At 41.3% G+C, this 144,179-nt stretch overlaps 2 protein-coding genes across 4 annotated transcripts; one reads left to right on the top strand and one right to left on the bottom strand.

Moving 5' to 3' along the window:
- Positions 1-7,863: 7,863 nt before the first annotated feature.
- Positions 7,864-14,092, top strand: LSM8 (LSM8 homolog, U6 small nuclear RNA associated). The gene is made up of 4 exons (XM_068402081.1): positions 7,864-8,033; positions 9,178-9,218; positions 10,441-10,568; positions 13,838-14,092. Exons 1-4 carry the CDS (start codon positions 8,003-8,005, stop codon positions 13,926-13,928), a joined length of 291 nt encoding a protein of 96 aa, XP_068258182.1. The 5' UTR covers positions 7,864-8,002; the 3' UTR covers positions 13,929-14,092.
- A 13,126-nt stretch (positions 14,093-27,218) lies between these two features.
- ANKRD7 (ankyrin repeat domain 7) lies at positions 27,219-88,376 on the bottom strand. Of its 3 annotated transcripts, XM_068401411.1 has the most exons (39): positions 88,065-88,376; positions 83,587-83,701; positions 83,170-83,343; positions 82,952-83,058; positions 82,299-82,436; positions 81,383-81,531; positions 77,714-77,764; positions 74,915-74,948; positions 74,763-74,835; positions 73,435-73,495; positions 72,057-73,090; positions 71,188-71,335; positions 69,537-69,598; positions 68,265-68,376; positions 66,611-66,639; positions 66,442-66,508; positions 66,307-66,351; positions 61,442-61,527; positions 58,770-59,786; positions 57,737-57,975; positions 56,754-56,903; positions 55,763-55,796; positions 55,411-55,549; positions 54,508-54,721; positions 52,357-52,540; positions 51,749-51,895; positions 49,614-50,567; positions 47,653-47,805; positions 46,496-46,671; positions 46,191-46,284; positions 45,014-45,091; positions 43,782-43,928; positions 42,148-42,260; positions 41,592-41,727; positions 39,557-39,838; positions 38,637-38,872; positions 37,630-37,876; positions 30,265-30,310; positions 27,219-28,778 (listed from the first exon to the last, which is right to left on the bottom strand). In XM_068401411.1, the coding sequence occupies exons 1-39, from the start codon at positions 88,265-88,267 to the stop codon at positions 28,630-28,632; spliced, it is 7,623 nt and encodes a 2,540-aa protein (XP_068257512.1). In that variant the 5' UTR covers positions 88,268-88,376; the 3' UTR covers positions 27,219-28,629. The 3 variants fall into 3 exon arrangements, with proteins under 3 accessions (XP_068257512.1, XP_068257510.1, XP_068257511.1); XM_068401409.1 differs by lacking the exons at positions 49,614-50,567; positions 58,770-59,786 and adding an exon at positions 32,572-32,628; XM_068401410.1 differs by lacking the exons at positions 49,614-50,567; positions 58,770-59,786.
- Positions 88,377-144,179: the final 55,803 nt, after the last annotated feature.

Raw genomic sequence — 144,179 nt, 5'->3', positions numbered from 1 at the left:
GTGAATGTCTATGTGATACTACTTACAGATTTAGTAAATAATTAGAATAATATTCACCAATCATTCTGAGATATGCTTAACTAAGATGTACAGAATACTTTTAGTCCCTACAATAAGTGAAGCATGCAAGTCTCCAGAATGTTAGTAATAGCAGCATATCTAGCATAAGTTGAGTAAAAAATATTAAAAGATATCAGTATATTTGGAAATTTGATGCCTTCAGGATGGTTTCAATATTCAATGACATACATACTTTTGCCAATGACTATAAAGGGAGGGAGTGCTTATGAATGACATTTCACTCATTCCTCTTGCTATTCAATTAGATGTGGCTGATCTGTTAAGTGGTTTTCAGTAAGAACATAAGGAACCAGCAGGAATGGCTTTCAACAGCATTAATCAATAATGCAATAGCACAGTGGTTGATAATGAAAAGGCAGCAGTTACTAATGGTTATCACTGTGCTCTCTGAGACACTGCTCTTCTCTCATGTGAGATACTGTGGGGTGATGGTAACCCTTCCACACCACAGGCAGGTAAACACGCACTCCAATAGAAGGACATTTCTCAAGGCCGTTTATCATTTCCCTCCTAACTAATAGAGCACTATAGAGTTGCAAAACTAACTTGCACTTTCAGGCACTAGATGTACCCATCCAAATAGCCCAAAAATTTCAGGGTATGAGTTTATTTGTGCCATTCATCACTCCGGAGTGGCAATTACGCCTTGGACACACAATCATCTTAATCTGAGGAGAACAAACTTTGTCTGAGATTAAAAGGAACAAAAAAACTGTAAGCACAATGGAACTTCTTGCTGTGAAGTAGATCTGCCTCAAACAAAAAGCTTTACCCATGGGGATGCACCTTCAAACAAGCAATACATCTTGTCATGATCCGAAGCCCCAGGTTTTTTTGTTTCTTTTGCTGCCAATCATTCGTACCCCTATTAATCTCGGTAATTGCAATCCCTCTTCCCCTCCAGATACCCTTGTGCTGGCCGCAGCGCACATTCCAGGGTGCAGCATATGCTGTTATCTTCTTCACACCAAAGGCCTCAACACTGAGCCCAGCATTGGTGCCAGCTGCCTGCCTGAGTGAATCATGAGCTACCACAGATGGAACAACAAGCTCATTGAAGCTACTTCTTCTTCCCGTAAGTTGACTGACCTCAGTATCTGAACACTAACAGCTAAAAAGACTCATCACTAGAAGGAACCTCAAGTGCCAGCAGAAACACTAACTAGAGGATGTGAAGAGAGTACCTGAAAGTACCAAGTGAAAGAGCTAGCACATACTCTGGTGCTGAACAAGGACACCAATTGCAATTACCAAGGAGATTCTGGGGTTGTAAGAGGAAAATATGCAGTTGGAGCAGTAGCTTACAAAATCCTAGGCTAGAAATAATGACAAAACAGACAGCCCTCTTCATGGCTGCGAAGAGAGCATAGCATCTGACATCCTCATGTGCCACCTCTCTTCATTGCTGTTGGTGCAATTCTGTGTGCTTGTGCTTCAAGTTTCACCTTCCACAGCATAGACTACTGATAAAAAAAATGACCTGCTCCCTGCCCTGCCCTTTGGTCTCATGCCTTTTATTAGACGAAACACTGTTAAAGGCAAGGCAGATTCTCCTATTTATCTTCCTCACGTATTGACCATTTTTTATTGACATTTTTCTAACAAGAAGGATTTTGGCACCTCTTCTGGGCAGGACCAAATCCACAGTATATTCTTTCTCCACTTCTGTAATTGGCTTAAAGGTCCTGGTGCCAAAAGGCTGCTCTGTGGTGCAATGAATAACCTACTTCACAAAATAATGATGCCACATAAGTTACAAAGCAGAATTACATTGATTTTTTTAGTGCAATCTACATTATATCTGGCAGCAGGCAGTGTGTAAGTCACCTCTGAACAGAGCCCTTTCACCACGTGCTATTCCTTTTACATGGTGATCATGTGCCGCAGAGCAAACGAAAAAAGAAGTAGAATGAGGTCAAATGGGCATCCCTGCAGAGAGTATTAAGATAAAGGACCTTATATTTAAAACTGGAAGATCTAGTCATCTTAACACAGGCTAAACATTAGGATCAGTGCTTTTACAGGAAGATGAATTATACTTTGAGAAGTAGGGAATCTATCACAATGAAAAGCCTGCTTCATGAGAGCAACTTAGTAAATGCAATTTCAACTATGACTGTGAAAAATGACGAAGCTGACATGCTAGTAAATGTCAGTTACTTGAAGTTTATTCATTTTACATTCAACAGAATTGTCTTGATACTCTGCTTAGAGCAGCTGAAAAAAAGAATCCATTTGTGGTGTAATTCTGTAGCTATAGGTACATGACCCACCCATTAGCAACTGCATTTTTCCTACCAGTAGTTGATAACATCCCCTAAAATTATTATCTAAAAGGATAATGGTACTGAACTTCTACAGCTGTTTTCAGTTTCTTCTGGGGGAAAAAAAAAGAGGAAAATGGAAAACAGTTTGTTTTCCTGCAAACAGGAACATACATAGTTATTTTTTATGCTAACATGTTAAGTAGGGATGTAGTCATTAAGATTGCTATCATATTTTGCATATTTTAGCAAAAATTGCTAAAAAATACACACTTTCTCATATAAAGGAGCTATTTGAGTAAAATTAGGTTTTTTGCAATGTTTCCCATGATAGCAACAGTTTCTATCATAACAAACACAATTTAGATCAGGTGTTTGTTAACACTGAGTTTCTAAAGATAAATAAAAAGCACTTTGGTACTACTCATGCTACAGATTTGTTTCTAATGCATTGTAACTTATATTCAGAGTCTACAAGCAATTTTCAGCCTGTTAAACTTTTACAGCATTTTCCAGTTGTTTCATTGCAAATCCCTGTAATTTGATATAATAATATACTACATGAAACATGTCTCAACTTAGATTGCAGCTAGTCATGCATGAGGTGAGCAAGATCTTTCTACTTTTCTCCAGCTACCAGATAAAAATCTGTGTCCTTGCATTGCTGCTAATGGATCCCTAGAGCTTCTACAGACTCAGAGGGGCAAAGCAGAGGTGAAGGGATGTTTCTGTTTTTCCTGAACACATAAACAGAAATCAATCACGTTTAGCCAGCTTGGGTGTGTATAAACTCAAGACGAGCTAAAGGGCTAGGCTCTTTTTATGCAGTGACATTCTGGGAACGTAGGTAAAAATCAGAGAGATTTAAATCTTTGAGTCACAGAAAGTATGAGAAAGGCTGTTAGAAGGATTAAGTAAATGAGATGTGTGGGATTTGAGGGTGCTTAATTCTTTTCTGGAGTAAGTACTATCTGATTCTTCTTCTTCAGTATGTACCACTCCATTATTCCCTACTTCAGGTGCTATTTTTTGTTGAGCAGAAACCAGGGGATGCAATTCTTGTTGAGCAGGCTGACAGTTGTTACCAGTTTTGAGGGTTTTGTCACAAGAAATTTCTTAAAGCTCCTGTTCCAACAGTCAGGTGATTATGTTAGAGTTTCAGCTTTCAAGGAAGCCTGAAGAGTAGGTCTTGCACCTTTCTCCATCTGATCTGATAGGGACATGGCTTGACAGTGGGTCAGGCCGCTCCTCTCGTGAGAACTCCACAAAGCCATTTCACCCTTCAGCATGGCTGGGTCTATAAAACCTGGCTACTTCTTAATAACCAAGGAAAGCAAAGCCACCAGAAGCCAGTGTTTTGGGAGATGTAAAACTGATAAGCAATATACAGTGACAGCAGCGATGGATCATTCACTCATCCATTCCACCAGCCCTGGGCTAGACAACAAGTTTGCACACAGTAACTGCTTGCCCATACACCCTACAACGACCATTGCAGAGTTTCCTTCCTGCCCTGGCAGACTATAAGGAAGCAGGAAAGCGTGCAGAGACACTCCAGGGCATGATTAATTGGTTATATATTCTGTGGAAAGCATAACACAGCAATCACTTGCCACAGCAACCTTAATGTGTGAAGAATCAATTGGAGAAATAAACTGATCTTAATTACATGAGTAAATGTAATTAGCAAATAAGCTATATCTAGGCAATGTAAGATAAAGGGAAAGCCTTTTTACAAAGGTGTTTTGTTTCTTCAATTAATTTAGAGCTTAATGGGCATTATTCTCATATTCAGTTATTTAGTGTATACTCTCATTGTTATTTGGAGTGTCCTCATGAGCAGCCCTGCAGCAACTGAAGGGAAGAAACAGGCAAAAGGGTAACTAGCTGCAGGTTTCTGATCCTAAAACCAATGTTATATTGGCAACTATGGTCACCAGGAATAAAATTTGTTTGGCCTAATATAAGTGTGAACCTGTGAAATATCCGCGTGTCTGAGTTAGGCACCCTAGGCTCACTTTACAGGTATTGGAGAAACATGGACATCTTTAGAGGAAAATGCATCTCATCCTATAGCAGAAAATTAATTATTTTTCGCTGTAAAGAAGACCAGGGTGACATGCTCAGACTTCTGATACTGAACATCTATGTGTAAAGTTAGGACTCAAGTGATCTTGACAGGCTACAGAAAACCAATGCTCAAGGCTGCTTATTCATTTTATCTAAAATGCCACTGGATTTTTGTACTGAAAGAGACCTTGTAACAGCAACCAGGGGCTAAGATTTCCCTCTACTGGACAAGCAGCTTAATCACAGTGTTAGACTCGGTGCTCTATCCTCATGAATCGCTGCTCTCTCTGCATGTGGCACAGCTTCAACAAAAGTGCAAATTATGGCCCCAGGTTATAACTTAGTCTACCAAACCTTGCTACTGAGAAGGAGAGGCAGGCAATATCTAATGTTTTTCAGAAAGAAAAAAAACCTCCTACTTGGAGGTTTATTACATAAGAAGAGATTAATAGTAGTGGTGGCTTCAAACAGAAGGCTGAACCTTGAGCAGGACTGTGAGAAGAAGGGCACACCTGCCTGCCTTCAGGAAAAGGTGGAGAGAACCTGCATAGATGAAGAAGTCAGGAATTCTCTTTTCAAAGTTCCTTCATATTGAGTGTGTTAACTGCTGTTAAGCACCTAGTTTGGCAAAGCCTGGGCATCTAACTTCAGGAGCCCAGACCTAAGCCTCACTCTTTGGGTCTTAGTCCTTCTTCATAAAATAAGCCTGCTTTCAGGGACACTGTTAAAATAAAGAAGTAGATCAGAGATTCTCATAGGATCAGATATTGATGTAATGTTGCCGTGCAAGTATTTTAAGATTTTATTCTAAATACTTGTATCCTAATGATCTCATATTCTTGGCCTTTGAAAATGCCTATCTTTATAGGGAGAAGGAAGAATATGAAAAGGAAAATGTCACACCACACACTAAAAAAAAAAATCTTCAGCCTCTTACATGGAATATACAATAATTACTTCCAATTCTGGTATAAGGTTTAATGGCAGTTGTTAAGCTTTTTATAATAAGAGCTTAAGAGGATGGGCATTATGTAATGCCCAGTTCCAGAAGTATTTTATGTTCTCTGTCATCTCTTGTCCTGTTTTTGATAAAAGCTGAGCCACTGGACAAATTCCCAAGACTACCTTCGTGTAGTTACCTTCAGAGGTGCCAGGAAATGTCTATTAATTTTTTCTGGCTAATTTGCCTTAAAAAACTTCATTTTTCTTTCTCTGTAGTTGTGATGGCTACAACGTCAAAGGAAACAATCAGCATACTAGAAGGGGATGAAACAACAGCATTCTGCTGCCCGGAAATGGTATTCCTCGTGGGAATTAAACCATGGGCTGTACACCGAGTTCCAGTTTGCACCTCTTGCCAATTTGTCCCTGGAGTCTTTATTGAAATAAAAGGAAGCAGGACTAGTATTGACAGGGATGATCTAAACTCTAAGGAGCATCTATATAGTGAAATAATAAAAAACAAAAAGACCACAAAATATTTTTACAGTTGAAAGGCAGACACGTGGAAGTCAGGGAATGCAGAACTGAGACATTTTAAGCCACATCAGTTTGGCCTCATTTGTGTCTGCGTCTTTTGCTACATGACCTGAAACTTTTTTTTATAGGATTCCATCGGTTGAAGAGAACAAAGGCTAGTACCTCAACCGTGTCAAGTTATTCAGTGTTTTTTCTACAAAACTGGGACTAAAGTCGACAACTTTGAATTTTTGGTTTGTCTTAAACACCTGATTGTACATTCCAGTTATTAAAAAATGCATTCTCAGTATTTCAATGTATGAAGGTTTATGAAATTTACAGGTGAAAGCCCTGTTCATTTTTATACTTCAAAAGAGTATTTCCCACACTGTTACATCTGAAAAGGTTGGCATTCAGTGCAATAAATAGCCAATACTGTCAAAAAAAGCAGGTAGAAGAAAATTTATTTTAATGTGACTCCATGAAGACTATTTGAGCAGTGGTGCTGAAACAATAGCACTGACCTCACGCTTTGAGAAGCTTGGTAGACAGATAGACTGTTGTAAGAGGTCATACCTGTGTAAGACTTTAGGTATCACCAACAGACTGCTATATTAGTAAATACCATTAGAGGGATGCATTCCTGACTTTGAATATATTGCAATGCAGAGGATGTCTATATGTACAACATATTGCAGTATGCCTCTGAAAGCCTGTTGCATACTAACAATGATTACGTTATCTCCCAGAGGCAAAGATGGCTAATGCACCAGGATTAGTTTTGTAGCTTAACTTGGTTCTGTTAATGAATGTCTGAACTTAATTTCCCTGGGATATTTCTTCTTGTGTGAAGTACCAGTCAGACTCCCTACATTCCTGAAAATTGTCTTCCAGTGCCACCATTGAATACAGCAATTTCATACAATCCTCTACCTCACAGGACTCGGAAGAGACTGAGGAAACACTGTAGGCACCATGTAGACTGAGGCAGTAACAATCAGGGACACGTTAGAGGAAATAATGGGCCACCAGAAGGGAAAGGGAAGAATGCTCGTGACAGGTAAAGTTACACTAAAATGCAAAAGCATGAGTTATTCAGGAGAGATGTATTTGCCATTCCCACACTTAGATTATGGCAGAAGGAAATTCCTGTAAGCACAAAATCCAAACTTCTGCATAAGAACCACCACTTACTTGACACTGCACACCTTTTTAAAAAGATGTATAGTTTTGCTTGGATTGCAGAGAGCTTGACCACTGCATTTCTCTTTAAAGCAGCAGCACAACCCTCCCCACTTGTAGACCACAGCCCGGGCCATGCTCATTTCAGTGTGGGATCTGGGCACAACAATACCACCTTCCCCAAGCCGCAGGTCTTAACCACACCCAGACGTCCACCATTTCCTACAGAAAGCACCTTTGCATGGGAATTCAACAATCAGCACGGTAAGGCTGGCCCCGGGCACCCATCCCAGAGCCCTGCTGCGAGGCTCTCTGGGTCAGTGTGGCGGGGCAGCAGCCAGGCATCCTTCCCGCCCACCTCACACCGGCCGCCCGCGGGAAACCCGGGGGGAGGGGGTTATGTGGCTCCCGTGTTAGCAAGACAAACGCCACACCCAGGCAGCGAGGCCCTGAGGGTCAACCCTCAAGCTGGGCATGGGATCGGCCCGCCCATCAGTACGCCCCAGAAGGACGGGCCGTAGCGCCTGCGCCTCCTGCCCCGCCCACCCAACGGGCGTCCCTGCGGATGATGCCATGTGCCGCGGAGGGGGCGGTCATAACCTCCCCCCCCCCCCGCGCGGTCATCGGCGATCGCTACTTGGTACAGCCCACTCGCATCGCCTTGCAGCCGCTTTCCTCTCCGCGCATGCGCATCCTCAACGGCCCTTCTTCGCGCGGCCGCGCTCGCGCCGTTTGAAAGCTGGCACCGCGGCGGCGCGGTGCGTGCGCAGCGGTGGGAGCGGCGCTTTCCGGCCTCTCCGCGGGGCTGTGCGCATGCGCGCCGGGCGGCGTGTCAGCGGCGCGCGCCGGCGGTGGCGTCGGAGTCTCGTCGCAGTCTCGTCGCCGCTGCCGTCTCGCGGGAGGTGGTTGCCGGCGCCGGTGTGAGGCGAAGCGTGGGAGCCGTCGCCATGACCTCCGCCTTGGAGAACTACATCAACCGTATCCTTCCGGCGGGCGGAAATGGCCCGGGGCAGCCCTGGGGGCGGCGGGAACGGGCCTTCCCTCTCTTTCGCGCCCGCGGCATAAGGGGAGGCCGGCTGCGAGGGGCCCAGCGGCTCGGTGCCGCTGAGGGCCGGGTGGCGTTCGGCCCCCCCCGGGCTGGTGGCTGCAGTGTGGAGCGGGGTTGGGTGCCAGAGCTGCTGCGGGCATCGGGTACCCCCGGGCTCAGTAAGGTGTGAGCTGAGAGGAGATTCCCAGCCCTAGGCGCGCTGCTGGAGGGCCTGTGAAAAGCATGTCGGCTGGGGCCTCTGGCCTCCTGCACCCCGCTCCCGCGGGCCGTTGCGTTGTTCGGGTCCTACCTGGTTGGCTGTGTCCCTCTGTTTTTGCATAAGACTGGCTTGGCAGGTAGAATGGAGGTTACAGGAGTCCCAGAGAATAGGGTCCCCTATAGCCTCAAGTGCTGCAAACCTGATCATTGCTTGATCTGTGATGAGGACGAGATTCACAATGGGCCTGGCCCCTTAAAGGGCTATTAACGTGTGTTTAGTTATCAGCTTTACACTATTTGCTCAAAAGCTGTGAATTAATGTTCTTGGAACCCTTTTCTTGCTGGATTTTTGTACTCCTAATAATCTATGGGCATTTTCAATTTTAGTCACAAACAGTAAGGTACTAACCCAAAATAATTCAGAATAATGGTTATGTGAGCATCACATTGGGACAGTCAGATCTTCAGAGTGAAGGGATGTAGACTGCTAGACTTGGGATCCCCACTGTTTTTTAGGACTTAAGTTGAAGCGTTTATAAAACTGTTTATGTTGTTTCAATTTTAGGGTAGTGCAATTAGTAATGGGAAGAGAGGTGAACTGAAATCTTTAGTCTGTTTTTAATGGTGTTCATGTTCGTGTATGACTCTCCATGGCTGGGTAAAGTGAAACTTTAAAACAGATTGTCATAGTAACATTTGACAACATAGTATTTTTATCAAACGTGCTGCTTTTTTTTTTTTTTTTTTTAAACGAAATGCTGATAGGCTTTTCTGGCTCTTAATGGCTCTTAAAACTTACATTGCATATGAATGTTTCATAAAATGTTAACAGTTCTATTTCAGGTATCTCTAAACATTTCCTTAATGAACTATTAGGTACCGTTGCAGTAATTACTTCTGATGGAAGAATGATTGTGGTGAGACTTGTGGTTTTTAACTTTTTCTTTTCCCCCTTAAAGAATTTCCATCATGGCAATAAAGAAACCATGCTAGGGTATTATCACTTATATGTTCACACCTTTACAAACTTTTTTTTTAAGCTTTATGGTTATTATTTTATACTGTATGATTTAAACACTTACTGGTTCTTGCCTGTCAGCTTTGTCCGTTGATAAACTTGTGCATGCAAATGCTTTGACCTTTTGTCAAATGGCCTTTTCTATAAGAATGCACAAGAAAATGCATTTCTTTTTCTGTTCAGTAATTCGGTTTCCATCTAAAATGTCTTCTTTGTTCAGTAAGCTCTTCAACTTTCATGCTAAAACCATTTCTTCCATATAGTTGTAGAAAAACATCAGCTGGTAATGGTATCTTTCTGTCTGTACTAAGCTTCATGGGGCCTCTGGAAAGAGAAAACAGTACTTTTAGCAGAAATATACTAGCTTCACCAAATCTTCTGTCTGGTTGGAGTCAGTCTGGTAAAGTTTGTGTTGTGATACAAGGTACTTTCTACCAAAAAGGTTTGAATGGAATTGGTGTATGTGACTCACTGTTACATGGCTAGATGATATAAATGATATTATCATTGTTTGAATGATGGGTGTTTTACATGAGTTTAAATTTCTTAATCAATTACTGATGGTAAATTACACAAATCAGTTATGTTACCATTTTTCCAAATGCATATTGAAGTGGCACAGAAATTCTTTTTTGTGTGTGTTTTGTATTTTTTGAGTAATTTTGTGGAACCAAGCTAATCTCCTTTAAAGAGACACCACTTAAAATTGCATGTTAAGAATGGTTTCAATACTGTTGACCAGAAGAATTTAATTTTTCTGTTCTTTCATTTAATTAATTATTTATTTGATTTCTGGGAACTTCCATACAAGAAAGACTGAAATAGCGTAGAAATAGTAAAATTAGTTGTCTAGAGGGCTGTCATTGGTAAAAGGGAAACTTCTTTTAATGCTAAAGATTACTGTAGCTTTTAGCATGAATGCTCAGTAATAAATATAGATACGTTTCTTAAATTGATTAGTATTGCTTTTAAAGTTTGTGTTTAAGCCTAACAATAAAACCTAAATAGAGCATTTGTTCTCTAGTACCTTAGTGTTGTCACCTTGTTTAGGATATCCTTGAAAGCAAAGATGTTAAATTCAAAAGGTAATTGGAGTGCTTTATTTTTGTGTGTTTTTTCAGGGAACCCTCAAAGGTTTTGATCAGACCATTAACTTGATTTTGGATGAAAGCCATGAACGAGTGTTCAGTTCTTCACAAGGAGTTGAGCAAGTAGTGCTGGGATTATACATCGTAAGAGGTGATAATGTGTAAGTATAGTATATTCTTGTTTAAATCAATTAATAATAATCTAGTGTGTGTGTGTGTGTCTATGCATGTATCTGTATATATCTTGATAGTCCCAGACATCTCACATCTTTGTATCTGTGGGTAGCACTGATAGTACTGTCAAAGCTGAGGCATATTAAATAGCAAATTTCTATGCTTCTGTTACAGAAGTGATTGCATTGTAATGGTAAGATATTATTAGTGTAGATTTACTGAGCTGTAAATTAACCAGCTCGTGTACTGATAGCAATCTAGCAAAGGTCAGTATAAAGCTCAGCATTTTCCTTTCTTGAGTCTAGGCATTGTGTGGATGTTCTTTATTCTAGTCTGTGAAAGGCAGGATCTGTTGATGGACGAAAAGATAGAATGAACAAAAGATGAGATAGAACTTGTGTGCAAAGAGTCAGCAATCTGATATTCAAATTTGACTTTTAACAGGATTTTTTTAGATGAGGTGTTCACAGAGACCACTTTAACTCTGGAAAATGCATGAGGGTTCTGGCTCGATGGTGTAACTACTGTTGAAGCTGATGTAGTGACAGGTCAGAGGTATGAGTTGATATTTGATGTAAAATGCCATGACAAAATGAGAATAAAAGCTCATTAAATGCAGAGAAAAGTATCTGATATGCCAAACAGATGGGAGGGTTACAAGAGATGTGGAAAGAAGGCCTGGTAAGTGGGCCTGCTAGGAAGATGGCTTTTGCAGCAGCATTCTGAAACTGATGGCAAAAAATGAGATTATTTTTTATCACAAACAGAAAAAGAGCATGTCACAGTGACCAACATGTGAGCCTGGATAGGAATTTTAATCTTCTAATTCTAATGGATATTTCTGTACAAAGAAATGTCAAGACTTGGATTTGTATCTAGGTGTGTTTATCTAACATTGAGAAAGCCAACCGTTTTGAGAGGCTTTCATCACTTTTGACTTAAGCTTTTAAGCAAAAATAAATAAATTGACAAATTTACAAAGGAAGGGCTAAGCATGCTACTCCATCAGTAACTTTTCATTCAAATAGTACAAATATATATAAAAAGTCAAATAATTGTTTACTACTTCACTTTTTCACCATACCAGGCTGCCACATTACTCAAATATACTCAAAACATTCTTTTATAGAAAGTATTCTAATTTTTTGTAACCCTAACAAACTCGGAAATATTCATTAGAAGGAATAATTCTGTATTCATGCAACTCAACATACTGAAATTCAGCATCCTTATAGGAAGAAGAAAAAAAAAAACAGAACAGTTAAGTAACAGTAACTTCAAAATAGGAGACTCTCAGAAAATAGAGAAAAATAAAAGAAATGAAACAGTCACGGGACAAAGTGTTTCCAGGCATTCCAGTGTGCATCAAAGATGCATGCTAGAAGCTTGTAGTGAATATATAGCATCAATCAGAAAAACTCAGTATGGTTCAACAGCAAGTAAAGGTTGTTAGAAGGAAAAAGACAACTTCTGTTTTAGAAGTGTGTGTTGATTTAGGAAAACCAAAAAAGATATTAATATTTATGTGTAAAACTGTAATAAAAATCGTGAAGAAAAGCTGGTTAAAAAAAATGAACCTTTTGAATACATGTGTGTTTGTTTTGCTGCATAAGAAGCAGAAAGCCTATGAAAGAGACATCAGGAGCGGCAGATACCGTTCTCCTAGATGTAAAAGAAACAAACAGTATCTGTGGTGAAAAAGCTGTATTTCTCGTTGTGAACTAAAGAGAAACTTATGCTTTGATATCATGGACAGTTTTTAATCTAAGGAAATGTTATAAATTGAAGTGTCACTTTGGAAAAAGCTCATAAATGGAATAGTAATGAGCATCCAGGATCAAGTTCTTTTCGTGCCAGAATTCTGAAGGGACTCAAATTTTAAATGAGGTTTCATGCTGCTCAGTACTTGAATATTCACTTGGCATAAGCAGTTTACGTTTGTGTTGTCTAAACTCCCAGCCTAGTGAAGATCTAAGCAGTGATGGAACTAAGCAAGCTACTCAGCTGACCAGATTTCTCTTTCCAGGCAAGTTGAATTCCTGTTTAGTTTCCACTGACTGTCTTGGGAACCTAGACACCTGTATTGGGATGTCTTACTCTTAAGCTCAGTCTCACCCTGGTCTCTGGCTATTTTTTTGTAAATACTGATACACTGGGAAGAAAGAATATTAGGGATTATTAGGAAGAAAACTAGAACAGCAGACATTGTCATGTCATTGCATAAACACCTGGTATGCTGCTGTCTTTAGAGGGGTGCAGTATGAAAATGCATGAGGAGTGCAAGTGAGAATAACTAGAGGTATGAAATGTTTTCTATCAAGGAAAGGCTGAATAGGCAAGGGCTCTTCAGTCTGGAAAAAGCACAGCTATAGTGGTTATTGGTTGCTGTGAAATTGGGAGTAGTAGAAGGAGATGGGAACATAATTGCTTCATTTAATTTCCTCTAGTTTTTTTCTGTTGTTAAAAATGGAAGATAATCTGACAACAAGTAGGGTATAGAGGTATTTCATTGCACACTGTAAAACTTAGTTGTGGAACTCACTGTTGCAGGATGTAGCAAAGACCAAAAATATAAAATTATTCAGAAGGCTGTTGGATGGATTAATATAACATAGTTTCTGGTGGCTGTTAAGTAATTTTGTGGATACAGCCACTAGCTCATAAGTCTCTGAAGTGGTGAATAGACGGGTATGCCAGAAGGATTAGGCTGTTCTTAATGTTCCCTCTCGGTTAGTTCCCATTCTGAGCTAGTATGGCTTCTATTACCTTAACCTTCTTTTCTCTTTAAAGCAGTTTTACTGAGTCCACTAGTGTTTTAGTCTAGGTAAGTCTTAACGTAGCATAGGTGAAGTGCTGTATATTCTCCCTTGGATGAATTAATAACATTTTATTGGGCTGTGTTGAAGGAAATTGTCATGCTTATCTGATGCTGTATGCACTTACAAAATGCTATGGTTAGCCATTGCTCTTGAAAAGCTATTCTTTCTCTAAAAGGTTTCCAGTTCTTCTTTCAGAGGCTAACCTACTGCTTAAAACAGACCAGTAGTATTTGGTTCTTATCACCTGTATCTAAAAAAAAAAAAAAAAAAAAAATCCTTTAGACTCTACTTACAGCCATCAAAATTTGAAGTTCAAAGGATAGAGCTCTACAATTTAAAAAAAAAAAAAAAGGGGTCTTCACTAGCAAGTTAATTTTGTGGCTTTCCAGATTTGCACCAGGAGATTTCAACAAATGATAACCTGTTTTTTATTGCAGTGCTGTCATTGGTGAAATTGATGAAGAGACAGATTCAGCTCTTGACTTGGGGAATATTCGAGCAGAACCTTTAAACTCAGTTGTGCATTGAAAAGAAGAAAATGCACAGGGACTTTGTAAATCTTTGGTTGTACAGACCTATTTAACAACGTGGACAATTTTTACAAATTGTGTTTAATTTGTTTAGTCATCAGTTTTTTATTATGAATGTGTTGTAGTTTTGCATGTAAATTAAAGTTTCTACATTTTACTAAAGACGCTTTCATTGAATTTCCTTTGGGGTTTCATGCTGCATAATTTCACTGTAAAATACATACTGGGAAATGCAAGCAGTATCAGTGATAGTCCTGGTATTGTGTATATATACCTTGTTCTTAACAGAAGATCTCATTCCTAAAGGTAAGCCAAGCCTTTTGTGTTAACTCAGGATTATTTGGAGGTAGATTGTGTAACAGTCAATTTAACCATCTCTAAATGTAGTTCTGGCTGTAAGTAGAAAACTGTTTTTTGTGAAATTTTTTTGTGTGTGTGTAGTGTAGAAAGCAAGAATGTTAAAAGCTTTCACAGTGAAAGTAATAACTGACTTATGCATGTAATAGCGTGTTTTTGGTGCAGGAGCTCTTAGTGCCTTAATGCTTGCAGACAAATTCCATTGGAGAAAGACAGACTTTTGAGCAGGAACACAGAACCTAAACCAAATATACACATTTATTTGAAGCCCATTAAATTCCAGACCAACTCATTCTCTGTCTTGTTCTCTCAGCAGCTGTTGTGTTGCTCAAAATTTGGTAAGACCTATAGAAAGAGAATTGTGTATTTGCTAATGTGTAACAGTTGTCTTGCTAGAGCGTGGTTTGGAAGACAGAAGAGTACTTTAGACAGAGAAATTATTTATTTTGAATGAAATTTGCCTTAATACTGAATATAAGGATCATGTGTAACCTTAATAGACCTCTTCTTATGTGTCATCATCAGCCAAATTAAGTGGGACAAGCTCTGTGCACAGTATATTGTGTTTTAGGCCACATCCTATTCACTGCCCAGCAGAAATAACTGGTATGGTGGCAGCGAGTAATGTTTTGTCCCACAGTTCTGCAGGGAATTGCTGAGCAGACATCAAATAAGGCAAACTAGAGTTTTTCTCATTACTGAAAGTAAAGTCTGGATATAATTAATTATGTCAAAAGAATTCACCAGTTTCATTCAACAAAATCGTGTAATAAAAAGCCCTTTTGCTACTGAAACACTGATATCGGCACAAGAGAAAAGAACATATAGAAAATTAATTGTATTGATAAAGGACAAATAAAGCAGATTATGTAAATTGGCTACTTTAGGGCTCAGCAGGAAAAAAATGCAGAGGCAAAAAGTAGAATCAGGATGAGCTGATTTTAAATGTACTACTTAGCCTTGGATGTATTAGGAGAATTATAGTTGAAATACATAGGCTGAATACTTGTAGAAGCACTGGAATGACTAAGGAAATCCATTGCTTTGTAGCTGAGGAATTATGTTTGAAGCTGAGTTATGGAGTGTTAGTGCAGATGGAGACCGTCTGCCTCGAGCACATCATTCTCAGTGCAACTACTTGGTTCTGTGTTTGATTGAGGACTTAAAATATGGTGAGCTGCTGATGTTAGTTGAGACTATTTTCACTGTCCTTTAAGTAATGATTTCACATGCAAAGCTGTGGAACCAGGGTGGTGAAGCTGATCAGTGAAATCCAGGGAGTGACCAGATAAGAATACCGAGCATTTCAGGAATTGCTGAAGCAGGAAGAACATGATCTGGAAAATCATGATTTCACACAGATTGCAAACCCTGTCCTCTTCCCTTCAAGTGAGTCACCTCAACTCTTGCATGCAGTCTTCTGGACCTGTGAAATTGTGTGTACAGGGTTGGGGGAGTTACAGCTTAAAGAAGTAAAGATGTGTCTCTGCTCACAGGCCAACCTAAACTTAGGGCATTCTCCAAGGGATTGAGAAAGGTAAGTCTAAACTCCTTTCAGAAGAAGATCCTAACAAAAACTGGCTGCACATAGCCCAAATGGGTTGATACGCAGTGCATTGTCAAACTGATTCTTCTGTAATGGGGTAGACAAAGGATGGCCACCTCACAGGTCCGACTGGGATTGTGAGCAGTAACTCAGCCCTGCCAAGATGGAGCCTGCTCAGAAGCAAAGTTCTGTCTAAAAGCTTAAAACTGGCAGCTGTGGAGTTTGCTTACCTTCATGCTTAGCAGCAATGTAAAGCTTTTCAGAGTTGCGATTTTTGGCTTACCCTCAAATTTTGTTTCAATTTCTGTGCCAAATTTTGCTTCAGTTTCATGCAAATGATGATTTTGGTCTGGATTTGAGCAAAGCCTCTTCTGGATGTACTGGTGAAGGGATCAAAGCTGGGAGACCCAGTCAGAAGCGGTTTCTTGAAATCCAATCTAGGGCCTGATATGTTTTTAAAAATTTTATAAAGTGAAACTGTAGCCTTGTGAATTTATAGGGGCTCTAATCTATAGTGGATAACTATGTCCCTGTAAGTATATGGTGGAGAGAAGGCACTCAGGAAAACAGTATTTGGTGCAGAAAGTTGAATTATAACCAGTCTGAAACAGTATTTTTACTGAATCAGACCTGTTGTGCAGTCCAGGTAAAAAATAGGTCACCAATGAAAGTGAGTAATTTTTTATATCATTAATTTCCTTCCATAAAATGAATCAAAGTAGGAAAAATAAATGGGACTGCAACTAGAAGGTGGACATAGAGTGATTGCCTTGTATGTATCATTCTAAAAAAGAAGGCTAGAGAGTATTAGTCCCCAGAAGGAGAAGGAGGAGTCTAGGGTGGAAGCTCAGCAAGTGTGAAGGCTGTGTATGTGTCTTGGCTACGTGAACCCACACTGCAGCTACTGTAGCAAAGTGTGGAATGTAGGAAAGAGGTAAAACAAAGAGGAAATGAAGAAGTAGAGCTGAATTTTTGAGAGGAAAAGTTATCTCCTCAGATGCCGAGGAGGTATGAAAGAGGACTGGAATAGAAAAAACGCCACAGATCATTATTGTGTTGAGCAGCGGTATGCAAACTGGAGCGTGCCAGCTGGCTGGGGTGAAGGTTCTCTTTGCTGTTTCCCGCTAATCATACAAAGGTAGCAAAGCAGATGTCTCCTAGGAGATGAGGAGTAGTATTGTCTGCAAAAAGCCTTTGCTTTGTTCTTGCTGGAGGGAAAAGCACTCTCAACAAGAAAGACTAACTCCCTTTTCAGACTTGAGGGCACTCCCACTGAGATCTGACCATGTGACTGTCAGCTGGTTCTTCAGGGTACATGAAGAGCCCTGCTGAGGTAGGAAAAAGGGGTCATAGTCCATAGTGTTCTTGAAACTGTCTTTTCCTGCAAAGAGCCTGGATTAAAGATCCAATAAATAACAGGTGATGTTCAGTAAAGTCCAATGTGTCCTTGCAGAGTAATAAACAGATTTTACAAACATGAGCAGGGCAGAGAAAGGTGGTGCTAAGGACAAAAGGAAGTAATGCTGAATTGGAGGTAATCGTCATATTCCATTGTTTCCTGCATTGCCCTAGGTTGGTCACTTCCTCCTTTTGTTTGTTTAATAGAGATTTGGCAGTGAAAGGACAAGTCTTGACTAGCACTGGAAAAGGACGCCTCCAGTGAAATGACTGAGCTGGCTTTTAAAGAGATTAATTAAATTCATTTGGTGTGCATGAAGCAACACAGAAGCCATCTTCTGTGGGCCAAGGACAACTTCCCTAATGGCAATCCATGTGAATGAAGTGCTTTCATGTCCACTTCTCATATTTGGCATCTAAGTTCTTCAAATATTACATGGCCTGCAGGCAGGTTACTGGACTGAAAGAACATGGATTCTGTTTTGAGGACTTATTCCAACAGTGGAGAATTTCTGTATGACTCAACCTTTGCTATCAGCTATAGCCTGTTATCCTTAGTCCCTGGAGGCAACTGAGAGACGTATCTAACACACTGTGCTAGAGCTGAACATAAAACACAAGTGGATTGTATGGCAGGTTTTGTCTCATGGCCACCACCACACTACTTTGATGGCAAATGTACCAGATCTGTGTGCTTGAGTAGGTGCTTTGTACTGCAGTAACATAATTCCACCTCTTAGCCTCTGCTCCGTGAAGCTGCCCTCACCACTGAGAATTTTATTCTGCAGATTCGTGTGGAAATGATCCTAAATGATCCTAAATACCAGGGTTTGTTCTTGGTGCGTTGGTAAGAAAGGATTTAATTTATTCCAGAGTTAATGTGACAAATACCAACCCATGAGCTGTTACTCCTTTAGGAATTAAATAACGACGCTTCTCAAGTAGGTAGAATCCTCAGCTGAAGAAATGTGGAAACTATGAATGTGAGTCATGCCAGTGAAACATTGAGATGGTTTGTGCTTGCTAGTTATATTTGGTCTATGATACATTTTGGCACCTGTGTATGCACCTCTACTAATTTTTACTAATTGTGTTCTTACTTCTGCTTTCCAGGTGGGGAGACTGCAGTTTATTGATTAGAATCATGAAAATAAGTCTGTGGATTTCTATATTTTTTTTTTTTAGTGGAAGAGAGTTCCTCAGTTGCAGTAAAGATCCAGAAAAGTTGTGTCATATTCATCAGTCTTAGCTTCCCTGTTGCTTAAATAATAAGGTATACTTCATGTGTCAGGTATTCACAGATAATTTTTACTGTAATTTTTACAGTAATGGCAGAAATGCTGACACTTCTTCCAGTAGCAGCATTTTCCCTGAAGAAAATAAAAGCTCCACTGACGAAGGTGAAAATCAAAGCTGAAAACAAAATAGCATTCAGACTTTTGCCAAGAACTACTTGCTAGCACTAAAGCCTGACCTTATCTAGGCCGTAATATCTTCCTTCCTGGAGCCTTGCAGCACGTTCTGGGAACTCTGGAACTTGTGTTGAACAGCGTGCTGCTGCCGTTCAGCCTTACATCAGTAACCGTGCCACTGAGTGCCAAGAAATTTCACTCCACGCTGAACTTCTTGCCTGCTACTTGCTGTTTTAGATAAAAGGTGTTTGTTACTGGAGGGAGCACAAGGGCATGTGCATGTACCAGTTTTGTCCACTAAAACATCTTTAATGGTTGTCCCACCATCTTCTTTTTGTTTTCTACTCTAGATTTATCTTATCTTTGATTCAGTGTTGATTTTTCTAGCAGTGATGATTACAGTGCACTGCATAGAAACTGGTGTGGAAATTATACAGGTGGACAAATTGAAGAAGCTGGATTTGAAGTACTGAAATCCATAAAAAATAGAAGTAAGCAGGATAGAAATCTGTTGTATGTGGACAAAGTTAGGTTTTACAGCAGTGCTCATGACAGCAAAGTTCTCTTTAACACAGATACAATTATTGTGCATGTCATTCATAATATGAGAAATTGTGAGAAACATTCTCAGAAATCTTTTAAGACTTAGCATTTCATGTGGAAGCTTCCTATCCTAAAATGTTATTTTTTAATTATGGTTCTTACTTTGGATTTTTGTGCTTAAATCTTTGGGAATCCTCACTTGTATAATTTCAGATTTCAACTCTGCTTATGATGCAGGTGGGCACCTGTATGCAGGTGAACACTGTGATGGTTCTGCAAACCGTCTGACCAGAGTTGCTGGTGGTGTATGGCAAGGATCTGCAGTGTTTTGCACTGATGGGACATGCAGGTGATGTAGTGCCCTCAGATACAGGGGACAGATTGCTAAAATTGTAATCAAGGCTACATGCATGCAAAAGACCAGGAAAAAACACGCAGCAATAAAAACCCTAGCTCTTTACAACCATTTCAAACTCAGTTTATAGCATTTCCAATGAATAAACTGCCAGCTATGTAGCGCTGAATCTATACCACTTCATCTATACAGACAGTTCTGTTTTGCAGCGCTGAACAGAAGCCAAGGCAGGAAGTGATTATGGCTAAGGAGCTGATGCTGATTGAAAACGTGTGATGCTGCGGAGGAAATATCACACAATAGAACCTCAGTTAGTTTGGAAGTAGATTTCAAAAACAGAGCACATTAAGATGTAAACAGTCAATAGGACTGGGGCCCGCCTTTCTCCTAACAATTAGATCATTAGCAGTAGGAGCGTGCAGGATTATTTCCATGATTAAACTGCCAGTGCAAAATGCGCAAAAGCGCGTGCTCATCAATGCTGAGCGGAAGCTGCCTTCTTGCTTTTTGCCCTGTTTCTTCTGCTGCTTGTCCTAACTCATCCTGGATACAGGAATCAGGCGTAAGCGCAGCTTAAATCTAGGAAGTGCGAATGCTCAAGGTCTTTGAAAAGGCAGGGTTAACATTCTTTTGTGTAACTACAGTGGGGTAGGGTTGCTCTCTGGAATTGCACTTCTGATTTGCAAGACTGCATCCCTGAAAAGTCATCAGCTCACATTCAATTAAAAGTGTCAGGATCTGAGTGGAAACAGTCTCTGGTGAGAAATGGAACAGAATTCAAACATTTGGCAGAGTTAGCTGTTGTTATAATTTAAGGGATGATTGTTATGTGGGTGAAGGGGACAGCTTCCTGTTTTATCTAGAGACTAGTTTAATGTTTTGCATAGTTTATAAATCCATCAAGTAATTTTGAGTTTTATGCTCTGATTGCACCATTTTTCAGAAGTCCAGCCAGTGCAGAAAGCAGTAAGAAAGACAAACTTCAAGCTGGGAGTCATACCATTTTATTTGTGGATAAGACATGTATGATGCTCTACAACCACATTGTGTATGTGAGTAGTTTTGGGTTTGGTTCTAATTATACTTTTTCTGAGTATCATCAACAGCAAAGCGCAGATGCTAGCAGAATCGCCCTTAGCTGAAAGGGAATTGCCAGGCTACCCTACTCCTAATGCCATGCTTCAACACATGGATGAACCCAGAGCAATGTTGAGAGCCTCAGTCCTTCCTGGCTGGCCCTTCATCATCTAGGGCCTTTAAGCATTTATGAAATCACTGAAATTTCCCTGCACTTGGCCATGGGCCACCTGAGCCTTAGTAACTTAATGAAGTGAGAAACTTCTAAGGTAACGAATGTTCTACTACAGCACCAAGAAAGGCTTAATCAGTGAAGATAATCTGCACATAAAGAAGTATAGATAAGTTGCAAAAGCCAGTGATCCATCGTTTTTCCCTGCACTTCTGGTACATATGTTTCTCTGTTTGCTTCTGTCTGCATGCCCAGCTTGTCTTCCATGTCCAAAATGAAAGCTGATTTTTCTCATGGTGGCTTGGGCCCCTCGTGTGACAGATGGCAAAATGCAGGTGCAGGATTTTGTTTCAGGAATAAGTTGAAAAGTAATATAGCCAATCATTTATAGAGAAGAGATTAAATTCAGCCCATGTTCAAAGCAACTTCTTCCTTGCCCTGAAATAGATGGGTTAAAAAAAAAAAATCCCAAATATGTCCTTTTCTTGGTTGAAGAATCAGCTCCATGGTGGATGCCAAGAAACAAATCAGGCTTTAAAGCCCAGCTTCTCTGAAATACTGGTGCATTTCCAGGATACAGCCCTGCAACTCTTGAAAATCAGAGGACAGCATAAACCAATTCAAGTTTATTAACTAAATACAAAGACACATTGATGATCATGTTGATCTGAAGAATTGTGTGGAAAAGAGAGCTGGAATGGGCCTGTGTCGTTGAGGATTCCTTGGTAAATAATTTCTGCTGGGGCTGCCTATCTGCTCTGAAAGGACTGTTAGCTTTGTACTGGGTTATTTTTCTCTTGATGCTCTAGGAACACATAAACATGATCATGTTTCGTGAAAAGCCATTGAAGAGGAGCATTTGAGTTGGATAATAACTGTCTATTCATTCTTGCAACAGGGAATGTAGTTATACGCACAGGATTTTGATAATACAACTGGAGACAAATGTGACTTTTCTCTAAGGCTATGGCAATCGGCAGTTCATCAGCAAGACGGTGGCTGGCAGTAGTGTCCATGTAGATGCCATGAGTGTTTATAAATGTGAAGGAGGCATTTTTGGGTTTTTTTGTTTACAAAGATGCCTAGAGCTCTGTTCTACTGCTATAGACATTTGGGAGTGGGCCTGTGAGGTGGGAGCAGAATTTGTATTACATTTCTACAGTTAAAACAGAAATGGCAAGAGAAGATAAGAAGTGAATATTGTCCTTGTAATTTGTGATACACAGCTGTGCTCATAAGGCCTGACTAGTATGTGGTCCACATTATTCTGAATAAAAGATGGCTGTGCTGCGTGCCTGTGTGACAGTCACTGTCCTTGTTGTGCTTATAGCAGTGATTAAATTAATAGCAAGGTGCTATCAATGAAAAACAATTTGCATGTTCAAGGTTGACAGTGTCAAGAAATATAATCAACTTGACTTGCAAGTGCAAACTGTGAACACCATCTGCTCCTGGCAATATGGAACCAAAAGGCAAGAGGAGGCATAAGTCAAAGTGATGGTACAGTAAAGGCTGAATGACTGCTTGTCAAGCCCTTGTCCTAGGGGCCTTTTCTAGGTATCATGCGATACCTCCCAGCACCTGCAGATTGTGCTGGTGTGTTTCTGGCTGTCATTTAGAACAGGTCTATTGTAATGATGATTTTCAGAGTCTTCTCAAACTAGCTGTACTAGCAAAAGGCATGCAAAGGCATTATAATTATAAGCAGATTAAGAAGCAGTCTTTCATATTGCTATTCCTTTAAGCATTCTGCATTGTTAATCTCTTTCAGAAGTTAAAAGAAATCAGTGAGGAAACAGCAACAGTAGGTTAACAGACACTGGGATGAGGAAAGATGGGACAGCCACAACAGAGTGTAAATTGACACTGGCCAAAGGTCTTCTTGCCAATTATTTGGGGGTTTGTAGGTAAAGAATAGGTACAAGTGACGCAGTGGTGAGAAACATGACCCTTGTGCAGGCTGGAAGGCGTTGAGGCACTGAGGAATTAAGCGTTGGGTTATACGATAAAAGCTCCTCTACCTGAGGACAGTGATGGTGGAGAGGAAAGGACACTAGAACAAAATCTTGCTCCAGCTGCACCCAGGCCCATCACAGGAGCCATCAGCCCACCAAAGGCCCAGCTACACCAGCCCAGGGGAGCAGAGAAGCCCAAGGGTGGATGGGAACCCAGATTAGGAACTCAAAGGAAGGGACTTGCTGTCTGGGCTGCTCCCAGGAGAGCCTCAGCCCCATGGTCCAGGTGTGAAACCATCAAGATGAGACAACAGCTCAGCTACAGGGCAGACTGAGTGTTGGTGCTCGGCTGCTGGAGGGATCCACATTGTACGTAACTATATCTAGATATCTATGTCTACAGACACATCTATATGCATATACATATCTTTGTATCTATAGCTATACATGTCTTTATGCCATCCCCATCAGGCTCCTGGATTTGGCAGCTCGCTCCCAGTAAGTACTGAGTAGCTGGATTGCTCCGTTAGGATGAACTGTAAACACGTAAATGATCTTCCAGACAAAAGAAGAGCCCCTAATAGGGCTGAAAATGTGCTTGATCCTCTTGTAGGATTGCATACATAAATCAGAGAGTTCAAGGCAATAAGAAATGAGGTTTGTGACAGGAGTCCTGGACAACTGGGTAAGTTGGTGCCACTGAGCAGAAAACCTAGATTGACTCACTGTTGTTTTGGCATTGTATCAAGCCTGTGCCTCATGAGCAGTCCCAGCAGCTGCCATCAGGTACAGCCTCCTCCAGGCCTCAGGAGCTAAAGCCATGGTCTTAGCAGGGTTTATTTTGCTTCACAAGATTGACACCAGGTGCACAACTGCATGTTCAAAGGAATTGGCATCTATGCCAAGGAGACAGATATGCAGACCTGCATTTTGGCTTGTGTGCAGAACAGATTATGTCTGCACAGACCCTTTGAGCAAAAAGAGGTTGCTTCATGGAGGGACAACCAGCCTTCTGTGGGAAAGTTCTGTTTCAGGATAAATAGTGACCGCATGTATTGTCACATAATGTGATAACAGCACCGCTTTCAGGGTAGCTGGGGCTGTTTCCAACAAGCAGCAAGAACCAGGTACCCACTTTTGAGAACAGGCTTTTCACTAGCGAACAAGAAAACAAAACACATCAACTTTGAAGTTAATGAATTGACTAGACTTTCCTTTACTTGCTACCCTCACGGTAACAGTTACAAACAATTTGTCCAGCAGCCAGTAACATTCACTTCTTACTGAGAGCCAGCAGTAAAGCAGCATTTACCATTGGCTTTTCTAGGCAAATAGAACTTGTAGTTTGTTTGTTTTCAGTAACAGGTGGTTTATCTCTATCCAGATAAGGGTGGTGAGAAGTGCCTCTAAGGTAAGGGGAAGATGAAAACAGGACAAAGTTGGTCAGTATGCTTTTAGGACACCAGATTTGTATTCCCTCTGCAAAGCATCAGTGAGGCAGTTAGAGCTGCAGAGGTCCGCAATGAATTATAAGCAGATGCCTGAGTATTTCAGAAGTCAAGACTCACTGGGTGGACAGATTAGTGTTATGGTAGCACTACTCAGTCTTTAATCGATCTTTCAAGCCACTACTCTGCCATGAATAACAACAAAAAACTAATCACATTTTGTGGCCACAATTCAATGCCACGTTTTGAAGAAAGCAAAACCTGGACCATATCTTACACCATTTGTTCTTGAGGAAAAAGCAACTGGCATAGTGAGATTTTCTGAAACAGAATTGTATATTCTGTACAATTGATTAAAAAAATCTAGCAATCTTCTTGCAGCTACTGACCTGAAAAGGGTTTCTAACATACCTTAGTAAAGAAATTAAGAAACACACTTGCTTTCTCTTTGGAAAGAGATCAGGAAGTTCCAAAAACTGAACTTGACTGTTATGGTGCAAGCCAGAGAAAGCATTGCTAAAGTCAAGGTAAGCAACATGCCCTGTTCTCCCTCTGTCAGCTGAACTACATCATCGTAGAAGGCTACCAGATTGGCATGGCATGATTTCCCCCTTTGCAAACCCATGCTGACTCTTCCTTGTCACCTTCTTGTTTCTAACATCTTTGAAAATGGCTTCCAGGAGGATGTGCTCCATCACCTTCCCAGCCAGCGAGAAAAACTGACTGGCCTGTAGTTCCCCAGCTCCTCTGCTCTTGCCCGTCTTGAAGATCGCCCATCTACAAGGGCCGGAAGGATGATCCAGGGAACTGTAGGCCTGTCAGCCTGACCTCGGTGCCAGGCAAGGTGATGGAACAGATCATCCTGAGTGCCATTACATGGCACATGCAGGACAATCGGGGCATCGGGGCCAGCCAACATGGATTCATGAAAGGCAAGTCCGGCTTGACCAACTTGATCTCCTTCTATGAAGTGACCCGCTTAGTAGATGAGGGCAGGGCTGTGGATGTAGTCTATCTAGACTTCAGTAAGGCATTTGACACTGTCTCCCACAGCATCCTCCTAGACAAACTGGCTGCCCGGGGCTTGGGTGGGTGGACTCTTCGATGGGTTAAAAACTGGCTGGATGGCCAAGCCCAGAGAGTGGTGGTGAATGGGGCAAAGTCCAGCTGGCGGCCGGTCACTAGTGGTGTTCCCCAGGGCTCAGTTCTGGGGCCGGTGCTGTTCAATATCTTTATAGATGATCTAGATGTAGGGATTGAGTGCACCCTCAGCAAATGCAGATGACGCCAAGCTGGGTGGGAGTGTCGATCTGCTGGAGGGTAGGAAGGCCCTACAGAGGGATCTGGACAGGTTAGATAGATGGACCAAGACCAACGGCATGAGGTTCAACAAGAACAAGTGCTGGGTCTTACACTTCGGCCACAACAACCCCATGCAGCGCTACAGGCTGGGGAAAGAGTGGTTAGAAAGCGGCCTGGCAGAAAGAGACCTGGGGGTGCTGATCGACAGCCAGCTAAACATGAGCCAGCAGTGTGCCCAGGTGGCCAAGAAGGCCAATGGCATCCTGGCCTCTAGTAGGAATAGTGTAGCCAGCCGGTCTAGGGAAGTGATCGTCCCTCTGTACTCGGCACTGGTGAGGCCGCACCTTGAATACTGTGTCCAGTTCTGGGCCCCGCACTCCACGAAAGATGTTGAGGTGTTGGAGTGAGTCCAGAGGAGGGCGACCAAGCTGGTGAAGGGTCTGGAGGGTCTGTCCTACGAGGAACGGCTGAGTGAGCTGGGGTTGTTTAGCCTGGAGAAGAGGAGGCTCAGAGATGACCTTATTGCAGTCTACAACTACCTGAAGGGAGGTTGTAGTGAAGTGGGAGTCGGCCTCTTCTCCCGGGCAACTAGCGATAGGACAAGAGGACACAGCCTCAAGCTTCGCCAGGGGAGGTTCAGGTTGGACATTAGGAAGAATTTCTTTTCAGAAAGGGTTATTAGACATTGGAATGGGCTGCCCAGGGAGGTGGTGGAGTCACCATCTCTGGATGTGTTTAAGAAAAGAGTGGAAATGGCACTTAGTGCCATGGTCTATTCGACATGGTGGTGTCAGGGCAATGGTTGGACTCGATGATCCCTGAGGTCTCTTCCAACCTGATTGATTCTGTGATTCTGTGAAGATGGGATGGACATGTCCTGTCTTCCAGGCTTCAGTAGCCTCCCCCAGGTGCCACGGCCTCTCTGAGATCATAGAGTATCCATCCCCACAGTGACAATGGAGATGGACTTCCAAGTGAAGGAATTGACTGGACTTCTCTTTAGCCTCTCACCCCCTACCCCATTGTAACTGCTATCAAATCCTGTTATGCCAGATGCCAACACTGAATTTCCATTCTGCTGCTCCACCAGCCAAGAACTTTCCCCTCTCACTGCCAACTGGCAGCACAGAGCAGGATAGGAGCAAATTTGGAAACAGGTCATGTCCAAGCTTATTACAATGACAACACAAAGTGAAGGCCAAGACGTTCTGCACCTGCTTTCTCTGTGGAGAGACACTAGAAAGTACCAAAAGCTGAACTTTTGACCGCTCTGGTGCAGGTTGGAGAAACGTCTTAACACCTTTTCTCTTTGCAGGCTACAAATTGGTCAGCTTCCCACGGGATCAAAACCTACTAGAAACCTACCAAAAGCTCACCCACTACCTTCTGCCCAGACCACAAGAAGGATTGCTCTGAAATACAGGAAGAACCTGGGAGCGGATTGTTAGCAATACCTCACCTCTAGTCCATGATCTTAACACAATTGTGCTTCAAGCCTCCCTGGAGGAAAAGGACACGGATGCATGCTGGCCATTTGCCTGGCCTCCAGGACAGGCTGAAGATGCAGCTGTGAGCAGAGCTGAAGCGAGCAGAGGAGAGCTCTGGAGAGATATATGGGCAGGGAAGGGGCTGGAAAGCAAAGTCAAGAAGGCGAACAATAAAACAATGACATGTACTAGATTACAAAGTTTATTAAATATCAAGTTGAAATGGAATATCTGGAATTTAAATAGAGTATATTAGCATCACAAAAATGTATTAATATAAAAATGAACAGAGTCTCACAGCAGCATTCATTGCTTTCCTCACTGCCTGTTAACTGAAGTCCTTGAATTAGTGGGTAAAACCCCCATATTTTTCCAGTCTTAATTCATCTCAGTACAACCATTCTTACTTTTCCAGAATTGGGACTTTGTTCTATAGTCTTCTGATTGCTAGTGACTTTTGCAGACAGCAAATGACAACTGCAGATTTTCTGTAACAACAGGTAACTCCCTGAAATAACCAGAACTGCTTGTTTTATTGACACAAATCTCCCACAACACTGGCTAACATCTGCGCTACAGCCACCATATCATCAGCTGCTAGCAGCAACAAAAAGATTGGCTATCCTATCACACAAGTTTTGGAAAGTACTGAGGAGACTGAAAGCTGATATACTAACATTCCTTTTTTCCCCATATGAAGTGTTCCAGGTGCACCACAGGTGCTGATGTAGGAACTGCCAATGTCTAAAGCTGCAGCAATTTTTAATACAAAAATCAACCTCAATACCGTGAGAGGAAACGGGCACAAGCTGAAACACAGAAGGTTCCATCTGAACATTGGGAAACACTTCTTTACTGTGAGGGTGACCAAGCACTAGCATAGGCTGCCCATGGAGGCTGTGGAGTCTCCATCCTTGGAGATACTCAAAAGCCAACATGGTCCTGGGCAACCGGCTCTAGGTGGTCCTCCTTGAACAGGGGGGCTGGACCAGATGATCTCCAGAGGTCCCTTCCAACTGCACCCATTCTGTGGGTTCTGCGATACAAAACAAACATACAAAAAAGACCACATAACAACTTCCTTGGCACTGCTATACACTCACAGTGATTTTAAACCTAAGGCGCATAAAGTGACAGCAAGGTAAAGTGCCCTATTCTCCAGCTTGAACACTGGTAAAACTTTCACTTCATCAGAAATACTGCATCAGGACTGAAGCAGCAGGCTCAAAGCATATCAAATAATGTCCTAAGCATTAAAATAACACTGGAAACATGAAAAACACATAGACTGAAAGGATTAAACAGAACAAAGGGAATGCTTTTGTTAAAACACAGAACGAGTGGAGCAAAGTAATGCATCTACCTTAATAAGAAACATTTTGGCAGTTCTGTCAAGATCAAGAATTAAGATTAGTCAATCTGCTAGCCAGAAAAAATAGATATGGTTTTTATTGTGAGTGCAAAATAAAACAACTAAGCATCAATAAACCAACAGGTAAGTACAATGTGCTTGACATCCATTTAACAGACTTGGAATTTATGTTCAGACTGCAATAAATATGTTTTCACATCTGAACCATGGGATGGGAAACCATAGATGCACTATGTAAACAAAATGATTTCCAGAGTCTTTCCCTAGCATTTTGTTCAAATCAAGTAATTTTTGGTTAAAACATCACGGTACTCCTGTATTGCCCTGCAAAGGGGATCCTGGTCAACATGGACATTTTTTGAAGATCCATCAGTAGATACCATGGGAGAAGCTCCAGCAGATCCAGTTTCAAGTTCAGCAGTGGCTAGGGAGAAAGGAGACAAGATTCCTGGTGTTACTTTTACAGTAGACAGGGCCAAATAAAGCACTGTAAAAACATTATGGGTAACTGGAGAGACTACAATCCAGCAAGAGATTTAAAAACTTCCAAGGGAACATAACAATGAAAGGGCTCGGCACAAAGGAAGAAACACATTTTTTCCACATTTGTTTATCAGTGAACAGTATTTCTAAAGCTAGTAAAAGAAATTCCAGAGGCTACACACTGAACATCTTCAGGGAATCCACAAATGACTCCTGCTTGCACCAGTGCTAAATTTAGCCCCCTGCAGACCTCCTCAACCTCAAGTGTCTGTTTTCCTTAAACAGACTTATTGGAACACTACTCCTAAAAACCAGCTGCTGCATTCGCTGGGACAAACTTTAAAAGAATCTGCCTGTGAAAACGCAAACACCTTTGCACTGCAGTCAGGCCAGGACAAGTCTCCCAGCCTGGCACCTTCTCTGAGGGGCATCTTTGTAACTCGCCCTGGCAAAACCCTCTTTCCTCCATGAAAACACGTACTCAATAAAAGCAAACCCACCTTCACCATCTTTCTCCAGACACCTTTTTCAGACAAGGTCCCCAAACCAAACATATCTATGACTCCTAGCAGATGTGCAATTATGTTCAAAACGCATACGGATGCAATGCAATGGCTTTGTGTCCATTCAGACACATGGAAAGAGCTACGAAGCTATAGCTGAACACACTCTCTGATCAAAAGCATACAGGAACAGAAGGAAATGCTCTCAGGTGCTACCTGCTTTGAAATAGCACTCGTCACTGAAAAGCGGTGACTCTGGAGGAACAATTATCATGAAACAGGTGGAACTCCTCTTTGGACACCTGGCCTCATATTATAGAGCATGTTTTATGCTATGTATTACAAGCATTCAACTCATCTTATGTTTGCCTAAACACTACTGAATGATCTTTTCCTAAAGAAAGGACATCTTTTGGCACTGATTATATTATTCTTGCTTATTCAAAAAAGACTGCAACATATAAGCTACAAATACAAGCAATGAATAAGAGACATAGCAAAAATCAAGAACTAACAGCACAGAATGTGTATGGTACGGTTTAGTGCTGAATGCAATCAATATACATGGAAGGAGAAGTGATGGCTGAAGTCTACAAAAATCTTATCTCAGGGCTTCTTTTATGTTTGATGTTTGTGCTTGAGGATTAACTCTAGTTAAAGGTGACTTCAGCTGAAGCCAAGTGTATCTGTGTGGGGGAAATGGGTTAATTTTCTTTGCGCTTTTTTTTTTCAGGCAACTGCATAACATTCTACACAATATTTTGGTACACAGGAAGTTTTCACATTCAAGTCTAAACTGGAAAGCTAGCAGAAAAAATCCTGTGCTTAGCACAGGAACTTGACAGCTTTCAAGCCATTATTTTAAAGAGTTAGGAACAGTCATCTTTTTTCTTAAAAAACAGTTTTAACATAATGACACATTACCCTGTTCCAGTTCTTTAGTGATTTTTTCATCCAGTTCCTGCCGTACCTAGAATTACACAGAAAATACACAATTAATAATGTAACAGTTACATTTTTGTAATATTAAACTTCTAACATTCTTAAAACCCACACATAACGTGATAAAACCTAAAAATATCATCCCAAATAGAGACATCTTGGTTTGGAGTTTGACTTTTTAATGAAAAGAAACTCTTGGTCAGCCAGGCTGTAGCATTCTCATTGCTGACCAACATTAACTGTACCACAAAGTCCAAGTGCTATAATGCTGTTGTTCACATTTGATGATACTTGTGACTCCTACATTTTTTCCATCGAGTCTGTGACACGTAGAGGTAAATTTCAAAATGGATATAATACAGCTTCCAGGCCTATGACAGCCACGCAGATGCTGAAGGGCTTGGACCATGTGACCTACGTGGAGAGGCTGAGAGAGCTGCGACTGTTTCTTTACTGGAGTAAAGAAAACTCAGGAGGACCTTATCTATGTATACAAATACCTGGTGGGAGGAGTAAAGATGACTGAGCCAGACTCTTCTCAGTGGTGCCAAGTAAAAGAACAAGAGGAATACACACAAATTGAAATGGAGGAAAATTCATTTTAACATAACGAATTTTTTTTTTTTTTTTTTTTAAATTGTAAGCAGTCAAACACTGGAACAAGTTGCCCAGAAAAGGTTGTGAAGTGTCCATCCTTGGAGGTGTACAAAACCTGGCCAGACGTAACCCTGAGCAACCTGCTATAGCTGACCATGCTGTAAGCAGTGGTGGGGTTGGACTAGATGATCTTCAGAGGCCCCCCCTTCTACTCTCACCCATTCTGTGATTCTCTGATTTTAGTACTGAATCCCTAGGGGACTAAGTGTTTATTTTATGAAGTGAGCAGGCTCACCTAGCAACATACCAACAAAAAAAAAGAACTGAAACACTGTACAATGTACTCAACAGGCCATAGAGAAGAGCCTCAAAGAGAAGCACTCTGCGTACCCTCACAAGAGGAGCAGTAACAGGCGGTAACTCTAAGGTCCAAAGAAGTGGGTCTGTAAACAGCAAAGTGGAGGGAAGGGGCCTCACTCCAGGACTACAGGGACAGCTGCGACCAAATTCACCATCTCCTCTAGGAGAAGAACTACTCAGTGGTACTTCGTTGGAATAATCTGTGCCTTCATAGCTAGAAGAGGGGAGCATGGAGCTGAAAGAACAATAGAAAAAGACTCCCCAGATCCCCAAACCTCTAATTGTTTTCAAGCAGGTACAAGCAGCAGCAAAATCCTGTAGAGAAGGGAACCTCTAGCACATGAGAGATAGGTAACAGAAAAAAGCAGGAAACTAATGCCTAGACCAAAAGATGACCCAAAACCAGGACCAATCCTAAGCAAAGCAGTCGTAGTTAAGCTGTTAGAAGAAACCACTTTCCCTGGTTTCTGGAGACTTCACAATGACAAGAAGGTCCACAGGACCCTCCGCAACATGTGTGGATGAATCAAGAGAAGAAAAAGATCTTGTTTTCCTCTTATTCATTCCATTAACATCTTTGTGATTCTCATCCATGCCCGAGGAAAGAGTAATAGGTGGAAGTAAACCCAACATACTAATTTCTGAAAAGGGAAATAAAGCCAGGCAAAATATACCTTTCACGACTATAACTTGCCTCCACTGTTCTCCTTCCCCCTGGCCCCCTGGAAAAGGCATTACAGCTGACTATCCCAAACCTCCTGAGCAGGTACTTCTCATCTCACTTACACATCTCTTCAGGCAGTAATATACTGTGTTCCCTTACAGCAGTCACCTTCTCAATAATTCTTTTTCAGAAAGCAGTGTTGACTTACTACTTACGCACATGGGTTACTTGAGCACAGAATAAGTTGGATCCTGTAAGACTCCATGAGATGATACTCAGAGTCTAGGAACTCAACTTCAGAACAGTACTGGTACTCCAGACACAACCACTGTTACCACCAAGAACTTTTTGAATATCAGAACTGGCAAGGAGGGCAAACCAGCCTACTCCTATAGTTTAAAGAAGTTCCATTATAACAGATGAAATCCACACATTGTCATCTTACAGACAGTTAACTACCACAGAAGCCATAACATTACAAATACATAAAGCATGAAAGTACTCTGCAGCAGTCATTCTTTCACTTGGACAAACTAACAAGTTGAAAATACTTGCAGTATTAGGAAAATGTGAATGCATCAGTAAATTTTAATCAAAACCTAACAGCATAAGTAAACACGTTTCCAATATAAAATACCACCCAACATTAAACAATACTGGCTACAAACCTTGTCATGTATCTGGCTGCAGAGAGGAGAGAGAAGAACAGATTTTTGATTAAGGAGCTGAAGAAGAAAGAAAAATGGCCTTAAGTTCAAAGGTCTTCAGTGAGAAATAAGAACATGGCCTACACGTAAATGAAGCAAGTAAAAAAGCTAACAATACAAAGACTGCTACAATATAACAGTGCAAATGGAAAACGAAATCAGAAAAGGAAGAGAAATTGAGAGTTAGAGCAGGAAGCAGACATTCCCTTTCTCATGTTATGTAGGAAAACTGGTTTCATAAATCCACTAGTTCTCATTGGTTGCAGCTAGCAGAGTTCACTACTATTTTCTATGTCAAGACACCCGCATTCATTTTCACCAGCCTTTGGCACAGCTGTTAGGATTTAAGCTTGACATTTGTTAAACCTAACAATAGGACTCCAGTCCCAATATCTCCTTGCAGCACTTGCAGCAGACATTCCCTGCCTTAGTCTAAGGCAGCAGTTCCCAAATTATGGTACACAGACCAATAACAGTACCTCATGTTTGTGTTTCACAAATATTTGTGTCTTTTTCACTGAAAGGGTTATCTAACACTGGAACAGGCTGCCAGGGAAGTGGTGGAGTCACCATCCCTGGAGGTATTTAAAAGAGGTGTAGATGTGGTGCTTAGGGACATAGTTTAGTGGTGGACTTGGCAGTGCGAGGTTAACGGTTGGACTCGATGATCTTAAAGGTCCTTTCCAATAAAAATGATTCTATGATTCTATGACTCATCTCCTCGATTCAATTTAGTTCTGGATGGTGACATGCCAATTCATGAGCAGCTGGGGAGTCAGTAGACCGGATCATAAAAAGAAAAAAAGACCCTTTCAAAGATCTCTTTACTCCTGCAGAGGACAGGCAATACACATGTACATCCTTCTTATGACATAAGTCCTACTATGAAACAAATTTCAGCCAACCTCCTTCCAGAACATAATGAACTGATAGTTGCTACAGTCACAGTAATCACATGCACAGAATTTTTCAAGTACTTGTAATTTATTCCTCAGTACTGGAGCTCTAATAAAAATAAAAACAACCAAAAAACCCCAGATATTTGCATGTGATTGGGATTTTACTGGTTAATGAGCTTATGTCAATATGACCTTTTTTTGTATTTTTAAAGATACTTTTACACTTTGTCCTGGTTTGGCCTAAACCAGGTCAATTTTCCTTTCAGTGATTTAGTGGCTGTAGTGGCAGCATAACACCTACACCATTTCAAGGTTATTAATTACTCTAGCATATATATTTGATAAGGGGGAAGGGGCTATACTGTAATAGAACATCTTTCTTTACTTTTTTTTTTTTTTAAGAATAAAATGCTCATTTTTTTTCTGAGCTTGCAACGTGACCATCTTCAAAATGTAAGGCTATATGCATAACCACTGACATTCGCCTCTCATGTTTAGTGGTGGTTTAGGAAACCTGTGAAATCTTTCAAGCCTTAAACTCCAAATTCCTTAGTTATGTCTAAAAGAAGCAATAGTGTCCACTTGCCAGAGGAGCACTTCTTCCTCTTGCTTGCAATCAGCATCATTTACCAATGTTTTTTCCAACAGTCGCATGGACAAAGAATTAATACCAGCGTTTTGAATAACAGCAGTGGGAAGTATTTTCACCTCCTTGCCCCTGAAGCTATTTCAAAGCTTTTGCACAAACCAAATTTATATAAACATTCTCCTCTTAAGAATGGCATGTCCTCTACTTCAACTAGCCTTTCTCACTTCGAGGAAGTTACTGTGAGAAACACCAAATCTGCACAGAGAGTTTTGACTAAAAAAAGAAGCGCAAGAGGACTACCTGAGGCACACTGCAATTTAAGTTCCTTAACTCCCTGTCATTATAAGCTTTAGTCACAGAAGCATTTGTAATCTCCAGCCAAGGCGGCACTGCTCAGCTTGAATTTAAAGGTAAGACAAATTCTGTAGAAGGGAACCAGGCTACTGGAAAAAATCTGAGGCATAATTGAAGCAAACAAGTGAAGGAAAGGCTTAAGAGTCAGAGAAACTCTTGTGTCTTTAAATAATCTGGTGAACAGGCAGAGTACTAAGCAGCACAATTGGCAAAGCACTTCAAAATAGACTAAATCTGTCATCTCTGAATTCTTTCCTCATGCTCTAACTCATCTCCTGAATGGCACAGGGCTCCTGCAGAAATGACAGCACAGACTGTGCATCTGGTAATTTTGCATTTGGAAACTGATCGAGATTCACCACTCATGGTATGCAGAGGGATACATGCAGTGTTCCCCTTTTGTTACTTCCTGACTTAAAGCCTCATTTTCCAATTCAATCCTCTTTTTTTAGATGCACATGTCAGGAATCCTGTACTTTCAGTTTCTCAGAGATATGCTACGGCTTCAAACACTCTTAACGACATATTGCACCCAGTTGAGGAATCTTAAGCCAGCAGTTCTAACCCACTTAGATGCATGTCCTCTAGCAACTACTGCACCTCTGAGAACTCTGTATCTTTTTTTCTGCAGGACTCTGGAAGAGAAGATCAGGTTTTAAGACTTTTTGGAATACACTGAACATTGAGTGACTTGAGGCTACAGACAGTACCATTACAACTAGTCTCAGTTGTTCCCTAACTGGTGATTACAGGAAGAAATATCACGAAAGGATGTGCAGCTGGATTTAGTAACAGGGAGGATAAATTCACGTTGGTAATTCTGAGTGCCAGAGACCAGCCTTCTGTTTTGATTGAGGGAAAACAGGCATGCTGAGATTTCCAGAAAACCTGGTAGAAATGGTAAGAAATGGGTAAGTTCTGAGATGTAGCCATAGTTTTACTCACCTTCATCCAAGGAAGAAAACTCGAACTTAATACTATATTAGAACTAAAAGCTAATCCTGAGAAGACTAACTGTGTATAGTAAGAGTGAATTATCCTCAGCTCCTCTGTTGACAAACCAAAAGTCTCTCTAGGTTGTAAACAAGATCAGAGAGAACTTCAAGGGACTAAGTCTTCCTCACAAAACTACACTAGGAAGGAGAAGTTTAGGTATATAAGAAACCTCCCAAACTAACAAGCAAAACCCCACCTGACATCAGTAACTGGAGACTGGGGAAGTGACATACATAATTGTTCTTCAACTTCCTTGAGAGTCTGCTCAAGGTTGGTGGGTATTTTTTGGTTCTGTTTTTTTAAGTGTTCGACCAGTACCAAAACCTAAAAGCATTCCCCAGCATAGCAATCCATCACAAAATGTGAGACACAAATGCTCTGAAAAGAAACTATGGGTGCTGTGGAAGTCAGGACACTGAGTGAGAATAGTGCCACAGTTCTCAGATCTAATGCAGACTTTTCTTGGAATCAGCTCAAATATTTTTCACAAGTAGAACTGGGAATAATTTTTCACAAAACACTGAAGCAGCCTACATAACGATTTGAAATATATATCTGCATATTTCAGGAGGGTTGGAACTAGATGTTCAGGGGGGTTGGAACTAGATGATCTTTAAAGTCCCTTTCAACCCCAGCCATTCCATGATTCTACCATTCCATATATTAGCAACTGGATAAAACCAATGAGCTATGAAACAGCCTTTTATAATATTTAATTTCTGTAATACACTTAATGGAAGCTAGTAAACCAGTGAAGGTATCTATCTTGATATCGACAAAACTTTGAGATGCCCAGAGAGTTCCAATTTCTTCTGGCAAATTAAAACGGAACAGACTCCCTGAAGAATGTTGCTGTAATTCAGTTAAGCACTGAGTACTCCCGCTTTCTTTCCCTTCACTGTCTTTTTTTCCAGTTTCTTCTTCTTCATCAAAAAAGGCACAACTGTTAACCCTTTTCTTTTAAACTAGGGCAGCTTTTTTTCCTAGAAGTGGGATGGTTTCCTCCTTTACCTTTTTCTTCTTTTACCATCTTGCTCCCATCTTTCTGTCCTTTCTTCTCCTCACTGTACCCCCCTGACCCAAAAACATTCACAGTGATACAGAAAAGTTCATCTCTGTAACTGCCACTGATACGCATTACTGACACTGCTTTGTCCATTTTTGTTTTTGTTGTTGTGTTTTTTTTTTTTTCCTTAAACCAGGTGCAGTATGTAGACACATTGTTTAAATGGGTTCTTTCAATGTGGGTGGGATCACTGAACTGAGATGGACTTAAAAGTGAATGAATACTTCTCACATTCATTCAACCATAAGAGGTGAGGGACAGAACACTGACTAAATAGAGAAGTTTGTCCATGCCTCAGTCGTATGCTAAATGGGAAACTGATTACAACTATTGACATCTGGTTTCCAAATCTCACATTCACCATTCTGAGGGATGTGCTATCACACTGATTGCTAATTACAGGGCATACTTTGACCAGAGGTATGGCAGAGGTTGCAGCATTTCTGCAAAATCAGAAAGCTGTGAAGACTTCCTGAGGAGTTGTTAATTTTACCTTTTCATGTAATGGCACATAGCGGGAACTACGAAAACAAATGCCTCCTACGCATAGTATACATCCTGCACTGAAGTATAAAGTGACAAGTTACATGATCCCTTTCATATCATCCTTTTTTTTGAAGCATCCCTTTGTTGTTATTAATGTACTAAACCAAGTTCCAGTGAAGAATATGCTAAAATGAGTATCAGTGAAGAAGGAAAAGGTGTCTCAAACAAAGATGTCTGACGGGATTTTGCACTCACCATAAAGTTATCCATTTTAAATAGGTTGTACATACTATGCATTAAAACGTAACGAAGAGCTTAGCTGGGAACTTCCTATGCTGCAGAATACTTCATCAGTTTCTCTTGTAAAAGAATGCAGTTACACAGTTCATTATTTAGATTTCAGTATTTTTTGGTCTTTGAGCACTCGGAAATTTGTACAACCCTGATGACAAAAGTCTTCACCCCTACCACATATAGTTGTGTACTGTTTTGATGATTACCAGTTGTTTTGGCATATTAGACCATATGGTTTGGAATTATAAATGGATTCTAACTTTAGGCTAAAAAGCATAACCTTGCTCACAGATACTCTTTACCAGTAGTTGAGGACAGTATTTGAAAACGCTTACCTTAGCCACATAGGCTTCAACCCTGTTTCTTGATGATAATGCGTTCCCGCTTGGGCTTAGGAAGCTTCCTCCTAGACTTACATTTCTGTTCAGTGCCAAATTGTTGCCAAGGTGACCCAGTTCAGTTGAATACAGAACTGGACTTGCAGCCAGACCTCCACTGACAATGCTGCTTGTGATTAAGGATTTGCTTCTATGGCGCTCCTGAAGGAGCTTCGCGTTGGCTTCTGCCAGTCTCTCATTAGCTCTGAAACATTCAGAAGCATAAAAAGAATTATCTTTGGTAGTAACACTTTCAAAAAGTTACCCTCTGGGTCTTTGACTGTTATTTGACTTCTGAAAGTGGAAGAGATTAAGAGTATCCAAAACAAGAACATCATTTGATCTGAGGTTTTTTGGAGAGCCTATTTCTAAGAAGTCACACTACCTGCAAGGACCAGCAAGAATTACCAACACTTCGGACTTCTCAACATTAGGGCTTCAAGCAATCTGTGACTGCCATGTGTTTACATAGGTTCTTCTGAAAGGTATGTCACCTGCATAAGAACTGTGGGCTACCCTCCCTTTCCCAAGGAAAGCTCAAACCTCAGACACGCTGCTAAAATGGAAGCAAGATTTTTTTTTTTTTTTTGCGTCACAGAATGACATTCTGTTCTCTGAAGGGCCTATCTTTATTCAAGCAGTAAAGGACAGGAAATTCATGTTTTCTGCTGTACAAAGAATAAGAGGAGGAGACCATTAGAAACTGGCAAAAAGGCTGTTAAAACACAATCAACTTAAAAAATACCCTATTAATGCCATGATCAGTGGTGTTACTGCTGGAACACTAAAGAGAAATGAAGACAGTTCTAATGAAGGGGAAGTGTCTTAAGGTACTTTCCTCACAAACATTCCATTTTATGCTTACTTACATAATGCTGACCAGATGTAGAAGAGGGATTTTAGGAGGAAAATGCATAAGGAAAAAGTAGTATCTTATTACCACTCCAAAAAAAGCCTGTACTTACCTTTCCAGTTTATTTGCTAGGCATCTTCTAATTTTTACTTCCTCCAGATACAGTTCTTTGTACCTTTCCACTTCTGCCTGTGTGGATTCTTTTTGAAAAACACTGTCCTGTTGGGTATTTTTTATTCTGTCCAATTCACATTCAAGATCTCTAATTCTGTGTTTTAGCTGGTTTCTCAGTGAAGCATGATGACTGGCTCTGATTTGTTCTAATCTGTCCTGGGAGGCTGCCTGCGTCTGAAACAGATAACGCACTTTCAACCATTGCAAAGAAAAAGAGAACTCTCCCCGCCAGTCAATTGCATGTGCCCAGTTTCAAGGGCCCAGCTTTACTCAGTGAGGCAACTGTGCCTCCTCACTACCATCAGCAATCAAGGCAGAACCCTGGAACTAACACATTAAATAATTCTTTTCATTCAGAAAGAACCCCCTCTTAGCACTATTATTCAAAGCTACTAATGAAAGAACACTATCTCTATAGGACAGGGCATATAGAAAAGGATTCCTCAAGGAAATTATGAGGATCCCTCACCTCCACAGCCCACCCCTGGAACTTCTGAGCGCTCTCCCGTGTACAATGGCAAAGCAGGACCTGTATGTCTGGCCATGACAACTGTAAGCTGCAATACCCATTTAAGGATGAACAGCGAGAACAAGATCAGTGGACAGCAGTACCCTGCAAGAACTGCAAAGTGGAAATCTACCTCAGGCAAGCTTTTGATTCAGGGACCTGCAGGCACATTACACACACATGAAAGCACTCTTGCCCAACCACATTGCCTTCTCCCACTGCCCTTTAGGAAAGACAGAAGGACAGCACTAACACACAGAATCAGGCACCAAAAATAAAATACTAAAAATTGATGACCACAACATAACTATATAATAGAGACTGCAGATACACTGGAGAAGTTCACTAACCTGCAAAAATAGATTGACTTCTTGTAGTTTTTGTCTTATTTCTTGTCCAGCTCGCTCTTCCATCTCTCTTTTATATTGTTCTAGTTGGCTGTGATCCACCATGTTAGTCTCCAAACGATGTTTGAGGTTAGCCACCTCCTCTTTCAACTGGCATTTGCTCTTCTCCAGTTTTTCATGGTTCCCATGCATGGTGGACACCTCTTCTCGCAAATCCTGATTTTGTGCTTCTAGCTGTATGCATTTTTTAGACTCTGTTTCCAGCTGCTGGGAAAGTTCACCAACCTATAGACAGAAAAAAATAAAAAGGAACTCTGAGGGATCTAAAAGTAGTCAATTCTGTGAAAATCGGTAAAGCAGATGGCTATTGAGACTGTATGTATCACCTGCAGACTCAGTATTAAAACCAAAGTGAAACCAGGCTCTTCTTTTAAAACAAGAACAGGGTTCACATAATTTCTGTTAGGGTTCCTCAGGTTCCCATCCTTTCTTAGTTCTTCTGCAGTAGGTGACAGACCAAGAGGTACGAAACTAGCAGCATTTCACCCATATAGCTAGGTTGAAAAGGACTCGGGCTATTCTTCCATGAGATGCTCACATGCTCATGGGATATCATGCACACCCATACCTAGTCACCTTCTGGTTTCATTGGAAACAACATGTATCATGCTTTAGAGAAATTTTTACATGCTGTCAATGCAGTCAAAGCTTCACTACAGAACTGACAAGACAGATAATCTTTTTTCCATTACACTGAAAGATTTGTAAATAGCCGTACAGAACACAGCTTTTATAGCAGTGGTGAAGGAAGATGTATTCTCTTTAGGTCAAAGCTGCAGTTTATTTAAAAAAAATCGCAGGAAATCAGACTTTCAGTAGGTCCCAATGGTCAACTACAGCTCTGTCTTCCTCTTCCTCCCTCCAGAAACATACTTTTTCTATGCCTATTGAACATAAAACATGATGTTCTGTCTTTTATTAAAAAAAAAAGTGCAGGAAACTAGTAGCATAGTAAACACTTGAAAGAGTCTCTACCAGAAAGTAGGAACTTTAGACTTATTTAAAACAGCCTAAACGTAATGCCCTTCCCTGTCATTCAAAATAACTTCCAACAGAAACACAAAAATGCTACTAACTTTTGGACTAAAAGAGTCACTGCAAAGGCAGTTGACTCATTTTACAGTAACACCTTCTAAATACAAATGTAGCTCTGAAACATGGCTGCTTTAGCAACAAATCTGAGTAATGAGCAGAGAAGTAGATAAAAGGTCACATGCTACCGAACAGCCAGAGCAATCTCAAAAGCACTTCTGGGAACTCTACTTCTGGGTCCCCACGACAAGGGAAAGATGGGCTGAGGCAGCTACTAGTGAGCAGTGAGTTACAGAACTTTTTCTGCAACACCTCACCGCATCGTGCCCTGGGAAGCGCCACCACCGTTCAGAAAAACAAAACCTGAACAGCTTCCTGCTCAACTCGTGCCTAAGACGGGACTTGAGGGGTGATCTTGGGCAAAGCCAACTTCATATATTTGTTCAAGTTATGGCAGTGTTACTCCCCTCTCTTCCAGAGAAGGAATTAATCTGTCAGACCTAGAAGATGCTGCCATGGCCTCAAGCCTCAAGCACAGCAATATGCACTCTTGGTTGACCCTGCTTACTGTCACCAGACCGGTTCTGCTCTTCTTGGTGAGGGCCTGCGGGACTGTTCCCTGGCCCATGAGGTCACGGACCCTGCCAGCCTTGCTGTGACTCTTGGCTCGCCCTTCCTCTACGAACAGCCTGCCCTTGGTGTGGCCTTGCAGATACTGCTCTGCACACAACTTTGTCATTTTTACCCGTAATGATAACTACATGAGTATTAGTTATAGTCATCTACTACTGTACAGTAGAAGGGGCATCAAGAAAATTCAATCAATTCCAAAATACAGCCAAGAAAAAAAAACAACAACATGAAAAGAAGCATAGGGAAAGAATAACACAGGTTTCAAAAGAAAAAACACCACCACTAAAAAAAACCCAAACAAACCAGAGCTCACCTTTGTTCTTAATCTACCAACTTCATTGACCATTTCAGAATATCTGTTCTTCATTTCTCCCTGCAAATTAAGCTGGGACTCTCTCTCTTCACACATCTTTAGTTTCTTTGTAGCTCTACTCAGAAGCCTCTTCAACCTGCACAGCAAATCAGTCAAGAAAACAATGAAGCAAAGGAACAACCAGCGTTTTTCACATACTGTTACGTAAACAGCGCAGACATGGCTTGCTTAATTTTTAACGTGCTTGACACACCAGCAATTACTGAGAAAAACCATCATTCCCATGCCACAAATCACTTGGAGGGTCCAAATTTCACCTGAAAAGAGAAATAAAAGACTTCCTTCCCTCCCAGGAGAACTGCAGGGCAACCTGCATTTGCCGTTCTTTTGGCAGCTATTGAAAACTATAGGATTGTGTACAGAAGCGCCTTGAAAGAACTAACATGAGGCTTGAGTTTGCTCACAAACAGTTGCGTACACCTATTTTTACGCTGAAGTTCAATAATGCTTGACTTCTACTCAGGGATACCTCTTCAACACACTAAAAGAGCCATACCTCTTACAGTCTTTCTGCAGTTCAAGGTTTCTTTTCATTTCTTGGTCCAGACGCAGTTCGACTGGGCGTTTCAACTCTACCAGCTTCTTCACTTTCTTTCTTTCACTCTCACACTTTCAAAGTAGAGAAGATACATGACACAGACAGCATAGGAACAGTATCTACATGCAGTATGTGCATCTAGCATTCTCCACAGAGAAGCTGCAGTACATCTCTATCTGTTAGCCAAGTTCCACAGAACACCAAAGGACAGAATTCCTGAGAAGATTTAATCACTTCAGGTTTCACATCAAACAGGCCAATACCCAACAACAGAAAAAGATGCCCCCACTGAAGCAAAGGCCACTCTCTTCTAATGCTTCAAAGCAAAAAGGTGGAAAAGATGCTGGAGAACACTTTTGGCAGTTTATCTGCTCATAGCAGGGACTATGTAGGTATGCATATCATGGGAGAACATAGATCAATCTAAAGCTTTCATGGGATCTTCAACAACCAGCAGGCAGGGGCTTGTGGAGGAATTTGATCTTTTGGAATTCTTCAATGTTTATTCCCCTCTGCCATTACCTCCATCTCTTCTTTGTGGGTATTTACTCATTCATGTTGTTCTTCCTCCTGGTGTTTTCTCAGCCAAACCAGAAGAGAGCTGGCAGCTGTTTTGACTTTGTACTTCCATTTTTCCTCTACAGAAAAGAAGAAAAGGGAAAGACTGCCCTTGGAAACTGGCAGCCATTTCTTGTTTCCCAAGCACTAGTTCATTTGTCCAGAATTCCCTCAGTACATTTTTCTTCAAGGCTTTGGAGCGAGTCCAGAGGAAGGCCACGAAGATGATCAGAGGGCTGGAGCACCTCTCCTATGAAGAGAGGCTGAGAGAGTTAGGGCTGTTCAGCCTGGAGAAGAGAAGGCTCTGGGGAGACCTTCTAGCAGCCTTCCAGTACCTGGAAGGGGGCCTACAGGAAAGCTGGAGAGGGACTTTTTACAAGGGCAAGTAGTGACAGGATGAGGAGGAATGGTTTTAAACTGAAAGAGGGTAGATTTAGATTAGATATTAGGAAGAAATTCTATACTGTGAGGGTGGTGAGACACTGGAACAGGTTGCCCAGAGAAGTTGCGGATGCCCCCTCCCCTGGCAGTGTTTAAGGCCAGGTTGGATGAGGCTTTGAGCAACCTGGTCTAGAGGCAAGGTGTCCCTGCCTGTGGCAGGGGGGTTGGAACTAGATGATCTTTAAGGTCCCTTCCAACCCAAACTATTCTATGATTCTATGATTTTAAGCTCCCGCTACCCTGAAAACATGCAGCAGCTCCTCCAAACATTGCACTGAAAACATGAAGCATTTTAACCCTGCCCAGAAACCACAGGGTCAGAAGATGACCAGAAGGAATCCAAGAACGAACTCTATGTGCTCAACTGATAGCAAACCACACTGGGAACTCTTCCCAATAGAACCACTCCAGAATTAACACAAAAATAACCAGCTAGCTTTTATTTGCTTCCTGGATGATCCCCGAATCACAAGATACTCAGCGCTGGAATGGCAGGAATAACACAAAAAGCCAAGTATTGAAGAACTCAACAAAAAGGCGAACACACTTCTCCTGGGTATTGGCTGGGTGTCCGGAGAATTTTCTGGGCTCACCTGTTCCAATAGTTCAGCCTTTTCCCTCTCAAGCTGAGCAATATGCTCTTCAAGGTGGGATCTTGACTTCAGTTGCCCTTCCCACATGCTGTATGAGTCCTTTGATGTCAGAGGCAGCACATTCTGCTTTTGCATCTGTGAAAGCAACTGTGGCAAAAAGAAAAACTAAGGTCACCGGAAAGACAACACTGCAATAGAAAACAGTAACTTAAATGGAAATAGGCCTAAGCTCTCCTCGCCCCATCCAAGGTTAAGGTTAGTGCAGAGTGTAAAACACACCTCAGGAAACATAACCAAGAACAGCAATTGAAGCTGGTGGAAAGAATGAACACTCTAGAAGTGACAAAATGAGGTCGCAACTTTGGGGGATAAGACGACACGCACACAAAATCAGGCTACAACTTTCTTCCAAAGGTCCTCCAGAGTTCATAATGATACATACTTTATAATATAATAATTCCTCTAGTGCCCACCACAGAAAATACCCTGCCCTCATGGCTTCTGTAACAACTATACATCTCCTGAGAGCAAGGAAATGTTTTTAAATTGGCAATGTTATTTATGCTTCTACCCAAAGGGAAAAAGACTTGCCTAACAGATGCATTTGAGTGGAACAGAACGTGCTGATTCAGTTCAAATATAAAGAACTCAAGTTGACTAGATGCTTTTAGTGGCATTCTGTAAGGGGAAGGGTGAGGGGGGAAGATATCTACTGATCTACAGAAAGTCAAGAAAACCTTAGCACAAAGGCTCAGATAAAAAATCCTTAGGGTGTACAACTTTCTCAAGTGTCCTTACAGAGTAGGTGAAATGCTGGGTCTTATGACAGAAGCTAATATGGTCTCAAAGGCAACCTCTGACAAAGCTGCAAAGATAATCCAGATCTTCCAAGTCAAGTCTCCTCTCTCAGCTTTCAACCACAGATCTTCCCCCTGCCCACAACACTCCCATCCATCATCTGCCATGGTTTAACTTCAGTAAGCAGCTAAACACCACACAGCCACTTGCTCACTCCCCCATGGTGGGACAGGGGACAGAATTCATCTTGCACACCATGGAACAGATATAAAACACAGCAGCATGGGAATGAGGAAGTTTACAGCCTTTTCCCTTGAGGGTGCCTTGTCCTAAAACCAGAAGGTCAGCTGAAATGTGCCTATGCAGCCCACCAGTTACTTGCACACAAAAAATTCAAAGACTAAAACAGTCATACACAGAAGCCAGTCACGTACCTGTTGATGGTGGTGGTCCTCTGCAGCCGCCTGTGTTGTCCGTAAGCTAGTTATCAAGTCTTCCAGGCGGTTATGAACCTACAGAAGCATTACAAGAAGCAAGAAGACACACTATGACTTTCCAGACAGAAGTTTACAACTCGTTACCAAAAGTAAATATTACATACACCTCTTCACCTCTTTATTCCTATAGTATTTACATGCAGAATCAATGATCAAAACAGCCTCAGTCTGATGCCACTGCAAAATTGTTAGCAGTTATCACCTCTGCCATTTGCTTCAGGGAGAGAGAATACCATGTGGGATACAAAAAATTTTCAATGTAAACAGGCAGGAGTAGCTCTTCCTATCCACAGTACATTTGGAAACCATGCCCTATTAACCAAAGGGGAAGGACCAGCATGGTGACTGCCTTCCCTCTTCTCTTGTCAGTATCAGTACATCACAAAGTTCAGCTTTTATAGGCAGTTATTTTCAAAATCTCTTCATCACTAATGAACAGTCACAACAAGAACCCTAGTTCACTAGTTACAATACAAAAATAATTTGCTTCATACAGGCCACAGATGAAAGCACCTTATCTGAGCTAAAATTAACCACTGCATAGAGACAGTGGGAAATTCCAAGGCTCGCACTGAATGGTGCAAATGATATCACAGGCATTCCTCTTCACTGTTTCATGAAAACAAACACACATCAAGTGGCCAAAGGAAAAGCAATTCTGCACAGCAAAAGCTCTGAGGAGTATAATTTTTGTTCCAGTCTGATGAGGCCAGTCAGGCCTCCAGCAAAAAGTTCTTGGCATCAGTATCTCCTGTGGAATTTCCACGAGTTAACTTGGTGAATACCTTTAATGACACACATTGCAACAAGTGTCTGAAGCAGCATCTGATGTCATGACAGGTCTAAAGCAGACAATAGTTACACCAGTGTATTAGTGTAAAATCCTTACGTTTTAGAGCATTAAGCAGGAATTGCTACAGTAGCATGTGAAAACTCTCAAAACCAGAAAGCTGGGGAATGGACCAGGCTGCTTTCCGAGCAGCCTATATTCAGTAGAATGCAGGACCTGAGTTACCCTAGGTTCTCCAGGAAAACCTCATCTTCACATTTCCCCACAGAAATAGGTAAACCAGGCTCAGGAGCTCACAAAAAGGGAAGTTTATGATCAGCTTACTGAGGCAGAGGCTTGCAGGTCTCTCTGAAGGGCTTCAATCCTATTGCTTTGTTGCTGGACTGTGGCTTCCAGTCTGGCATTTTCAATTTCAAGGCTTAAAAAGAAATAGAGATCTTACACGGAAATCCACCAGAGCACCAATTCTGAAAGAACAGTGTGAAATAACATAATCTAAAACAAAAGCATCCTTCAAAATCATGTATTAACTTGCTGTGATGCAGCAAGGCCATACTGTTGTTTTCACACAATCCCAGAAAGCAGCAGACACCTTGCTTCACTGTGTACAAGAGACACCTTGCTCTTACCGTTGCACGTGTTCTTCCAGTTGTTTTATAGTAGTATTAGTCCCAGAAGATGCCAACAGGAGGTCCTGCAGTTTCTGGGAAGAAGCTATTACTTCTCTTTCCTTATTATCCAAGGCAGTCTTCAAGTCATGAACACAATGCTCAGACTGAAGATGCTGTTCTTCCAACTCCCGCAACTGTAAAATCACAGTCAGAATTCACAGCAGTCAGGTGAGCTTTTATACAGAGGAGTCAACTGCTGCTAAAGAATTCAAGTACTGCATAGATCTGCACATACAGTTCTACTCAAAGAACTGTAATCATTTCAAGTACATTCAAACCTTCACTTCTCCTAGCAAATGAACACAAACTGTGTTACTTCATGATCGTTTAGACTGGCCTCTCCCATCCCTCCACTGATCTCCTAGACCACTGTTCTAAGCACCGACACTGCCCCTCCTACCCTTTCAGTGACTCGTGAAACTCTTTGTATCTACTTGTTTGCTCCCCCATTGAAAATATGAATGAAAAAGTTCATGCTTCTCCTAAAGTGACTTCACAACTCCCTCATAAGGAGATGAAGATGATTTCTATTTCAGAAGTCCAAGGCTTCTATACTTCAGTTTTCATCACAATACTGCAAAAGGTAGTCCCTACCTCAGAAAGTAGCTTACAATTCACTTGCAAGAAGGCTACTTAAGGATGGCAAATAACAGGAGGGCCAAAGAAGGAGAAAAGGAAAAAAATCATATATATATATATATATATATATATATGCAGAATAAGTTACAAAAGCTTTCAGAATTGACAACGTTACCTGGTGGCAGGGAGGGGTGAAAAAAGCATAGACAGCATAAAAAAGCTCAAATGCATCAGTCCAGTATTTCTACTGTTCTTCAGAAATCAGACAACCTACTTGGCCAAACCAAATGCAATAAGCTATAGACACATCAGTTTATTTTGCAAAGCACCTTAGCAAATACAAACCTTTGTCCAAGTAAGGACATACTGACCTCACGTCAACGACATAGACACCAAGTTTATAAAACAGTGCAATTCATTCACACACCATTAAATCTATCCTGTTGAAGTTTTTTTCTAGGGTTTTAGGACAACATTAGCTCCTACTTTCAACAGCCACCCTCAGATTTATTCATATAGTTGCAGACATTACATACCTTGGTTTTAACCTTTTCCAGTTCCTTTTGCAAGCGCAGCTTGTCTTCCTCCAGGTCACTGCGGTAGCGCGTAGTAACTTCAAGTGAAGCTTCTGACATAGATTGCTTTTTAAGAGCGTCGGCAAGCTCTTGCTGCAGCTGTCTGACCATGCCCTAATGAAACAGTTAAATGAGCATGAAGAAAGTTGTAAGAACATGAAATATGCCTTTACTTTAATGCATTTGATTATACAGTTAGACCTGTCTTTTGATTGAACTCAAAGGTATGAAATTTTGCCTGCCAGCAGCAGGCATCTGCACAGATGATGAACTCTTCACCTTACTCAGCTGAGCACCTCCAAACTATCAGCAGCTGTTCATAAGGATTTCTGTTTCCTAGTACATAAAAAAGGCTCAAGTATTATTCTTCTTCTCGGAACAATACACAAGCACACACTGCAATCATGTATTTTTTTCTAACAAAATGCAAAGAAATCTGTTGTGACGTAAGAGCCATAGTTTGACTGCAGATATTACTCTGATGACCAAAGCCAGGACTCTGTATTAGATAGTTTTTTGTTCTATTCCTCCACTATACAAATATAATTAATTGAATACATATATACACTTTAATTATATGTTGAATCACATCCTCTTGCAGTCTTCTTACTACAGTTCATTTTAGAATAACAACTGGCTTTATACTGACAGATTAGGTTTACAAAAATCTGAATAGTTCATATACATCTCTCTCTCTCTAGTATCTTCAAAAGGAACCTGTTGTTTTGGTAGTATGCAGATATTTACCTCACTCAAAGATTCTGGATTTGTTATGAAGAAGGAAATGTAATTTTAAATCACTATTCAAATCATTAAGGGAGACAAACCTTACAGCAGAGTGTCTAAATACAGAATGTGATTAGTTCCTATTTTCCAGAAAGTAAAGGAAGATTAAACAAAATGGGTAAGACAACTTTTAAATCATTGCTCTACCCGGAACTGGTAGAATACTCTATCAATAGATAAGACCCTACCTACTCCTTGAACATATATAATAATGTGTTCTCCCATTACCTATAGCTTTTTCAGCTGTCTACCTATTCCTCACTCCTACCCCCACCTTTATTCTTTGACCCTTTTTCTTGACAAAAACCATCTACATGCAGAAATTGGAGCAACACTTGGTTCGTGCATGTTTGAGTGACATAAAATTATGCCAGTGCTCTGCATAGGAGCATGTTTCATACTCATGTACTGTGTGAATTTGCAGAAAGACAGTTTAAGTGATGTCCTAATGAGCGTTCTGTCCAGTTAATTAGTCTTTCACAGAGCCACAAAGAACACGTCTAAACATGGCTACACATCATAAAAAAAAGAGAAGAGAAAGCTTAGGTCAGTGTCTGAAATGAACTTCTTGAGGAACAGGCAGGCCCCTCGGAACCCCCAAAATACATGCATAAATTAACACCTGAACACTACTAATACTCTTCAATTTTGATAACAACTTATGAAGAAGTGATTTTTTTTTTCTCTGTAGGAACTTAATATAAATCCATCCCCCATCACTTCGCTTGTCTGCATCTTCATTTCTCAACCCTCGCATATTAGATGGTTCTTCCTTTTATACCACTCTTATTTGTGTCATCAGTGTAATACATATATAAAAAGCATCAAATACATAAAACCATTCTATAAGGCATAAAATGGACTAAGGAAAAGAGATTAAAAAAGTTCTAGAGAAGAATCACCTTTCTTGATCAAAGCTTAGACTTTGATACCCTTTTTCTATTCTCTGCTCAGATCTGAGCAGTTACATCCTGTTTGCCAAAACCTTCCACAATTCCAAGAGAAACACAACAAACGAGAACAAATCATTATTATCTGATCCCATGCATATAACTCATACCTGGTACATTTTAGAAACATAAAATATTTCAAGACCTGACAAACTTTAAATTGTTCTTCCTAAGAGTATACTTTACCTCTCTTTCTACTTTGTCAGTCTCATATTTAAACACTTGTTCTCTTAAATCAGTACACTTGGCATTTAATTCCTTGTTTCTCTCTTCCACTAAGTAAACTTGCTTTTCAGTATCAGCTCTGAGTTTGTTGAAAATATCGTTAAACCGGTCCTGCACATCATTCACTACTTTTTCTTTGATGATCCCCTTGTTCTGCACATCTTCCAGTTGCTGACGGAGTAAAAGGTTTTCACTCTGGAGCTGGGCCAATCGCTCCTGCATGGATTCCTGCTTTATTATAAATTTGCTTACTTGATCTTTCTCAAGTTGTCGAGCATGATCACATTCCTTTGCCTGACACTGGGCTTGACTTAATTCTTTTTGTGTCATTTCTAAAAGCAATGTTTTTTCTCTGAGTGTTTGTTTCAACTGGTGAAGCTCATTTTCTAGACTATTAGCTTTGCTTTCAGCTTTACTCAGCTGCTGACACAAGCTCTTTTTGGTTTCTCTCACATCAGAGAGGTCATGATGGAGCTTGTCTTGCAAGCGAAGCCATTCATCACGTTCTCTCTGAAATGTTCGTTCCACATCACTTTTTGATGACTGATGACGTTCAAGTTCTTGAACAGTAGTGTTCAGGCGGGAACGAAACGATTCAATTTCTGTCTCTAGTCTGTCTTTGCTCTCTTTTGTTTGCTCCAGTTTGGAAGTTAGCACTGCAGATTCTGTCTTTAATAAGTTCAGCTGTCCATTGTACTGAAAAACTGTTTGTGTTAAGGCTTCCTCATTCAGTTTAAGTTCCTTTTTGAGATCTTCATTTTTTTCTTTCAAGGTCTCATTTTCCTCTAAATATTTTCCTTCTTCCTCCTGGTGCCTAAGTCTTACTTGATCAAGTTCTAATCTTAGCATAGCAATTTCATCTTGTAGTAACTGATTTTTGTACAACAGATCCTTTTCTCTCTCAGTGTCGGATTCCTGAACGACAGGGAACATGAATAAATAGCCAGTTGGGAAATGAATCTTCAGCATTAAACTGCATTTTAACATTTCTAATACTGAAGCATGACTTCAAAGATGTGAGTGGAATTTCAGGTAATACTCAAGCCTACTTTATGAACCTATGCACATGTACAACGTATGCACAGAATGGAAGTGTAACATACCCTTAAAACCTAAATGAACATCCCAAATATACAATGCCTTTTTTTTTCTTAAATCAGCAACCAAATAATAAAATTATTTAAAATATCTCAAGTATAAAGCTTTTAAAATGACAGTGCTTTCTTGTATGTGCATGCCTTTAAAATATTCCCCTTAAGGTTAATTTAGCTGTGTTACAAATCTGGTAAAAACAAGGCTAAAAGGGTATTTTCCTTCTCAAATGCCTTCTGAACACTTATCCTATTGCATTACTGAAAGTTAGCTACACAACTCAATCATCCCTGGAATGCAACAGTCTTGTATATTTCCCATTTATTATATATATAACTATTTTCCACACAAACATATTCACCTACATTTATTGGGCAGCACAGCCAAGAATAAATAATTCTTCCAAGCACTGCACATTCTTAGTAAATTCAGTAAACTCTTTTCAAGATTTATTTTTGTACAGTGTTTATGTTTGCGTTTTCTCCTCCAATTATTCTAACTCCTACAAAGAATTTAATTCACTGCTGATACTCCTTCATAAAATTTTAATATGTGGAGGTGGAAAACAAAGGCATACTCGAAGTAAGTTTGATAATGGAGTAAGTAATTAAAAACACAAGTAACGTGTACACAAAGAGTGACGGTCCAACATCTTTCTTCCTGCTCAACCTTGACATAGGTAGCTAGGTGTTTCACTGCTAGAAACCTTAAAAAGTGATAATAAAATGTCTATGAAATGAAAAATAACAGATATCTTAGGAAACAGTGTGAACAGTGTCTTCTATTAGTTTCCTACTTGCACATGCAATTCAGGTACATACAGGACTGATGCTGCTTTCCAGAACTTTTAAAGACAAAGGAAAACAGAAGAGGTATTTACACAGTTAATTTACACTGGTAAGCTGTAAATAACCCATCAAGAAGCAGAAAAAGTTATATAAGATTTATTATGACTTTGGAACAAACATGGTGAAATTTAACTAATTAGAAAAAAATCTGCTTACCTCTGAATTTTTTCCTATAGTTCTTCTTGTCTCTTCTTCTAGTTCCTTTTGTCTCCAAAGGTGGTTGTTCAAAATTCCTTCTTGCAGGGCTCTGGCACTCTTTTCCTGAGAGAGCTGTCTCTGTGTTTCATCACGCTCTTCTTCAACCTACAGTAATACAATTAAACTACTTGCATCTTGAGAAAAATCAGAGCTAGCAATATCTTCCCATTCTCCTTTTTATTCCTGCAAATGTTTTTGCTTCCCCATAGCTATGGTAATCCATCTATAAATGATGAATTTTATTTTTATCCTGAAAAATTAAGAAGAAATATAGAAACCTTTGTAGTAATTTGAAAAATAACTCCAAGTCAGGCTTTTCCTGAAATACAAGTGAAACCTAAATTTTGAAAAAGAAGAAAAGGAATCATGAACTTTCAAAGAAAAAAAAAAAAAAAAAAAAAAAAAGAGAACAGACCACTTGTGAACCAGCTATTCTCAACTGCCCTCAAAATCTGGCAATAACTATCCAATGACTCCTCCATGAACAAAGTACCTCCTTTAGGCATACTGGAATACAATGCCAATTAAAAGAAGATGACAAGTGTTTAACTCATTATTTAATATACCTGTTTCAAGAGCTTCCTCAGTGTTATTAACTCCACTTCTAAATTCCTGGAGTGTAACTCAAGTTGCTGTTTCTCCTCCATCTCTTTACAACATTGATCTTCTTTCCTTCTGAGTTTTTCTCTTGTTTTCTCATACAATGTTTCTACTCTGAGCCTCTTTTCCTCTTCTTGTTTCAATGTAAACCTGGGATTTAACAGAATATTTGAGAAACTAAAGCACGGATATAAAAAGTAGATGTTCCACATTATGAACTTGCAGAGACAACTCAAACCATAAAAATGTTAAATCTTTTCAGATTTCATATTTTTCATGTAATTTTTAACTTTTTAAGGAATTCTAACTTCCTTCCATTATCCATGGTATCAGATACCATGTACAAAATACGGAAATAAACTGCTGAGTGATTTATCATTTATTTGTGAGTAAGTTTGCATAGGTAAACATACAGTAGTATGCACATTTCTAGAGTTTTTTTAAAAAATCATCCTCCTGTTACAGACACTTTGTTCAAAAGGAGTTTGTTGTCTTATCAGACCAAACCATCATTAACTTTTACTATTATTAACATACATTTTCTTAATGTGCTGAGCATTGCCTACATATTACGACTTCAGTGACTGCAAGCAATACTGATGAAGCAGCACACCACTTATCTATGACAGACCCAGCAATTTTTTAGCGAGCCTTCTGTAAGTCTAAAACAACTGCTGACCATAGGAAGAGTAAGCAGTTTCTATTTACTCAAGAACAAGGTCAGTGTTCTAAAACAGATTTAGAAATGCAGAGGGTTTAAGCTTAATACGATTAAAAATAGTTTTAAACCTCAATGGATCTACATCTGGGAGAAACAAAGCAATTTAATTTTGAAGCTACTTCATAATAAAAGCCTTAGGGAATTGTCAACTTCTTTACTAATTGAAACAATCAGCAATAAGCACCAACATTGTAAAAAATGGTCCATGGTGTGTCCATGGTACCCAAACAAGAAAGCAGTTTTATGTCTGATAATTATTTTGAATATTTTTTCTGATATATTGCAATAGTCAACAAGAAAAAAAAAAAATCAAGTATTAACATAAGGAAAGAGCTTCCAATTGAAAATCTGCTTTAGAAATTCTGCAAGACAAGTATCAGCAACTGCTAATAAATTATTTGAAAGATTGATAGTAACATTTGTATTTGAATAGTTTATATTTCAAGGAAAAAGCTTGTCCTCCTCATAATCCTCTTCCACATACTGCGAGGCACAACTCCTCAAAGCTCAGTTCCCTCAGCCTCTCCTCATAGGGCTCGCTGACCAGCTTGGAAGCTCTCTGCTGAATTGACACATATTAAGATCTCTCTTGTACTTGGAGGACAAAAATTGGACCCAGTGCTCTAGACAGTTCAGCAGGTGCTGAGTAGAGATGGATAATCACTCCCCTCAATCTCCTGTCTCTGCTGCTTTTAAAACAGCCCAGAATGCTGTTTGCCTTCTCAGCTGCCAGCTCATAGTGGCTCATGTTGAGCTTGCTCTCTGCCAAGACCGTCAGAGCCTTCTCAGCAAGCTCCGCAGCCAGGCCATCCCATGGTACATCTTCCTTCCCAAGTGTGGGGCTTGGCATTTGTCCTTGCTGAATTTCACATGGTGCCCTGTTGGCCTCTCTTGTCTGAAGTGATGTGAACGGTGATTAAAAACCTCACACCATCCAGGTCTAGCTCAGGAGTATGGGGAAAGTGGCAATCCCGAATTTAACCTTTCAAATAAACAAACAAGCAAGCAAACAAATGCTCTAAGCTCTGTTTTGAGTTGCACTCTGTGGAATTACCAGAATTCCTAATATTATACAACAGAAACCTCAAAGACAAAATAAAAAAAATACATGTATCTCTTATACACCTCATTTTCCCATACATATTCTCTTGTTCTCTTTTCTTGCTATTAAAAAAAAAAAATAAAACAACATCCAGAAGATTTTACATGGAGCTAATATCCAGGCATTTTTTCTTCCCCTGACATTATGTCCTTTCTAGCATAACTTGCCCATGGGATTCAAAAAACCCAAACCCCAAAGACTAGAAACTTCTCATCCTATCACCTGTACCATCAGCATCTTCTGGAACATGAACAGTGACAAGGTAACACATAATCAGAATGCAAGGTTACATACTTAAGGCTTTGGATATCACTTTTCCATTCCACTTCTTGGTGAGCCAATATGGACTTCAAATCTTGAGTCTCTTCCGCTATTAATTGTGACGACTCCTTTTCACTTTCCAATTTTCTTACTTCTCTCCAGACAGCTGTATACCGATTTTTTTCACGTTCTATTTTCTCTTCATATTCACAAAGTATGTTTTGAATTTTCAACAAAATAGTAAAACCTATTTTGAGATAGAAAAGACACAAAGCTGCACATATGCACAAATACTTTCCAGTGTATAAATTATTTAATGCTTTGGCTGTAGATTGCAAGGTTTTGTTAGTGGGAAGACTGCAGGTAGTAGGGAGGTCTCTGTGAGAAGAGGCCAGGGGTTGCCCTGTGCCAAACACACCAGTTCCAATGGACCCACCGCAGATCACAGCTGAGCCTCTCAGCAAAAACATATTTAGAAAAGGGCAAAAACATCACACAGGCAGAGGAGAAGGGGAAAAGAATGTGAAAAACAGCCCTGTAAACACCCAGGTCAGTGAAGAAGGAGGGGAAGGAGGTACTCCAGGTGCCAAAGTACAGATTCCCCTGCAGCCCATGGAAACACCATGGTGGAGCAGGTATATCCCTGCTGCCCCTGGAGAGGACCATGCTGGAGCAGATATCCACAATGCAGTGCTGTAGAGGACCCCATGTCACAGCAGCTGGATATTTCCTGAAGGACCTGCAGCCCATGGAGAGTCCAGGCTGGAGCAGATATTCCCTGAAGGACTGCAGCCCATGGAAAGATTCACACTGAAGCAGGGGAAAAGTGTGAGGAAAAAGGAGTGGCAGAGGAAAACTGCTATGTCCTGACTGCAAACCCCAGCCTTCCTGTACTGCTTCGGGAGGGGTAGGGGAGAAAGTGACTTGAAAACATACCTGTATGATCCACACTAAGCTGTTCTAACAGCAACATAGCCTCTTTGTAGGTTGAGGTTGGTAATTCGACATCCTCTGAGGTTGTGTCAGATGACTGAGATAAATCAAGGTCATCAGTTACATCCATTTGCATGCTGACCTACAAACAATACAGTATTTTCTGTATACAACTATACCGTATTACAGATCATTACAAATGCATGAATGATTCATTCTCTCATTCACAGCCCATGATAAAGCTGCATACTAGCTGCAGTTTGTGCACCTGGTTGATCACTACATAAATGCTGTTCCCATCTAAGTGATTAAAAGCTGATACAGACTATTTATCAATAAATTAATTTTACAGTACCTTGTTCTTTTCATTCCCTGTTTTTGTTGCAAGTCTGGAAAACAGAAACATATTTCAGTACTGGAATGCTTATATTGCATTATGAACAATACCTAAAGTTGCCCTGAAAACTTAATTTCAGAAGTGAATTAAACTAAAATTTAATATAAGAATTTTGCTAGACGCAGTTAAAGATTGAAAAAAAAAAATGTGCACTATTACGTCTATTGGAAGGCTTTTTTCCACAAGATACTAAGTTGAAATATCTGTTCTCTGCACTTCACTCAGTGACAGGATTCTTACAGCTACATATATGTAGATATACAGATACACACAGTTATGTGCATTCCCTGTTTAATACTAGAGGTTTAGCTCTCTTCAGTATTGAGAATCCCTCTCTTACAGGCCAAATAACCATAATTTTGGATTCTCTGATATACTGGGTCTGGCTGGGATGGAGTTAATTTTCTTCATAGCAGCCCACACAGTGCTTTGTGTTAGATTTCTGACCAAAACAGCGTCGATAACACAACAATGTTTTAGCTATTGCTGAACAGTGCTTGTACACTGTCAACACCTTCTGTTTCTCACTTTGCCTCCCCCACAAGTTAAGTTCAGGGTGGACAAGAAGTCGGGAGGGGACACAGCTGGAAGGAAAAGAAAAAGGGCAGAAAAAAATGAGATACCTGCAATGAAAGAGAATTTTGCTTTTATATGTCTCTCCTCTCCCTTTCTGAAAATATAAAATATATATATATTTACGCATGCACACACACTCAGGTAATTATTCAGAATTTGTGCACATCTGACCTTATCATTAACCTGGCTAGTATGTTCAAAGTGCTCTAAGCAAAAAAGAAGTGTTTTTGAACACAAAGGGCATCAGGTAGTATTGTCACATGAAAGAACAAGAATCATTGTACACATCAGGTTTACAAAACTTACCTTTGGCTTTCAGGTCAATTTTTATAATTAAGTAAGTTTTATTTATAACATTCCTTATATTCAGTACCTTCCTTCATCTTGAGATGTTTCACTGAAAGTGCTATCATCCAGTACTTGAAAATGATTCCCACTGGAAGAGCTCATCTGCTGATTAGCCTTCTGCTTCGAAGCCTGTCTTTTATTTTTCTTTGCAGCTTTGGCATTCAGGACAAATTTACTACATTAAACAGAACGAAAAAAAAAATCACCAATTGAGTAGCTTTACAGAAAATATTTCTGTGAAACAGACATACTTAAGATGATGTTCAGAAACAACTGAGATGAAAAATATCTATGATAAAACAGACTTGACTCCAAAGACCGTGGAAGATACCCCCAGTATTTTAAAAACCTTCCCCTAGGAATGAGGGGGTAAATGTGGAATCTGAGATAGATTCAGGTAAGCTGGAACATAGCTAATATCCCCATTAGAGGAAGTATCCAGAGCAGGGCTTCCTTTGAAGGACAGACAGGAAAACACTCCTGCTTAGGGTTACATAAAAATATCTGTGCCTTCTTTAAACTTTTGAGATTGGTCTGGTAATAGCATCTTTCCCCTCTTCCTGACAAAGGGCATCTGAACTGAATGAAAAGGACAACACCAAATGCATGGAGATCACTAAAATCACCTAGAAAAGGGAGAAAGTGAAGCAAACTGCAAGTTCGTACTTTTTTTTGATGGCCATTTCCTACAAAAATAGCTGTTTTTTCCAGTTTTCAGCTCTGGTTTTGAAGATGTGTTTTGCCTCAGTATTGACAAGAAAATCCATAGGAATTTTCTCTTTTTTTTTTTTTTTTTCTTTTTTGAAAGCAGGCAATAAATTTGAACCTCCATTATAAGCTTAGTTTTTTCTAAAAAATTTTTTTTTCTTAAATGTTTGAGAAGCAGTGGACTACTCAGTATGGCTTTCAGCATTGAGGAAACTACTTCAACTACTACAATATTAGAAAACCTAAAAGATACTTAAGTAGTACTACAAATAAGAATTAGAGATTATTTCCTTAGTTTACCCTTTCATCGGCATTTTAATCAATTTTGATCTCTCCTCAGATGAAAAATTCTTTTTGTCTTTTTCTTCTATAGTGTTTTCATTCTCCATTTTCAAACAGTCATTCTTCCTTAGAGTAAGATTTTGTTTCATTTGCTGATTAGGAACATTGCCTGGTGGTGTATTTAATTTATCAAGATCTTCCTGTTTTGCTACCGTCTGTGTTTCAAAACATCTTTGTTTGCTTTTTTCCTTCTCAACCTACAAAACAAAAGTTAAGCTTCATATATTTCTCAGTATTTCTGGAAGAGAGAAACACCATATCCAAGATCAAATAATTCAGGGTTTACCTCTGAAATAATGTAAAATGAAAAAGAAATTTTTAAATTCATATAGAGAAGTATTAAGTCATTGAAAGTACTTTGAATTCACTCGTGATTAAAGATATAACAAAAACATAGCCTTAGAAAGAAAACAATAGTGTATCTTAAAACATGAACAACAAAAAAGTGAAAGCGTTACTGATGGACAAAGAGTTAGGAGGACTGCGCAATGTTAGTTGTAAAAACACAGAAAAAATAAAGCGGAAGTGCACTGGGCTACTGGTGGGGGGGAAGGCAGAGATCCCAAACCCACAAGCAGAAATGGTTTCACACGAATTCTAGTGAAGGGCAATGAAGACACACCATGCAGAAACCACAGCAAATGAACAGATTAGTCAAGACCCTGTTCAGAAGCTATTTTCATTCTTTGATTCAGAATCAGAACTGATGTAATTGTGCGCATTTATTTTTATGGCAATGAAGTGATAAAACTACTTACACTGGAAATGAGTGCCACCTATTGTCAAACTGCAAAAATAACACATTCTGTGTTTTCCAAAAATGGGGAAAAGGACAACTCTCCACTGCTCTCTTTATTATGTAATGCATTTCCATTAAAACAACAAACCAATTTGCACAAAGCATCTTTCCTTAATGATGAATAGCTAAAGTGAACAGGACCATTGATATGGAGAAAGACTAAAGAATAAGGAGTAGCAGGTGAACTTCTACCTCTTTTTGCAGCTGCACCTTCTCTTTCTCCAAAGCCAGGAATACTATTTGCAGCATTCCTACCTTACTCTTAAATCTTTCCATATCTTGTTTTAGTTCTTCATCAAGATTCCTTTTCAGCATGCTACACGATTGTTGAGCACTTGCAAAAAGACTTTCAATTTCTGTTTCTCCTATTTTATTATTGTTGATAAGGCAGTCCCTGGGAACATCATCATTAAATCCAGAGTCTTTTCCAAGTTTCCTTTCTGTTACAAAAAGTGCATTTTCATCACTTGTAGAAACAGGTTTTATTTCAGGAAGAATATTAGAAACGTCATCCAAAATATTTGGTTTTAAGCTATGTCTCAGAGAGTATTCAGGACTTCCCTCTACATTTCTGCTGCTTCCATTTTCATTTCTACTGTTTCCATTTTCATTCTCTTCGATTTCCACAGGAAGCACTTTCTTTTCCTCTCCTTTTGCTAGAAGCACCTTTGTATTATCTGTATCATTTGTGCCATCTTCTTCATCTGTGCTCCAGGTATCTTCCGTGTTTGCATTTAAGTTACTTTGATCAGGAAGGACACGAAGAGTTGGTATTACAATTTCCTTTTTGGGTACTTTTCCACCTAGCATGAGTTTAATCTCTCCAAATTCACCTTTACTTTCTAACTTATTACGTGATTCTGTTGCATGAGATGAAACAACACAAGAACTCTTCAATTCTTCACTGACGCCATATTCTGACATTTTTTCCACAAGGGACATAGTTTTCCCAGTTTCATTAATTTCACCAAACAGCTGCTTCAGCTCTGCTGTAATGTTTTTAAAATTTGTTTTCAATTCCCTTTTCTCATTTTCAACCCACATTCTCTCATATCTTTCTTCCCAAGGTTTTGGACTTAACTGCTTGTCAGCACTGTGTGATTCCTCATTTTCTGCTAGGGCTTCCTGATGTGAAATTTCTGCTTTGTCAGTCTGATTTTCATGTGCTGTTTTTTCTATCAAGTTGGTAGTTTCTAAAATATATTTATCCTTAAGTAAACAGGTACAGACAGAAAGATTACCAAGAAAAAGGAAGTTATAGTTAATCTAGGTAATTTCTGTTGCAAACTCATCCTATCATATAAGAGAAATAATAGAAATAAAACATTTTGAAAGCAATTTTTATAATAAAAATCAAGGGATACTAAATTAAAGGTTCACTGAATCATCATTTTCTTAAAAATAGAAGGACTTACTTTAGAGACATTTTTTCTTGGATTAGATTTGTCTGGACATTAGGGTTCCTTTCACCTTTTACCCTGCCTGCTTTCTGTAATGGGTGGCATTTGTCACAAGGCAATTTATTTTTTCATGTTTTATTGCTTTAATACTATTTTTCATTAGAACTGCCTACATTTTCTCACCCTCCATCATTCTCCACTGTCTGGCATTTTACAGTCCCCTGCCATCTAAGCTAATACAATGTGAATGAACATGACAAGCTTTTTATTGTTCACTGCACAGAGAATTGGCTAAGTTAGGACTATTTCTTCACCCAAAACACAGAAATATTAAGTTCCATTCCAAGCTCCAAAGAAAAACATTTATTAGGGAAATCTGTCCACTCCTTCCTTCATCCCAAAAATCAGGAACACAAGCTTGTATGAAAACCATACCATGCCTCAACCCCACCCAGTCTCCTCATGTCCCTGACCCCATGCTCTGTTCCTCAACAGTTCTGACTGCTCCTGTTATGTGTCACACTCCTCCCAACATGCTCCCTCCCTACATGCCTCCTTAGCTCATGGTGCCTTCTAAATAGGGCCTGCAGCCTTGGTGTCCCAATGGGCTAAGACCATCCAACTCCTCGCTCTCTTCGCTCGTTAGGCAGGCCCTTTTCTCTCTCTGCAAAAATTCCTCCTTTCCGAACAGGGAAGGAGCACCTCAGCCAGCCACCATCTGTCTCAGCCTCTCCATTCCCAAGTTCAATGCCCAACTACTACCACCTTCCAATAGGCTTAAGTTCTGTGCTCTGCCTGTTAAAATTAATCGTGTCCGTCTTTTGTGGTGCCTGGTTGTGGGGCGGAAATAGTTTGCTCTACGGTCCCCTGAGGTTTTACAGAAGACTCCAGACCCCTCTATTCAGCCCTGTCCTGCATGCCCAACACAAACAGGAGGGTGTTCCCCTCTAGAACGCCCTCTGAAAAAAACCCTTTTCAAACACTTAACATGGCCCAACAAGCACATATTTTGCAGGGGCAAGGAAAGCATCAGAAAAGTCACCAAATTTCAAGTTTTTTTGTTTGATTTTTCTCTTACAAAGAGGAAGACCAGGCATGTTTACTCAAACAGATCAGCATATTATAGACAAATCACCCTCTTCACTTGAATGTGCATTTTGCATAGGGAAAAAATGCATTTGACAGTACTGTTTCTCAGCATCGCATGAAAGGAAAAACACTGGTCAACATTTAAGCAAACTAGCTGGAAACAAATCAGTATAACAGCAATCATCCAACATAATGACAAGGATTTTACCCCACTGTAAGATGATTGTATCCAAGTTTACTTCAGACTGTAATACAACCTTCATCTACAGGACTCTCTCTTCAGCATTATTCACTGACTGGTAAGTTTTCTTTACCTTAGTGTACAATACAATTTATCAATTTAGATGCTAATTCAAAATATTTGGTTTTGCATACCTGCACCCCACAGTTTTCAATGGCATCCTTGATGTCTTCTTTTTCAGATGATGATGACATATGAAAGGCAGATCCTGAGTACTCACCTACAGTGAAAAACACATTTTTATAACCAGCACAACTTAACACTACTTATTTACACCTAGAGTGCATCTTGAATCATCATATTTGTGAGAAAACTCTTAACACAAAATAACACATCCCCTCACATTTGTGAGCTCCTAGAGAGGAAATTATCATAATACAGTTTTAAGATGCATCTGTGTGAACTCCTTTCTTCCAGGGCATTTTACTTTTTAATATATAAAGGAAATTTGCTGAAAATCACTGTAAGCGGTCACAAATAAACCATTCCTGTTTCGTACAGGTATGTGATCTCTCTCTGACACAGTGTGCCATGCAGTAACTAGCTACTTTCCTACAGCAATTTTTATTTCCCTATATGTTGTGCATAGAAAATCATGAACAACAAAATCACAGGCTTGAAATCTTTAAGGCCCCAGCTTTACTCCATGCATGAAACAAATCTGTCTTTAGACATTGATCTGGACTATTTCAGTCAAGCTGCTGCCTCATCTGTTGCAGAAGACATGGATGAGACACTGAATGAAAGACAGGCTTGTGAAATGTCGAGAAACAACCCATGATCCAGATGTTTCATTTGTACTGTTGAAAACTACATTCCACCCTTTCCTCTCTCAGAGTTTCTAAGTAATATCAGACAGGTCACAAACTCCTCAGAAGCAGTCACTCACTGTGGGCTCCCCATTATGGAGTGCCTACCTTGAATCTCTGTTACATCTGAGAATTGGACTCCAGATAGTCACAGATACAATTAGAAGCTGCAACTCATTGTCATTGTTTGTGTGGAAGGCACATTGAACACTGAAGTATCAAGTATTCAGAAAGAAACAAGTCCCAGAAATTCAAGTGTGGCATCTAAAAATAGAGATGGAGGCTTTCCACCTTAATCACTCTGCACCTCCTTTCCTGCTCCATAATTCTATGGTTTCTACTCAATAGCCTTTCTATACACAAAGCTTCACTGCTAAAAAGAGATACAATATTCTTCCTACAAGAAAAGTGATCAAGACAATGAGAAAATAAGTATCATCATAAGAATACAAAAGGGTCCATTATTAATGAGTCACAGGGACAACCTCACTTCTGGCATTTTCTGCTTTGGGTGACTCCTTTTGCAAGCTTTCATTTCTTGAAGGGGATTGCATTAGATACAAGCTTAGAGTTACAACTCGTAAGTCTGAATTGGGAACTTAAGCTCCTCAGTCATACAGGTCTCCAGAGGTCAATTCTAACCTCAAGTTAAATGGTGAAAAGTAACAACCTTCTCCTCCCACCTCAATCACTGCCGGGTGCCATTTCCTAGATTTTTTATAGATTGTTTTTTTGGGTGTTTTAGCACAAGGAATTTCCCAACACACATGAGTCATTAGTGGGTTGACAGCACTTATTTCACAGGGTTGTTACGATGATCTATTGATGACTATGATGCATTTCAGACAGTTTGATGAGTATTAAAGATAACAATAACAATAACTAATGGTTATCTAATGATAATGTTCTATAAGGAAAACAGCCATTTTTTCCTTTCTGTTGTTTTTTAAGATCACAGAGTGGATTTAGCCTTTACTGATGCTTGTAGATATCCCCATACCAAGTGTCATTATTAAACAGTTATTAAACCTGTTTCAGAAAGTGCAGTTACTTAGAGGAGACTTAGCTGAAAGCAAAAATCACTGAAAGGAAAATCGGCCTGGTTTAGGCCAAACCAGGACACCAAGCTGTTTGCTTGGAGATAATTTGGAGATCATAATTTGGAGATCAACATCTTCCTTTCCTCCAACAGTTATGCACAGTTTTTATAGATGGGTCCTTGTCCCTCTTACTAGAATTGTAATGTGGCTGGATAATTTGAACCAGCAAGTCCCTCCCTCGCTGAGCATACAGTTCTAGGAGTGCCAACTGGAAGGGGTGGCCAGAAGCATTGGAGCCTGATGAAATCCAAGAGAAGTATCTGCACAGACATCACACTGATTTGTAACATCCTTTCAGAAAGCAAAAGGAAAAGAACTCAAGAGAGCAGAAACAGACACAGACAGGCACCCAGTATGCTGGTAACTTGCACATTGGGTGGTAACAATATCTCCTAGAATGAGAAGAGTCTAGACACACCAGGGTGCTCGGAGTTTCTACTACTTCTAGGAGCCTCTCCACCCCCAGTACAGCAGGGGGTGGTCAGTCTCTCAGACAGATGGGACTGCTCCCACACTGTTTCCATAAAGGTACACTTACCAGATTTCTTCTGTCACTTCATTAATGTTCATTCAGGTCACAAGCTGCAACATGCATGCAGCTTCCTACCACACAACTTGACATGTGTAATCACTCCCACCATGTAACATGGACACCACAATTTCGCTTAAAAGACAGACTAAGTATTTTATGGATGCAGGAGAGCTGTGACACCTTTCCTGAAGGATACTGCACAACACAGACTGAATAAGCTTTTCTGGTCAACTGTATCTGCCTGAAAGCTGGATAAAAGCATACTTGTCAGCACCCAGAGTTTTGTACTGGCCTTCTAAACATGCAATTCACATTCTCTGTTCAGAGTATCTAGGTGTCTTAATGTTTTGGATTCTGTTTCAGAGTCCAGATGCTTTAAAATTAGGTCCATACTGCTATAATCAAAAGCAACCTGAACTCCTATTCAGTCTTGCCCATCATGGTCAACAGGAAAGTTTTCAGCAGCAGCTATTTGAGTCTGAAGTCTCAGTCTTTACATAAGATTTTAGGACCTTTGAAGCCTACAAGATTTATTTCCCACAGGGTTTAATCAATCTTGAAATTTCTGTACGATGGGTACAGAACAAGGAAAAAGGCAGGAAAGATGAAAGGCAACAATGTTCTTCCATCTGCAAAATTCCAGTTCTCATCGTGTCAGTAACTTGTCAGTAATTATTTTACCAGTCACTGGAAAAAGAATTCAAAAACATAAACTAAAAAAAAAATAAGGACTTCTCCCATTAGCTGTTGGAAGTAAAATTTTTCCTCTTCTTGGAGCAGTAATTCATGAGTGTATTTTCTGTATTACCTGTTTCTGTCAACATTGTTAAGGAGGGATCACTCCTCACTGTCGAGACTTCTTCACTTTTAGCATAGGGAGAAATTTTTAGTTAAAATGCTGTTAGAACCCTAGTCTGAAGCTTGCAAAGATCCTGCCATTTAAAAAAAAGTATATAAAGAAATTCACAGAGTAAATTAAATTCCAGTATTTTTGCCAGTCATTTATTACTAGCATGTATTTTTATTAATGGATACCTGCAGTGGGGTTAGATGAATCTGGCTTCATGCCTAACATATAGATACGCAGAAATCCTTGTGCATACAAAAGATGCAAATCCCCCACCTTTTACTCTGCCTGTTCTCTAGCTAGCATTGAAAGATGACTTCTAGTGTTCTTTCCAAGTAGCCTTTACCTCTCCTCTCTCTTCTGAGATTTCCCTCCTCATAAATTGTTTTGAAAGAAATTTTCACATGTACTTCTTAACACCTGATCTTCAAGATAACACATGGGTAAAAAACAACATGACATAAGTGAATAGACACACAGGAAAAATAGCTGACATGAAACGAGCTATGTAAAGGTAGTCTTTCTGTGTTTGTAATATAACGTACTGGTACGCTATAGGGCTACATTTCACGTTACTGTGTAATACAGACAAAACCAAAACTCACGTTTTAACTGAACAACTTTTAACAAACCCCTATGCCTCTTACAAAAACACTATCACTGCAAAATAAAGGGCAAAGGAGGACCTGTTGTTGCTTACTCATTGAGAATATATGAGAGATGAGAAAGCGAGAGGAGGAGGGAAGAGATATTTTTCTAGAGAGAAGTTCAATCTCTATTATTGTCATAAGAACAACGGTACTTTATTCCCCCCCCCCCAAAACAACGATGCCAAAAAACCTGGAACTATTTGTATTCTATACTTAGAAGTTACAAGTTCACTTACTTGCCTACGTTCACCTCTCTCTGGTTTATATTTTCAATAGTTGACTGTAGAAACTCTAAAATCTGAATGGGGAATTGTTTCTCATCTCATTAACAAATATGCAAATCAATAAATGTCAGAACAAAGAAACTAAAAAACTATTAAGGTCATACATCCTCTCTCCAATATATAGTGTACCAGCTAGCTGCTTCACTTTTAGCCTTGTTTCCAACAGGAAGAGAATTCCTGACAACTTGCTGACACTGTCATTTCATCCCACCTTGTCTCTCTTCCCCACTTCCTCCCCTACCTCTGAACCTACTGGTCAGTTTCCATGAAACAAGAGAGAGAAGCCTCAGAGCACTGTATTTGCTACATGTTTCAAAACAACTGCCCCACAGGTAGAGAAAAGCCAGAAAAGTAATAATTTCTACTAAGTACAGCTACAGCATGAGCCCAAGAATCACCCTTTCTGTCTCATCTGTAGCTCCTGGACAGCTTAGCTTGCAGTTCCCTAGACTGGAATCAGCCACAGCACATGCTCAGAGAACCAGGAATATCAGGAAGGGTTTTTTTTTTTGAGAAATTGGAAGGAAAGCAAACTTCAAACTGCCTGAAAAGGGGAGATGACAGCAGGTATGGCAAGGGAAGCCGACATCATAGAAGGGTATTTACAGTGTTGAATGGCAGGCTAGAGGGAGCACACACGTGCACAGAGGCACATTTCAGTAGACCTTCTGCTCCCAGAACACCTTGCTAGAACCATTAATTTAATATTAGGAAAAAATTTGCGAGTACAATGTGTCTGTCCATGAAAGAACACTACAAAGAGACTGTTATGAATACCTTCAATATCCTCTGCATCTCCTAAACCAAATTCCTCCAACAGATCTGCAAAACAAATAAATCAGATGCTTTATTAAATACTCCTATCCATAAGATTATGAAGCTAAACCCAGAACCACCTGAAGTGAATATTACCTGATTTCTGCTGTCCTTTTTTAAGAGAGGTTTCATTCATTTCCAAAACAGATTCAGGAGTCTTCAGCTATGAAAGATACAATCCAATGATAAAAAGACAAATTCAAAGTAACTACATACTATTTAATAAGCAGAATAAGTAGTCAGTCTGACATGAAGAAATACTTACCTGGGAATTGTTGGGTTTCTCTGAAAAGTCTGGAGGTGAAAAACGTTTTGGAAAGTGTTATTTAATTGAAGGTATCTTTTACTCCACTCAACATCAGTAGTTTCTACAACTAAGTATTAGTTGCAAGCATTATTTCATTGAGAGTACGATACCTAACATTCATTTTACCTCATCATACAGCATTTGTATTAGTATACAAGAAATGGACAATGCATACTTCCCATCGTGCACCTTGGATTCAAAAAATAATAATCACAGAACTAGGACCATTCATGTGAAGCAATAAGGTCATGCTTGTAAATAGAACAAGATCAAAATATTTAGTCCTTTTGAGGAGCTGAATCCTGCTTTCTAAAAGGATTATTTCAAAAGCCAAAGATGGTCTGCTGTAATAAATGATCATAAAACAGTCCAAAAGCACTATGACTGTGAATATCCTACAAGTGTTTAATGTTGAGGAGTATTTTTCTTTCCATTGATGGGACAGAGAAAGCATGGGTGCAGACACAGAAACCTCACAGATGTGCCATTCAGTAAGGTAAAAATCAAGATACTTCTCATCAGATTGTTCTGGTTCAGCTTGCAAGGAAACAAAAGAAACAAATATTGTTCAGCTGTAACCTGCATTTATAGCATGGTTCCAAACACTTTTTTAAAAATTTTTTGTCCAACATTAAATCCTTTCCAATCCCACACAATCTACTGGCCCACCTAGATTTCTTAAGTCCTCTGCTTTAGTCATCTTACAGTTTAAGTCCTCTCATGAAAGAAGTATATGAAATGCTACTAAGAACAGCTCCACAGCAAAATTTTTATATTTAAAAAAAATCATTAAAAAATAACCAGCATTTGATTTCAGTAAACTTGGTGGTCTAGCAGTATGGAAATACCTTTTAGAAAGATTACCACAATCACCTTTTACCCCCATTTCACACTGATTTTTAAACTTATCTTAGTAGAATCATACAAAGCAGACTTCCATGACAACTACTCAACAAGTAGATTGACAAGCTCCCAGAAGCTTGTAAAGTTTTGCTTCCAGCTTACTAAACTAAAACTGGATTAGCTTCTTCAGTTATTCTATTGTACATATACTACAAGCAAGATTGACAAACCATTTGTTAAAGGAGAAATCCTCCAGAAAAGAGTTCTACCACAATAGCAAAACAACCCTGCCATCCTATGCTCAAGATGCTCGCAGAGATAGAGTCACAAACTACAGGCAGAAACCCTTAGCAACAAAACCTGAACTTAGTTACATTTTATCTCCTAGGCAAAACACAACAGAAAGCTATCAAAAATTAAGATGGAGGAAAAAAAAATGTTTAGCCAGATCATAGCTTTCTTCTGCTGCATTATCATCCAAGAATGTTTAAATGTTCAGACCCTAAACCACATATGCTTTCAACACTACGCAACAAGAACCTGAATCCAAAAATACAAACATGTAACACACAAAATGCAAACAAGACAACTTCCTTTACAAACTGGCCAGCAAGCGCTGTGATAACTGGTGTTAATTAACAAATACTAAGCACTTCATTGCTATGGCACACACCCACACCATAACAGCATTCCTAAGACAGGCACTCATAAAAGTTCACTTTAGCCTATAAATGCTTACAGACAAACATTTAGTCCACCAGGAAGTTACCATTGTCGCGTTCCCCTGAATCAATCTGTGAGCATGCTCCATGTCTGCCTGCAGCTGGAAGCAACACACCAGATAATACTTTTCTTGGACTTTCAGAATCCGTCTGTATAATCTAAAACACATGCATGAGAATTGGTACAAATGCATTTTCACCTCATTTCTATGCAAAAAGTTCCTGCTAAGCCAACTTGCATAGCATGGTATCAAGTATATTAGAGATACAAAAACCTTTGATAAGACCCTTGGAAAGGACATGTCAAGACTAGTATACTGGAAAAATCACAGCATTGTGTGTATTTTCAGATCTTAGGGCAAAAACTTCACAACTCATCTAAACTATTCTGTCATGTTGATAAACCTTGACAAACTGGACAACCACAAAAGAGAATTAATATGGTAACTCAAGATGTGGGTTGTGAAGCAATAACTGCAGGTCTGTGGTGATCCAACTTTTGTACTGAATTTGTACCTGACATTCAGTTTGTACTTATGCTCCCTAGGCATGTATCCTGCAGTGGTGAGTGAACACATCGCTACTCCCAATCGCAAGGGTGATTTGGATTGAACAAAGACTAGCAAGACAAAGCTTACAGAAACTAAGGCTACCTAAAAAAAAAAAAAAATATTATATTTTAGTCTTGTATTTTTAAGAAGGGCGTGGGGAAGAGCTTGTTTTTCCTCGCAAGAAAACCCAGAAGGGGTTAGCTACAGACCCTGCTCGTTTTCTTCTAGCACATCACCACAGGCAGAAAGAACTAAAAGGGCAAACACAGACAGCATGTGTGGTATCTCTGTTGAACATGACTTCCAAAAAGGGCCAAAGTACACCTACAAAACGTAGAGAGGATCTATTCAGAAGCACCTAACTGTCTAGGATGTAGACCTTAAGGGCAACCACTGACTAGGTCAGCAGAATAGAGCTGTGCGGTGAAAAAGCAACAATCCTGCCCCGTGAAAACCTCAGAGTACTTTAAGCATCAGTTAACTTCACTGCTTCAATACGATACTAGAAATCAAACAAAAAGGCCAGTTGTTATGAGACCCAGGCTTGACTTAGCTTCATCCCAATACTAACTGAACAGTTGGCCTAGAGCAGAAGTATTTCAAGAGTCCCCAGTTACAAACATATGGCAGGAGTAGGAAAAGAGGAAATAAGCCTCATCAACAGTAGGGCCCAAGCCAAAAGCAAGCTCTCAAATGCTTCTGGATCTTACTCCTGCCCTCCCCCCTGCACCCCCTGGTGGGATCCCCTGTGTCCTTCACATAAAGTACCTCAGAATCCCAGGGAGATTCAGCATCTTCCTCTTCCTCTGCTCCCACTGCTGGCAGGGCACCTACAAACAAGGTAAGAAGTGAAACACTGAGTATTTATATTTCACTCTGCTTTTCCCCATCAGTCAAGCCCTGCATCCAAAAGATGTGTAGTGGTTCTATTGCTGAGGACAAACTAAGATGTGAGTGTTATTCAAGGGTTTCTTCACACCCAGCCACATCATGGTACTTCCTTTACATCGCCACCTCCTCTTGCCTCCTTTCCAGCAGAGGATGGCTATACACAATAGCTGACAAAGCGACAAGCAACACCCAGCCTATGTTTGGGGAACATTCAGGAAGAGACTCCAGCATGCTGCAGTCCTGTGGTATACAGAGTTTAGGTCACCTGCTCTCTAGCCTACAGCTCCAGAATTTGGCATTTATTACCACTTTCCACTGTGCAGGAGATACCATAGAAAACACTATCCAAAATATTGTCACACTAACATCAGTAAAACCACCAAGAAACAATGCTCCTTTTGTAGTGCTACCAGGAAAGATCTTCCTTGACAGAGAGTTGTTACCCTGCACCTTCCCAGAAGCTTTTGCCATTTAAAAATAGAATAGAGGCTCACAGCTCAAACACTCACCCCAAACACACAGAAGTTGTTTCTATCTCAGGGGGTTAACATCCAAATCTCTTCTCTACCAGACCAACACAAGGCTCAGTCTCAGTGTGTTCCTGGCCAGATTAGACTATCTTCATTTCTCTGTTTTAAGCTACTCCATTAGGTAAAACTGATTCAGGATTCACTTGTGAGGAGACATGCACACAAAGAAGGGGGAAGTAGCTGGAGATCAGTGAGGGTGCCCACCCCAGAAGAGGGCAATCGTTGGTTCCAGCCTGGGCTCTGACTACTGCCACTATGCCAAACGCACGCTTACGGTAAAATGCATAGAGACAGAAGAGCATGTATAGGCACAACACTTAACTATAGCAGGTTCTGCCAGGCCCCCTGTGTAGCATTTGATCAGCAGCTACACATGCTCTGGTAATATCTACCACACCAAGCTACTCTCTGAAGACAGACAATGGAAGCGGTGCCTTCTCCTCTTGCTCTGAGACTTGAGGTGAGTACCAAAGTGCTCAACTCTGACCAAGCTTATAATGCTTTCAAGCACATGCAAACATGGCACTGTAGAGACCTTCTACATTTTAAAACTGATTAAGGTGAGGCACTGGAACAGAATAGCTTTCTCTAAGCTTGACTCAAATCTTTCCTAGGCTTCAGCCAAGAGCAATCACAGCTTTTCAATCCAACGGGATAGAAAGGCGAATACTACTGTGTCACTCAAGACACTCTAGTCCTCCTCTTTTTCATCTGCACATTTTGTTCAGATCGTTTCAAGGAGAACACAGCAACAAAAGCAAGAATGGCACTTGTTTCACACAGCACCGTTTGGAATCCAATGCCACAATTTCAGTTCTTCAAGAATTAATGAAAAGGAACAAAAGCTGCTTTCCTTCTCTGCCAATGCCCACTAGGATTCACAGGCAAGGGAAAAATTTGCTATCTCAGAAGTCAATCACCATTTTAGTTCATTTACTGCGCATTAACATTTATAGAGGAAGAACTGGGATCAGTATTTACTAACTCATTTCTCTCACCAATGTTGTCTTTTGAAGCACTGTGGACTTGATGGCTATCACTACAAGTAGAATTTTTCACTCCCTCAACAACTGCAGTTTGTAGCTCTTCAGCAGTGTCTTCCTTCTCCTGCTCCTCCTCCTCCTCTTCCCGTTCAGGTGACTCTTCCTAAAAGAGATCAACCAAAACAGCTGGAAAGAGCAGAAACAAGCATCTTCTTCGCCATCCATCAACAACTTGAAAAATACTTTTCTTGCATAAGACAAAAAGGAAACTTTGTTGAGCTTTGTTTTACAAAGCCTTCAGTTTTTCCATGGCAATCTATATGAGTAGACAGCAATGCCTAATGTTGTAAGTCTCACCCCTGGTTCTGCAAAGCCCCTGTGAAGCACTTCCTCATGTCAGCCTAACTCTAGCTTCATTTAAGTTACATCATTCTGGAACACATTCCTTCTTTTCCCCTACTTTGCTCCAAGGAAAATCACTAGCTTCTTGCTCTCAATCTTATTCAAACTTCTTTTTGTTTCCTCACTTTCAGCCATCACACCATGAATTTCACTAAATGGCAGTAAATCTTCACAGAAAATCTGTACATACAACTTGAGAAAAATTTAATTGATTCCAGAAAAAGTCTACTGCCTATTCTTTTTCCTGCAAAACCACTGTAACCAATAGACAAAAATTATTGAAAATACTGCCTGATATTATTCTTACACCTAAGAAACTGTTTTGGGTAGGAGTAAGACATTTTCTAATATCAGTAAAGGATGATCAAAAGATGGATATATGTGAAGAATAAGAATTAACAGAATTCCAGTTTACCATTTGTTTCTTACCCACATTACCCTTAGAAAACACCCCTGTGATCGAGTCATCCCTATGTACTTACTTTGGTGCTTGAGTGAAATGCTGCTCTTAAATTTTCTTCATGCCTATTTAAGTGCAAGTTTTCACTTTCTCGTTTCAGTGCTTCACAGACTTTATCATTTACTACTTCATTTTGCTCTTTGTCAGTATCTTCATCATCCACACGTTCACGAACGAGAGAGTTTGGTCTTTGACTTTCAAGCCTTGGGTTTTTTGCTGCTGACCAAGAATTACTACCACTTTCAGAGTCATCACTGAAGCTTGACTTTTTCTCCTTAAGACCACAACTATCTGTGAGAGGCTGAGGTATCTCTTTTTTCCAGTCTGTCATTTCAGAGTCTGCAAAACAGGAGTCAGTATTTCTGTGAAACTTCTGAATCATGCTTTTCCTGTTCCAGCTTTCTTGTGTGTCTTGCAAGTTATTTAGATTTTGAAAGACAGCTTGTTTTGCTACTGACTTGCAAGATACTTCATTATTCATTATCCTTGGAGACATGGCAGTTATGTTTTCTTGCAACCTTTCATAACACCCAGCTATAAAAGACACAGGAGTATCAACAGATTCCTCCACCTTTTCATCAAGTTCTTTACTTATTTTATCACCGTCATCACAGACATCTCCAGTTCCACACCGAGCTTCCCCTTCATACTTCGTGTTACTAAAATACTCCAATTTCTGATTAGTTTCCCCTTTGGGTTCTGTTTTCTTCCCCTGCTCCTCCTCCAGTATGTCATTAGACCGAGTTTCTTCATCTTCTAGATCTTCCTCCTCTTTTTCATCTTGAGTAAGATCTTCATCCTCCTCCTCCTCCTCTTCTTCTTCTTCCTCTTCCTCCTCACAATCTTCAGCATCATCTCCACTGTCATTTTCATCATCATCATCTTCTTCCTCCTCCTCCTCTTCTTCTTCTTCCTCCAGGTTGCTTGCGTGTGAGACATCTTGATTCAACAATTCTCCACATTCTCCTTTGTTCAGGTTTGCATCTGACAGGGTTCTTTGTTTGAGGCTTTTCTTTGCTGACTTAGGACTTTCAATTCTAGAACCATCACCACCATCTTAAAGCACAAGAAACGGAAAAATGCATGTGAACAAAAGGAGTTATGTAAATATCAATAGGCATGTTACGAGATTAATGCACAGGAGAGGAGTCATCTGGGAATGTCTGGAAAAGGAGCCAGGTAAGGGATGGGCAGGATGGAAGACCTGACCAAGGTCAAAGGCTTAGGAGAGGATTAATATCTTCATTTTAATGATATGATTTATTTTTTTCTGAAATGACTAAGTGCTGTGTTTTCAAAATGCTACTTTTCTCATTTAATATACCAAAAAACCACCCAACTACTTAGCAAGTCTACTTTAATATATCAGTATATCATGCAATCTTTTCCCGATAGCTTACTGTTTCTCCTGAACTGCTGGGAAGCATTCATTAACAGTGTCAAGTTTGGCTTCTGCAGCTTCTGTAAATAAAGATTTATTTAAGCAAAAAAAAATTTTTTTTTTTTTTAACAGTAACAACAACAAATACTTTGTTCACATCATATCTTGAACAGTAAATATAATCAGGCTGTCCTTTTGATAGTGCTCAGGTCCTGGCTCCATCCTATACTTCTAACTACATAAACACTCCTCACATATACAATTCAGTGAGTATTTCAATCCCAAAACATTGCGCAGGCACCCTTCTGCAAATTGTTTCCAAAACTATGTTTACATGCATAACAGTTCTAAAAATCTGTTTTTAATATTTGTAATACTTAAGTAAAATTCAGCTATATTTATGATTGCAGTTTCAGGATGCTACTTGCAACTGAGCACAACACAAGTAACTGTTAAGATCCCTAGACAATGCACAAATTAGTCCCTGCGAGTCACTTACCAAAATATCCCTAAATTTCAAAATTATGCCAGAAAAATGCACCATTTCTATTTAAATCAGTGCAAGAAAATGAAATCATGTTAAAACTAAACATGCTTGCATCTCCAGCATTACAGAGTGGGTTGAACTACCACACTCAGGTTCCTCATCACTGCAGAATCCCAGTGCAACAGAACAGATGCTCCAGACATCCCTTCAGAAGTTGACAATTCTTCAGAACATTAGTAAAAACAGCAGGTGCGAGAGCTTGTAGCTGACAAAAAGAATACTACCCAAGCATTCAAAAAAGAAGGAAAACATGCAGTGTGAGATTACATGCAAGCACAGAATGCCAACTCATAGAAGAAAAAAGACGACCCATTTGAGTAACTCATCCATTGAGTGCTCTTGAAGAACCTGACAAGGAGGAAAGGAGAACTAGGTGATGAAGGATTTCAGTAGATCTTGATAAACAAATGCCTTTTTTCTTTACCAGTTAGGATTCTATCATCAAATTTACAGGAAACAATAACAATGCTTGGAGAAGAACAGAATAGGTTGTAATAGTAACTTATAAACTTTTAGGGTCTGCAAATTTGACTCAAACAAACAAGAACAAACAAAACAATGTGGTTGTTTATCTCGTCACCTATTGCTCTTTTGCCCCAAACCACAAATCTACTGCATGCTCTGCCACAGCTATAGGTCTTTTAGGAAAAACTCACAGCAGAAGAAAGGCTGGTAGGCCAGAGACTGCTTCGAAGGAGAAAACAATATTGACTGGAACTGCAATTTCTTTCAATCCCAGAGAAAACTTGCCTTCAAATCACTTATTTTCACAGGACATTTTTCCTGTAAATGCACTGTACCTTGGGGGTAAAATCGAGTTCTTCTTCCTCAGAAGTATGCCAACTGTCATCACTCCCCTCTTTCTCAGAGCTTCTTAAAAAGCAAAGCAAAATGAGTACTGTGTCTCTCAAATCATTCCTCAGGTAAGTGTTAGGTATTTTTGAAGTCTCACCTTATTGAGTCTCCTTGGGAAAAGTCATCTATTGCTGTTCAAACATTAATTGACATGTTGAAATTAGATTTGGCATGCTAAAAATGAACCAGTACACATAAACATTTAATATGGACAACTCTACACATCATAACAGAACAAAACTTTACGTAGTAAATTCAACACAAAACAGCATGAATGAATGCATTTCCAAAACCACTGCTTTTTCAAGCCATACTGAATTGAAAAAAGAAAGCAAAAAAATACCAGTTATATCTTCTTTAGACTCTTATACCTAGAAGTTTAAGAAACATCACTAAACTAAAAAAAATAACATAGCATGAATATGCTATATTAGTAAACAGTTAACAAAATGGTGGTGGTTTAGTGAGACAGTAAGTAAATGAACCTTCGAAGTAGTCAAATTACACACACGAGTACACATCACTTGCAGACATTTTACTATTTTATGTAACATTATGTATAACATTATGCTATATACTATACTATCTGCTGCTCTACCCAGTTACAGATTATTCTGAAATGGCAAAGAAAATCAAAAAGCATAATCAAAATCTAAAGCTTGTCCTCAGGCAGAAGAACCACCAGCAATTCTCTACACTGTACCAAAAAGGGTATTCAACAGACAAAATGGGCATAACCAGGGCATTCTATACTACACTCCAAGCTTTCATCAGTGTTATGAAGGCAACTTGTATGTAGGATCATAGGATAATTCAGAATGGACCTCAGGAAGCCTCTTAGTCAACTACCTCCTCAAAGCAGGCTCAGCTATGAGGTCAGATAAGCTTGCTTAGGGCTTTATCCAGTCTGGTCTTGAACACCTCCAAGGAGGGAGACGGTACAACCTCTCTGTTTTACTGTCCTTATCATGGTGATGCTTCTCACATTAAATTAGAAAAACTCTTGTTTCCATTTATGTCTCTTGTATCTCCGCCTCCTGTCATGCACCACTGGGAAGCACCTGCCTTTGTCTTCTCCTTATGTACTGGAAGCTGCTTCTAGGTTCCCTTCAAAGTTGCTTCTTCTCTAGGCTGAACAAGCCCAGTTTCCTCAGCTTCTCAAAGGAGAAGTACTCCTGCCCCTGATGAGTTTGGTGGCCCTCCACTGAACTTGCTCACTGTTGAAAGACCAATCTCTCTTGCACTGAGTGCTCAAAATTATACCCAGGGAGCTGGACACAACCCAGTGAGTGCCAAATAGGGATGGACAATAACTTTCCTCAATCTCTTGGCTATGCTGCTCTTAATAGAGCCCAAGACACTGTTGACCTTCTCAGCTGTCAGGGCACCCTGATTGCGCATTCTCAGCTCACTGTCTAACAAGACGCTCTGGGCCTTCTCAACAAAGCAGTCCCAGCATGTGTTGTAGAAAGGAACAACCACTTGCTATGTGCAGGACTTGGCATCCGACCTTGCTGAATTTTGTAAGACATGCCTGACAGTCCATTTACCCAGCTTATCAAGGTCCCTCTGAATGGCAGCGCTGCCCTGAAGCATAGCTACTGATCCCTGCAATTTGGGGCCTTTCGCAAACTCAATGACAGTGCACTCTAGCACATCACTGATATACTAAAGAAATCTGAACTCTAGGAATGCATCCTGAAGTGTTAAAACCTCTCAATTATCAACAACTAAGATGAAATAAAAGAGCTCTTCAATGCCCAAGACAGAAGGGAAAAAACAAACAAATATAACCTCCACATAGTACCTATTTATTTCAGTGTTACTCAAGTTCTCGATAACTAATTCTTGTTAATTATCATAACAAAATGAAGTTGTTTATAAACAAGAGATTATGATGACAACCAAACCTAGGTCTTGGACAAAATTATTAAAGGTAAAAGAAAACAAAGGCATATCATGCCTGGAATCATCTCCTCTACTACCAGTAAACCACAAATGAGCATGGAAATTTTGTCCATCCTAAAGACAGGGTTTATGTGGGAACTTTGATGAGTACATCTCCTGACCTGAACAGGGCTTTCAGACAATGAAATAGAGTACATGTTAAGTGTAGACATCTCATGTAGGTAAAACCTAGAGGTCGAATCTTCCAGTGCGAGGATAATCTAAAATACCAACACAGTCTCTGATTTTTAATGTTTCCTATTACAAACACATAATATTTTAAAATATTAATTAGTTTTACGTACTGCAGTTTTCTGTTAACTCACTCAGTACCAGCAGTCTAATCTACCTGTTAACCTCCCAAGCCAAATAAAAATCTGTCTCTTAGAACTGGGTAGATAATGTGGAGCAGCCAGTTATAAACTCTTGACAGGTGACATCAGTTATATTTTCAATTAGTACAGTTTTAATTAATCAAGCCAGCTAAGTAAGTTATCTGAACTTCTGCTTTCGATGTATAGTAACTTTAAGCAATGACCAAAACCAGGTCACATTGCCCTTTAGATGACAAGAGAAAGTTCATGAGCTGGCTTTCAGATAGACCTCGATGCCCTACCACACAAATGGGACCTACAAAAGCAGCCTCTGGGGATTGCTTGTTTCCACTTTAATTGCAGTCCATTTCCATTTTGGAGTAACAGAAGAGCATATTTAAAAAAAAAAATATTTACTATCACTAATGAAACAAAGCAAACACTCAATTCAATAATAAAGGACCCATGCAAAACATGCAAACAAATAAAAAGCACTCAAAGCCTATTCTCAAATCTAATTTATAAAACCAAAACCATCAAAATACGGACCTCCAGGATAATAAACATCATAGATGTGTTAATATTTGTATATCATACAACATGTTTCATATTTGAAATGCTACTGTATAGAATACCTTTCCTTGATTTTCCTGTTCTTGATGTCTGGTTAGGAGACTGTTGCATTCCTATATCCATTTAGGAAAAGGCATGGAAAGGACAGACGAAACAATGACATCAGAATAAATATGAATTCCCAGAAATTTGGAAAACATAAGCAGTACATCAACAAAGCTATATCAATGGGAGAATATACTGTGACTACCAGCCTACTGTACAGTTGTAAGTGCTAGAAACAAAACCAATCACAATCTACAGAACTCTACTCTCAAGGGACAGTGTCAAACAATGTAACTTAATTTACTTGCTCTGTGTAAAATACCCATATTCCAATATTTTGAAATACTGAAACACATTATCAGAAATCTACTCTACTGACAACTTTATATTTCCCTCAACTTGACTAGTCCTCGTCTACCACAGACTGTAAATGCAATTTGTTCATATTTGCAGAGTGCTTTATACGTATAGCACACTTAAAATCCCTCCCTCTAAGCATCCCAAAAATCCTTAGGTGCCAACAATTAAGCTTTGGAGATACACTATCCAGAAATTTTGAAGGAAATCTTGGCTCTCAGTACTCACACCACCATGCAACTTTGAGCCATTATGTTATTTACAATCCCTCATCTCAAGTTACAGTTTTAGCATGTTTGTTATCCCTCACTAAAAAAGCAACCCAGAAACTTGTTGCCTTAAACCATCTCACCTTAAAAGCTGTGTCAGTTGGTGCCTGATGCAAACATAGGCCCCAACTACCTCACTTTGAAGGTAAGAGAGTCCTCTTATATTGATTTGGCCATGCTGAAGTGTTCACATACAGAAGCTATGCCACCAGACAGAACACAGAAACTACAAGCAGTCAGAACTAATACCCTGTTCCCCCAGGGCTACAGGGCAGGCCACAACTGGACCAAAACAGGTGCATTCACTGGTGTGTGAGTCATGCATGTGCATTTGTGTGCACATGCATGTCTGTGTGTTGTGGAACAGAAGTTTTAGAACATAAATCACTATCTATCTGCTCTACTCATCCTACTTAGAAAAATTTTGTACTTTATGTGAACTAATGGTATGGTTCTGTTATTGCAGCTACCCGACACCAAATTTCTTCACAAGTCCATAACATTTGTCTCGGAGCAGAATGGAGTCCTTCTTGTATTGATTTTACCACAAATACATGGAACGGATGTGGTAAAAGGACTCCTATCAAAAACATATACTTAAAGAGTTAAGAAAGGACCTCAAGATGGTTTCCCATCCCTTCTCCATTTCTTGGTTTTCTTAAAAGGTGATACAGGACAACCTTTCCTGTCCTCAGGAGATGTAAATCACACTGAAGCACTCATTTCTTTTCCAAGAGCTCTATGATGAAAAACCAGCAGTTTCTGTAGGAACTCAAGGAAACACTAAAGCAACAATACACTAATATGTAGTGCAGTAGCTAAAAAAAAGCTGCCACTCCAGACATACTAGAAATCTGAATCCTTGTCTTTAGAAAAATTGCATAACTTATTTTTTGCCAAAGAAATTCCAACTTAAAAGCTAAAAAGTCTACCATTCAATATGCTAGGGCTAGAAGCCATTCATTTGGAGGTTTTTGCAAACCTGTGATTAATAAAAAGGATCATGTTCTGACAAAAAGTAAAACACTCAAATAAGCATGAGCCAACTTCTTAAACATGCTGATTTGCTCATTAGAGAAGAATATTTTGACAAATGTTCAAGAACGCAAAAGCAGCAAAAGGCATAAGGACAACACTGAAGACCCCAGAAAAATAGCACAGAAGAGCAAAAGAAAAGAATTCCAAAGTGGGTGTTTCTCTGGTCTCTCAAGATCATCTCAGCTTCTCCTCTAACAGAGGCTTCAAAGCCTGTTACTGCAGCATATCAAAGGGACTCTCATGATGCAGGACCTGTGCTTTGTGGGTGCAAGCCACAGATTGCAGAATTAATGCAAATAAATGTTGCTACTAATCTCTCTTGCTCAACGTGCTGGGGTCATCTTTTAAGAGACTGAGCACCAGGAGAAAAACATTCATACTACCCAGAAGAAAAATAAGCCCTACTAGAAACAGACTGAGAACACAGCATACTCTTTCTCCTCCGAAGTCCTTAACCCACATAACATTCTCTTCACACTTACTATGCCTCTTCAAATGAAGATAAGAAATAAAGATTTCCCATAATACTGGGGACTTACATTAGTAGTATTCTAATTTTCAAGGAAAGGGGCAAATTATTTGGTTCAAGAACCCATATTTCCCTGAGGGTATGTCAATTTTGGAATCACACAACAGTATTATTCTTCAAGCCACATATTTCAAAATAACCCAGGCCTGTCAGCCATTACAATGTGGTGCCATAGCAATCATCTACATGCACAGGAGGCAGTAACAGAATGTGCTGTTTGGGTGAAAGCAACGTTTTGCTGATTAAACTATATCTACCTATACCAAGCCCTTTCCAAAATAAAAAAAAAAAAAAAATCTTCCTTCAGTCTATCAAGAAACTTTACAAATCTCCAACTAGATCAAAGCAACTGTTCCCAAGTCAAAAGAACAAAGTTTGGCTCTATTAAATTCGCATATCTGGGAAAAGTCAATGAGGAAAAATATCCCATACTTTGCTCATATTTCTTGACATATTTAAAAAAAGGAGTAATGAACTGTGTTTGAATACTGTCTGCTGCACATTTGTCACATAGTTCTGATATAACACCCTTAAAAAAACAGAAAGAATAAAACCTCCCACTGTAGGGTCTGAGATGTAAAGTACAAGACAACCAACTTCATTTATATTAAAATATTACTTTTCTAAGATTCCTCTAGGGCTATGTGAGCTCAAAAGCATAGACTGGATTTCAAAAACTCACTGGAGGAGTTAATTTTTTTGATCACAAGGCAATTTAATTGTTTTTCTGGATGAAAGGTAATACGGATTTTTTAAAGTTTATTTCATAAAAATTACTGAAAGTGGAAGAAAAGCATTATTTTTATTGCAAATCAAACTATGTCCAAGAAGATACAGTATACACAGACACTGCATTGTTGTTGCTAACAGTTACTTTTCCAAGACAATTTTTCCTAAATATGTCTCTACAGCACCTACACAGAAACAATTGTAATTGATGCTGAGAAATAAGATGACTCACTAAAAGGAGCTTAGTGCAGGTGAAACTATTAATATTAAACCAAAAGACATGCAAACTCAGTGGAAATCAACAAGATATGTATTTTCCTGCTAACTCATCTGTTGCTTCCCATCTACAGAAAGATGAATAACTACTCTGGATGAGCCTACTCCTTTTGTGATTGGATTTTCACAATCTGAATGGCCATCTATAGGTAAAAGCACACACCTGAAAAACAAAACCACTCTCGCCTAGTTCCTTCCCTGTCCCCCTTCTCTCTCTCTATAGGAAAACCTACATAGATGGGCAATCTGACAGGCAGAAAGCAACAACCCTACAAGTGGACATGTAGCACACAAATCACAACCGCCTTCACAGCCTGACAAGAAGCACCTCCAACTAGCAACAAGTAAGCACGTTCACAAAACTTCTCATACTACTCCATCTGATGCCTCCACTAAAGTCAACACAACAAGCGTTAACAATACAAACCACCTAGAGAAAAGGCCATAGTGATTTTCCTCATGAGCTCCTCCATGGTTAAGGATCCTACCTCCTCTATCCACAGCAGGTGCACCCAACGTAAAGACAGCAGCTCCTGCCCGGTGAGGAGTTCTAAGTACCGCGATGCCTTGTGCACCTCCTGCAGAGGCTTCTCCTGTGTTTTCGCAGTCTGCATATTCTGCCAGTTGTTTACTAAGACTATTCAGAGAAAGAAAGGAAATATATTTGGTAAAAATAACAACATACTTGCATATACCATTTAACAGAATGGTTAACAGCCACCTATTATCCATCCTACACATATTCATAGCCATATGAATTCATATACTCGTATGTATTTGCTAAGGGTAATACACATAGAACTTATTGTATGACTACCACACACCAATATTCACTACGTTCATGTTCATTCTATAGATGCATATTCATACCTATGAAGATATTAACTCCTGCTTTGTACCTTTTTCTCAGCCTAGCTTTCAAACACACACAACCACCTTAGAGAAGGAACACCCACAGGTACAAAGCTATGCATAAGAGGAATAAAACTGCTTAAGATTACAAGAAAAGGGGTATCAGTTAGATCTCCTCTGAAACAAAAGGCTGGTAGTTCCTGGTCATTGTAGTGGAAGTCAGTAAGGACAATGGTGCTAGTCTGCGGAGAGGGTTTACATGCATTTCAGTTTGCCAAGTTCCCCATCTGGATAACTGTAGGTTACAGACACTTTTTCGGTAGATGTGAGCTTAGCAACAAAACTTGAAATCCAACAGAGATTTCTGTGGGGAAATTTTACTCAACTTCCAAATTAACACTAGGCACAGGAACGACACATAGCAGAAGATGTCACTGAGCACAACTTCAAGACACGTCTCAATACACCATTAAACCTTGGTGCTTTTACTAAAAATGCTCAAAAGCCACACAGATAACTGACAACTTATTCTAACCATAGTTAAAAATTTACCTAGAATATCCATGAACAACAGCATAATCCTCAGCTGTCCATCCATTAGTGTCTTTATGGGAAACATCAGCACCATACCGAAGAAGAACTTTTATCAAATTAAGCTCCCCACCAGAAGCAGCAGTCATAAGTGGGGTTCTGAAACATCCAAAATATGATATGAAATAGATAATTTTACAGACACTGTAATTATTTTTATTCTTATTTGCTCTCAAAAAAAGTATTTTCCCCATTACTTTAAAATGAACAAAAGAAAAAGCAGTTTTCATTAAGAGCAACAATAAAATGGGAGAGGGAGTCAAAATAGTTAAATGTTCAATCTTCAGACAAAGCTTCCACATAGACAACACGTACATACAAACTACGCTGCTATGCAGGAGATGTTTTTTCAAATTGAGGTGATGGTGCTGAGCTAATGACACATTGCCTGCCCAAAGGGCCATCACAGGCAATGCCTTCTTGCAATCCTCAATGCAGAAAGCATTCACTGAGGTATGACAGCAGCCAAGTGCAGACCTGCTTTCACAAGTCACACAGAAATAGCTCCTTCTGTGTGGCTCCCTTTTTTTTTCAGAGCTCATTCCCATGCCTCTCATCAATCCAACCTAAAGAATACTAGAGAGACTCATGTAGAGTTCTGACAAACCCCTCACCTTTCACACTGATCTCGAGCATGCACGTCAGCTCCTTTTTTAAGGAGAAACTCTACTATCTCTTCATGATGTTCGGAGATAGCAAGAATAAGCGGAGTATATCCCTCCTGAAAGGACAAATAAATAAATTAAGTTAAAAATCACAGTCAAAAACCCCTTCAAGTGAAATATTAATGCAACTTTTTGATAAAACTTCCTTAACAAATATAAAAATTTACCTTATTCTGGGCATCAATATTGGCATTATGCTCAAGCAACAGCTCCGCTACAGATGTATTAGGAGATATGACAGCAAGGTGAAGGGCAGTGTTGCCATCAGCATCTGCCAGATTCGGGTCAGCACCATGCTCTAGCAGAATAGCCACACATTTTTCTTGCTGGCACTGTACTGCCTGGGAACAACACACGAAACAGTAAAAACTTCCAGCATTTACATTTCACTCTGTTACAATTCCTCCAGCTTCCTAATGCTGGGAAATAAGAGCACCTTCACAGATCAGCTAGCACATGTCTATTCCACGCCAATCACAATATGTGTGTTTCTACACAGGTCTATGTAAAGGATCCTGCAAGATACATCATTTAGTGCATTATCAATAAACCCCACTTACAAGAACATGACATATTCCACATACCTTCATCAGTGGCGATCTGTTATCATTGTCAAAAAGATTTAGCTTACACTTGTTTTCTACTAGATATGTAACGACATCCGCGTGGCCATTCGCACAAGCGAGATGCAGAGGTGTCCTAAAAATTAAATATATTAAATTAGCACAGACAGACAACTAAAGAAATCATTTCAGGCTGTGATAAATGCATATAACCCCAAGTTTCACTTTACAAAAAGCAAGCTTAAGAAAAGATTTCTCATTCCATTACTACTAACAGTAGTTGCATACCAAATGCCTGAGGCTGGCTAGCAAAAACCCCCCACAGCATCTGCTTAGTAAGATGACATTTCCATCACTGTAGAACTGAATCTGCACAAACAGATTCCTGTGCCCAGGCACTGGTCACTGCCTCCAGCAGGACTATACACATGGCACAGCAACAGAGACCAAAGCTTGGGAATCTGAGGACTACAGCAAGTAAACCTCTAAGTTCTTCTATGATCATTCATGTGCCAGAAGTGTATCAGAGATGTAGGAGATGGGTTTTATAGCAAGTATATTAGTGCTTCCTTGTACTTTGAGAATTTCTGCCTTTTCTCTAGCTTGCTTACTACTGCAGCAAAACCAAGAACACACTTGCACCAAAGCGCCTCTGATAACATGTAGCAAACCAGACAACAGAACACTGTAATCCAGACTACAGGAAAGTAATATTTGACCTTCCTGACATGTATAACTATCATAGTCATAAAAAGCCTACTACAGAGGAAGTCCTCTCCAAGGAGGGAATACTGTTTCCACAATACATGAACCAGCATACGAAAATGAAACCTCCTTCTTCAAGTTAAAGCCTTGCCAGAAATAAAAGGGCTCCGTTAAACCACAGAACATCTTATGTCTGATATCAGTTAACCAGCCTACTTGTACACAAAGACACAATCACCCAGAAAGTCCTTGCATGTGCTTCCCCCTAAATCACAGGCACAAAGCAGCACAAGCTCCACTTTGTGCAGAAGGCAAAGTGCCTGCTGCTCTGCAGGACACCTGTCCCAACAGCAGGAGACAAGCCAGGACCTTCCTCCCTTGAAGGTGATGCAATAAAAATCCTGCAGTTCCTCAAGAATTGAGGGGAACACCAGCACCGGTTTTGAACACCAGCACCGGTTTTAAACTGCATCGCTGTGGGTAGGTCCTTCTCTGTTTTTAGGAAAGCTCAACTAACCTTGCAATTGTTTTGGTACCTTGCTGAGAGACAGGAGCACAACGACTCACTGTCTAGGTGGGAACAGAAAGCAACAGGTACACAAATGCAGTGGCACGTGATGCTAAAACACAGCAATTTCTAATGCAGGTACCTCTTGTCACAGGGCAGCTGATGAGCCTCCTCCACAGCAACAAAGATGAGGACAAGAAAAACACACAAAACTTCAAAGAACTTGTAATGTGTTGCTATAGACAGGGAACAGACTGAAGCATCAACAGAAGAGTCCCTCAGCAGCAACCACCACCACTTTTTGAGAAATTCCCATGTAAGTATGCAGGATCCTTCATCTCTGAAGAAATGACTGACTGAGATTATCAGTCAGTCTGGTTATGAAGAACTGGTTATGAAGGACTCCAGGATCACCTAAAAGCTGCTACTACCAAGCACCAGGAAACATGACAAACCTGAAGAAGTCACTATCAGCTTTGCAAACAGAAAAGCCTTCAGAAAACCCGTGGACTCGTTGCCCTCCCCAGCCAAGCCTCTCAGTCTGCCAACAGGAAAGGAGATGGCTTTGCTTGGAGTAAGGCCTGCTGAGTTCCACAGAAGATTCGCTTCAGGGAACAGGCTGGCAGAGAACATCAGTGTGTTCACAGATGCCTGCCCCTGCAAGAGACCTCCAGCCCTGGGGACCCTGCGCAGACTCTGTTCCTCCTGCTGCTGCAATCCTACACTGATCACCCATGGTGTACAAGAGAACTGCTGATGCCTGAGCAGCTGTAAAACAACCCTACTGGGAGAACACAGGGAAACAGCAGGTTGGCAGCATGCACTTCCAATGGCACTTGAGCTGACAACCCAGCAGCTACAAGCTAAGCAATGAAAAGCTCTACAGTTCACTCTGACAGGCAGCTGACAGGGTAAATCTTAGCGATTAGCTTTGACCCAGGATTCATGACTAGCTGGCATTGTGCCTACAGCGCTTCCAACTCTGTGTTGAATTTTGCCCATCTCTTTCAGCAAGGCTGAAGGCTTTGCTAGACCACCTCTGAAAAGCTGCCTGCTCCTAACTGATGCTGTTGCAAGCACATTTTTTGGGAGGTCCGATGTGCTACAGGACCCACTTTATGGAAGAAGCCTGTAGGTGTGATACTTGCCACATCTCTGGTGCAGGATTTTGCTTTTGGAAATCCTTAGGAGCGGAACCGAGATATTCACATGAACAATGCACAAATCTTAGACATTACTTCCCCCATTTCCTATTCTTCACTTCTATTTCACAGAATCACAGAATCAATCAGGTTAGAAGAGACCTCTGAGATCACTGAGTCCAACCGTTGCCCTGACAACACCCCGTCAACTAGACCATGGCACTAAGTGCCATGTCCAGTCTTTTCTTAAACACATCCAGAGATGGTGACTCCACCACCTCCCTGGGCAGCCCATTCCAATGTCTAATAACCCTTTCTGAAAAGAAATTCTTCCTAATGTCCAACCTGAACCTCCCCTGGCGAAGCTTGAGGCTGTGTCCTCTTGTCCTATCGCTAGTTGCCTGGGAGAAGAGGCCGACTCCCACTTCACTAGAACCTCCCTTCAGGTAGTTGTAGACTGCATCATTTCCAATGATGTCAACTCTTCCAGTCCCTAGAGCACACAAAGAAGCTCTGAAACACAACTGCATCTGTTGGTCACTCATGACATATACCACATGCACGAGCACTAAGAGGGCATATGTGAGCCTGCAACCCTCAGGGCTGGTATAGTGGACCAGGGCTGCAGCAAGCAGGGAGACTGTCCACTGAATCCCTCTCAGGTAAGCTTTTCAGCAGCTTTTCAGTGCTCTATCATACGTACACTGCCTTGTCTCTCTTTTTATACAGTGTGTTACTTTATTTGCCCAGTTATAACACTGGTAATAGCATGACACACAGAAGGAAGCCTTTCCAGAGAAAACAAAGCTTTCTAGACAAGATGAACTTAAAATGCAAAAACTAAGCCAAATTTCGTACCAGGGTCTGCTAAGACCTGATGACTGACTGAATCAGCCACAGTGAAAGAGAAGGTAGTAAGAAAAAAAAAAGAGAAACATTCAGCAGCTATTTCCATAAATGCCATTGGGCACCTTGACTCAGGCTGCTGGAGTATGCACAAAACACGTTCAATCCACCTTAAACTGCATCCCCCATCTCCAGCTGCATAAACAAACACTAACTGGCAACACTCAGGCACACAACCCACATTACTAAACTGCATGCTTACCATGCTCTTCCTTGCTTCTCCTACACATCTAGATGTTTTCAGGGCAATAAGGCAGTTGGCTGACAAAAGACCAGTCTTCAGGATAGACAGCCTAGGAAGCTGAGCTACTCTGATAAAACCAGCATCTCTTCACAATATCATGAAGGTTTTGACTCCGAGTCTTTTCAAAAAAAGGCATTAAAGGGTTGATGCATACAAGACCCAAAAACTTCAGCTGCTTTCCTTATGCTTATGATGGATCACTAGGAGCTACGCTGCAGCCCAGGGCTTCTCCTTAAGATATAATTGCCAAGTACTTGCTATGCTTGACTCAAAAACCCACACAGTAACACCTGCCAGAAGCAGCAGCTTCTCCTGCAAGTCACTGCCCTGATCTTCCAACCCAAGGTACTGAGTAGCTGTACCAAAGCCTCAGAGTAAACAACCAAGTAACTGCCACCTAAAATCAGACTGTTGCTTTGGCTGCCACATCACAGTCACAAAAGGCACATCAGGCAACTGTGCATGCAGCATCAACAAAGAACACGTTTATTCTGCGCTGCAACTCCTTCCTAACTGCAGTGCTTACCCCTCCTTAAGTTACTCCCAGTTAAGGCAGTGCAGCCTTCTCGGCTCAACTACTAAACCTGCACGCTGAGCCCTCGGAGATGCCCTGAGATCCATGTGATTGCGCTCTGACTTCGAAGCGTGGCTGGAGAATAGCCGTGAGGCTCCTTCTGCAACCCACCTTCGCCAGGCTGCTGCCAGCTCCCTTCCACTCCTGCGCCCCATGGCAAGGAAATACGGCTCCGGGAACGAGGGCACTGAGGAGGCCGGGGCAAAAAGGGTAAGGCGACAGCTGGGTGCTAGGCCGAGTCCAGGGGTTTCTGGCGGCACGAGCCTGATTCCCACAGCTCGGCCGCGGAGCCGGCCCTCCCGCTCCTCGCAGCGACGCGGCCGTTCGCCCCCTGCGCCGCTGTGCTGCCGTGGACTACAGCCGCACCTGGGGCTGCCCCCACCCCGCCTCAGCGCCCGCCCGGCGCTGATGCCCTCTTACCGCTCCGCCTTGTCCCGCCCGTCGATGCTGTATTTCTTCAGTCCCTGCCGCACCTGGGCCAGGTCGCCGTTGGCGGCCGCGCGGTGCAGCTTGCCCAGGTCCTTCTGCCGGAGCTCGTAGGCACCGGCGGGGGAGGGCAGGGAGGCGCTGCCGGACGGCGGCTGCCCCTTCTTCTTCCTCCCGAACCCGAAGATCCTCTTCATCCCGCAGCAGGGAAGCGGGCACGGTCCCGCCTCAGGGGAGCGGCGGCGGGAGACAGCCGACGGGCTGTGTCAGGCCCCGGGCAGGGACAGGGGAGCGGAGCCCCCAGCAGCGGCTTCAGCCCGGTACGGCTGCTGCGGAGCGAACTGCCGGCGGGCCGGGAGCCCGAGGGCAGGGACTTGCTGCCCCGGTGACAGCAGCAGCCCCACGACCGCAGCTTCCCTCACGGCGGCGAGACCCGCGCAGGCGCGGTAAGACGGCGACGGGACTGTAACGACCCGCTGCGCCCGCCTCGCGGGGAGCGTGGGCGGGTCCGCGCATGCGCGGCCTCGGGAGGGTGTTGGGTGCGTTAGAGGGGCGCTTGGACACGTGCGGGGCTGCCGGCACGCGGGTCTGTAAGGTGAGTTCCGGGGCTGCCCGTGCGCGTGGGTCATCCCGTGTGTCGGACGGCGGGTGATGGCGCTTTCTCCCCCTCAGGCGCCAGGCTGCGACGACGGGTCCGGGGCAGGAGGCGCCAGGATGCGGCTCTGCCGAGCGCGGCGGGGGCAGTGACGGGCCAGGCGTGCCCCCGGGGAGGCACATGCACACACACTGCCTGTATGAAAACATGGTACAGAAATCAAAAGACAGGTCACGCCTTTGATATAGATAAGATGAGAATCATTCTCAATATTGTACTCATACAGTGGTGCTGCTAGGTAGTTTGGAGTGGTGAAACCTTACTGTAAGCTACATACGATTTTCGGGTAATGTCATAGTACAGTATACTCTAGATTATTTGGCTAATGGAACACCTTGCCAGAACACTTTTTCCTATCTTTAGGAACTGCTGCTTGCATATGAATTTGTGAAAAATGGAGAGATGGCAAACAAAACCTAATTAAAACAGAGGGACACATTTCACTACGATTAGCAGTGAAAATACTTATGGCAAGGGAACAGCAATATAGCGCCACTTTTTAGGGAGGAGATTCAGCCCTTTGAAGTATTTTCTTCTTCATCACTAATAACCGTACAGCTATTAAACCTTTCATTTTCCTTTCCAGAATGAGTCTTCACAGCTTTATCAAGCCGGTTTCCTTCTGGCAGCATTCTCTTGTACCAAAGTAGCTGATGTAGAGTCACTTTTGTTAGTTGATTCTCAGTGTATTAGCAGTGTTCAGTTGTTTCAGACCTGATCTCTAGAAGGAAGAGCTAAAATAATAATTAAAAAAAAGACAGAAAATAACCTTTTGCTGAAACCACAGGCAAGTGAATTCAGGTTGCAAAACCTAAATTCTGTGAGTATTGGGAAATGGCTATGAGTACCCATTTTGAGAGTATCTCTGTAATCAGTCTGACCAGTTAATGGAGCAATGGAGAGGAAAATGTATTTCTAATTTGGTGTATTTGTTTTCTTCCAGACATCTTAGAAGAAAGGCAGAATTTTATTTACAAGGTGGCAATAAAGAGTAAACACAATCCATCTCTACACTCGTTCCAGGAGGAAGTATTTCTTCTCAAGTCCTCTTTGAAGTGGACACATGCTCAGCCACAAAAACTTTTTCATTTCCTACAGATCACTCCCCAGCCAAGACCAGGAAACCCTACAGTCCCTGTCAAATGTCAAATATTTCAGAATGGTATCAATAAAAACCCCTGTGATTAGAGAATTGGCTTTAGTTGGTAAGGACTTTGGTAGCTGATTGGGCTAAAATTTAGTTTCACGCTTTGAAGATAAGAATCACAGAATCACAGAATGTTAGGGATTGGAAGGGACCTCGAAAAATCATCTAGTCCAATCCCCCTGCCGGAGCAGGATTGCCTAGACCATATCACACAGGAACGCGTCCAGGCGGGTTTTGAATGTCTCCAGAGAAGGAGACTCCACAACCTCTTTGGGCAGCTTGTTCCAGTGTTCGGTCACCCTCACCGTAAAGAAGTTTTTCCTCAAATTTAAGTGGAACCTCCTGTGCTCCAGCTTGCACCCATTGCCCCTTGTCCTGTCAAGGGATGTCACTGAGAAGAGCCTGGCTCCATCCTCATGACACTTGCCCTTTACATATTTATAAACATTGATGAGGTCACCCCTCAGTCTCCTCTTCTCCAAGCTAAAGAGACCCAGCTCCCTCAGCCTCTCCTCATAAGGGAGATGTTCCACTCCCTTAATCATCTTCGTGGCTCTGCGCTGGACTCTCTCTAGCAGTTCCCTGTCCTTCTTGAACTGAGGGGCCCAGAACTGGACACAATACTCCAGATGCGGCCTCACCAGGGCAGAGTAGAGGGGGAGGAGAACCTCTCTTGACCTGCTAACCACACCCCTTCTAATACACCCCAGGATGCCATTGGCCTTCTTGGCCACAAGGGCACATTGCTGGCTCATGGTCATCCTGCTGTCCACTAGGACCCCCAGGTCCCTTTCCCCTACGCTGGTCTCCAACAGGTCTGCCCCCAACTTGTACTGGTACATGGGGTTGTTCTTGCCCAGATGCAGGACTCTACACTTGCCCTTGTTATATTTCATTAAATTTCTCCCCGCCCAACTCTCCAGCCTGTCCAGATCTCTCTGAATGGCTGCGCAGCCTTCCGTTGTGTCAGCCACTCCTCCCAGTTTGGTGTCATCAGCGAACTTGCTGACAGTGCACTCTAATCCCTCATCCAAGTCATTAATGAATATATTGAATAGAACTGGTCCCAGAACCGACCCTTGAGGGACTCCGCTAGACACAGACCTCCAACTGGACTCTGTCCCACTGACCACTACTCTCTGGCTTCTTTCCTTCAGCCAGTTCACAATCCACCTCACTACCCAATCATCCAGACCACACTTCCCCAGTTTAGCTGCGAGGATGCTGTGGGAGACCGTGTCAAACGCTTTACTGAAATCGAGATAGACCACATCCACAGCTTTACCATCATCTATCCACCGGGTAACATCCTCATAAAAAGCTATCAAGTTGGTTGAGCATGACTTCCCGTTGGTGAAGCCATGCTGAGTGCCCCTAATGATCCCCCTATCCTTGATGTGCCTAGAGACAGCACCAAGAACAGGTTGCTCCATCACCTTTCCGGGGATGGAGGTGAGGCTGACCGGTCTATAGTTCCCCGGGTCCTCCTTCCTGCCCTTTTTGAAGACTGGAGTGACATTTGCTTTCCTCCAGTCCTCAGGCACCTCTCCCGTTGCCCACGACTTAGCAAAGATGATGGAGAGTGGCCTAGCAATGACTTCCGCCAGCTCCCTCAGCACCCGCGGGTGCATCCCATCAGGGCCCATGGATTTATGGACGTCCAGGTTGCTTAATTGGTCCCTGACCCAGCCCTCATCAACCAAGACAGATTCCTCCTCTATCCTGACTTCTTCTGGGGCCTCAGGGGTCCGGGGCTCCTCAGGACAGCCTCCAACAGTATAGACAGAGGCAAAGAAGGCATTCAGTAACTCCGCCTTCTTTTTATCCTCTGTCTCCAGGACCTCCACCTCATTCATCAGTGGGCCTACATTGCCTCTAGTGTTGGCTTTACCTGCAATGTATTTGAAGAAGCCCTTTCTGTTGTCCATGACCTCTCTTGCAAGGTTTAATTCCAAGGAGGCCTTAGCTTTCCTAGTTGCCTCCCTACATCCTCTGACAACAGACTTATATTCCTCCCAAGTGGCCAGCCCCTCCTTCCACAATCTGTACACCCTCTTCTTCCACTTGAGTTTGCCCAGCAGTTCCCTGTTCAACCATGCAGGTCTCCTGGTACCCTTCCTTGACTTCCTACCTGTTGGGATGCTCTGAGCTTGAGCTCGGAAGAAGCAGTCCTTGAATGCTAACCAACTATCTTGGGCCCCCTTACCTTCTAGTACCCTGTCCCATGGGATTTCCCCTAGCAATTGCTTGAAAAGGTCAAAGTTGGCCCTCCTGAAGTTCAGGGTTGTGATTCTGCTAGCTATTCTGTTCCTGCCACATGAGATCCTGAACTCTACCATCTCATGGTCACTACAACCAAGGCTGCCCTCAACCTTCACCTCTTCAACCAGACCCTCCTAGTTAGTGAGGATAAGATCCAGCAGCGCTCCTCTCCTAGTTGGCTCATCCACCATTTGCATCAGAAAGTTATCATCAATGCACTGGAGGAACCTCCTGGACTGGGGATGGCTGGCTGAGTAGGCCTCCCAGCAAATATCAGGGTAGTTGAAATCCCCCACAACAACCAGGCCCTGTAATTGCGAGACTGCTCTCAGCTGCCTGTAGAAGGCCTCATCACCCTCCTCATCCTGATCAGGTGGCCTGTAATAGACACCCACAACAGTATCACCCCTGCCAGCCTGCCCCTTAATTCGCACCCACAAACTCTCAACTCGCTCCTGATCCGCCCCTGGACAGAACTCAATACATTCTAGCTGCTCACTCACATAAAGAGCAACATAAGGGGATGCTGATGGGGCCTGTGGATATAGTCACAGGGGCAGAACAAGAACTGTTCATTATTAGCCAAAAAAGATGCAAAATGAATAGCTAGACTGTATCACTAAACCAATTATCAACTGTTTGTATTAATTTTTGCCAGCTTTTTGATCTTTGTTCATACTATTTCTTTAATCTCTTTGGTTTATGGGTGATGTTGAAGATACCCACATTTTTGGTTTTAGTTTTAATGCATTCCTATTTTTAATATTTTTTAATAGTTCCTTTGTTTTTTTTTTTTTTAAGATGTTGCTATTTCCTATTGTGTTGCTTTGTCCTTTCAATGTGTTCTATGTAGTTTATCTGTAGCTTTCTCAGTATCATGTAGTAACTATTGTTTCTATTCCTGTCTGCATGAAGTGTTTCATTCCTGTCCTGATACTCTGCACAAGGCCTGTGTACCACAGGAAGATTTCCAAATAGGGCTTAAGTGTGGCTTAAGTGTTGCATAAGCCTTGGTATTTGAGTTAGTCTGCTAAAGGTACACCTTTCCTTCGACGTGATTCACTGTAGCTGGATAATTTAGCTCACAGTCTTTGTACTGCTGAGGTACAAAATGACAGTCTAAAATTCCCTTTTTCCAATCTGTATTTTCTCCCTATTAAATCACCCTGTGTATTTTGTTTACCAAGAATGAAAAAAATTCGGTAAACACTTGTTGGGCTGATAACTGTATGCTGTTCATCGTCTGGTTTAGTACACCAGCTTTGCAACTGCTGTATTTATAGGAGGGGTGGTACAACTCAGAAAAGCTGTCTGGAAAGATCGCGTTTCTTGGCGTTGCTTGCTCTGAGGCTTTGAAGTGAACTGGATGGTTACACACATCCTGCAGGCAGTGACTGTAACAGCTTTTGCTCAGTCTAGGTGGAGAGCTGGAGTGGTGCTTCTGGTGTGCCACCTCTGGAGCCTGCTGAGTCAAGTGGTGGCAGTTTTACTTGTTTCCGGTTTGGTCTGACACCATATCCCATGCACACATGTGCACACAGTAGGATTAACGGCTAGCTTTCTATTGAGAATGTGCAATGGATTTCTCTTGTCTTCCTCTAAGTGATGAACAAGAAATGTTATTTTCTTTTCAGTACAGTAAAAGAGTTACAATGTAGCAGAAGATACGTACTAGCATATTCAGAACCACATAGATTCAGTGGCTCACACTTTTTGGGCAACCAATATACAGTTATCATTGAAATGGACTCATGAGTGTGTTATTGTGGAGCCAGGTAGATCACAATTTGATTTATTAGGCTTAGTTACATTTTAGTTGATAACAAAGCAAAATAAAACTTGTCTTCCTTCTTTTAATTAAACTACTTACAAATTATAAACTATAAGAAAGTGAGAAATGTCTGCTAAAAGTAGGACTGTAATGCATTGAGAATTGAGTTCAATTCCCAAAGGAATAGAGAGTAGCATTCCTACTAATGTGGTTATTCTCAACATTTTTTAAAAATCATGCCCTATGAGTGTATACCTGCTACTTACAATGTTTTTTCTTGTGTTTAAATGGAATTTCCTGTATTTCAGATTTCAGTTTGTGGCCATTGTCTATCAGCCTGTCACTGGATGCCAAAAGACTGCTGCTCTTCTTTGCTGTCACCCCGCCCCCGCCAATTGATAATATTCCCCCCTGAGCCTTCCCAAATAAAATTCGTTACAAAAAGCTCTTCACTACCTTGAGGCCTTTCCTGTTCTCATACCAAGAAGCAATAGAAGAATGGTTTCATTGCCTCTGTCTGTCTCACTCATTTTCCTTTACAGTCTATGATCGTCTGGAAAAATGCTGAATGTTCAGAATCCAATTGCATGAAGACTTTACATGTAGGTTCAATATAAAGTGTATCAGTGATTCCAGTGATGTTAGTGAAATTATTTGAGCTACAATGCTTTGTTGGGTCAGAGCTACGGTTGGGTATGGTTGGGTTTGGTGCATCCACACAGCTGATGTAACACATTGGTTGTTTTGACTCTGCAGTGCTCATATCATAGCCCTGCCCAGAGGCGTTCATGAGTATGGAGAATTTGTGAGAAACATTCTGCTGGAGAGCTATGGGGACCTTATTCATTCCATCAGCGGACCAGTATAGCAAATAACAGAGTAGGCAGAAAGTTAGTGATGCATTTATTAGTTGCTTTGTTGGCTGGTGAAATGCATAGTGTTTGTGGTTAGAGTTTGTGCAGCTGTATTTCAGATGTTGATAAACTTGAGTTTGGAACAGGCTTAGATGTAATTTTCAATTGGTATTGAGGGAGAGAACCATGATTGTTCCCAGTAAAGAGCCCTGAAAGCTTCAGTTGGTAAACGGTTTTTCAGTGACCCTCACATACTGATAGCTAGGTTTCTTTTTAAAGTTCAAGCTATCTTAAATTTCCTGAAAGGCTGAGACTTTCTGAAATAATTTTTCACTCTTGATGTTTAAAATCAAACCAGCATTAGGCAAAAAGAAACCAATGCCAAATCAAAATACAAATGCAAGCGATTTGCTCAGGTATTGTGTGGTCTTTGATCAGACTGCTAAGCAGCCAGATTTCATCAGCTTACACGTCATCACAGAGCTTACTGCTGCTTCTTATGTCATTGCCTTTATTGGGAGTTTACAGTACTGTTGCTCCTTAGCAGAGCTCTCATCCTCAATTATGTGAAGAACAGGTGCAATTTATTGTTTGAATATATTTGGCATATTCCAAAGACCATTTTTGTTTTACAGCGCAGACATTGACTAATATACATAACTGAAGGGTGATCACCTGGAGAGGAGGTGGAACATCATTTCAATATGTTTTTGCCAAGTGTGCTTTGGTGTACGTGTGAACAGTGATTTGTCAAAGTTGTAATGCCTATCTTCGTGCATTTGAGATGAGGACTGGTTAGGTGGACTTCCATAGCTGGCTGCTTCCCAGCTAGATCTGGAATGTGGTGGTACTTGTCTACTTCCAGGTCTTGAACAGCGCTGTAGGAAACAGAAGTCCAAAAAGTACAAAAATGCAGCTGCATGTCAGATTGTGGCAAGCTGAATGAATAATTGAAAGCAGATCACTGCAGCTATTAACAGAAAACACTGAGAGGATTGAAGAGCTCTACCTAATGACACTCAAGGGCTATAATGCAGCTGGTGTTACTTGGTGAACAACCAGTGTCCACTGGGGTCCACTCATTCTGTCTGAGGCTGTGGCGTGATTTTTGGCAGGAGTTTGAGAAACTGCTACTTGTGCTGCCTTCTGCATCAGTGGTGCTTATTCCCTGTCTTCCAGGCCTCAGGAGCCTCCCCCAAGTGCCATGGCCTCTCTGAGTATCCCCACAGTGACGATGGAGATGGACTTCTAAGTGAAGGAATTGACTGGATTTCGCTTTACCCCCTCACCCCCCACCCCACTGTAACTGCTATCAACTCCTCTTACACCAGATGCTAACACTGAATTTCCGTTCTGCTGCTCCACCAGCCAAGAACTTTCCCTTCTCACTGACAACTGGCAGCACAGAGCAGGATAGGAGCAAACTTGAAAACAGGTCATGTCTGAGTTTATCACAATGACAACACAAAATGCAAGCCAAGATATTCTGCACCTGCTTTCACAGAATCACAGAATCACAGAATGTTAGGGATTGGAAGGGACCTCGAAAGATCATCTAGTCCAATCCCCCTGCCAGAGCAGGATTACCTAGACCATATCACACAGGAACGCGTCCAGGCGGGTTTTGAACGTCTCCAGAGAAGGAGACTCCACAACCTCTCTGGGCAGCTTGTTCCAGTGTTCGGTCACCCTCACCGTAAAGAAGTTGTTCCTCATATTTATGTGGAACCTCCTGTGTTCCAGCTTGCACCCATTGCCCCTTGTCCTGTCAAGGGATGTCACTGAGAAGAGCCTGGCTCCATCCTCATGACACTTGCCCTTTACATATTTATAAACATTAATGAGGTCACCCCTCAGTCTCCTCTTCTCTAAGCTAAAGAGACCCAGCTCCCTCAGCCTCTCCTCATAAGGGAGATGTTCCACTCCCTTAATCATCTTCGTGGCTCTGCGCTGGACTCTCTCTAGCAGTTCCCTGTCCTTCTTGAACTGAGGGGCCCAGAACTGGACACAATATTCCAGATACGGCCTCACCAGGGCAGAGTAGAGGGGGAGGAGAACCTCTCTTGACCTGCTAATCACACCCCTTCTAATACACCCCAGGATGCCATTGGCCTTCTTGGCCACAAGGGCACACTGCTGGCTCATGGTCATCCTGCTGTCCACTAGGACCCCCAGGTCCCTTTCCCCTATGCTGCTCTTCAACAGGTCTGTCCCCAACTTGTACTCATACATGGGGTTGTTCTTGCCCAGATGCAGGACTCTACACTTGCCCTTGCTTTCTCTGTGGAGAGACACTAGAAAGTACCAAAAGCTGAACTTTGACACTCTGGTGCAGGCTGGAGAAATTTCTTAACACCTTTTCCCTTAGCGCGCTACAAATTGGTCATCTTCCTACAGGATCAAAACCTGTGGGATTTGCCAGCGTTTCATGGCTACCAGAAGCTCACCCACTACTTTCTGCCCAGAGTGATTTCAGGATTGCTCTGAAATACAGGAAGAACCTGGGAGCAGATTATTAGCAGTACCTCACCTCTAGTCCATGATCTTAACACAATTGTGCTTCAAGCCTCCCTGGAGGAAAAGGACACGGATGCATGCTGGCCATTTGCCTGGCCTCCAGGACAGGCTGAAGAAGCAGCTGTGAGCAGAGCTGAAGTGAGCAGAGGAGAGCTCTCACTTGGATTTATGGCCTTGCTTCTCTCTCAGCCTCGAAGATGTCTGCATGACTGATTTTCACTCAGACCAAAGGCAGAGAGAGAAGCCAGGGTACCCTGGGACAGGGGCCCAGGCTGCTCCCGCCTGGCCAAAGGCTGTGGCAGACGCTGGGGCAGCTCCTGCCTCACCCGCTCCTCCTTTTTCCCTCAGTGCATGGCCAGGGTGCCTCAGGACATGTGACCCTGAGATGAGGTTCGAGGTGGGGTCAGAGCCCAGCTCAGGCAGTCAAGGGCTGCGGGAGCTCTCTGTAGATGCCCACTGATCGCTCCAAGCCCACCATGCCACAGCTCCAGGAAGATGTGCTTTCCTCCAAGAAAAAGGCGGCTGGAACTTCCTGCAGTGGGGTGAAAATCAAGGGCCCTGTCTCACTCTGCTGGTGGCTGCTGCTCAGCCCCTGCACAGAATCACAGAATGGCTAAGGCCCTCTGGTCCAAGTCCTCTGCTTGAGCAGGGTCACCTGGAGCGGGTTGTCCAGGACTGTGTCCAGATGGCTTTTGAGTATCTCCAAGCATGGAGATTCCACTACCTTCCTGGGCAACCTGTGCCAGTGCTCTGTCACCCTCACAGTAAAAATGTGTTTCCTGATGTTCAGAGGGAACCTCCTGTGTTTTGGTTTATGCCCATTGCCTCTTGTCTTGTAATGTGCTGTCCTGGTTTGGCCTAAATCAGGCTGATTTTCCTTTCAGTGATTTTTACTTTCAGCTAAGTCTCCTCTAAGTAACTGCACTTTCTGAAACTAACTGCATGTTTTTGCAGACAGTGTCTGCTTCCAGGACTGATAACGCTCGAAGTTTGTAGTTATCACTGAGGCACCGGTAGGGATGCTGTGCAGAAAGGCTCTTGCTGTACTTGTTCTTGAGAGAAACCAAGGTCACTGCTGAATTCCTCACTGCTTACGAGTGAAGAGCCAAAGGGGGGTCGCAGCTGCAGGGGGGAGCGGACAGGGCAGGTGACCCAAAATTGACCAACGAGGGTATTCCATCCCATACACGTCATTCTCAGTATAAAGCGGGGGGATCACGAGGGTCTCGCTCTCTTTCTGCTATGGCTGGTGTCCAGGGAGGACTCCGTCTGTTTTCCTGCTGCCCCCGATCCCGATCCGTGCGTTCCTGAATCCAGCTCTCGACCATCGCTAGGCCCAGGCTGGGCCTTCCCGGAGCCTGCCCTGCAGTGCCGGTGGTGACGTGGCTGACTTCAGGGGAGCTCAATCTTGGTTTTGTATATATATTTGTATATATTTGATTATTTCTATTATTATTATTATACTTTTTTTTCATTATTATAGTTTATTAAACTGTGTTAATTTTCCAACCCAGAAGTCTCTCTCCCTTTTCCCTTTCCCTTTCCCTCTGGGGGGAGGGGGGGGGGATAACAGAGGGCATCTGCCGCAGCTTTAATAGCCAGCCCAGCTTTAAACCGTGACATGTGCGCACCACTGAAAAAAGCTTTGGACCCTCCCTTCAGGTATTTGTACACATTGGTGTGATTCCCCCCGAGCTTTCTCTTCTCCAGGCTGAACAGTTCCAGCTCTCTCAGCCTTTTCTTATGTGAGATGCTCCAGTTCCTTAATCACTGTCCCATCATCTGGATCATTAATGAAGATTTTGAACAGGACCGTACCCAGTATTGACCCCTGGGGTACACCACTAGTCACTGGCCTCCAACTAGACATTGCACCACTGATCACCACCCTCTGGGCCTGGCTGTTCAGCCAGTTTTCAGTCCACCCTGCTGTCTGCTCATCCAGCCCACGTAGGCATGGACACCTCGTCTACGAGGATCTTACTGGTGACAGTGTCAAAGACCTTACTGAAGTCCAGGTAGACAATATCCACTGCTATCCCCTTGTCTGCCAGGCCAGTCTTTTCATTGTAGAAATTTATCAAGTTGGTCAAACAGGAATTCCCCTTGTTGAAGCCATTATGACTACTCTTGATGATTTTGTTGTCTGTCATGTGCCTGGAAATGGTTTCCAGGATTAGCAGCTCCATCACCTTCCCAGGGACGGAGGTGAGGCTGATCGGCCTGTAGTTCCCTGGGTCTTCCTTCTTGCCCTTCTTGAAGATAGGAGTGACCTTTTCTTTCCTCCAGTCTTCAGACACTTCCGCCAGTCTGTCCTGGTTTCATTGGGATTTGGTTTCAGTTTGTGGCCAGCCATGGTGATCAAGGCCCTTAGCAGTTGAATCCAGGGCAGCTGACCCAGGCTGGCCTACAGGTGTATTCTAGATCATTGACATGAAGTTCACTATAAAAGAGAAGGCTTGCTGGGAAGAGGTGGGGCCCTTTCCCCTTTCCCCTTTCCCCTTTCCCCTTTCCCCTTTCCCCTTTCCCCTTTCCCCTTTCCCCTTTCCCCTTTCCCCTTTCCCCTTTCCCCTTTCCCCTTTCCCCTTTCCCCTTTCCTCTCATGCTCTGTAGATAAGTATAGTTTTGTCTGTCTTGTGTTGTCATTTATATTGATTATTTCATTAAATCTGTTCGACTTTAACCTACAGGTCTCCCTCCTTTTCCCAATTCCCTTCCTCATTTAGGGAAGGGACACTGGGTGACAGAAAAACTGCTATTGTTTAGCCCTGGGTGTGGGCTAAACGTGGACACAGTTGCCGTGATCGATGAAAGATTGAGAGTGGCTTCACAATGACATCAGCCAGCTCCCTTGGCACTCATGAGTGCATCCTGTCAGGGCTCATGGACTTATGTATGTCCAGTTTGTTTAAGTATTCCCTGACCTGATTCTTTTCCACCAAGAGTACATCTTCTTTGCTCCACAATTTTCCCTGGTCTCTGTGAGTCCTGAAGGCTGGCTTTGCTAGTAAAGACAGAGGCAAATGCGGCATTCAGTACTTCTGCCTTTTCCACATCCTGTGTAACCAGGTCCCCCACGTTGTTGAGCAATGGGCCCACATTTTCCCTGGTCTTTCCTTTGTCACCAACGTGCTTAAAGAAGTCCTTCTTGTTGTCTTTGACATCCCTGGCCTGATTCAATTCCATTTGGGCTTTAGCTTTCCTGACTTTGTCCCTGGATGCTCGGCCGTGATTCTGTATTCCTCCCAGGTTATCTGTCCTTGCTTCCACCCTCTGTAGGCTTCCTTTTCATGTTTGAACAAGGAGCTCCTTGTTCAAGCCATCCATGCATGCCTCCTGGCATTTTTGTCTGACTTCCTGCTTATTGGGAACGAACTCTTTTGAGCTTGGTGGAAGTGATCTTTGAATATTAATCAATTTTCTTGGGCCCCTTTTCCCTCCAGGGCCTTATCCCATAGGACTCTTCCAAGCATATCTTTGAAGAGGCCAAAGTCTGCCTTCCTGAAGTCCAGGATTGTGAGCTTGCATTTCACTTTCCTCTGTACCCTCAGGATCCTGAAGTCGACCATCTCATGGTCACTGCAGCCAAAGCTGCCCTTGATTTTCCCATCCTCGACAAGCCCCTTGTTGTTAGTATGAGGTCCAGCAGAGCTCCTCTCCTTGTTGGCTGCTCTGTCACTTGGAGGAGGTAGTTATCATCAATGCACTCCAGGAACCTTCTGGATTGCTTATGTCTTGCTGTGTTGTCATTCTCCTATGAGGACCAGGGCCTGCCAATGTGAGGCTGCTTCTATCTGCCTGTAGAGGGCCTGATTTGCTTGTTCTTCCTGGTCAGGTGGTCAATAGCAGACAGCCATTATAATGTCACCTTTACCAGTCCTCTCTTCAATGCTAACACATAAGGTCTCAGCTGGCTCCTCATCCATCCCCAGGCAGAGCTCCATGCACTCCTGCTGCTCTCTCCCATAAAGGGTAGCTTCCTGTCTTCACCTACCCATCCAGTCCTTCCTAAAGAACCCGTATCCCTCCATTGCAACACTGCAGTCATGGGAGCCATCCCACCATGTCTCTGTGATCCCAACACGATCATAACCCTGCAACAGCACACGGGTCTCTAACTTATCATGTTTATTCCCCCAAGACTGCGTGCATTAGCATACAGGCACTTCAGAGAGGCACCCCAGCATATTGAGTTCCTGGAGAGGGTTTAGAGGATTTCTCCATAACAGTGCCTTGTAGGCACTTCCTTGCTTAGATGCAAGTACTGGAGGTGTCCTTGCTTAAGCCCCATTTTGTTGATTTTGTAGTCTCTTCTGTCACATCACCTCATGCCCTTTGCTTAGTGATCCTGTCCGTCACTCCCACACAGGACTACTGTTCACTCTCTTTCTCCCTCATCATTCTTAGTTTAAAGCCTTCTTCATGAGGTCAGCCATCCTCTTGGCAAAAATAGCTTTGCCCTGCTTAGTGAGGTGTATCTCATCTCTCTCAAGAAGATGCTGATCTGCAAACAGGGCCCTGTGGTCACAGAACCCAAAACACTGTTGCCAACACCAGTTCCGCAGCCAGTTATTGGCTTGTCCTCACCAGCAGGATTGAGGAGAACACCACCTGACCCTCATGCCCTTGACTACTGCTCCCAGAGCTCTGTAGTCACTTCTGATACTGTCCAGGTTTCCCCTGACAGTATCCCTTCCTTGGGAAACTGGCATATCTGCAGGCAATGAGGTCATAGGAGCAGAGCCAGGACAGCTTGTCCTGGGTTATTAGGCATTGGAATTGGCTACCCAGGTAGGTGGTGGAGCCAACATCCTTGAAGGTATTTAAGAAAAGACTAGATGTGGCACTTAGTGCCATGGTCTAGTTGACACAGTGGTGTTAGGTCAAAGGTTGGACTTGATGATCCCAGAGGTCTCTTCCAACCTAGTTGATTCTGTGATTCCCAGTCTCCTGCATTGTGAGGGAGGAGAGCATCTCACTCATCTTCTCTCTTGCCTTCGTGATCATTCTTCTCTCATTAAGAATGTTTTCTTTAATCCAAACTATTCCCCATAAAGGGGGGAAGAAGATGGTGTGTTGTCTGGAGGTCTGGAGGGTCTGACCTATGAGGAACGGCTGAGGGAGCTGGGGTTGTTTAGCCTGGAGAAGAGGAGGCTCAGAGGTGACCTTATTGAAGTCTACAACTACCTGAAGGGAGGTTGTAGTGAAGTGGGAGTTGGCCTCTTCTCCCGGGCAACTAGCGATAGGACAAGAGGACACAGCCTCAAGCTTTGCCAGGGGAGGTTCAGGTTGGACATTAGGAAGAATTTCTTTTCAGAAAGGGTTATTAGACATTGGAATGGGCTGCCCAGGGAGGTGGTGGAGTCACCATCTCTGGATGTGTTTAAGAAAAGACTGGACATGGCACTTAGTGGCATGGTCTAGTTGACAGGGTGTTGTCAGGGCAATGGTTGGACTCGATGATCCCAGAGGTCTCTTCCAACCTGATTGATTCTGTGATTCTGTGATTCCGTGTGTTTTCACATGTTTCTTTCCATGTGTGCTTTAGTGTATGTGTCGAGTGGTTTGTCAAAGTTATAATGCTTATGTGTCTCCTTTCATTTGAAGAGATGGGGACTGGTTAGGTGGACCTTAGTAGTTGGCTGCTGCTACTGCTACCTGGCCAGACCTGGAACATGACTAACCCTCTCTAGTCTCAGGTGTCCACATGCACAGTAGGATACAGAAGGCGCCAAGGTGTGAAAATGCAGCAGCATGTGAAATGATGTCATGCTGAACATGTGTAACTGTAAGCAGATCAGTACAGCTGTGAGCGGAGAAAATAGCGAGAGACTAGAAGTTCTGTAATTGACACTCAAGGGTTATGGTACGGCTGATGTTTGGGAAGGGATGCTATAAGGGGCCGCTACCTCCAGCAGCTCTGTGCCAGGAATTCCTCGTCCTCAGCCGCACAGCAGGAAGCTCAGGACTGAGCTTTTGTGTTGGTACAGGGGTCAGCACAAGGAAGGTATGAATTAGTCCTTGAGTGCTGTGGAGGAGAAAAATGTATTAATCAGCAACTAGATTCACATAAGCTGTCTTTCCTTTGACATGCCTGTAATTGCCTTAGCATGGCCCTAGCGCAGCTGGGAGTGGGGCCTCTTCAATCTGCTTTTCTTGTGTCATTGGGCTTTGCAAGGTGTTGCAAAGGCTGTTACCCGAGTATGGAAAGGGCATTTTGTTGTGAAGAAAGTTAGTAGGTGCAAAAAGAGGATGAATGTCCTCTGTCGCACTGTGCCGGGTGAAATGAAGCTTACCAGTAGCACGGCGCTTTGTAGCACATCTGGTGGGATGTATAGCACAAGTCCTCACTGCTGTGTAACTTGTGAGCCTTGCAGTCATTCAGCCCCCCAGGACAGCTCATTTTTTGTTCACAGAGGTGCAACGGCAGTAGGAATCACTGCCCAGCCTCGTGTTCAAAGGAGATGGTGCCGTATAGATGGGGGAGGTGCGTTGGGGAATTTGTTCCCCACTGTGTTTGGAAAAGAAATATTATAACACCATCACTGTGGTATTTAGCGTTTGGTGCCAATGTTTTCTCAGGTGACCCCCACAGTGCAGTCTGTCCCCTGGCGTAGGGTCGGTGAGGTGATTTTGTGTTAGTTAAGTCTCTGTCCACATCACGTGGCGTGTCCCGTAATCACTCCACAGAACAAGGAGTCTTGCGTAGTAAATCCTTCCGAATGGCTAAGGGTTTCCCCTGCCCTCTTCTTTTGCACTCTCCCCAGAGGTTCACAGTCTTTTGCAGCCAGACTTCTGAGCTCTGTTGAGCCCCGTCCTCAAAGCTTCCCCACGCCCTCTGAGGGGGCTTCAGCTGCAGCCTTTCTGTTTTGGTAGGTACCTTTACAGCACAACTCGATGCGGAGGGAGGTGGATAATTAGGCAGCGCTGGGACCCAGTGCAGCTTTTCCAAAGGCACAGCGCGTGCTCGGACAGGGCTTTTGTGCTTCCTTCTTGCCTTCCTGCCTCTGCTGCCCGAAGAAGGAGTTAGGTCCCCTGAGTGCAGACTAGTAGTTGTCCTCTCAGGACCGTGTTGCTGCTTTCCCTGTGCTCCTTTTGCCATCTAGTGGTAGCAACGTACTGGTGCACTGTTTGCCTCTCACTGCACTTTCTCGGCGTGGCGTGGTACAAAATTGTCTGTGCTCCTCCCTCAGGCAGCTCCTCCATCCACGCTACTGACTGTACTGCTGTGAGGAAGGACCAGGAGACTGTTTTTTCCTACAATGGTCAGACTGGGGGAAATATCCACTATCAGGTAAAACCACAGGAGTGCTCAAAATTGGTGCTTTTCTGGAGCTTAATGGAGTTTTGAGTTCTTTAAGCAAATATTCATTATGTGATCATATGGATGCCTTGTTGCAGATTTGGGGATATATCCTGAAAGGTAACAGTGTAGGGCCTCTAAAATGAAAAATCATATTTTGATGGGAATCTTTGTTCCATCAGTGACCCCCAGCACAATTAGGTATGTGTCCTGGTTTGGACTAGGACAGAACCAATTTTCCTTTCAGTGTTTTTTTTCTTTCAGTTAAGTTTCTTCTAAGTAACTGCACTTTTTGAAGTTAACTACATGTCTTTTCAGACAGTGTCCGCTTCTAGAATTGCTAACGCTTGAAGTTATAGTTATTACTAAGGTAATGGTAAGAATGGTATGCAGAAAGGCTCTTGCTTATACTTATTCCTATAGAAACCAAGGTCACTGCTAAATCTTTTTATGTTCCACAAGTGAAAGGGCATAAAAGGGTCACACTTGTGGGGAGGAGCGGACAGGACAGGTGACCCAAAATTGACCAATGAAGTATTCCATCCCATACACGTCATACTGGGTTTAAAGCTGAGGGATCATAAGGGTCACTCTCTTCTTCTATGGCCGGTGTCCGAAGAGGACTCTGTCCATTCTCCTGCCTTCTATTCCAATCCATGCATTTGTGAATGCAGTTCCCATCTGCTGCTGAGTCCAGTCCGAGACTTCTCAGAGCCTGCCTTGCAGCATCCTGTGGTGACGTCATCGGAGGGGAGCTCGATCTTTGTTTTGTATATATTTGTATATATTTAATTATTTACATCATTATTATTATACGCTTTATTACAACTGTTTTAGCTTTCCATAAGTCTCTCTCCCTTTTATCTTTTCCTTCCCCCTTCTGGGGGGGGAAAGGGTTAATAGAGAGTGTCTGTCATCTGTTTAAGAGCCAGCTCAGCTTTAAACAGTGACAGTATGCTGTATCTCTGAAAAGCAGCAGTTGTGTTGGGGATGCAGGTAGTTAAACCAGCTTCAGGACACTGATGCCAAATTGCTTTAGAGGAATTTCCTTCACTGAACTACGGTCCTGCAGATCTGTAGGGGTTGTACGTGGCCACCTTCCCGAACTTCCACCCACTTTTGAAGCAGGCTATGACTTGGAAATGAGTTTGTCTTTAATGATGGCTTGTTCTAGCTCCTGATGTGAGGTGATGAAAAGTGTCTTATCATGTCCAGAAATTAGAGGCCTGCTATTGGTCACCCTATATCTGAAAGATGCTATGATCCCACCAGTTTGCAAGTATGATAGGAATAATACCCATCCATATTACTGCTGAGGTACGGAGTCCTAAAGCAACCATTAGCAAGCTTCAGCATGGGTGGTGCGCGCCAAAAGGCCGTAGCAGGTATGTCCCAGGTGATTTGGGATAGATGTTGCACACAGGAGTAGACAGGACATAAAGTGTAGCTATTCGTGAAGTGTTTCAGGCATGTCCTGATGTCCCACAAAGTGGCCTTCAAGTCGTCCTTTATCTAAACAGGTTTACCAGGGCAACCCTCAGGAGCAATCTTGCGGAACAACACTGAAATGGCCAAATACTCTGCAGTAGGTTGTAATGTCTGAAGAGTACTATGCAATGCGTACCTTTGGTAAGCAGGCTTTTTTGACAATGCATTTTCTTTGCTCCAAGACAGGCATTATTTCCCAAGATATAGAAACACTATGCAGCATACAGTTCGGTCAAAGGCAACATTGAAATCGCAGCTCAAAGTAGCATTGCTCTGGGAAGAGGAACTAAGGTAGATCTACATTCCATGGTAGGATGTCTTTCTTAGCGTAATTAGGTTATGTTGCCATAGCTAGATTTGCTCCCATAAGCAAGTGAGCTTGTTTAACAGTATCTTAACCCTGTTCACCAGGATGCCATGAGGACAGACCCTTAATCCCACCTCATCTGATGTGTGTCTACAGAGCTGTTTCCCCACTAGTGGCTCACCTCTCCCATGTGTGAAATGTGCTAATTTGCTTTCCCCTATGGAAACTTCACAGATGGCTACTGCCTAATTACTGCGCCATTTCCAGATGTCTAGTTTAGCAAGCATCTATGGTGATTTAGGCTGATCTTGCCTCCAGCTGCTTGCTATTGCCTTCCACTCAGAAGGAAAGAGGTTGCCTTTCTACCTCTGTCTACATGTAAGCGTTCCCTGATGGGCTTTCCCTTTTAAAGTGATGGACTGGATTCTGCCTGAAGCCGTTGAGGAAGTACTCAGCAAAACAATCCACAATCCACAGGCTCAAGGTAAGAGCTTTAGATGGGGATACTGGCTGCTGTTTGCAAAATTACTCTCTGCTTACACCCAGCTGTAGGATAGTAATCCTGAGAGAGGGCCAGTAACCAACAGCTGGAAGTGGCAAAGTTCTTCATCACTCCAGCTGAATCCAGGAGGGGGTGAATAGTCATAGCCCAAATGCTGCACAGTGTAAAGAATTCATGTCTTTTCCGTGCTCCTTCTTGGGACAAGCATTTTATTTCTAAAAATCTATTACTGCAAGACAAGAACTTAAGCTGAATTTTAAGAAGGCTAGCGAAGAAAGAGAAAGAATACCAATAGCAAAGATATCTTGAATGTGTAGTTTATTATTGGGATACTAAATTTTTCATAGTAAGTCAAAGACTTAATGTGCTAATACATAATGAACACAACAAACATAAGTGTTACTTATTTACCGCAGAAATACTCCCAGTAAGTAAGCCAAATTGTCTGCTCCGGATCATCTACCCTATTTTATTTATTGCAGGACATGTTTACATAGTGTGCCAAGCTGGGGGCAGAGCCCTTTCCTTATCCTTAAGTGGTGTGATGTGATTAAGGAATGATATTCTTTCACCGCCACCTTGTGTTTGGAAGTTTTCCTGTCCCACTAAAGTGTTATTCTGTTGTGTCAAAGCCTCTGTGTGTATCATGTTTAGATTTGGAGGGGTGTGGGGTGTGTGTGTGTTGCAATTTTACTTCAGTTTCTTCTTGTGTCCGAGGAAATTGGTTTACAATACTCTTAAAATAATCTTCCCCTATAAATAATTTTCAGGATGTTTAGTTTAAAATTATAAGCTCATAGAATGAAAATAAACCTTGTATTGGTTTAAGCCTCAGCTTTCATTTATTGCCATTGACTGTGATAATGGTCCTTTAAGTATCTGAGAGAAACTGTCACGTACCTGTATGAGTGATATAAAGAAGTGGAAAATTCTCTTGAAGTGAGGCTTTTTCATAACAAATTAAAATGAGTATCTAGAAATGGTAAAATAACCCTTCTGTAGCTGGTGCTCAGCTGGCTGTATTTGGTATTGTCAGAGCTAGACAGTTACTCTCTTTTGTTGGTGTTTGTTTCTTTGGTATTGAATAGTGTGCTGAATGCTGTTAGCTCTTTGCTACCACTTTCCCCCTTCTTTGTAGTTGCTATAACCACTTCTTGTTTCTCATCTTGGACTTAATAGCAAACTGGCTTGCTATGTCTGTACAGAGCTCTCTGCAAAAGGCATTAAGTGTTCCACTGCTATTGTACAACTACAATAATCTAGATTTTTTTTCCCTATACAAGTCTAACCCATAACTAGAGGAAAAATGGACATTTATAATTTTATTGGCCTACCAGTAATTATTGGAAGGACAACTATCTTTTCGGTAACTAGAGTAAGAGGTAAATAAGCAACAAATACTAAGAAGTCTAATGAAAGATAGTGCAACATTTCCCCAAATTGCAGGATCGCAACTGGCTGTTACATTTTATCAATGTTATTAAAAGGCAGATAAGAAAAGAATCACCCATGCAGTATACAAGCTGGAAAGTGTAGGTTAAATTTCTTTTTCAGCATCAGGTTTTTAAAAACATCATTGATTTCTGTATTTGCAGATAACTCTAAATAATGTTATGTTAATGAAAGAAAATACAGGGTATGAATTTTATATGAGCTAATGAAAGGATTACTTTTGATAATGAAAATAGTACTTGTCTAAGAGAAATGTTTTATAATTGATGTGAAATAACTGGGTGCATTTCTTTGTTCTGTCTCTGGGTACCACTGTTAAGCCATGTATATACTTTTTTATCTGGTTAGTTTCTACTAACAAGATTTTAAAGTGAATAATCACAAATCAATCATTTTCTTCTCTGTTACAAAGACTGGAGCTTTCCTTGCCTGTTGCTATACATTCAAATTACAGTGGTCTGTTGTATACACCTTGCACTATTTGTGGCTTTCTTTATATACATAATACATATGTACATATATAGTTGAGTAAGTATGTGTATAAGTTACAATTGATAGGCTATTTAAAATGTGTAGCTAGCTTTGGAATACAAACCTTGTTTGTTTTCAGAGGAACTGTGATTGTAGACTACTTGGGGAAAATCTCTCCTCCTTTTTTGTTTATACAGAAAACAAACAGACAAAAACAACCAAAAAAAACCAAATTCAGTGTTGTAATAATTAATTCTAATTCACCAAGGATCAAATCTGGAAAAGAATAATTTTTCATCTTGTTCCAAGCGGGGAGAAAGGGGTAGAGAAAGAAGTATTTTTTCTTATATAAAAGCCAGAGGGATAGTTGAAGTGCCTTGTTCATCACAGATATCATAAGCATGTTAGAGTACAATCACATGTCAAAAGGCTCTCCTCCGCACCTAGAAGTTATGTGTGACAGCGAGTGGCTCAGTAGTGAATTCTGGTGCTGTTCCCAGGGATCTGATGGCTATTGTCAGCCTCTTTACCAGGCTACTTGTGTTTGTTCCCAAGGAAAGATGTTATGGATATGTTGTTTCTTCTTTTTTTTTTAAAGAAACAGTACTCTTTTCAGAGAAATGTGACAAATTTTTGCTTTCCTACCCTCAGGCTTGATCCTACTTGATCTCAGTAATATGTCTCAATGCTCGACCACGATAAAAAGAATTTCACCGTTATTGTCACTCTTCTCTAGGGAGAGTTTGTCTGCCTTGTTCAGCACTTTGTCTGCAAGAGTTTTTGGCTTAGTCGTGTTCCACCCTAGCAATAGGAACACTAGCTAGGTAGCTGAATTCACAGAATCACAATCACAGAATCAATCAGGTTGGAAGAGACCTCTGGGATCATTGAGTACAACCATTGCCCTGACACCACCATGTCAACTAGACCATGCCACTAAGTGCCATGTCCAGTCTTTTCTTAAACACATCCAGAGATGCTGACTCCACCACCTCCCTGGGCAGCCTGTTCCAATATCTAATGACCCTTTCTGAAAAGAAATTCTTCCTAATGTCCAACCTGAACCTCCCCTGGTGAAGCTTGAGGCTACGTCCTCTTATCCTGTCGCTCGTTGCCCGGGAGAAGAGGCCGACTCCCACTTCACTACAACCTCCCTTCAGGTAGTTGTAGACTTCAATAAGGTCACCTCTGAGCCTCCTCTTCTCCAGGCTAAACAACCCCAGCTCCCTCAGCCGTTCCTCGTAGGTCAGACCCTCCAGCCCCTTCACCAGCTTGGTCGCCCTCCTCTGGACTCGCTCCAACACCTCAACATCTTTCTTGAAGTGGTGGGCCCAGAACTGGACACAGTATTCAAGGTGCGGCCTCACCAGTGCCGAGTACAGAGGGACGATCACTTCCCTAGACCGGCTGGCTACACTATTCCTACTAGAGGCCAGGATGCCATTGGCCTTCTTGGCCACCTGGGCACACTGCTGGCTCATGTTTAGCCGGCTGTCGATCAGCACCCCTAGGTCTCTTTCTGCCAGGCCGCTTTCTAACCACTCTTCCCCCAGCCTGTAGCGCTGCATGGGGTTATCGTGGCCGAAGTGTAAGACCCAGCACTTGTTCTTGTTGAACCTCATGCCGTTGGTCTCGGCCCATCTATCTAACCTGTCCAGATCCCTCTGTAGGGCCTTCCTACCCTCCAGCAGATCGACACTCCCACCCAGCTTGGTGTCATCTGCAAATTTACGGAGGGTGCACTCAATCCTTAAGTCTAGATCATCTATAAAGATATTGAAGAGCACCGGCCCCAGAACTGAGCCCTGGGGAACACCGCTAGTGACCAGCCTCCAGTTGGACTTTGCCCCATTCACCACCACTCTCTGGGCTCGGCCATCCAGCCAGTTTTTAACCCATTTAAGAGTCCACCCATCCAAGCCCCGGGCAGCCAGTTTGTCTAGGAGGATGCTGTGGGAGACAGTGTCGAATGCCTTACTGAAGTCTAGATAGACTACATCCACAGCCCTGCCCTCATCTACTAAGCGGGTCACTTTAAGTTTGTGTTTCCACCTAGGTCAGAACTGTTTGAATTTTAAGGGAAAAAGAGCCTATCTTCTTCAAGGTTGGCTGCTTTTGAAGTAAAACCCCAGGCACCTCAGACACAGAGCAACTGGGTGCAGGCTGAATGTAGGTTTCTAAACTCCATGAGTCGGAGACAAATGGGAATTAAAATGTCCAGGCCAGTCAAGAGCAGAGTAAAAACAGTTGTTGTCCACGGAGCCAGCAAGGGTAATCAGTGGGGTCACTGTGGCCCCCACAGTCTCTGGGATCTAATAGGCAGGCCACCCATCCTGTTTTCATTGGGATAGTTTGGGAAATGGGTTCCTTTGTCCCTGCCTTGTTGACACGCAACCGCACAACCTAAATACCAGATCTTCCAAATCAGCACTCCCCTTGTCTCTTTCTCCAAGACTGCCTCCCTCAGATCTGCAGATGGTAACTCTGATACACCCACAGAAAACAACCCCCTTGGTCACCTGGTGATGACTAAGCCTCTCACTTGCTGTGGTCACCCCTTCTACTTCCAGAAAGCAGTGCCACCTATGAACCCCAGTGAGGCTCCACTTCCTCCTTCACTTCAGCAGCCTCCCTCTTCCCCTCCAAAAACCCCCCAGTGCTATCACTGCCTGTAAGATGTGTGATATTACTGAGCAAAAACCCACTGGCATCACAGCAGTCTGTGTGACCTCTGATCTCTTCTGCCTTTTCTCTGGCTAAAAACTGGGGGTGGAAGAGTTACAAAAACTCCTACATCAGATTGGAAGAATGGAGCTATGGTTCTTGTTGGTTTTGTAATTATGAGGAAAAATAGAGACACAGCAGATCAGCCTAGGGCATAGAAGAGAACTGTCAGCGAAAGCGCGTTGACTTTCATATGAAACACTCAGTTATTGCAAAACACTTCCCGACCATTTCCACAATTCATTGGTCAAAATCCACAGAAGGGTTTTTTTGGAAAAAGATACCCGTGTCTTTCTTCACATACAGAGAGAACTGTGTTATCTTGAGAGGATTATTTGTAACACAAGACTGAAACCAGTTCTGCACCCACTTTAATAGTGTTAAAAGGTGCTTAGAGGCAGATGGCTCTTCTGGGAGCTGCATCACACGTCACCTGTGAATATCTATAAAGCTCTGCAGCTGGGTGACTAGAAGAGCAAACCTGGATTCATTCGACCTATTTCATTGGAGCATTGCAACAGAATTTCCGTGTGCAAAATGCTTTAATGGCTAAGGGTTAAATCCTTCTAAAGTAGACTGTTGCCAGCAGGAGGCTGGGCTCTGTCACTGAGCTGGTCATTTTCCCCAGACACGTGATAAGGGTTGAGATCTCATCTCTGACCCTTTAGCTTAGCTTTTTGAACATCTCAGATAGTTAATTATAAGCTCTTTCTGCATCAGTACATCTCATAATTTCCCGTGCAGTGACCAGTGGTAAACTATAGAAAAGCTGTTTCACAAACCTGTTCCTCCTAGCCAGAAAAAGGGGAGGATGGTCACAGCTGATCAATTGGAAGGGCAGAGAGGTTAATTATTTTTGCCTGTTTGCCCAGTACCAGTCTTCTCAGTCCTCTGGAAGAAGAGACTGTATAAAATTTAGTGACAGAGAAAGTAATTTCCCTGGCGAATTCTTTTATTTACAATCCGTGCATATGCCCCGCTTAATAAAGAAGAGAGTGGGGTGAGGCTCAGGTGCACTAATTCATCTCTGCTGGAGCCCTGTTGTGCATAGAAGCTCTTTTCTTGGGCTGGGGAGCACCACTGGGTGGTCTGAGAGCCCGGGCGAGACACTGCAACTTTTGCTAATGCAGTGCTGTCACCCAGCAGAGAAATCCCTGGCAGAAGGTGCAAGTCAAGCCAGGCCAGGGCCCCATTCCTGTTGAGTGGCACAGCGTGTCTGCTCCTGCTGCCCCACAGCTCTGTGTTTTACAGGTACAGTTATTTGGTTCCTGGGGTGAAGCTGTTCATAGAATCATAGAACCGTTTTGGTTGGAAAGGACCTTTAAGATCATCGAGTCCAACCGTTAACCTAGCACTGCCAAGTCCACCACTAAATCATGTCCCTAAGCACCACATTTACACATCTTGTAAATACCTCCAGGGATGGTGACTCCACCGCTTCCCTGGGCAGTCTGTTCCAATGTTTGACAACCCTTTTGGTGAAGAAATTTTTCCTGATATCCGATCTAAACCTCCCCTGGTGCTACTTGAGGCCATTTCCTCTCACCCTGTCATTTGTTACTTGGGAGAAGAGACTAACACCCACCTCGCTATAACCTCCTTTCAAGTAGTTGTAGAGAGCTATAAGGTCTCCCCTCAGCCTCATTTTCTCCAAACTAAACAACCCCAGTTCCCTCAGCTGCTTCTCATAAGACTTATGCTCTAGACCCTTTGTTGCTCTTCTCTGGACTTGCTCCAGCACCTCAATGACTTTCTTGTAGTGAGGGGCCCAAAACTGAACACAGTAGTCAAGGTGCGGCCTCACCAGTGCCGGGTACAGGGGGATGATCACTTCCCTAGTCCTGCTGGCCACGCTATTTCTGATACAAGCTCGTGGCTCAGTGCTAGGGCATGGGAGAGAGAAGCCATGGACAGTCCCTGTCCATCTGTGTAGACATCACCCCGTTATCTTCCTGTTCAGTTTCCATGGGCACAACTTCCCCTGCCAATTCCCCTTTTTTGGCTGTAAATCAGCATAGGATTATGATAAAGGGGCTAGAAGAGCAGGTGAATTCAGTGGTGTAGTTCCTCAACACAGAGTTACACAACAATCATAGCAGCTCAATATTTGTGTTTAATTATCAGCTTTTGTCTTACTATTTTCATACGTACAGTCTCTATTTTGCCTTTTCACTATCATGCCAGATAAGCAATCATATCTTAGGAAGAAGTGTTAAAGTGTAATTTTACTAACTTGCACTTTGCATAGATAATAATTTTTATGTAAAAGTGAGTTTCCTTCTAGATTCCTTTCATATTCAAATCCGTCTGGAAGATATATTTCCAATAATCACCCTGTCTGAAAGGTAACATAGATGTCTGATGCCAGATGGAAGCTGTTGTGTGCTCAAACAGATCCTTCACTGTCCAGCTGGTAAAGTTAGGGACACTCCTAAGGGAGCAAGTTTAGAACACAGGCACATTAAGAAAATGCAGGTTTTCTATGATGGTAAGTTTTAGTCTGAGTTTTAGGGCTTAGGTGTACCATTATCATTATAACATATAATGCACTGCAATTCCTGAAATTATATCTTTTCAGGCATTAAAAAAATGTGGATTTTAAACATATTTTTTCTAAGGAAAAAAGAATTCTAAACTAAAATTTTAGTTTAGAAAAATGGAAATTAGTTGCTCTGGTAATTTTAGAGTGAATGGAGCAGTCCAGATCAACCCTAGGGACGGTACATGAGGCCAACATGGAGATTGGCAGGGGGAATCCTGCCATCACTATACATGCATGCTTACAGCAAGAGGAGGCACAAGGTGCTCTCAAGCCTTCCCGAATCTCTGCAGGAGTCCTGAATGAGAGCTGCCAGGCTGTTGTTGGTCTCTGGGTGAGCCACCGTATGGCACAAGGCCTTTCTGAACCAGCCAGGCTGGGATCCCAAAGGACTACGGGTATGGCACTCAGCATTGCCTGGGCTATCTTGCACGAGCAGAGGTTTGTGCAAACATGGGGTGGGTACTTCATCTGGAACCCAAGCTAATATCTTGATAACACTGAATTCTGCTGTATGGGAATGCCAGTTTATCTGGAGATAGACCCAGTGTTTCTGCCTGACAGTAGTTTGGACAGGGCAGTGTAACCTTTGATAGGATGTCGAAGAACTAGGAAGCTGTACATTTTTTCTCTGTGAATGTTTTTCATGCATTCAGATGTTACTAGAGGATGGCTCAGTTTTAACATATTGGCATTTGCCACTGTGAAAGTATTTTGCCAAAGTAATAAAAAAGAATTCTATTTGACTCTAATCATAAATTATTGCATAAGAAATGAAACTGTTCTCAACAAATAAACTAACAAACAACTTTTGTTGATACGTCGCCTTGCTTTGTTCGTTTATTTCTTCCATTATTCACTACTTTGATCCCCCTGATCATTAGTGTTCATTAGTGAGGTTTGGCTGTTCCAAAATATCAGTGAGAGATTTTAAATATTTATAATTTATTAACTACTACAGGATATTTTCAGAATTATAGAGCTTTTATAGAATAATATTAGCAGAATTTCACAGAATCCAGCATTCATAATAAAGATAGGATATAAGTTCTTCCTTATATGCCAAAACACAATTACGTAAGTTATGCAGGCTTTTTACCACAGACGATGTGTGTGGGAGTGGAATTTTTTTCTGTCTGTTAAGTCATTAAGAAGAGCAGTTTTATAACTTGATCACAGGTGATACATGGATTTTGAGACACAGGAGTAAAACAGAAGATAAGCATGACATCTTTCTCCATCTCTCTCTCAGGCTGCTTGGATATTAGCTACTAATCTATAATAAGCAAGATTTTATGCTTCCTTTCCCACCTTCCGGGTACGCTTCATTATAGTTTTCAATTGGCTTTTCATTACCTCAGGTAATGAAAAGCAGATAAGATAAAAATGAAGACTCTTGTATTAGTATTTCTGATGCTGGAAGCAATTTGGGTGTACAAGGAAGATAGATCACATTCTTTGCTAATGTAGGAGCACCATAATCAAAATTGAGTTCTTCAGATTTTCAGTCCCTTTTCCAGCAGATATGTGAGTGGAAGTTCTCAGATTACCTATTCAACCTCAGTAATGTTGCAAATACTCCTGAGGGTATTGTAATGTCTTGCACAAGTACTTCAGCAACCTGCACTTTCTCACTGTGCTGCTTTTTTGGGGTTTTTTGTTTGTTTTTTTTTTTTTTTTACTTGCTGTCTGTGTTACTGCACATCTACCAATCCATAAATTTTCTTTTAGAGCTATGACATTAAAGTTCTCTTAGGAAAAAGTCTTCTGTTACTATCTCTTCCTTTTTTTTTTTTTCCCCATCTTTATTGACCTCCACTGCAAATTTCTGGATGGTATGAGTTGATCCCGCTTCAGAAGCATATCATTTTATATCAGCTGAGGATCTACTCTAGGGCTGCATGTTTTCAAGCAGGTCAGTGGCTCCATAGGGAATGCTACACCTGGGTTAGAGCCTTGTTTTTAATCTCATAATCCTGCAAATCTTCAGAGATTACTTTTGTGCATGAAGTGTGTAGTTATCAGTTACTTGCAGATTTGAGTGGGATCAGACTGTTGCATGGAAACCTCAGTCAACCATTTCGAGATGTCCATATTTTCCCGCAGGTTGTCCACCCCTTCTCTCTTTCCAGTCTTGAGTTGTTTGTTTTTTTTTCCTTAGACCCCATTCCTCGACCAGTTCTTTTACCCTTGCTTGAATTATCACATGGAAAGGCATGATTATTTCCTTAGCACTAATTTATAATGCAATTTATAGCCCTAGTCTAGCAAAGTGCTTAAGTATTTCCTTATATTTTCACTTGAAATTCATTGTTCCAGTCTCATGCTCAAAAATAAATGTGTGATTAAATATCTTGTTGGTTCAAAGCCAAAATAAGTGCAGGTACCTTTGCGTCGTATGTGGTAATTACAGATGTCTTCCTGAAAATCCCCTTTGGCTAGTAATTTGTTAGTACAGCATAACTTTGAAAGACGTGAGAGCACTGTAATAGTGTGTGAGTGTTGCAGTACTCCCCAAACCTCCATCCTTCGATAACCCCATTCCAGAAGAGGAGCCAGTGTGCTATCAGGCTGGAGATGCAGGAGTTAGTTACATGCCTCTTTCAAGGCAAAGGGTGTCATCACACCTCCAAAATACATTTTAATTTTCAGTTATGGAACATGAGTGTTTCAGGATGTATTTTCTTTTACTGCTGAGAAACAAGAAACATACATTAGTAACACTTTGATGGCTACACAGAGATAAGTATCAGAGTAGCTGCAGGTCAAAGTCTTCCTCCCCCTTATGCAGCATGCCCTTCTTGTCTCTCTGAAGTGCCATGCAAAACAATCCCGAGGTTATTTTACAAATGCAAAGCATTATGCTCAACTACAGTGTACACTGACTTAGTGGCTCTGTGGCAGGCACAAGTTAGTGCAAAGGGACAGGTGAAATGCTGAGCTTTTGCTGAATGAGTAGTGTAAAATGCAGCAAAGATGCTAAGTTAAATCAGGAGGCAAGTATGTAGATGTGAGGGACGAGATTTTGAAAAAGGTGGGATGAAAGTTGCATTCCTAAAAATCTAGCAGCATGTCTAGGGGAAAAAGAAAAGAGTTCACCTATTCATGGTATTTTCAAAGCAAACTCTTCATGTGGAAGAAGTTGCCAAGGTACCATAGATGAAAAATCCCTTCAGTGCAGAGGCTAAGACCTTGAGGGTCACAGACACTGAACTCATGGTGGCATTAGTCACTCCAGAACAGGATTCAATCTGGTTGCCAGATACAGTATGAAATGGGGACAGCTGTCACTGTAATTGATGGATACAGGACACAAGGCAGGCTTTAGCAGAGGTAAGGAATGTGCATGTGGGAAGAAAGTTGGAGCCAGGAGATACCATCATGTGAGATTTCAGCAAGTGTCCCTTCAGAAGGTGATTTTTTTTAAGGTGACACAGTAACTTAATTGAGAACAGAGACAGCTTAAGACTTGCTAATATTGTCAGTGATTAATCTCATTCACAATAGATTCTTCTATTCAGACTGCTTCTTACATAGATGCAGTTAAATGTTTTGAATCTTGTTAAATAGCTCTATGCAATATTAGCCATCTGTTTTACTTGAAGCTACAGGAGCATAACATGGAACATGTGCCTATTAGTGACAGTAAGTAAAGCAAAACAATTCCCTAAGAGAACAAGACTATATATATTATGTACCTTTTGAAAATACTGTAATTATGGTGACATGATCTATGATACAAATTAGATTATTTCTAGTATTCTAATGACGTGAGTCCTATTTTTACCCTCTAGTGAGCAATGTGTTTCTTTCTTTACATATAAAATATTCTGCATGGATCAATTTTGTCTGACTTGGCAGACAAATAATAACATTCTGTTCCTTCTTTACTCCTACCATGTGTAAAATATTAACCCTAGCATTACACAAAGGCATATTTTTTTGCATTTAATTATTACTCAGTTGCAGCCTGGAGGCAGTATTAATTAAGACAAAGTATGATACCGCTCCTTCCCAATGTATGCATTTTGTCTGCTAAATTGCTGAAGTTAGGATCACACTGGGATAGTGCTTCTCTATTAAATTCTTATTTTACATCACCTTCTATGTTCCATGGGATCATGAAGGAACTCACTGAGGCCAGGGAATCTTAAGAGAACATGGTCCAGACGTGATTTGCTGTGGGACAGGAAGAATTTTAGCTGTTTTATTAGTCTTCATTTTTTGGTTTTCCTTTGCAGTGCTGACATCTGACCCAACCCTTGCTGCCCCTCAGGGAGCACTTTTTCTCTAGCTCCTCTGATGTGAAGGTGCATAGGTGGAGGGCATTGCCTTCTTGTGCTGGGGCTGCTACTGTCCCTGCACCCCTGTGAAAATGGCAGCTGGGAAGGGACCATGTGCAGTGAAAGACATGGGTACTTGGAGCAGGACACAGGACTGATGCACTTCTGTATGAAACAAGGATGAAAACGGCATTCTTTGTTAGGGCCCCGAGCGCATCCCCAACCTCTGGGGTTTTCTTGGAGTCGGCTCAGGGCTGGCACTGGTGCAGCTGTGCAGCCTTGGAGCACTCTTGGTTGACCCCACTTGGTGTCATCGGACCTCCTCTACTCTTCTTGCTTGGTGCATGTGGGACTGTGCTCTGGCCCATGAGACCACTGACCCCACTAGCCTTGCTGCAACTCACAGCTCCTCTCTGGCCAGCCCTGAGGCTCCTGGCACTTGCTATGCTGGCTTCAGCCAGGGGGTGAGTATTTCCAGCCAAGTTCTCCTATAGCTAGAGGGTGGAGTGAGGGACAGGGGTTTGGATCCCTGGAGGCTGCCAGAGGAGCTGACCCCAGAGCCCTGAGGCACAGAGGCTAAAGCCAGGCACTGCCCTGTGGATCCTAAGCAGACATGGCTCCTTCTTCATAAAGAAGCCTGAGGAGGTGCATGATTTCAGATGCTGTCTGGTGGCCACCATTTCTTGCTGCTGGCTAAGGCAGCTCTCCAAGCAATGTACTGCCTGGTTTGGGTCCTTCTTTGGAGGTGTCTCACCTGCCATGACTCCTGTGGTAGGCTCTGAGGTTCCTCCTGCAGTGGGCAGTTACATTGCTTTTGCTGCTGAGTAATACACCAAACTCCAAGGTCAACAAAGGGACATTTACACATGTTCCAGGATGTCACAGGAGAAACACACAGAGGGGAAGACAATCTATAGCCATGTAGACTTCAAGACAATGACACACCAACATGGTGGGAAGGTCTGAACAACTTCCCAGGATTAGGCGTATGTGGTATTTGTAGATGAGGAAGCTTGTGGAGTAGAGATTTTGGCAAGAACATAGAAAGCAATGATCCATTTAACAAGTCACAGATATACACTGGAGCCTAAACACAATCATTGTGTATGTATTTCAAAGTTGTAAAATTGCTTATGTCTCTGATATAAGCCTGTATAGAAAACTACTTCCCTGAGAGCTGTTCTGCTGGAAGTGGTGCTCTTTCTAAGCACTCTGAATCCTAAATTTATATAAATCCAAAGCAGAGTCTTTCCTTCACAATGTTTAGGTATAAGGTCCAATTTAGGTATAAGCTTTGCCTTGCCTTCTCCAAAACTATTAGTGTGCTAAGGCTTAACTCCAACTAGGATTTCTACCTTGAGAAGAAATGCAGAATAAAAATGGAAAGGTGTATTTTTCCCTCTTTTGCCTTCAGCATTTTCTCTTCAGTTTGATAAACTCCCAGCAATTGTCACGGAAACTAGGATATTGATATGCTAGGCTCAGTAAAGGAGCAAGAGGTTAAACTTGGCTCTTAGATTTCCGTGTATGCATGGGTAATGTGTGTGAAGGTAAAATTTCCTTCTTCCTTTCTGGAATTGTTTCAGGTTGTAGTAATATCCTGTGGTAGGATCCATTTTCACCTGACTTTATATATAGCTTCATTTCACCTATACTTTTCAGCTGTCCCTTTATAGTCAAAAAGAAACATATGTACTTCTAGAGCATGCATCACCAGATCTGTTTTAAATACCTGCTTTAGGGACTGATGAATCTCTACTGACTATCAAAGAAATCTTAAGTGACTTACTCAGATGTAGCATAAGATTATTTCTATCCATTACCCCTTCTTTGGCAGACAGAAATGTCAATGCAGGCATTTCTTGAAGCCTATTACAACGGTTGTGGTTTAAACTGCAGTGAAGAAAAAAGTGGGTGAGTGCCTAGCTTTTGTGTATATTTACAAAATCAGAGGCTGAGATTCTTGCCACTTTTCTCAAATCTGCATTTCAGTGAGTGCACCTTTTATATTCTCCTTTAACAAAAATTTTAGTTAAGTTCCTGAATTAGGAAAAAAAAAAAGAAGAAAAAAAAGAATGTTTTATTTATTTCCTCAGTCCAGAATGAATCTTTTGGGCAAACGGTAGCAGAACCTACTAGTGCACCTCAGTGTTTTTAGTGTTTTTATGTTAGACTGTTGTTCCTTTCTGGGGAACATATACTACAGATCTAAGGGACAGGAAAAGCTTTGCTTAAGTTCACCCAGAGGAAGTGTTTCTTTCCCCAGATTTCCTGTGTAACATGCTACCACCAGTTCCTCGATTGTGTCATGTTCTATTATGTGGAGTAATACGTGGTGACTATGACAGCCAGATGTGATATGACATGTTCCTCAAGGAGACATTGCCTGGGGAAAAATGCTTATTATTTTGAAACCCATGACATTCTTCAGAAATGAATTTATAAAAACCCAACAGTAATACTCAACAACAGCTTACCCCTCCTTGTTCATAGAGATGTTGGCTGATTCTTCCTGCAAAGATCATAAGAGACCAGACACTAGCACACAATGAATCCATTCATCTAATAAATTTTAATGAGAACAAAAAGGGCTCAGAATTCCATCTGCCTGATAAAAAAAAGAAATGAGAACAAAACCCAGCATTAAGATTACTGTGTGAACAGAAATTATACAAACTATTTCTATTTGACTAAGGTTAGAATGCAAGCACCAGGACAAGTAAATGGTGTAAATTTAATCAGTTCTTTTGACAGCGTCAACATGGCAATTTGATTGTTCTCTACAGATGCTGTGCGAGATCTTAACAGGCATGATATACTGTAGGCTAGGCTAAGTAAGGAAGACAGACAAAGAAAGACAGAACAACATGTACAGCAGCTTATGAAAGGAAAAGCAGAGCACAGAAAGATGCATAGGAAAGAGGGAAAGTAGTGAGATGAGGTGTGTGATAAAAATACATATTTCCTTCACTGCCAAAAGAGTTGTGAGATGCATTCAGAAGAGTTACTGACAAGAAAAGTTACTTTGTACCTAGCGAGCAAAGAATGGGGGTGAGCACCTAATGTCAACTGCTGTTCCTAGATATGATAAAGCATAGCTGAGCCTTTTTGCTTACTGGAAGAAACATATTTAAACGAGTCATTCTTTTGTTCTGAGTTCATAGCCAAGATTTAGTCTAGCAAGGCAGGAGATGGTACTGACATTAGCAGCTGTGTTTAATCGCAAAACATCAGAGAAGTGTCTGCCTTACACAGGACACTTACGTACCGTAGTGTCAAACTCATAAATGCCAATGATTTACATTGATCAAATAAATGATAAGAGCAAGTTTGTGGTTGCATCTAGTGTAGCTGCAGTGAGTTTCTAGCTTTCAGCTGGAAACCTGCTCAGTTTAAGATAATACAGAGAAAAAGCCTCAGATCTGCCCCCTTGAGTTCTACCACCAGTCCTTATGAGAATGTGACCATATGGAGGAATAACGCAACTGGAGGAACCTATATAGGGCAGTCACCATCTCTCATACATTATCTATCTTCTGAATTTCATATATTAACAGTGCCATTGCTGAAGGGACCACCATTGCTGAAGGGACCAGTCTACCTCTTTTCTCTGACAGATACATAGTAGGTTACAAAATTTTACTGACACCTCCCCACCACCCCTCCAGATGTTACTGCTGGGATCAGCCAATCTGATCTTGTTTTCCTTACAGAGTATTAAAGGCCACCTTCATATTCCTTCTAGCCAGCCCGAGGAATTTAGCACAATGCTTAGGACTCTAACTCCTGGTAGAGATGAAAAGGAGGAGGGTCCTACCAAAACTTGAAATCCTTGTGAAGGTAGGACCCAAGTCGAGGAGAGAACCCCAGGCTTGATATCATCTAATTCTCTTCTGAAAACACTAAATTTGGATGAAGAGCTCATCCCTGCAGGGACACTATCAGTAAAATGTTTGCATCTGCCCATTAACAACTACTGTTAAAGATCTCTTAGTCACTCAGTTTTTGATGCAAATGTGGTGTTACCTAATGCAGTGAGGGATTTTTATTTGAAGTATCATGTGGTAATAAGTAGTGCTTATGAAACCTGGAAAAATATCATCAGCACGGTAGTCTTTATCAGTTATCCCTGTAATTTTCTCAAAGAAAAAAGAAACAGTTTTGTATGACAAGACCTATCTTCTTTAAATCCCCATTTTGACTCACTTTAATTGCATTTAGAGCGCTGTAATTACATATTGTAATATTATTTGGTAGTTGAATTTTTTGTTAACTGTGTTATAATTTTACTTGTGAGTGATGTCAGACTAACCAGTTTATATTTTGCTAGGTCATTCTTTTTATTTTTTTCAAATAGAGAAACAGCATCTGCAGTTCTTCTGTCCTTTCAGTATTTCCCTTTATAAGACCCGCAAGACTACTCTTAATATTAGTGTTTCACCCGCTAAGCATCTAACAGGGTAGGAGTCATCTCAACTGACTTTAACCATCTAGATGTTACTCATTTAGCCTAAACTAGATTAGGCTTGTATAGCCAATTCTATTGTACAGCCAAAAGAAGGAGAAAGGCTCCACCAAAGAATAATTAACACTACTTAACTTAGAATACGGGCTGTATTTTAAAGCCTGTCCTCTCCTGAGAGGGAAAAGAGCTTCTATATGACTAGCTCAAACTTAATAACTAAGTTTCAGAGTGCTAAAATTAGGTGAGATGAATTTCATACAAACTGAGTAAAAATATCATAATCATTGCAACAAGCAATCCTCCTTTCCTGTTCTTTCTTCAAAATATTTAGTCCCTCTGTTCTAACACTTGAGATACATACTTAGCAATAGGCATCCTTATTCTATATCACCGCTTCATAAGGCATCCTGCGGCTGGTCTTAAAATATGGTAATGGCTCACAGGATTTTGCTAGCAGATTTTGCACAAGTACATAAACCTTCTTATTGCACTGGTAGTATTTAAAACCTAAACATAAACCTTAATCAAATTCAGTTTTCAAGAAAAATTATCTATTGACTTAGAATAAAGGATAGAGGATTTTTTTTTGTAAATTACATCTGTTTGCTCCTCATTCTCTATCTATCTCCACAACTGCAACTAAAATAACCAAACTTATGCATAAATGAAAATGTACAGATGAGGCCAGCTCTGTACCCATTTATATAGGTGTTTTGTTCTCTCTCAGTGATTCCTGATGATTTTTTTTGCCTCTGCTTTTATAAAATGTGAATGATGGATGAGAGCGTGCTTTAATTGCTCTTATTCTTTAGCACTTAGTTCTCTGGTAGATCCATTTATTTTGATGAAACCACTAGGAAAACAACATCCCACTCAGACTGATTACGCAGCCAGAATCTGGTCTTATATTATCCAAGTACAAATAGGCATGAAAGATAAACAGGAGATGATCTAGATATATGGAGGAGTAAGATTATTGTTCAAATAATATGCCTATTTTCCTCATTCTGTGAAGGAAGAATAAGAATATTGTCTTCCTAGATCTATGGCAAATCCCAAAGTCTTAAACAGACAACTTCATATGCTATCAAAGGGGTCAGTACATCAACTGTACCTCAACTTTAGAATCTGTCCCCTAACCTTAAGGGAAAAAACCTACCTATTACCACATGTAAAAGATAAATGGGAAGCTTTTTGATGATAGTAACAGTTTTGATGTCATTTTCAGTGGCATCACAATCAAATCCCTTTCTGACTCCACGGAACAAACTTTCAGCAAATTTGGAGGAGCCAGGCTCATGTTTCTTACTCACACATTTGACCCCACTGAAGCTCAGCGTTTACTCATCAGAGGAGTGTCTGAATGCTTAAGCCCAATATACAGATATATTGCCTATATATAGAAATACTCTTACATATACACAGGTTAAATGCATGGGACATATATGAACCACAGGGCAGATGAATTAGCTGTGTTGATTTTTTTGAGGAAATCCAAGTGATAACCACAGATTTACCAGCAGGGATAAGAGGCTTTATTCTTTCCATTGGCATCAGCTGACACAAAACATATTACTACATTGATGTCTGTGCTGTACAGATTAATGGCTGCACAGCCCTTCTTCCCCCTTCCCCTCCTCTCCCCGTGTTTGGACCAGCGCTCTCTCCGTCCCCGTTATTATGCTGCAGGCTGTCATGGCCTGTGCTGAAGGTACGTAGAGCCTGGCATCAAGTGTGAGAAATAGCTGAGGATACTGTCAGATGTATTTAATTTAAGACATTAGTATTCTCCATTGCTGTAATCAGTCTGGTGGTTTGTTGTTTGCCATGCTGCAGGTTTTTTTGCTGCTTCTATTCACTGGCCCAGCACTGTAGTGGATTCAGTGCAGTCGCAGAGCCTTGCTGCATCTCCCTCACTGCACCACTCTGACCTGCAATGATGGATGGCTTGGAGGACATTTTAAACAGCAGTGAAAAGGCAAGAGCTATTGCAGTTTAGGAGACGCTAGTGGGAGACGTGGGGCATAATATTATATTCTTCTCTGAGAAGGGTGAGGAAAGGAGAAACTGTAAATTTAAAGTAGTCAGAGAATATCAAAGACTGTATTATTAGATATATTAGATACATTAGGCATTTAAGCTAGTAGACTGTCATTAATGAAGAAGCTATAGTGGAGGGGATGGGGCAATTTAAAAGCTATTATAGAATGTTATCTGTCAAAAATGATAGAAATGAGGGAAGGCAAATACCTAAATATGTTATCAGACACCAATGACAATTGCTAAGTTCAGCAAAATTCTTGCTGATTGACAAATTGGGCCACTGGGAAATTTGACGTCATTGATTTGTATGAACTGAAAATAGATCAATGGTAAATTCACTGAAGTGATTTTTTGTTGTTGTTGACTGTTACAACTTAATCAGACAGAGAAATGCACTGAAACAGGCAACTGAAAGAAATTAGATCATGAAGTTGTGTACAAATAGGACTGTTTGGAGCTACTAGATTTAGAATAAACTAGTTTTAATATTAAACACTGTCTTTCAGTAACAAAAGAAGCAATTTTCGTCCCTTGTAACAGGCTTTGGGGCTAGAAAGTGAGCCCATTATCCTTCTACAGATTTTCATCTTATAATTACAGGGTGTTTGTACATCTGAAACATCACAGACATGCATGGCAAAGCTACTGGCTACTTTCTCTTCGTGAAGCTTAAACGAGAGAAGAGCGGAAAAAAAATCCCAGGACAATTTATCCACACAAAACAGTCAACACAGGTATTCTTATTTCTAAAACTCCTGCTCCTAAATTACAGACATCAACCCTGATCTTTCACTTGACACTCCACTCTTCCTGGGAGCCAGGGACTGCAGGCTTGGCAAAGCCTGATCTCCTCTACCTGGGAATGGCTCCCTGAGCTACCTCTGAAAACTTGCGCTGGGGTTTAGCACAAAGCCTCTGTCTGGCTTGATTTATGCTGTCAATGCTTATAGGAGTTTTGGATTTAAGCTGCACTTAGGAAGTTTACTAAGCGATGTCCTAGGTGACATATGTGATGGTGGGGGGCAAGTGCTCTCAAGAGCCAAAAGGAAGAACATTAAATTCCTCAGCTTCTTCATTAGAGACTGTCTAGATCTTAAAGAGAGAAAGAAAGCATGTATTTGCAATATTAAAAGGGAATGGGTTTATATCCTCAGGGCAGACAGAAGCCTTTTATCCCACACAGAGGACTCTGGGGATTCAAGTACACAGCGCTGTGGCTTCTCTTCCCAGGGCCAGGAGCAAATGTCATAATGAGACCTTGTGTCACTTTGACAAAACACTTTTTCAATCTGATGTCCTTGTTCATACCTAATGACTGGTATTGCTCCCTATAAGAAGACCCAGTAAGGCTTCCTGGGGCACAAGAGGCCTCTATTCTCAACCAAAGGCGTCAGGCCCAGCACCAGGTATGCAAAGCACAACTGTGGTGCAGCAGCCTCGTCTTTTCTGCTGCAGTTTGTTTCCTTTGCCTGTAATGGCTCTGAGCTGTGTGCTTGCTGAACCAACTGCAGCAGGGTGAAAGCAGTAAAACCTTGTGCTGAACCTGCCTTTTCCCAGACTTGCTCAGAAAGGTGCCTGTGCAATTCCAGGACATGTGCTCTTGGCAGGCTCCTTCAGAGTCCTCGTAGTCTTGCCCCATTTTATCGTTGTGCAACTACCTTGATTTAAGTAGTTACATGGGTTTTATCCTGTCTTAGCCCTAGAATTTCTGTCCACCTGGTGACATCAGGTGAAGCCCTGATGTATATGGCAAGGAGCTGTGCAAGAAGAGAAAAGATGTGGTCAGCATGGCCCAGTGTAACCTTATTGCCAGTCCTGTGCTTGTTAGTGATGCGTGTGGCCACAGGTCACACTGATGCTACCAACACACTGCCCGGCTTTGCTTGTTCATCAACGAGTTTGACAGTTCAGAAGTTGTTAAATTTACTAGAGTTTTTGAGGCTCAGATTTATACTGTAAAGGAGCAGGAACTCCCTCTGTGACCCTGGGCAAATAATTTAAAATCTTTGTGCCTCATTCCACCCATCTGTTTAAGAATAAATGCTGTTGAGATTAGAAACTATATCAGTAGGAGCCGATAAGTATGTTAAATAGATACTGAAAAGAGTGGACTACAAAAATGCCAATGGACCTGACAACTGTTCTGGCAGCTTAGCACTTTTCTGTCATAAATATAATCTTCCTTCCCTGCAGGAGAATCAGTCCCAAGACTCACTTCTCAATGGGTGGCATATAAAGCAGTCAAAGAATGAACCAAAACTGGAAGCTTAGCTGCCATTAAACACAGTAGGGTTTATTCATCAGGGCATATAATCATCCCAACATGTTTTTTTTTAAACGTATTAGGACCCTTTTTTATAACCCAGGTGACGTTTATGTGTATATACTGATACATAACCCCCTTATGTATAAAACAATCAGAAATATAAAATAAATACTGTAGGTAGGAGTAACCAGCCATAAAGCAAGGTTAATTTCACTGCTTGCCTCTGCATGATTCACCCAAACCTCAGAAACTGGCATTTGTCATGAAGAGCCTGCCTAGCACTAAACAAGTATACTTCAGGGATTGTAACACTGTGTTCTTGTACTGTATAGCTCTGCATGCAGCCTTTTGCTTTCCTGGTATCACTTTTTAATAAGAAAACAGGGAACTACCAAGATTGCTGTAGTTTTAGATGTCATGCAGGAAAAGCTGCAGTAAAAGCAAGACATAATAAACGTATTCTTAATGAACAACATGTTGATATAGGTGACCTGGATAAAACCAGGGGCACTACAGGTGTCGTCACGGAAAGCCCTGAGACAGCTCCATTACAGGTGCTTGCAAGCTCTGCCTCAAGGCAGAGTCAAAGCTTCCAGAGAAAAGCTACTACAGGGAACCCCAGGATGATGATGCATCCTGTGCAGGCACAGGCTACAGTGGGTGTCATGGCAGCGAGTGCATCCTTCAAAGTCCTCCTTCAGAGCAGAGCCAGCCCCTGGAGAGGTGGAAACGAGTCAGGCAAAGGAAGGAGCTGAAAACCAGCCTCACTACCCATCACCCTTTCTCCCTTGGCACCAGGTAGATGGAGGAGTTGAAGAAAATGTGATGAATCTATTGGCTTATTTCAAACTTAGCCCATAAAGCTGGCACTTGGTAAAAGTTCTTTGAATCAGATGTGGACTCAGACCTTTGAAAGATGGATTAAATACCAAAAGGCTTACAATACTGGAGAGATTACTGATTTCTGATTTCCTGGCTGTTGACGAGAATATGGAGAAAGAAGTTGAATGGGAGAAAGAGTCCCAAGATCACGAGCAGAGGCAAGGAAAAAAGGGTTATGAAGGAAAAAAAAAATGCAGTGTTGGGAAGACTGAAGTCCTGAATGTGAAATATGAAAAAAGGAGGTAAATATACAACCAGATCTTAGGGGCACATGAAATAAATAAAAATGTTAAATGTTAAATAAAAATAGATAAGATGTTTTATTCTGATTCATTTTATTTGGTTTTTGCCTGTATTTTCATTCTAGCCTGGCAAGAACACAATGTAATGGTTGTAGCAGAACACCAACCTACACTTTAACGAGCAATGCTCCTTTTTTGTTAATTCAATATCTATACACCTTTTGTTGGAAAAGTATATTAGTGTCATGAGCAGAAGTGCTAGAACTGTTGTATATTTAGCGATTTTTTTATGGTTAGTGAAGTCCAGGGCAAGCACTGATATCTTTATTGATATAAATCTGGTTAAGTTCCATTATTTGAAATTAGCTCGTTGGGGAACAAGGAATTTGGTCATTCAATGTCTCATAAGCTTTCAGTCCAAAACTGAAGCTTTGCCTTTTTTGGTGTACCTGCAAAACCTGTAATAAAGGACAATAATGAAAGGAAAATTTTAATAAGTCAAAATATTAACATTATTGCAGAGTCATTGCTTTATTTGAAGGAGATAGCGTGGAAAAAATATGTATCAGTGGTTTGTAGCAGTTTCTGTACTAGACCCACTTAGTCGCATGGCACAGCTCAGGAGCTGATAACTGCTTTCTTTTCTTTTGAACCACAGTGATCTCTGAAAGGGAATAATCTTCAAGATGTTTTCCATCCTCTTTCATTCTTCTGGTTTTCCCCAGATTAACACCTGTGGGCACCACTGTGAGAACAGCCCTACAGTGCTCATCTTGTGGGCTCCTCACTGTAGAAATGCTCTGATAGGATAGCACTGCTTGTGGCTGCCAGCTGGCGTTCTCCCTCTCCTCTTTCTTTTTCTAACCTGACAAGAATGTGAAAGGAATGTTCATTTTTAAAACATCAGACCCACATTTCAATAAGTGAATATCCTAAGTGCTTCTTTTTGTCAAGTCAATGCCCTTGCCTGTGCTATTTCTTTGATAACTCTAAGCCCTGTGTTTTTAACAGCTTCTTAAAGAGTTTGTCATGTGCGGCTGTTGGGAGTGGGAATGGATAAATGAGCAATACAAAGTAAAAATATCTAAAAATCAGGAACACAGAAATTTCAGTTTTCCAAAGCCTGTTTAAGTTAGCGCTGCCAGCCTCCTACAAGTAGTTGCAGCTTTCTAGCAGGCTTTCTGCTAGCCAGACAAGAGGAAGTCTGGAGTACAGGCAGAGAACTCGCGTGGTTTCTAGGACAGAGAAAGGGAAAATAAGAGTTTAGGTACGGAGGAAAAGAAGCCTTTATGCTTAGAATTGTCTTTCTAGCGGCATACTAACTTAGCTGGACTGCATGCTGGGTAGATAAGCAGCTGAAAAAGACAGAAGGGACCTTCCCCTGTGTGTTCTTATTTGTGGAGACCCACGCAATCCAAGATATAGTGATCCCAATCCAACGTCATATGGGGCTGCAGACTTTCTGCCAGGACATCTCAGAAAAAACAAGCTTCAAGCCCCCACTGCAACAAATGTAACTTTGTGAAATCCAGTTGTCCCCACTCTTCTGCCAGAATAGTCTCTTAGCTGTGGAAGCAGAGCGTTTTAGCCTGTGGCTGTGTGCGTGGCAGCATCAGTGCAGCCAGCCATCTCTACCCAATACACTCTAATTATCCAAAGGTTTCAGATGTCCCAAGACACCTTCAGGTAATTGAGATTCTACTGTAATTTGTTTTACAGGAGGGACTTAACAGTTACAAAAACTCTCTCAAATGACTAGCCCTGTTGATTTTTTAAGGGTTTATATTGTAATTGACTCAGGAAAAAGGCTGATCTACTCAACCTGTCGATGGTTAAGTATGTGATACTCAGAGACATAAGCAAATAAATGGCCTACTAAGTAGAGCATATACAGGATGAAAATACACAGAATACATCCAGTATGTTTAATTCTTGTGTAAAAGTAGCTGAGTAGCTGAAATCAGTTGCTAAAGCCAATTCGGAAAAAATGAGTAAGAGTGATCAAATGTCTTCTTTTTTTTTTTTCCCATTGCACAGTCTCAAGATACGTGTCCTGCCTAAAATACTGAAAAACGTGAACTGAAGAGTTATTAGCTACAATCAAAGCACTTACAGTGCACATCAATATTACAAGTTGTGGGCTCACCATAGAAGTACATGTTTACATCCTACTGAATGCTTTCCGAATAAGCCGTAATTACCAAATCAGCTGTACTGATTTGAGTAATGCTGACCTGGGTGTGTACGATAGTTCTACGCATTTAATCTTGAGTTATCAAACTGTGTGTTTGCAGGGTACAGTATAAGTGGATCCTTATATCTTATTTTCCATAGCTGTTTCATCTGTCTCTGATTTGAGTAGGACTAGTTTTGAAAAAAATGGTCTCAGCTGTTGACAAGTACTGTGTATAGATCCAGCTAATAGTGTGTTTACTGTAGGAGAACAATGCTTTGGTATAGAGGACTCTGACGGAAGCATGATGCTACAACATTATGAATACCATAAAAACTATGATAATTTGACAAAACAGATATATAATTTATACAAACATTTTATCATAAGTAAAGTTGCACTATCATTATGCAGATCATTAGGATTTCCTGAGTGACTTTTCAGTATAATAGCCTAGTGGAATTAAAAACTGGAAAGCACTGGAGCTATTTTGTACATAGCCTGTCACTACCGTGATACCAATACGAGCTCTGAAGGTCTTATGGCCTGTCTCCAACAGGTCGCAAGATTAGTTTTGCCAGCTTTTGATCTTAAGAGATCAAAGATCTTTAAACACTGAAAATGTAACTGGGACTTCAGGTAGCTGTCAGGAGCAAAAACTGCTCAACTACCTTTTAAATTACATTTTTTCTATATCTGGAAAAATAACTCAGTTCAGAACTAAGAGAAGAGTCTTTCACCAGACTGGTGGAAGGCTATACAAAGGCTTTGGTTATGTTAGATATTCATACACTTAGAGCTATTTTAAGATGTTTTATGGGTTCTATTACATCTGTTTCTAGCATTTTTACTTTCTTCCTGAGTATTCACTCTCATGTCTCTCACTGATGCCTGAGTCAGGAGGCCTATAACCAACTGTCTACTGGTTGATGCACCCTAACAGGAAAGTTGTCGGAAGTCAAATTCATGATAACTACAGCCTGAAACTTGTCTTGTCACTATCATATGGGGAAAGACTAATGCAGACGTCTGCACTAGATTTATAGACTTGTGTTGATCTGTCTCACTAGTGTTTCAAGATTTCTAAGAGTATAATACTTCCCTGATAACCAGAGAGAGGTTATTGCCTGTCACAGTTTGTAGTTAAATATACTCCTTTATTGCCTGTCATAGTTTGTACTTCAAATACATTCAGTTTAATACTACAAACCAGTGAATTATTACACAGATAGATCCTGAGCTCAACTCTTCAGGTAATGAAATATAGTGTCATCTCAGTGGTGTTATGATTAAGGGTGAATGTTTGTTAAAGCCATGACTTTACCAAAAAAGTGTCTTTTAAATTGTCAGTGTATTTTGTGGCCAGCTTGTAGCTCAGCAAGCTTTCATCACAAATACCTGTGAGTTTGACTTTAGACATGCTCAGTGTAGTGGTATAAATGTTTGCAATTACAAAAATATGTAATTAATTGCAAAATACAATTTATTTAGTAGGCTTGTGCCTTAATTTTCTACTGAAAACATTAATATTAATTCATAGTTTTTTTCAGCCTGTTATCTTTAAAAGAGAAGTTAACTGTTTGGTGTTTTCCACCATGGAGCTGACTTATGAAAGAACCTTTCCCTCAGCACATGCATACTCTACCACATAACAGGATGAATTAATATTAGTTTTTCAGAGCACTGTGCAGACAGTGGACTGATGTCTATATTTGGTCCATATATTCTAAAGAATTGTTAAGTTTACTCCTATTTTGCACTCACAGAATCACAGAATCACAGAATCACAGAATCACAGAATGTTAGGGATCGGAAGGGACCTCGAAAGATCATCTAGTCCAATCCCCCTGCCAGAGCAGGATTGCCTAGACCATATCACACAGGAACGCGTCCAGGCGGGTTTTGAATGTCTCCAGAGAAGGAGACTCCACAACATCTCTGGGCAGCCTGTTCCAGTGTTCGGTCACCCTCACCGTAAAGAAGTTTTTCCTCATATTTAAGTGGAACCTCCTGTGTTCCAGCTTGCACCCATTGCCCCTTGTCCTGTCAAGGGATGTCACTGAGAAGAGCCTGGCTCCATCCTCATGACACTTGCCCTTTCCATATTTATAAACATTAATGAGGTCACCCCTCAGTCTCCTCTTCTCTAAGCTAAAGAGACCCAGCTCCCTCAGCCTCTCCTCATAAGGGAGATGTTCCACCCCCTTAATCATCTTCGTGGCTCTGCGCTGGACTCTCTCTAGCAGTTCCCTGTCCTTCTTGAACTGAGGGGCCCAGAACTGGACACAATACTCCAGATGCGGCCTCACCAGGGCAGAGTAGAGGGGGAGGAGAACCTCTCTCGACCTGCTAACCACACCCCTTCTAATACAGCCCAGGATGCCATTGGCCTTCTTGGCCACAAGGGCACACTGCTGGCTCATGGTCATCCTGCTGTCCACTAGGACCCCCAGGTCCCTTTCCCCTACGCTGGTCTCCAACAGGTCTGCCCCCAACTTGTACTGGTACATGGGGTTGTTCTTGCCCAGATGCAGGACTCTACACTTGCCCTTGTTATATTTCATTAAATTTCTCCCCGCCCAACTCTCCAGCCTGTCCAGGTCTCCTTGTGATGGTTTTGCTTGAAGATAAAACTTGCATGCATATTGAAATACAGTGCTGGGTTGGACACATAACAAATGCTAAACAATTTTCATTATAAAGCTGCACTCTAAAAATTATTTTGCAGAGAAGTAATTTAGACAGATGGAGAACTGAATGTACTAAGACGACCAAATTCCTATTTTGAGAACAAAAAAAAATTCCTATTTCATATAACTCACGATTTAACAGGAAAAAATATGCACGTATTTCTGGACATTCAACTAATCTCTAATTGAGATGGAAGCTCCAGCGCAATATCATCTGCCTGAAACATTTCTGGCCCCTACACCTATTTGCCCATTTCTGAAAATGTTGTGATATGTTCATAACTTAATGTCTGGATTCAGTAGTGCCCTGTTAGTCACTGTTGCAGGAAAGATCATCCATTTTTCACAGAGATAATGCAGAAAGCGCATTTCATTCCTTCCAGGCACAAATCTTCCTGGTAAACAGTCCTTTCCATTCAGTTCTCTGCATGTGGGAGGAGGACAGGTTGCAACGGAGATGAAGGGACAGAAATGAAAAAATTATATGGGATTTATAACATGAAGCAACATGTCCCCATCACTGTTAGTGCCCTTGGGACTAACATTACATCTTCTGGAGGATTTAGATTTCAGTTACAAAATCCATTTGCTTGCCTCAGATTTTGTGTGCTTCTGTCATTCCTGTATCAGAGTGCCTCCCAGGGATTTAAAAATAGAAATGGCAATGATCGACTTTCTTTCCCAACCTCAAGAAAAAAAGCTGAGTTAACTGATAAGTTTATTTAATTTTAATTATGGTGATGCTTAAGTAGATGCATCCTATGACAGCAAGCTGATCTAGGGAAAGAGTTTAAGTAGAGCTTTTGCCCATATGTGAGAATGGTGAGATGCTGCTGTGCTTCATCATCTATAAAAACTACTCCACTGGTTTGTGTTTGTTTGGGACTGTTTAGTTTTTCTGCAGCAGAGCTGGTAACAGATGATTTATTGCCTCATCTATTTCATTATATGCACCTGCCCTTTCTATTCTTTTGTGCCTTAAAGCTATTTTAATGACAGTGTTGCTGCTTACTTATAGTGAAACAGAAATAACCTTCTGTAATTATTATTTTAAAAAATATTTTCTGTCACTTAATTTTTAAAAAAAGCAGCTACCACTCTACTGAAAATCTTTTAACCACATGCATCAGGAGGAGGTGGATCTGGGAGGGCAGGGTGCACATCTGGAAGAAATGCCTGAACAACCACCACCACCACCTGGAATAGGAGAGTCTTGAAATGCTCTGGGGTTTGAATTAACTTGGAAAGAATGTTTGTGTAGAATCATAGAATAGTTTGGGTTGGAAGGGACCTTTAAAGGTTGTCTAGTTCAACCCTCCTGCAGTAAGCAGGGACATCTTCAACTAGATCAGGTTGCTCAGAGCCCCGTCCAACCTGACCTTTAATGTTTCCAGGGATGGGGCATCTACAACCTCTCTGGGCAACCTGTCCCAGTGTTTGACCACCCTCATTGTCAAAAATTTCTTCCTTATATCGAGTCTGATGTAAGCATGTAGGTGAGCTCAGGAGACTTCAGCTATTTTGGAGCAACATTTCACACATTATTATTTCAATATCATTAGATCTAGGTTCAAATTTTCTAGAGAGTCTGATTTTAAACTTGATTGTGAAGCTTAAACTGGCCTCAAATCCAAATCTGAATGTTACCATGTTCCCTGACTGTAAAGCATATTTCTACTTGACTATAAGTGGAGACAGTTTTTCATTATTGTCTTGTGTGAGTCAGTAAACCCAAAGGGAACCACAAAAACATTTTCCTGCTCCGGCAGGGGGATTGGACTAGATGATCTTTCGAGGTCCCTTCCAATCCCTAACATTCTGTGATTCTGTGATTTGCAAAGCCAACAGGTAGTTCTCTGTACCCGTACTGATTGCTTAAATCTCCAGAGCACCTTATGAGCAAGCGTGTATTCCCTAGTGCAGACCTGCACCATGTGGTGTTTAGCACAGTATATTACAGCTATGAATACAGGCTGTATTCTGGAAGCAAAAATAGAGATTGAAGTAACTATGTGAGGCTAGTATCAGGTGTATCTATCTCTGAGGAACTGAATGGATCATAAAAACAATTTTGCAATAAACACATTTTTCCCATCTAAGATATGTGCCAGTGCAATGTGCATCAAAGCTTATTCTCCTTTTAATGACACAATGCAATGGTAAAAGTGTACTAGTGCACTAGTCCCTGAAGAAAAGGCTTAAAACTCCACTGAGTACTGCAGCACAGCAGCTATCTATGATCTGCTGGACGGCAGCCAAGAGGAACCTGGGGGAAAAGAGCTCTTTACAGTAGTGCAGTGAAGGTTGTCTTCTTTGTAGGAAGATAAACCTTTTCAATTATGTTGGGAGCTGTAAGAGTCTAACGTGGGCCCCAGTGGTGAGATAATTTCTCCAGAACTTAGTGCAATATAGAAGTTCCTATTTTAAGAAATGCTGTGCCTTTCTCTCCCTTCACCTGCACTGAGGGCTTTTTTTATCCTATTGAAACATTAGCAAATTACATAGCAATAAATGTGAAAAACCCTAAGATTTAAATCTTGATTGTTGATGATTCTATAATAGGAGCATAGAAACACCTCTAAAAGGAAATTTCCTCACCTATTTGATTTTGTGTTCAGTAACTCCTTTGCAGGGATGAGTCTTTACTGGTTATATTCATTACTAACTTCATCCTCATAGTCACTGAAAAAACTTTTCTTTGGTAGTATTTTTCTTTGTAATTGTTTTTTCATTATTATTATTATTATTATTATTATTATATATAACATATAATAGTAAAGTATGTCCTGTGCAAAATTACATAGATGATTGCAATGTTTCTTGTGCTTTTCCCTGTGCTAACAACCCTATGTCATTTAGCATCTCTTGGATGAGATGCCACTCTTTATTGTTGTCTCCTCCTGCCTGAACAATTGTTTCTAGAAATTGGACTCTGATGGGGACTGCAAGTTTATGAATGGTTTCTTCAGAAGGGCCATGTGTGACCTACAAAATTCAGTGCTATCTGAGGATTTATAACATCTCCGTTGAGAACCAAATCAATAACTTTAGCTTCAGACTAGTAATAAGCACTTTGCTTTGATAAAGTAGAGCTCAAGTTTAGTGGGCTCCAGCAGAATTGCATTACGCAGGCAATTTACTATTAGACATCAAAGAGACATCCTGAGCATTGCCAACAGAACGAATGAATGAGAGTGGGAGACGTGCCCGGAGTCCCTTCTAAAAATTATACAAAAGCAACGTGCAACCTATTTCCATAGTTCACAGCAGCAAAAATAAGTTCTGACTAGTCTATTTGATTAATATATTGCTTGTCACATTTAATGTAGTATGCTAAGATTTTTCACAGTTAGGCTCTCAACTTTTGTTGGTGTAACCAACAATATTGTCTTGCAGAGTCCATTTGTCTATTCAAGAAGTCTACCACTCTAGGTGTTAATAGCATACAAGCCCCAAAGGGATGTATATATTATACGCAAAGTGTAATCAAAGACGAACATACAACTAAGCAGTCTGACCTATTGCTGTTTGATGTATTTGTCCTCTCTTGTCTGGATTCCGCTCCCACTGAAAGCAAAAGCAAAATGTCAGTGATGCTACTGGTGTGTTCATGATGGAAACTTGATGGTCCACCTGACATGTAAAAATGTAGTTATATTTCTAAATCCAATCAATTTTTTCTTTTTTAGACCATACATAGGTAGGATATATATAATATCTGAAATATTTTTAGCCTGATTTCCTGAAGAAAAAGCATATACAGCTGTCTTTTCTGTATGTCCTTCTCTGCCTTCCTAACAATTTTTCAAATTTTTGACCAGAGTTCACATTTCAGAGAAGAATTGAGGTCCTGAGCATGTTTAAGTTCTCACAAGTCTGGTTGTCACTGGTCCCTAAATAGAGGAGAAAGATCTCCATTACTGAGGGAAAGGCTAGTGACTTTTGCCTGGCAGCCCATGGGCAGCTTGAGGCCGGTCCCAGCCCACACCAGCCAGCGGGTGTGTGGAGTATGACATGAGGTCTGTGGAAGGAGCTGTGGGGAGGGCTGGCGGGACAGAGAACCATCGGAAGCCATGCATCAATGTTCTTATTGCTTACGCAGTGATTTGTTTATAGGTGTTTCCTTTTGGTAGCCTCTTAAAATTTGGCTGCATTCTTGGCTCAATGATATCTAAGGTCTACAAACTGTGTTGATCTGAATGCATGGCTTTTGCCAGCTGAATTGCCTTCAGATCAAGTGGTTAACCCAGGAGTGATGCTTTGGAGCCCAGCTGGATCATCAAGAGGTCTCCTGAGGGGTGATGGGGCACACAGGATGAAGGCAGCCTCTGCCCCCCATGGCTGGAAACACACAGAGTGGCAGCAGTTTTAGGGCACCTGTCTGATCTGGCGCAGGTTCTTGCCTGAGGATGTGCACAGGGATGCCAACTCACTGTGAAGTTAGACTTGAATCCTGGTCTCACTGGTGTGAAGAGTTTACATAGGAAAAGATACACTGTCCTGAAGATTTGTCCTCAGTCACAGCATTTACAAGCTGGGTATAGCTCGTGCTCTGTAAGCATGGTCCATACCTAGTTAGTTTGATAAGGTTGATACAGGATGGACATACATGCTTCTGAATTCAGCCAATGAAGAGCAGAGTAATCCAGTGAAGGGTTCAGCTTGCGAAAATTTTTGTAATTTTCTTTAAAGAAATAACCAGAGGAAAGAAAAGGGAAAACCAGATAAGAACAGCTCTTTTCAGAACACTTAACATTTGAAGAGAGGAAAAACAGATGCATAATGGAGAGAAAAATGAGCTAGTTTTTCTCATGCTTTCACACTTTGCTTAGAAAAGTGAATTCATCTCATCGGGAAGTGTCTAATTGGGTAGTACACCTTCTTAAACAAAACATATGCTATTTTACTCCTTGGCTTGATGGTATGCTTTGCAGATAAATCCCCACTCAGTTAATATCCATGGTTCTGTGCTGACAACTTGATGAGTGGGTACCTACCTACACAAAGCTGTAATTCAGCATGCAAGCTGACAAATAACGAAGGAACCTAAGTGCTGGATTTTTGCTCAACGTAAGTGAAGCTTGGAATGACAGTGCTGACAGAGCCTTGAAAATACCCGTGGTAATGGCTCTAAATCAAGAGCGATGGTCCTGTAAGTTTCAGAAGACGTTTCATTAGCTTGAGGGAATAAGCACAGAATAAGAAAAAGAAAGGCAAACTCTCTGGTAACATGTTAGCAGCAAGTGTACAACGAGTCTGGGCGTGGAACTCTGCAACATCTTATATATAATTGTGATACTTTCAACAGAGAAAGAAAACTCATGTCATCACTTTCACTATTCCATCAATTCTCATCATCAGATTAATCTGTAAATTACTTCAGTGCTCCACACTAAGCCCCAAACTGGGTACAAGTTTTCGTGACTATAAAGGAGTAATGGATTTTCTGATGCAGTCTTTGTGAGGCAGTCCTTGGAAACTTCTTCTTTTTTTACCTTTTTGTACATATAAGGTAATGTGACCTATTTTATTTTGCAATGTAGAGACTGTCTGGTGTTATAGCTCCAGGAAAGAAATAGCTTTGACACAGATTGTCTATATGTCATTTGTCTTCTTGATAGCAACATGCCTTCTAAAAATGAAAATATTGCTAAGCAAAGTTGATCCTTTTCATGCCTCTCTATGGAATAAAAACTTGCTTAGTTCAAAATAATCAACAACCTTACTAAATCCTTTAGTATCAATTGTCTGGGGAGCAAAAAGGGCTATTATTGTACAATAAAAAAAACCCTCTTGATTGGAAAAGCACTCAACTTTAACCAAACAGCATGTATTGAAGTCTGGATTGATTTCAATGAGAGCAGATATGACTGCAGCAAAGTCTGAGCAAAGGAGGCACCTGTTTAGATACCTTTCGGAGACAGCTGGGGAAATGGCTTGACAGAGCCAGGAACTTGATGCTGAGTATCAGCTGCCCCAGGTGGCTGGGCAAGGTTCTACCGAACACTTTCCTCTGGGAGGCTTTATTGGTCTGGCCAGGTGGCCAAAATACTGCCCTGGAAGATAAAATCAAAGGCAGAGGTAAGGAGAAGATGTTTGCTTCTGAATTTCATACCCTTTTATCTTGAGGTAAATTAAATTAATTGTAAAATACTGATAAACAAAGTCTGAAACAGATTGGTGTTTATGAATAATACTGTAATACCCTCTGGAAATCAAAAAAAGAAAATTCAAATTGTGGGCTTAATTGTTTTATTAGTCAGTAACTAACATTTCAGAGGCAGCGGAAATAAGTTATTTTTCACTATTGCTAACTAAATTTCACATTTTCTTCCCAGAGTCCATTCATTATTATTAAATTATGTTTTGAATGATCTTGCACATGATAAACATATATAAACAACCACAAAGCCTTTCCTAGAAATAGTTTTCAAATAAAAGGAATTACAAGGCTCTACTGTATACTGTATACCTGCAATATGAGTAAATGGGTATGTTTTGAAATTTCTGAAGCTAGCTAAGGTAAAACTTAAATAGATACCTAAAAGCAGTATATAAAGGTGTTGTTTTTTTTTTTAGCAAAAAGAATGAACATAGTATTTTGACAAATGTTCATGTTAGGTCTCGTAGTAGAATAATCACTAATTTAATTAAGCTCAGTGCATTTTTTTTTCCATGTGTAATACCATCTGTGGTATCTTTTGTATATTGAAAATCTGAAAGAAAATCAGGATTCTTGCTTCACAGATAGAGTGACAAAAATACTCCTGAAAGCTGACGTTAAGAGATTTCCAGTAATGAATGGCAAATGAACACAAAACACCCCACATGTAGTGTCTGCCACTTCAGATGGCAAAAGGAAGTTTTTTGGCTTCTAGTGTGTAATCTTCAGAACAGTGATTAGTTCTGTGCTTCAAAGGCATACTAAAATTAGCAGAGATTTTTATTTCTGCTTATATATATTGGAAAGCCAAATGTTCCAATTAGCCCTTCTCTGCTAAGGTAAAAAAAACTTCACTTTTTCCTAGCAAAATGTTAGTAGCCTGTAGTTAAATATCATAGTGCTTTGAGTGATAATGACAAGAGAATAAACATTTAGTAGAGACCTGCATTGCTGATAGTCCTGGTAAGTGTGAACATGCAGACTTCATCAGTTTGTAAACTTGAAGGTTGTAAAACCCTGGCCTTAATAAAAGCAGAAATTTACTATGAGTGATTTGTAAATCATGGTATACAAATTACACTACATGAAGGGCTGAGTTATGCAAATCTGAGTCATATAAAAACCAACGTCCAATAAATAAGCAAGCAGAGTTCTCTGCCATGTTCTTAGTAGTTTCTTGATTACATCATATCAGATTCATTTTCAGGGATATAACTAGAACAAAACAAGTGTATGGCATCTCTAATTTAGTTGTTTATCCCAGTTTCAGATCTATTCCTTCCCTGGTGCCTAATTACTGTTAGAATTAGAAGGCACGATACATAATGAGGGACTGGAAAATATCTCCTCTGAGCTTTGCTAAAGATACTAATATTTATTGAAATATGCTTTATGTTTTCTAAGGTACTTTTACCTCTGTACCACTGCAGACTGAACAAGTTTTACTGAGCAAAAGTCCCCATGGAGTCTGATAATGAATACGTTATTGCTCTAAGCACAGTTGAAAAGGAAGATGCAAAAATAGCTTCCATCTTTACCTGGAGTGACAGCATTAATAGTCAATCTTTTTTTCTTCAGCCTCACACTATTCTCTTTGTGCCACTGTTGATGTATGGACTTTATGTCTTCTGAAAAACTAACAGCAATGTTTTAAACTGTTCTAAATGAGGAACATTTACCATCTGCCATAAAATAAGTTATTTGCCTTGTTATTTGAAATGAGCTACTGTACATTAGTTGCACAGTATTGTTGCTGGAGCCCTGAAAACCCTTTAAATATATTTTTTCCTTAATTTTATGGCCTACACTTCAAATATAAAATAGCACTGAAAATATACTTTTCTGTAAAACAATAGAAATAGGACAGCTTTTGAGGAAGATTTATATTATCAGGGATCCACATGAACATACCTGTAATTTCAATTGCTACCCTGGGAAGTGTGTTTCCAGAAAGATGGTTTAACTGGTTGACAGGCAATTATTCTTTGAAAAATGTAGACTAATTAGACAGTTCTTCTTTGTCATAGATATTCAGCTATTGTTCTCTGCAGAGTGGCACGCTGACAGACATATTGCCCTGTTTATAGTCTGGTGACAAGGAAAAGCTTTTAAAACTAATTACAAATGTTGATATTATTTAGAAGACACTTCATTGAGAAGTAATGTTACTTTAATTACTTAGGGAAAACATAAACTTTTAAAACCAGAAAAACTTGCCTGTGTTCCCAGGCAGTGGTTCTGCTGGCACCAATGGTGCTATTCCCATGAATCAAATGACTGTGCGCTACAGTGATTTTTTTGCCAGATCTATGGGTGGTTCTCATTTATTCTTAAATAGAAACTATATTGCTATATGTTTCCTCTTGCTCTCCCTCCTCTGTGAGAAGTATAATAGGAAGTCAACAGCTGAACTGAATTTTTCTTATCTTTGTTTTGCTTTGGTTCAACTCAGGCCCACAGGACCCTTCCAAACATGTGGTGCATTTCGCTTGAGAGGATATTACCTTGCTGAGCAAGAGGCACCAGACTTACCTGAACACCTATAACACTTGCCTATCAATTGAGAGCCGTAGGCAGTTCAGATGAACTATGCTTTATTGATTAATGGAGTAGCCTCCTAGGCTAAATTAGGATCACACAGTTCAGTGCTATGGATACACTTAGTATTTTTATTCCTGGAACTGGGACTCTCATGGTGTCAGGCACTATATACTATATAACACTTTGTAGTTGCCGCAGCTGATTTGCAGCGAAAGGAAAATGGACAAAGGTGCAGAAGAACAAGCTCATGAAGTCAAGATTGCATGTCAAGTCATCACCAGAGCTAGGTTAATGCTAAATCCAGTACCTTGCCTGCTAAAGTGCCTTAAACAGAAAAAGTTATGTATATGGAATTTTAGTTTCTTGGTGAGACATCAGGTGTTGCAGTAAACTCATATTTTGCCTTCCAGTACATAACATTTTGTACAGACTTAATGTAGAGGTTTGGTTAAGTGAGAAGGGGCATGATCTTGTGCCACTGAGCAGTCTGAGCAACCCAGGCTTTGAGCAAGAGTTAAGCCCAGAGCTAGCGACCTTGGACTCCCCTTGAGCGGTGCAGGGCGGGGGGCTCCGCGGCGCCTGCTTCAGCGGGGGGGCAGTCACGGCTCTGAGTATGTAAATCTATAGACCAATCACAAGTGCGATCGGGACGCGTGATTAGCATGTACTCAGCTTACAACCTATATACCCGCTGCGTGCTTAGCGAATAAACGGAGAACTTCCATACTCACATTGAGATTGTGTCGTTACTCTGGACCGTCGCTCAGCACCTGCGAGCGCGCCCCCCCCGTTTTTCCCCTTCTTCAACTTAATACTAGTATGGACAATTCAAGGCCAGTGAAAATAAGCCCTTAGAATTTTTTTCCCATCTTTAATACCTCCTTGTTTCCATGGAAGAGTCAAGTATTATCTAGTAAATCTTATCTATTAAATATGATGCATTTCCTTGCTAAGCTAATATCTGGTGAATGCCAAGATATAAAAAAGTTGAACCAGGCATAGTCTATAAATATTAATAGAACAAAGTAAGAATATTAATAGAAAAAAATTACCAGGTTCACTAACACTGAGTGCAGTAATGAAAACTGTAAATGCTGCTTGGCAATAAAAAAACCTGTTACGCTGAATTAGTTGCCATCTTTCTTTATTTTCCTAGTCTATCCAGACAGAGTTGCTATTAAGTAGCATATTTTTCAAGTCCTTTATCAGAAGAACTAAAACAGGGTCTTCATTGAACATTCAAATGCAAATCACAGGGGAAAATGTTGAGTTCAGGCCTGGATCTGAACATATCACTGCAGTTCTTGTTTCCAGATGGAAAATATAGCAGGTTCAGGTCTGGGTCTTTTGGACATGAGTGCCTGAACAACTCTTTTCTTCCAGCTGAAGCTTCTCTTCTATACCTCTCAGCCAGTACCACGCACACTGCCTCAAGCCATGCCCAGTTGATCTAAGGCGAGAGAATGAAGCCGCTCCCTTTCCACTGTCTTCCTTTCCCTTTCCTTCTGCTGTGGAAAAGACTCTCTGTAACCCTTCATTTTCTGGCTTTTACCTGCTGGCAAGGAAGATGGATTTAGACATAAGCAAAGTATGTGCTTCAAAGGCTGACCTTCTCTCTGTCTTCCAGCCCTTGATCTCTACTTATGCTCTTTCTGAAGTTCAGTCATTGGAGGAAGATGCCATACCAATTTTCTGTAGTGTCCATGATCAGAATGGTTGAAATTAGGATGAGATTTTGCAGAGAGGTGCACATACAAAGAATCACATTGTCTTCAGTGAGATTGCTCAGAGGAGGAAAGTGAAACGTATGCAAAACCCTTTCAGGAATGAGAGTGGAGGGATAATGCTACAGAAGAAAAGGATGATTTTGGAAACATGGTATTTTATACTTTCAGGATATTTGGCATATTTTAGGCCTTACAAAGCAGTCTTTAAAATATGTAATTCTGTATGTAAACAACATTCCAGAGGAAAAACTGTATGATATTAAACCCAAAACTTGCATCTACATCCCTGTAAATGTCCTGTCAGACAAACATGGAAATCGATGTTACAACAGAAAAATACATTCTGGAATATCCAGCATTGTCTCTACAAGAGCAGATGAAAATTCATTGGAAAAAATAGAAATTCTACCATTCCTAACAAAAGCCTGCTATCCCCTCGTGCCTAAATAAGACCACCCACTGAACACATTTATACTTTATGTCTTATGTCCTTTGGCCTCTATTGACAAGGTATTTATTTGTGTTCAACCATACAATCATATAGCAAGCATTCTCCACAACAAGAAAAATGCCTATTGTAATAGACTGTTTTCCTTCCTATTGTTCTTCCCTGCTTTTAAATTTCCTCTTTTCATTTGACTC

This window comes from Nyctibius grandis, chromosome 5 (assembly GCF_013368605.1).
Source record: "Nyctibius grandis isolate bNycGra1 chromosome 5, bNycGra1.pri, whole genome shotgun sequence".
Taxonomy (NCBI): domain Eukaryota; kingdom Metazoa; phylum Chordata; class Aves; order Nyctibiiformes; family Nyctibiidae; genus Nyctibius; species Nyctibius grandis.
This window is presented reverse-complemented; position numbering and strand designations above follow the sequence as displayed.

Excerpts from the sequence above, each read along its gene's own strand:
- LSM8 (XM_068402081.1), top strand. The coding sequence starts at position 8,003 with ATGACCTCCGCCTTGGAGAACTACATCAACC. Across the intron at positions 9,219-10,440 it reads CTGATGGAAGAATGATTGTG|GGAACCCTCAAAGGTTTTGA; the intron begins GTGAGACTTGTG and ends GTGTTTTTTCAG. Across the intron at positions 10,569-13,837 it reads ATCGTAAGAGGTGATAATGT|TGCTGTCATTGGTGAAATTG; the intron begins GTAAGTATAGTA and ends TTTTTATTGCAG.
- ANKRD7 (XM_068401411.1), bottom strand. The coding sequence starts at position 88,267 with ATGAAGAGGATCTTCGGGTTCGGGAGGAAGAAGAAGGGGCAGCCGCCG. Across the intron at positions 66,509-66,610 it reads AGAAACCCAACAATTCCCAG|CTGAAGACTCCTGAATCTGT; the intron begins GTAAGTATTTCT and ends TATCTTTCATAG. Across the intron at positions 37,877-38,636 it reads CTAGCAAATAAACTGGAAAG|AGCTAATGAGAGACTGGCAG; the intron begins GTAAGTACAGGC and ends TGAATGTTTCAG.